Source organism: Magnolia sinica, chromosome 3, assembly GCF_029962835.1.
Source record: "Magnolia sinica isolate HGM2019 chromosome 3, MsV1, whole genome shotgun sequence".
Classification (NCBI taxonomy): domain Eukaryota; kingdom Viridiplantae; phylum Streptophyta; class Magnoliopsida; order Magnoliales; family Magnoliaceae; genus Magnolia; species Magnolia sinica.
This window is the reverse complement of record NC_080575.1, coordinates 12593522-12737700: the sequence shown is the minus strand read 5'-3', so window position 1 is coordinate 12737700 and position 144179 is coordinate 12593522. Positions and strand designations below refer to the sequence as shown.

Below are 144179 nucleotides of genomic sequence, written 5' to 3'. Positions count from 1 at the left end.
AATAAAAGCCTTCCATCGTGTAAGATCTGTTAATTTGTCCACTAGTCCTTATAACGACAGCTCAACTTAAAAATAAAAAAATAAAAAATAAAAAAGGGAAAAAGAAAGATGTTGAATCCACTAGGTAGGTTAACCTTAATTTACAATTCGATGTGCGGAGCCCATTGATGTGTGCAAGAGATGCATTTTGTCCATAATTCAAATACCTATGCAATCTTCATAGGCTGGGGACCCCAACACCAGCTAGCTAGTTGGTGTCAATGATTTGTGGGCCCCACTATGATGTATATGTTTTATCTACTCTGTCCATTGATTTTTCCACCTAATTTTAGAGCATGAACTAGAAAATGAGGTTGATCCAAATCTCAAGTGGATCACATCATATGAAACCGTAGGGATTGACCACTTACCCTTGAGAACTTATGGGCCGCAAAAGTTTTGGACAAGTTGATATTTGTGTTTTCCCTTTATCTAGGTTTGTGTGACCTTATGAATAGGTTGTATGACAAATAAGTATCACTGTTGGCCCTAGGAAGGTTTCAACGGTGGGTGCCATTCTCTCCACTGTTACCTGTGGTGTGGTCTACTTGAGCTTTTAATTTGTCTCAATTTTCTGATTATGCCCTAAAATAAGCTGGTAAAATGGATGGATTGAGCGGATAAAACACATATATCATGGGACCCACAGAGCTTTGACACCCGACTTGCTAGCTGGTGTTGGGGTCACTAGCCTCCCCCATAATCCACCCAATCCAAAACTCAAGTGGGACACACCATATGAAGAAATCAAGATGAGGATGCCAACTAGAGGTGTACATGAGTTGAACTGAGTTGAGCTTGGCACAACTCGACTCGGCTCGGCCACTTGCTGACCCCAGCTCAAACTCGGCTTGGCTCAGTCCTCGAGCCTAACTGGCCCACTCAGCTCGGTTCGATCAACGGCGCGGGCCAGTTCGAGCCGAGTTAGAGCCAGGATCAAGCCAGTTCGCCGGTGCAACATTTTCACAAATACATGGTCTGCACATTCAAAATCTCACTGCATATAAAACAACAACAATGGTTTTACATGTATTTTATCAAACACCTTGTGAGTAACATAAAAATCAAGAAAAAAAAAAGGTATTTGTCTCATGTATGTGCCTTCCTTGCCATCAACTACACTTCATTGAGTCATTTCATCAAACACTTAGTAAGCAACGACAATATCAAAGTAACCTAGTCACCGAACTGAATCGATCCGAGTTCAATTTGAGCTACGTTCGATCTGAGTCGAGTCGAGCTTGGGCAAGCTCAAACTCGGTTCAAAAATTTTCAAGCTCAAAAAATCAGCTCAGCTCGGCTTGAACTCAGTTTCAAACCGAGTCAAAGCGAGCTTTTTCGAGTCGAGTCGAGCAAGCTACCGAGCTAACTCTGCTCATGTATAGCCCTAATGCCAACATTGAAAACCTTCCATATTACTAGTAGGGCCCACTTCATATTTTTACATGCCATCCCACTAAGATGAATTGATGCACCAGAATTCAGTCCATTCCAAAACTAAGGTGGCCAACATCACATGAATTTAGAGGTCTTAGGCACTATTTATTTGAATGGTGGGGACGGCCTGACTTTTGGGCACCAAGGAGATTTCACATGATGGACGGACTGAATGTCAAACACACATCACAGTGGGCCCCACATATTGCATCACCCCTAAAAAGATTTCTTTGATTGTAAGGTTGACAAACATATTTATATCCATTAATTGACTAATTTTTGGATGGTTAAGCTAAACAAAAACTCGTGGCGATTGACCGAGAAATCGGGGGCCTTTTCTATATATTAATTAGCCAGTTAGGTTGTCCAAAACCATATATTAATCATGCAATTGCACATTATTCATAATCTATAGATAATGATGGGACACTTGCATGAACGGTTGGTAGGTCAATTTATCTAGCCGTATCTGTCCAATATTAAATTCATGGCTTGTTGAGTAGGACCATGGTGGGCCTCACATTTCAATTGTACTGTCCTTTGGTGGGCCCTTGATCCTTCCAAATGAAAGGAATATTACTTCCTTTGCATGTGGGAAGCTGCTCGAGCTCCAAGTTGAACGGTTGAAAGGAGATTAAAGTTACATGGGCCCACTATGAATTATTTATCATATCTACACCGTTCATCCGTTTGGAGACATCATTTTAGATCTTGATACCAAAAAATTGAGTAATTTTTAAATATCAAGTGGACCGCACCACAAATAGCAGTGGGACAATGATTCTCACCGTTAAAATTTTCGTAGGGCCCACTGTAACGTTTACTTTCCATCCAATCTGTGTCACACAGACCTGGATGAAGAGAAAAAACAAATATCATATTTATCCAAAATTTCTGTGACGCCCCAAAACGGTTTCAATGGTAGGAGTTCAATCCCTCACTGCTCTTTACAGTGTGGTCCACTTATTTTTGGATCTGTCTTATTTTTAGGATCAAGCCTTAGGAAGATCTCACCGAGTGGATGGACGGTTTGGATATAACTCATACCTCATGATGGGACCCACAGAACTTGGTGACGTCAACACACTAGCCACATCGGTGGTGTGTGGTACACCAGCCAATCCGCTTTCTTGCATGTGCTAGAGATGGTCTTAAGTCATTAAAATGATGGCGACTTTTCAATGTACACGTGGCATGGTTGTTGGACAATCCAGACCATCCAAAACCCAAAACCACTGGCCCAATCGGAGATGGAGCACAGACAAAAATTTTACTTATCAGATGAAAGCAACCATCTGATTTTACTGTTGGAATTTGGACTAGTTATTATTTTACTTTAACCGTCCATTTGATGACCATCCTTGGATGGTTGAGATTGCTTCATCAGTGCAAAATTTAGGATATGATTCATCCGAACTAGGCCACACAATTTAGATTATCTGGTAGCGACGTGAGTGCCACGTTTAAGGAAGCTGAGTCACCACCACATATGAAAACTAACATTCAAGTCATTGATTAATAGTAAGATCAACTAGTGTTTTTCTCGTGATATTATTGGAAAATCTGACTGAAAATAAAAATAAAATTGAAGATATTTATATAAATCAGTGAATACTTTAAAACAAATTAAAATCTAGGTATAGAATGATTTATTTAAACTGTTAAATAAATTCTGCATTAAAATCACAATAACACCGTTTGATCAAATTTCTGTGAAAAATATTTTCAAATGATTTTAACAATATGGTGAATGTTGCTATGATTAAAATAAAAGCTAAGAACAGTTAGCAAAAACTGGTGAGTTGGTTTTTGGTGATGAGGAAGAATATTGTCTATCTTAAGTGTGCAAAATTTTAAATCCACGGAGTTATTCTTCAATTCACAAGAAAAAAAATAGAAAATTCAGAATTTTATTAATCAATAATGCTTAGATTTTTTGTATGACATCACTCATAAAGAATTTTTTTTTTAAAAAAAACAAATCATAATTAAGATTACTAATTTAACAAAACTAAGACTTATTCAAAATAGTAAATTTTCCCAAAAATAAAAAGTTCTAATCTAATCATAGATACTCCTAGCATGATTAGAAACAATTGCTAAAAGATTGCATGTGTTAAAACTGTAAAATAAATGGGATATGATTGAGCTTAAAACTTATTAAAAAATTACGATTATGAATTGTAGGACAGCATTTTCTCCCAAAATGAAGCAACGCAGCCCGCTTATAAGGTCTAATTGATCATAGATGGCTTATTCTAATTAAAATTCATAGGCCATTAATCCCGTAACGATATCTGAATCAAAAGTTATAACTAATTTATAATTTATACTTCGAATAACGAATTCTCTATATTTAGAATGATTTTTTCCGATTTGAATGTAATTAGGGTCAAATTACATTATGCCCTGTGTAGGATTGAGCACCGATTTGATGATTGCATTCACTTCTGTTCCGGCTTCTTTCAGCCAAACTGTGTTAAGAATAGGCATGCAAGTTACACAAATGCGATTCTATATGATCTGAGAATTGTTCACCTACAATCAATGTACCACTTGTGGTGGTGTTAGAATCAATATAAGCCAATGGTCTGACTCAACATGCCCGTGGGACACATTTCATGGTGGGCCATGCTATTTTTGTGGTCCCAAGGGTAGCAATGTAATGGAAAGATTTAACTGATCAAAGGTGTGAAATAGTCTAATCTAAGAAACATTTTAGCTAATCTTTCCTTTACCATGAGTTTTATCTTATGAATATGAATGGTTTGGATCACTTAAGCTTGACTCTGATTCAAATTATATTTGAACGGCACGTTTATAAAGATTGAAAACTCTTAACAAATGTCTTTAAAACATCCTTCTTTTTTATAATGATATCCCACTTGGTGACTGGACCAGGCCAACAGGCTGGGCTGAGCCATTCATCATTGGCCCAGCTTGGCTTGGCTCAAACACTGATCCTAGATTTCAAGCCTAGGTTTTGGCCCCATGCCAAAAGCTTAGTGGCCAAACCCTAGCCTACAGGGCCGGGCCACACAGCTCATTCCCACCTCTAGATGGTGGTTTGAGTCATATTGGCCCCACATAGCTTGAACGTATGGGATCATTCCAATTTACAATTGGGAAAATAAAGAATGATAAGTCAAAGCTCCGCTTGAGCCTAACAAGGTGTCATGTGATCCATACCATTCAAATGGTGGGCAGGAGATGCCCCATAACCATTCCCATATCATCCTAACCATCCGTCTTATCCCCCGTCAGCTGCCGAGCGTTTGTTCTAAATGTCCATTTCACTTGATGGGTAGGATCATCGGATGGCGGAAGGGAAGTCATTAGGGGATGGGTCATCACATGATGTGGCCTACCCATGGTTCAGTTACCAAAAAGTGGTCCCACTTATACCATTCTTCAGCTAAATATTTACTTTATGATAGGCCTGCTTCACCCCGCCTTAAAAATAAATATTCAATGACTCGTAGGTAAATTCGTAATTGTTTCACATCAAACTTTTCCTACTTTATTTTTCAATAATATAAATATTTTAATAAAGTCCTTGAATGAATGTCTTAATCATATTTATTTCACGTATACACAATAATAATAAATAATAAATAAAATATTAATGAAGAAAATATACATAATTCATTAGAGTAAAAGGATATACATTCCACAATAAACTACTTACACGAGTAGAAAACCCACCAATTTCTCACATTATATATAATACAAATAGTTATAAATATAAATTTAAGTGATTGAGGGGTAATCCAGTCTTCTAGCAAGCACATTCTTCAAGGCTACATTATTATAGTTCACCAACACTTTGAAAAAAATAAAGCAATGCTTCCACCACATAGAAGATAGTTTCAACGCGATCGGTGCCATCTAAAATCTTGAAACGCTATGGATGTACAACAATAAAAAACTTACCATAAAAAGATGACAGTAACCATCTATTTTACCTTTTGAGAATTAATTACCTATATGCATTTCATGCCAAAGAAATGAAGAAACTGTTGACCACCTATCCCTCTAAGGTTTTCTCCCTAGCTAATGTTTGTTGGGTCATGCCATTTGCCATCAAAGATTTTTTACTCATGTGGTATCCCATTCATCATGGTCTGATCCAAAGGATCTTGTTGAATGAATTGATACATTGTAGTTGATAGATGAGTTTTAGTAGAAATAAATGAAGGCTCTTTTTTTTTAAACCCTTTATATCATTTGGAGAGAAATATTGGGTGATCGAGACTGGGGAAGGGGTGCTTATATATATATATAGTTCTATGCGGTTGATCCCATGAGGTCGAGCTGTGTGGGCCCTACTATGATGTGTGTCGAACATTAACATTGTGCATTTGATGGGTCCCTTTTAAATTATAGGATATCCCAAAAATCAGGCGTATATGGAACTAAGGTGGGCTATACCATCTAAAATTATGTGTAGACATGCACGAAACATATAAAAGCACTAGGTGGGCTCACCTAAAATTTGGATGTGTCTAAAACTTGGTCTGACCCCTCATCTAAGGGGGACACACATAATGGATGGGTTGGATTTGTGAACTGCATCTCGGTGGGGCCAACAAATTATTTTGAATGTTTTAATGGGAGGGTAATCCCTCTCAACTTTTGTATGTGGTGTGGCCCACAAAAGTCATGAATTGACTTGATTTTTAAGCCTGAGGCCCACCATAGAATGATGCAATTGACTGATGGGGTAAATGTTTGGCACGTATCACGGTGGGGCCCAAACAGCTCAACCTCATAGAACCATTTCCTTTATATATATATATATATATATATATATATATATATATAGGAAGGTTCACTCGCGCATCAATCCCATGAGAACTTGTGAGATCTTTTGAGAACTCATCTAACATGATACGTGGGTAAGATTTTAACTAAATTGTCCATGTGATGAAGCGCCCTTTGCAATCCCATGGCCTAACTTTTAGGTTGATTCAAAACTTTGGTAAGTCATAACAAAATGAAGTAGTTTCCTTCCTTAATTTGCCTCTCTTTTGCTATCAATAAAGTTTTGAATAAGGTAAAAGTTGAGTCTTGGGGGTTTCATGGGGTGGTGCATCACATGGACGATTCAGATCCTGGACTCATATCATGGGAGATGAGTTCTCAAAAAGTTATCATGAATTATGATGAGAACTAGTATTATATATATAGCTGGAGCTCGTGCCAACTTTTTTGAGAATTCATTATATATGATGTGACTCTAAAATTTGAATGGTCCACATGAAGCAGGACCTCATGAAATCCCTCGGGCTCAATTTTTACTTTGATCGAAAACTTTAGTAGGCCATGGAAAATGAAAATAGTTTTCTCCATTAATTTGCATTTCTCTTTATTATAGCCTACCAGAATTTTACATCAGGGTGAAAATTTTCACTTGGGGTTTGACGGGATTCCACATCACGTGGACCGTTTGGATTAGATGTCTATAACACGTGTACAAAGGTGCGCATGTGCATAGGTGCACAGGTAAGCATGACTCTATACACACACACACATTAGTTAAAAATAAAAAATAAAAAATCTCGTGGGCGAAAATGCCCTGTGATGCAAATAGTGGTCAAGGCGCCTGTAAGTGGTTAGTTCTCATTACTTCTCTTTACTTTAAGCATTGATCAGATGCCTATTTCATTTTACTTTTGATCATTTACTTGATAGCCATCAATTGGATGGCTAAGATTTTTTGATTAATATAATTTTAGAGATTCAACAACGGAACGGTTCACCGACAGATGTGGTCCTTCCCTTCCATTCCCTTCTCTACCTGCTTTGCAAAACAGTTCATTTCTCTCCACATGCATTGCATGTGCCATATCTGTACAAAAGAGGAGAATATAAGTATTTCAGGCAAATATAAAGATCCTATCTCCCTCAATAAATTGAAATTGCTCTAAAATAGCATATGACGCTTGAGAAGACATGAGGAATTGATTGGGTGATTTGCAATGTAAGTGCTAATCTGTAACTTGTGTGGGCCCTCCATCAATGAAGCATGCCCTAACACAAGAACAGACCGGTGGGGCCCATCAGGTGGGGTACATTTTTTGAAAAAAGTGGATCACTAGACAAAAGGTAATTAACGGTTAATATTCATTTTTTAGATTGTAAACGACTCATTAATTGGGATCAGTGTAATGAAGTATTAGATAGGGCTTGATTAGAAACTAGGGTTGTATATGAACTTAGCTTGGTTAACTCGACTCGAAAAAGCTTGTTTCAACTCGGTTCAAAACTGAGTTTGAGCCGAGTTGAGCTGATTTTTTGAGCTTGGAAAAATTTTGAACTGAATTCAAGCCTACCCGAGCTCGACTCGACTCAACTCGGATCGAACCCCAACTCAACTTGAACTCAGATGGAACTAGTTCAGTGACTCAATTACTTTGATGTTGATGTTGCTCGCTAAATATTTGATGAAATGACTCAACAAAGTGTCGGCTAGTGGCAGGGAAGGTATGTATATGAAATAAATACCCTCTTTTTCTTTTTCTTTTTGATTTTGATGTTGCCTATAAGGTATTTGATGAAATACCTATAAATAACTGCTACTTTTTTACGTACAATAAAAAATTAAAAGCGCACTCCATATGTTTGTGAAAATGCCGCACACTCGATCTCAGCTTGAACTCGGGTCAAATTGACCCGAGCTAGAGTTAGCCGGACCAAGCCGAGTCGAGTCAAGCTGTGCCAAGCTCGACTCGGTTCAACTCCTGTACACCTGTATTAGAAACCCTCACATAACTAGTTACATTCTAACAAGTTTCTATGTGGGGCCTACTATGTTTGTATGACATCTGTCCTATTGGGTAAGGTTGTCCCACCATAAAAATAAAATGCTACCAAAATAAAGTCAATCTAATTATCAGGTGGGGCACGCTGTAGAAAATAATGATCCACCGTTTAAAAAAAAAAAAACCTACATTAATATGGGGCGTATCTGATGGTTGGATTTACCTGAATGCATCTAACGGTTGGATTGAGCTGAATTTTGAGGCATCCATTTTCATGGTTGGACAAGTCTACTCGAGAGGTAAAATGTCATGCAAACGCCATGGTGGGGTCCACACGCTTACTTGTTAAAGGTCGAGCATTGGTGTGAGCATCTTTCGTGTAGAAGTCTATCACATTGCGTCTGTGAGAGTTTTATCCTCTCATTGGACCCAATAAAGGAGAAAGGTTGCACCAGGTTGGTGGCCCACCTCCTATGCAGTTTGCCTAAGACAGGAAGCTAGGTGGGACCCACCATGATCTTTCTGAGAAATTCACCCGTCCATTTATTTTTTCAGACCATGTTACAACATGGACCCAAAAATGATGCAGAGCCAACAATCAAGCGGCCACATGGACAGGAAATGGTGAGAATTGAACATCTACCATTGAAATATTCGTTGGGCCATAGACATTTTGAATTTTCAGCTCATCTTACTAGGAATAACCTTATGAACGGTATGGATGGCACATGCACATAACTTTGGACTCTGGGAGTTTCAACAGTAGGCATTTCCCTACCCAAATTTTCCTGTCAATCGGCCTACTTGAATTTTGGATCTCTCTCATTTTTAGTACCACTTCGTAAAATGATATGGAAAAATGGATGAACGGAGTGGATTTCTCACAGACATCATGGTGGGCCCCACCTAACTTCCTGCCGCACGCCGGCGTCAAATTCATGCTATAACTCCCCAAAAAAAGTACAGTTGATATGTGGCCCACATTTTGCACTGTATACACGCGCCGGGAGCGAATTAGGTGAGCCCCAGATCCACCTTGGTGCGTGAGAACCCTGAATGTGGGGCTCACATTAATCTATGTGCCTTAAATCCACACCGTCCATGCATTTTGAAAGCTCATTTTAGAGCATGTTGCCAAAAATGAAACTGATTCAAATCTTAGGTGGACCACACCACAGGATTCCACTGGAATGTTTATTTGCCATCCAACCTGTTGATAATGTCACAAACACCTAGATGAAGAGACCACACAAATATCATCTTGATCCAAAGCTTTTGTGGCCCACAAGAAGTTTTTAATGGTCAATCACCACTGTTTCCTGCACTATGTCCATCTGGGTTTTGGAACTCCTTCAGTTTTTGGATCATGCTCTAAAATGAGCTTTCAGTATGGATGGACGGCGTGGATGTAGTCACGGACATCACAGTGGGCCCCATAGTCAGGGGTCCGACCCACCTAGGTGGATCCGGGGTCGCACCCAATCCGCTCTACCATTTTGACAAGTGGGACCATGTTTTTACCAGTCCATTAAACCCCGGAAACGGATTGGCTACTCCCCCTGCCACCGGCCCGTGGCTGGTGGTCGGTGCTCTGTGGGCCCTACCATGATGTATGTGTTTCATCCATTCCGTTCATCCATTTTTAAAGATCATTTTAGGTCTTGATCCCAAAAATTAGAGGTATAAAAATATCAGGTGTCCACACCACATGAAAACAATAGTGATTGGATATCCACCATTAAAGTCCTCTTAAGGCCCATTGTACTGTTTATTTGATATCCAATCTGTTGATTAGGTCATACAGCCCAGATGAAGGGAAAAAATAAAAATAAAAAGCTTTTAATGCCCCAAAATGTTTTTAATGGACGACGCTCATTCAACAATGTTTCCTATAATGTGGTCCACTTGAGATTAGGATATACCTCATTTTTGCTCTCATACTGTAAAATGATCTGTCAAAATAGATGGACAGCATCGATGAAACACATATATCATGGTGGAGCCCACAAAGCACTGACCACTAGCCATTGGTTGGTGTAAGGGGAGTAGCCAATCCGTTCCCTTAAACCCCCACCGTGGATGGACGCGGATTGGCATTGGTTGGTGTAAGGGGAGTAGCCAATCCGTTCCCTTAAACCCCCACCGTGGATGGACGCGGATTGGCTAGTGACCCTGCGAGTAGCCAATGACTAGCGGTCAGGGCTTCGTGGGCCTCAGCATGATGTATATGTTTCATCCGTGCCGTCCATACATATTTTCAGATCATTTCATGGTATGAGGTAAAAAATGAGGTAGATCTGACTCTCAAGTAGACCACATCACAAGAAATAGTGTTGATGGAACACCTACCATTAAAAAATTCTTGGGGCCACAAAAGTTTTGGATCAAGCTGATCATTTTTTTTCCCTTCATGTAAGTCTGACCTAATCATTGGATATCAAATAAACATTAAAGTGGGCCCTGTGAGGTTTTTAATGGTGGATATTGAATCACTATTGTTTTCCTTTGGTGTGGTCCACCTAAGATTTAGATCTACCTCATTTTTTTTTGTCAAGCCCTAAAATGATTTGGAAAAATGGATGGAAAGCATGGATAAATCACATAAATCATTGTGGGGCCCACATAGCATCGACCACTAGCTACACTGGCCAAACTGCGTCCACCGTAGATCCAGCATGCCTCAAGTATCTCTCAGACTGGGAGATCACAAAGGCCAGTATTAGGATCTATGTGGTTGCATTCTCTTTCTAAAGCTCTGTGGAGCCCACCAAGATGTTTATGTTATATCCACTCCGTCCATTCTTTTCTTCATCTAATTTTAATACATAAATGCAAATATGATGGAGATCTAAAACTCAAACGATCCACAAGAGTGGTGATTGAATGCTCACCGTTGAAACCTTAAGAGGGTCACAGAAGTTTTGATGAGGGTTATATTTGTGTTTTCCCTTCATTCGAACGGGAATCACTTTATGAACGGATTAGACGGTATCTAAACATCACGCTCACGGTGGGCCCCAGAAAGTCTTCAACGGTGGGTATGTCCATCCGACTGTTTCATCTACCATGGTCCACTTGAATTTTGGATCTCCGTCTTGTTCGGGCTCATGCCCTAAAATGAGCCCACAAAAATGATGAACGGAGTGGATGTAACATAAAAATCTTGGTGGGCCCCACAGAGCTTTAGGTTTCAGGAGAACCGTCTAACCTCGGATTCAAGCAAGCCGCGTCCCTCGATTACGGAACCATGGGCCCCACATATAAGAAATGGAAAACCCGTCTATGTTGTGAAAATAACTACTCATCGAAATTAGTTACTCCATGTGGGCCCCACTTCGTGGAGATCAACCCGTGTATTGCGTGGATCCCCAACAGAGCACGAGTGGGTCCCACCGTTTCCGGCAATCGGTGCGAGACCGGGTCGGCACCAAGTAAAAAATGAGTCCGTCTTGCCTCTGACGCGCATCACTATCTTGAGTGTCATCGCATACTGGGGCCCACATGCTAAATTGTCCGATGATCTGAACCGTCCAATCTTGTAGATTCTATACTACACGGGCCGCTGTAAGAAGGGCGTTTCTATCATCATTAGAAATTAGATGAATTAAGAAAATTTTCAATGGTTCAAATTCAACCATAAACATCAAAGGTTAGGATCATCGCTGAAGCATGATTACGTGGAAAAAGATTACTTATGGTGGAAAAGAGAATATGGACGGTTCTAATCACTGGGCCATCTCATCATGTGGGCCCCATTGGGCGGCTACGCCCGATGGATTCTGAGTCGCGAGTTGCGACACACGCAAAACGAGATCGTCAAAAGTAGAGGACTTGTTCATGATTGGGGGGCCTGTCCAACGGACGTGCGGCGTTAGCCAATAGAATTTCTGGTGAAGATTCGCGAGTGTTGCAATTGAAGAGGTGAATCTCGGGACACGTGCTCACGTGGCACACCAATGTGAGATCCGGCCGTTCATCAGGTGAGTAACATTCCGAAATTGCGAAATCAAGATTGTCCACTCATCAAATGGGCCAATCATGAGTTGAATGTACACCGTAGATCATTTTCTTTTCAACCGTCAGTTTTCCTTCGATGTGGCCCACCTGTTTTGTAGACAAGTCCGCTCTCTTGACCCACTACTTGTTCAGTGTCGGCTTATCCAGATGAACTGGAAAAAGTCCAACGATTACTGGCTGTTAATCTGGTTGATTTGTGGGACGTGGTCCATCCATCGTGGGATGCATCAGAACAATGGTCTGGATTATTGAAGCCTGGCCCCACTTGTCAGGATTGAAAACCAGAGTATCATCGGCATCTAAGCCTTCCTCCAACTAATTGGACAAAATATTGCGCGAGCCGTCCATCACGGGGATCGCATATTGGATGTCAAATCTAAATTGTTCGCTACGGTCGTGCATATGCGTAGAATCTGAATGGTCCTGAGAAAGCCGTGGGACTAAATTCCAAATTTAAATTAAGGGTAAACGCAAGCAAGCAACCACAAATGCCACAAAAGGAAAGGGTATATCAATTTTTCTACAAAAAAAAATGGCCGTGGTAAAAAAATAATGGTAAAGAGCGGTAATAAATTATTATGATAAACCAATTATGAGAGAATAAAAGAAGTTATAATGTTAAAAACTTCCGTTTTCTCTTCTCTAAATATTAAAAACTTTTAAGCTTGGATTAGTATCGCTTAGGATACCTTAATTCTGCATTACACTCATATTTAGTGTCACACCTGGAATTAGAAACAATCTGTGCAATTTCCTAAAATCGTGGGCTTCGTCGATCGAAGCATTGATTGATCAACACTGATCGAGCAATCATCGATCAAATCAAATATGCTCAAAATTGTCCATAGAATTTATAAGTATTTTTTGAAAACTGTCGATTAAACGACTTAAGAATTTGATCGATCAAGACTGTCCAAAACTGTTCACAGAGCAATCTATATAATTTGGAGTTCACTCAATTGATTGACTAAGGTTGGTCAATTAATCAAACACATGTTTCATATACAAATTTAAGGTATCTCTTACTAATCTCCACCATAGTTTCAATTTTCATTCATGAACCACAACTTCAAGTTCCATCTCTAATCGCCTCTATTATAGGTTTAATATTGTTATCGCCTTTTGTGTACACTCCATCTTTACCAACATTTCGTCAGAGTCAGAGAAGTCGAACAAAATCAGAACTTCTCTGTGGGAACCACCTTTGTAAGCACGCCTGCTGGATTAACGCTGGAATGAATCTTTTTCATAATCACACAGCTTTCCTCAAGCGCCTATCATAATTTATTTTCCTAGCTACCAATGCATCCGTAGATGACCCCGCACCACTCTCATTCTTTCTTAACACCCTCAACTGAAGGGTTGAGATGACAGTCTCAACATAGTGTCTATGAAGCTATCGTAAGACTCTGGAAGAGAGTTTAACAGAATTAGGGTTTGATATTCTTTGCTAATATTTACTTTCACACTCATCAAATTACAAATGATCTGATTAAACGTGCTAATATGATCATTAAGATCAAACCTTTTTTCCATCTTCAAATTATAGAATTGCTTCTTTAGATACAAATGATTCGACAATAATTTCGTCAGGTACAAGTTATCTAATTCTTCCAAAGTCCTACAATGGTCTTTTGATCAAGGACATAGTAAATGACAATTTCTCATATATAATTTGACTGAGATTTTCGCTCTTTCATTCAACTCTTCTCACTCTTCACTCATAGATGTTGCGCGCTTCTCAACACCAAGGAGTGCATGTTACAACCCTTGTTGAACTAAAAGTCCTCTCGTCTTCATCTTCCATAGTTCGAAGTTATTTTTATTAGCGAACTTCTCTGTTTCGTACTTCAATTTCGATCCTTTCATCGACATGATTCAGATTTAAATTCGAATTCCAACATTCGCTCTGATATCACTTGTCGGGAAAGCCGCAAAAGCAAATCTTGAATTCAGATCCAATAGTCGAAAAATAAATGCAAGCAAGCAATCACAAACGCAAAGGACACGCGTTTTTACGTGGAAAAACTCTCACGAAAAAAAGAACATGATACAAAACGACAATGAATCACTATAATAAACGAATTACAAAAGAATAAAAGAACTTACAATGTTGAAAACCCTTATTTTCTCATCTCTAAACCTTAGAAACCTTCATGCCCCGATTAGTATCACTTAGGATGCCCTAATCCCGCGTTACACCTATATTTATAGCGATGCACTTGGAATAGGAAACAATCCGCACAATTTTGTAAAATTGTGCGCACCGTTTGTAAGCCCCGTATCCTAGACCGTACTGTTCCGTAGACTTTCGCGGTCTTCCCGGTCGAATTCCAACAACCTTCGACCCTTAACTGGTATTTGCGCGTGACCCTGCGTCACACGCCGTCAACTTGAATCGACTCAAACCGAGACTTGTACCCTTGCGACCGCGCCATCGCCGCAGTTTCGATGCCGCGTCTCACGCACCGATCCGATACTCTGGCCAGGAGATACAGGCCAGCGCTCGATGCGAGGAAAACGCCACGCGTGCAAATTTTGAGAGAATCTCTACGACTTATCACATCAATCAATCAATCAATCCCATTATGTCAAGTACACATCACCTTTCATTCATTCCTAAGTAACCCCAAAGTCAAAAGTTTCTTACACAAGCCCATATTTTACTTACACCAAAAACCACAAAAGTCAAAAAGTTCTTACACCCATCACTCACCACATCCATCACTTCATCACTCCATCACCCATCTCTCTTTACAACTCTCTCTCCTTCATTTTCAAATCACAATCCAAGTAACCCAAAAACCTCCATACGTCCAAGCTCTTCCACTCCAAGAGAGCCACAAGTATGGCCCACTTTTCCTACCCTTTCATCTCTCATCTCAACCATCCAAACCTCATCTCCTCCGTTGGAATCAAAGCTAAGGAGCTAAGGAAGCTTAGGGTGCAAGAAGAAGCCGGTGGGTGATCTTGGATGTTTGTCTTTTATCCTTTTTTTTATTTAATGGTCCACATATGTGGGACCCACCTTGATGTAGGCTTTGTATTAAAAGGGGCCCATAGTGGTGGGGCCCCTCCATCCTCTCCGTTCTCTCTCTCTCTATTGTTTTGTTTTCCTTTTTTTGTGGGTATGATGGTTTGTGGCCCACTTGATGCAGGACCTTATCCACGCCATCCATTGATGTGGACCCCCACTGTTTTCATGGGTGGTACGTGCCATGGGCAAAACACAAATATTAGGCTAATCCAAAATAGGTGGGCCATGTGGGACCCACCTTGGTGAGGCATGCCACCCGTCCGTCAGTGGAGGTGGCTAACAGTGAAGTGTTAACTGACAGTGAGTGTGCATTGACGTAGGTGTGCTAACAGTGGGTGTGCACTGACGTGGGTGGCTAACATGAGTGTGTACTGACATGGACTGTGTACTGACATGGGTGTGGAGTGACGGTGGGGTCCATGGGACCCACCCACGTCATCCATCCCTTTTGGTGGGCCACACCATACTGTACGTGTTTTATCCAAACCGTTCATCACCCTGGACGGTGGGGCCACGTCCGTGTGGGCCCTCCTTGGTGCGTGTACACGCCTAGATCCATAGCTCAACTGGCAGACGGAGTGAAAGATACCTCATTCAACGTTGAGGTCATGGCATTAATGGCATAGTGAGGGTGGCTAACAGTGAAGTGTGGCTGGAAGTGGGGTCCATGGGACCCATCCGCGTTGTCCATCCTATTCCTCGGCTCATTTTAGGCGTTAAGCCAAAAAGTGAGGCCAGTCCGATTATTCGGTGGGCCATAACGTGGAAAACAGTTTTTTTCACCTTTGAAATTTTTCCTGATGTCCCTATGCACCTAAATACCTTGCATATTGGACTCATATAGCCTGTCTTGAGATATGGAATCCAATGGCTGAGTTCGATTTTCTGGATGTGGACCTCACTTGTGAAAAACCACAGGAAAACCAGAAAATAAAAAAAAAGAAAAAAATATACATCACACCAGCCGACGCTGTTGCTGTCAGAAGCGCAGGCAGCGCCTGCTGCGTGCAACGGGCGGGCGGACGGGCAGCGGCCTACGGGCCCAGTCGTGGGCCCCACCATGATGTATATTGGATATTGTAACATCCTGAATTTTCGCTGTTTTGGATTTCCAAATTCTTAAATTTTTTTCATTAATTAACTTACAATACCACTTAATGACTATTGGTACTCAGTGTTAGTTTATACAGGAGTGGTACTAGTAAAGATCCGCACAAGTTCGTTTAATCAACCGTAGGAAGCCAATGAATCCGCCCGATCATTTGAACAACAAGTTTAGCCCCATAATTTACTCATATATGACCCAAATCTAACCGACCCATCACTAACTAATCAAGACAATCATGACTAAATTGAATATCTAACCGAAGCCGAGTCAGATAAGGCCCGGATCTTGAATAATAGACTAAATCAACACCGTTACTCTTTTAGCCTAAAACCGACGGTTTAGAGTAAGCATGACCAAATCTCCACTTTCACTAGTTATAAATAGGCCACACTATGGACATAGTTAATCCAAACCCTAATAATTGCCCCTGAGAAATCTCAATACATAATTCATTCTAGAAATGCCCTGAATTTTCAAACAAGATCTAGACCGCTCGTTGGTGGGCCACTAGTTCCAAAACTATAGAATAATATCCGTCTTACTGGGCTTGATGTCCATCGCGGGAGTCGGACCTGGGTGCTGTCCAGAACCGCTCAACTTGAGCTAAAGGGCAAGTACATGAGAAGTGCAAATACCCTAAAAGAATGAATTGAAACTTAAGTGAATTGGGTCGTCTACTCTTATGCAAAGTTAAGGATTTCGGACCGTCGATTTACGACCAAACTTTTTCGGTGGAGTAAGAATATTTTCCTGCTCATATCCGTATAGCCGCGGCCCCGATCGACCATCGGTGACCATTGAACAAACTTCTAATCGTATCTATTGATCGGCGCATCCAAATGGCAGGCCGATCGTATCCATACGAAGATCATCATTAAGGCTAACCATCCTACGGTGTATATCGACTTGTATAATGGGCCCTAGAGCTTAAAAAGACCCTCCCATAGGTCTAGTATAGTAAAAACCCAACACTTGGGGCCATTTGCATCAAATCTGGCATTATAAAGGGGCTTCTTTTGGGCACCCCTCTGCCCATACGATTTTGCCCTAGAGAAGGAAAGAGAGAAGAGAGAAAAGGGAGAAGAGAAAGAGGAGAAAGGAGGAGAAAGAGAGAGGAAGAAGGAAGGAAATGAGTGTGTGGTAGGAGGTGGGGCCTAAGGAAGTTTGGAACCTTAGAGAAATACCTTCCCCCTCCCATATCCACAACTATAAGCCACTTTCATCCGAATGGAGAGGTAAGCACCCATCCTTTTTAGTAATCTTTGGGGTTGAGCTAGGAAATGCATGTAACCCTAACATGCAAGTACATTGCTTTAAGATTCCAGCCGATCGACACCGAGTTCGACGCTTCTAGGTCGTTTTCCAAGTCTTCAACGATCCATAGGTGCGGACTATTACTCTTAAGTGGCCTAGCACCAATTTTAGTACGAGCTCAATGATTTTGATTGCTAGGATGTTGTATTTGAAACTCTAGAGATAACCCTAGGAGTTATATATTCGTTGGAATTGTATGGATGTGCATGTTAGCTCTCAAATTGGTGTTGATCTTGTCTCTCACATGATTTGATGTATGGATGATAGTGTGCCCATGTTTGTTTGATTCTTTTCCTCACATGTGGTGTTTCATGATGTGTATAATTTATTACCCTTGTGCACATGATTTATTGAGATGGAGAAAGTGTTTAACTTCCTCATAAACCTACACATTCACACGTACCTTAGTTATTGATAATTGTTTATTTGCTGGTATGAATATCCGTTTTTGTATGGTTGAAACGCATGAGAATATGATATTATTATGCTTGATGATACTTGGGTAGTTGTCATGCCATGGATCCCCTCACCCTCCTTGGGTTGGTCAAGAACTTGAGAAGAGACGGTAGTCCCATCGGTTGGACTATGCTATGGTTAGACCCGTGGGTTTGGATGGGTGTGTTCGGGTGACTGTAGTTCGACTACATGGGTCCTTTGTGCCAGAGGTCACTCGTCTCACGCTCGCCTGACTCATGCGGTCTAACCTGCTGTCTCACCAACCTTGTTTGTTAACCCTGGTTGCTCACACATGTATGGAACCTGGAACACCCTACAACCGTTGTAGCTCATCAATAATGTAACATCCCGTCCAATCGGTACAGTGTCCTGAGGCGTCTACGTAGGATTTTTCCGCAGGACCGAACATTTGAAACGTTTGCGGCAGGGATGCCATGAGCTAATTAATCTAGGATTAGCCCCTTTGCCTGTACCGGACAGGCCATGGCAAGACCAAGTGCGGGCCGCCAAGCCGGATGACCATTTACAATGAGCTACAGTCCGTCCGGGCTGTACCGCGACGCCGGAAGGTCAGAAAAATCTAGAAACTTAGGGGGTCATAGGGCTCACTGGGCTTGTGGTCCATCGCGGACCCGGCAGACGCTCAGAAGTGGGATCTGGCACTGACTTAATGCACTGCAACTATGCCAGGACCAATCTGGCGCTGGCAAATGGAACCAAGATTCCAGGTTATCCGACCATTGGATCTCTTCCATATTTACCGTGGAGGCCTAATGGATTTTCCTGTGCCTGTCCACCAACTCTGGGACCCGATCGTGGGCCGGTCACCGTCGATCACAAATCGGACCCGTGCGGTCAAACCCCTGGTCCGATCGTCCCCAAATTTTGCGTGGCCCTTCATCAGGCCATGAAGCACCCATCCTAGAAATCTCATAGCCTAAGGACCACCAAAATTACTCAAATCACAGGGCCGTTTCAAGATCAAGCCTTTGACTCAAACCCCACTTTCGTCTATCCGTTTATTTCCAAATTTTACACGGACCCTAGACGGGCCATAAGGCACCACCCACCGAATTTGGTGGCCAAAGGAGCATTAGGGCCATGCCAACCCCGAAAATATCCCTTGTAGGCTATTTTGGGAATATGAGGGAACTTAAGGCCAAAGGGGCCAAGTCTAGGAAATAAACCCAATCCCTCATAACTCCCTCTCCCATTTGCTACAACCACCAAGAGAGAAAGAGAGTAAAGGGGAGTAAAGAGGAGAAGAGAGAGAGAAGGAGGAGATCAAGGTGGACCCTAGATCAAGGTGGGCCCCAAGAAAGCCAACCCTTCCAACACTTTGCCACTCTTGCAAGGAGAAAACCCTTTTTCTTAACCTCAACAACTATCCGTGGGTTGCCTAGGTGAGTTTATCACCCATCCTTCTTGAAATTCATGTAGTAATGTGGATTTGAGTTGGAAATCTAACATGCAATAGCTTGATTTAGGGATTCCGGCCGTTCCACCCGAAAGCCCCCTTTCCTAGGGTGTTTCCCGAGTCTCCAACGAGCTATAGGTGCGGACTATTACTCCTACGTGGCCTAGCACTAATTTTAATATGAGTTTAATGATTATGATTGCGAAATTGATGCATTTAGAGAGTGTAGGGAAAACCTAAGAAATCATGCCTATCTTAATGGTATGGAATTGCATGTTCTACTTGATTCTCCTCACATGACTTGTTGAATCTTGATTATCGCTTGTTAGATGTTTTGTGGATTGCTCACATGATGTGCCTTATCTATTTCCATGTTGATGTTTTATATGAAATGTAGGAAGTGAGCAACTTCCTCACCAACACCCACAACACTTGCACCATTGTTAATGAATTGTGAAATCTTGTTTGTTTGATGAGTATGATTTATACGATTGAGGTGAGTGAACCTGCTTACGATTTTTCCTGTTGAGACTCCTGTCCGTTGACATGTAGTGAACCTCCATTTAAACCCAAGGGTTAGCCAAGGAAACGAGGAAAGCTAAGGCGGTCTCGTTGGTAAGACCGCCTTGAGGCTAAACCCACGATTTTGGGCAAGTATGTGTGTGGGTGACTGTAGTTAGACTACGTGGGTTGCTTGCACCCGATGTCGCTCCGCCATGTGCTCGCCTAGACTCGTGCGGTCTAGCCTACAGTCTGGCCGACCACGATTGTTAACCCTGATTGCTCACACTTTTATGGAAACTGGGGCACCCCACAACCATTGCGGCCCAACAACAACTCACTTGAAATCGGTCCACAGCCTCGTGAGCCGGGTATGGTGGAATGGGACACTGTGTCCGAGCTGTCGGCCTATGCTGGGGTACCACGCCTCCCCGTAGTAACCGCGAGCGATCCCTTTCTCTTGGCACTCCTCATGTGTTTGAAGTCGGGGATGAGGAACCCGACGGGATCACGGACCACGGGGCCTCTGCCTCACGCATTGGGAGGTCTTGGTCTCGCAACCCGTCTAGGGCATTAATAGATGGGGTGTACCAGATTCCCCAAATCTGCTGGATGAATGAACCTAACTAATAACTTGGCTAACACGACCGCATCGCATCGCATTAGTTAGGTTGGCGACTCGGCAGTCGAGGTCGCACTGAGGGAGTGTTGGCATTGGCGATCATTAGATGGTGTCGCACGAGGGAGTGTTGGGCGAGGGCATACATCATATCATCCCGCATGCATGCACATTAACAAGACTAGACAGTTGCTGATGATTGATCGCTTTTCATTAAATTCTTATTGAAATTAATGCTTGTTACAACTTATGGCTAATAGCACCCACTGAGTTGATCACTCACTCCCACTCTGGGATGGTGTTTTAAAACACCAACCAGACCTTTTCATAGATGCAGGTGACTCAGGTCTGGAGGAGCCTAGCGAGACGAGCCTGGACGAGGAGTTGGAGATGTCGTACTTTCAACTGATGGAGGGATCGCCGCCCGCTTGAGGAGCTGTATTGGATGGCTGAGTTATGGGCTCAGCCCTTTTCTTTTGGACATCATATTTTTGTTGATTTGTTGGGCAACGCCATGCGTGACCCATTTGTATTTTTGGACTTGTATATGTTTATGAGAGACCTCTTCATTTCAGCAGACTTTTGCGTTCATGTTTCATGTTCAGGGGACTCCAGGCCGCGCAACCCAAACAGATTAAATGCACATTAATGAATATCTGTAAATGGTGACTCTCGGGAACTCGGGAGTCGAGCGGATGCGCGACCCCCGATTTCCAGGGTGTTACAAGTTGGTATCAAAGCATGGTTTGGAGGCAACTGGACCATGGGTTATGAGCTCGAGAACGCGTCCGCTGACCTGAGAGGGTATGTATTAGAACGCCCAACCGTGATTTAAGATGTTAGGATACATCCCAAGCCCGAACCGGCCATCTCGGGTGGATGGTAAGATTTTGTTTGGTATTGGGATTGAGTTAGCAAGGGGAGGTAGTAACGCTGGAAAATGGGTCCAGGAGTCGTGCCAGACCTCAACCCATTAATAGGTACGAGCTAGAGATTGAATGATTGGACGGTCAGAGGCAACACCTACATGCGGATGAGTTGATTTTGGGCAAAATTTGATAGTACCCGCCTGATTTGGGATGAGGACTTAGGAGTGAACGAGATTGTACCATACGTAGTGGAACAGGAGAAAAATAAGTTTTGACCCATAAGCGAGAAGAATCTCCCACAGGGGATAGGACCATTACGTAGATCAGGTCGTTCTACCCCAAATTCATATATAGTACTTCCCGGGGAGTCATTCCCACGCCCGGGAATGCCGAATTTCATCCGGGCCCCTACACCGACGTGCTCACCCCGTCGACCCGAGTGCTCGCCCCGCCGGACGTCCAGAGAACGGGCGTGCTCGCCCCGCCGACACTCGTGCTCGCCCCGCCGGTCGTCCAGAGCACGGGCGTGCTCGCCTCGCCGACTGCGTGGTCACCCCGCCACGGGCGTAGTCGCCCCACCGCCCATCCAGCAGCCCGCGTGGCCGCCCCGCCGAACCGGCGTGGTCACCCCGTCGGACCACCCACTCCCCTATTTCAAAGAAATTCAAAAATGGGGTGGGCCCCACTGTTTTGGTAGCCTTAAAACCTAACCACCCCACTTCATTTTCCCTCATTTCCCTCTTCTATTAGCCTCTATCTCTCTCATTTCCACCCACTCACCCTCTCCTTCATCCAAACCCTCTTTCATTCTCCTTCTTCCTCTTCCATTTTTCTTCTTCCTCTTCTAGAACCCATCCCCAACAACTTCCCATCTCCTTCATTCACCCTTCATCATAGACAATTGAAACCCATTCCATCTTCATCTTCAAAACCTATCCCATCTTCAAGTTCACTCTCAACACCCAACATTCCCTCAACTCCATTTTCTTGAACCACTTCCAATCTTCCTCAAAACCTATGCCCTTGACCCACTTCCACCCCTTGCAAACCCATTCCCAAGCCCCATTTTCTTTCAAATCCCACATCTCAAAGCCATACCCCAACCCATAATTCCTCGATTCCCTCGCAAATCCGTCCCCAGAAACTCATACCCTACCCTTTTCTCCAAGATCCGCTATATTTTCCTAGGACAATGGCATTCTTCACCACCATTGCCGCATTCTTCTCTATTCCGGTGCTCTTATCTCTCATGGGGAAGAAAAGGGAGGTTCCTGAGAAAGCAGGGCCGAGCCGAGAGCGGCGGAGCAAGAAGAAGGCCGATCTGAAGGGAAGGGCAAGCTCGGAGTCCCGATCCAAGAGGCGGAACGATCCCCAAAGGGATGAAGCGCTAGTCGAGGATTTGGGAAATTTTCGCGTGCGTCCGGTCACTTTCGAGGCCTCGGTGGAAGAGCATCTGCTAGGTAATAATCCTTTACTCAACCGGCTCATGGAAAGGGATTGGGGCCCCATGTTTTATGTAAGCGGACAGGCCGATGTGGGGCAGGCCAGAATGTTTTACACCCGGATTAGGAATCCCCGATTTGAGCCTCTTGGATTCGATGTTATAGTGCGAGGCGAGAAAGTCCACTTGGGAGTAGAGGACTTCGCCGAGATTCTGGGAGTACCGCAGGGAGAGGTGCAGATTGATGAAGCAAAGCTCGAATCGAGAGAGGTACGTGATGAACGGACTCGTTTCCTATGTGGCCAAGCAACCCCTTGGAGGCGGGATGTCGGCTTGTACGTAACAACCATGATTCCCAAATATCAGGTGCTTCACCGCGTTGCCACTCACAATATATACCCGAGGTTAAGGAATCGCACCGAGTGCACCCGCTACATGGTAGAGTTCTTATATCAGGTGGGTCGAGGGGCAAATGTCTGTGCCCCTAGCATGGTGCTCCACCAGATTGTGAAGGCCGCAAGAGCGGCACGGAAGGACACAGTTCTCCCATTTGGCCGCCTAGCCTGCCACATTGCCACTCAGTATAGGATTGGCGGATCAGACGAAAACCCCGTGCCAATTGAAATACTGGGGGACAAGCTGCTGAACTCTATGGGAGTGGGACCCAAATAAAAACAAGCCTACATGGAGGAATTCGGAGATGCCGATGAGGAGGAAGAGGAAGACGGCGAAGAAGGCGAAGACGACGAAGATGATGGAAGCGGGGAGGAGGAGGTAGGAGCTGAAAATGCTGAAGGGACTGAGCCAATTGAGGGGATCCAGGAGTTTGGTAGAGAACCAACTATCACTCCAGACGTGCTTGCGCGCTTGGACGCGCTTGACGCTAGGATGGCTAGGATCGAAGAGAACCAGGCAAAGCAAGAGAAATGGAACAAAAAATGTATCGAGCCATAAAGGCTTTGATCTGTTGCAGCAAGGGTGAAGAAGCGCCGCCACTTTCGCCTGATTCAGATGAGTAGCAACACGGCGCTACTGACGATTAGTAGTTAGGTTAAGTTGTTTGAAATCTAATCTTATGTACTGATGGATGCTTAGAAGTTTGTTTCGACTAGCTTGTACTTTCTTTCTATTTAGCATGACTAGTAATCTGTGTGATCCATGCTGCAACATGTATTGGGCCATACTCATGGCATTTTGGAATCAATATGAAATTATGGATTGCCTCGAAAAATTTCTTATTGCCGTGTAAATGCTCATATGAATCACGCCTACACACACCAGGATTGTATGTGAATCTTGCATATCTGCGCGTAAACTAGGCATGGGCGATATTTTAGCATCTAACCCATCCAAGGATATTTTACAGGAATGCCTCCTCGACCTGAGGGCCGGTTCGTCCGCCTACCTCATGGTGGCCTAGTTGAGAGGGACTTCCTTCCTGACGATCCGCAAGGCCCCCTTGGCGGAAATGGATCTCAAAATACGGGTAGCACTAGCCAGGAGGCGGCCCCTAGTGCACCGCCACAGTCGGCCGCGGCATCTGAACCTCCTCCACCGCCGGCTATGGACCGGGTAGACCAGATGTTGCTCCTCATGCAACAACAACAACAGATGATGGTCACTAATATGCAGCAACAACAGCAGATGATGACCACTATGATGGGGGCCATGGCCCAGAACATGGGAGTGCCGTAGCAGGCGCCACCTGGTCAACCCGCACCGCAAGCAACATGGGTAACTTGTTTGAGCGATTCCAGCGGTACAGGCCGCCTACGTTCGCTGGCACCCACCGCCCTGAGGAAGCGGAGTATTGACTTAATCGGGTCACCAAACTACTTAGGCCTCTCCACTGTACTGAAGCAGAGAGTGTGGAGCTTCTTTCCTACCTCTTCGAAAAAGAGGCAGACTTGTGGTGGGAAAGCGTTCTCCGCTCCATCCCTGAGGGCCACATATGGACGTGGGAGGAGTTTGAGGCCCGTTTCAATGTAAAGTATCTCCCTCAAACTTACCAGCACGAGAGGGAGAATGAGTTTCTCCGCCTTCAGCAAGGGGGGATGAGCGTGACCCAATACGAGAACCGTTTCACAGAACTCTCCCGCTATGCTTCCGAAATGAGTGCGAACGAAGCAATAAAGATGAGGTGGTTCACGGCAGGGCTGAGGAGCGGTATTCGCTCCAAGATATGTTGCGTCAACATCAGGACATACTCCGAGCTTGTCGAGATGTCCATCAGGGCGGAGCAGGATGAGGAGCGGGTCGCCCAAAATCGTTCACAGTTAGGGCCACGAAACAGGGTGGAAGGACCGTCCTCCTCTTTTACAGGAAAAAGGGCGCGCCCTAGCTTACCATCCCGACTGGCCGCCGCACCGGCCCTTTCTACGCGACCGGCCCAGACATGTGCCTATTGCAGAAGGACGGGACATTTCGAGCCCTACTGTTTTACGAGGATGAGAGACCTCGGGTTTACTCCGCCGCAACGCAACGTTAGGCCTCCACAGCCGGCCCTACAGATTCCGCCCCTGCGGGCAGTGGGGCCAAATCAACAATTTCGGCGTCCACCACCGCCTCAAGTTAGACAGCCACAGCGGCCCATACAACGGCCAAATTTTTCGCAACAGGCTCGGGTGCATGCCCTAGCGGTTGAGGGCCAAGACGCGGCTATCCCCACTCCTACGGCCTTTGAGGTGACGGCCCACATCCAAGGTACTCCCATATTCCTTTTAGTGGACACCGGGTCCACTGCTTCCCTCATATCGCATGCGACTGTTAAGCACTTGGGGCTACGCCCTAGCCCCTTCGTAGGGGTAAAGATCATTGCGGCCGCCGGCACTTTTACAGAGGCGACGAAGATATGTTATAGTTGCCCCATCGACTTGGGATGCAAGGTGGCTCACGTGGATTTGATGGTGACTAAAATTTTCCACTACGACGTCATCCTGGGCATGGATTGGTTGACAATGATGAAAGCAGAAATTGATTGCGATGCGAAGACAGTGAAGATATTTGAGGACGACGGCTCTTCCCTCACGTTTCCGGTCCAGGTCAGCTACGAACGCAGGATTTCGTGTTATGCATCATTGGAGGACGGATATTCTGGACCCTCGATATCGGACACGCCCGTGGTCCATGATTTTTGGGATGTATTCAAAAACATACCTGGACTACCACCTCGACGCGAGATAGACTTCACGATCGAGCTAGTCCCAGGAGCCAAGCCCGTCTCCTTGCCTACCTACCGCATGCCTCCATGTGAGATGGAAGAATTGCGTACTCAAATCGACGACTTGCTAGAGTCGGGTTTCATCAGACCCAGCGTGTCGCCATGGGGAGCCCCGGTCCTATTCGTAAGGAAGAAGGATGGCTCTTTGCGGCTATGCGTGGATTACAGAAAGCTGAACCAAATGACTGTTCGAAATAAATATCTGTTGCCTAGAATCGACGATTTGTTCGACCAGTTGAGGGGTGCTCAATACTTCTCCAAGATCGATCTAAAGTCCGGGTACCATCAGTTGCGAGTTAGGGACGAGGATATTCAGAAAACGGCCTTCAAGACCTGCTTTGGCCATTATGAGTTCCTAGTTATGCCATTTGGACTCACCAACGCTCCAGCGGTCTTCATGGACCTCATGAACAGAATCCTTAGGCCCTTCTTATACCGATTTGTTATCGTGTTTATCGATGACATATTAATCTATTCAAAGAGCCGTGAAAAGCATGGAGAGCATTTAAGAGCAGTCTTCGAAACCCTGGAGAAAAATTAACTTTTGTGCAGTTTAGAAAATGCGCCTTCTGGAAGGAAGAGATCAAGTTTCTGGGACATGTTGTGTCTAAGGAAGGGATATCGGTGGATCTCGCCAAGGTGGCGGTGGTACAGGGTTGGAAGCAACCGAAATCGGTTACAGAAGTGCGAAGCTTCCTTGGTCTTGCAGGCTATTACCGCAGATTCATTAAGGACTTCTCGAAGATAGCCCAGCCGCTATCCCAGTTAACCCGGAAGGATCTCAAATTTGCCTGGAATGAAAAGGCGGAGGCGGCGTTCCAAGAGTTGAAGGACAGGTTGACGTCAGCTCCTGTACTTGTGCTACCCGAGCAAGGGGTCAAGTACACCATTTATACCGATGCCTCTCATGTGGGTTTAGGTTGCGTACTCATGCAAAAAGACAGGGCGATTGCTTATGCGTCTCGACAGTTAAGGAAGCATGAGGAGAACTACCCTACTCAAGACCTTGAGCTTGCGGCGGTGGTTTTCGCATTGAAGATATGGAGACACTATCTCTATGGTGAGGAATTTGAGCTCTTCTCTGATCACAAGAGCCTCAAATACATCTTCACCCAGAAAGACCTGAACATGAGACAGCGTCGCTGGATGGAGACGTTGAAAGACTTCAAGTTTGACGTCTCATATCATCCTGGCAAAGCCAACTTGGTGGCAAATGCCTTAAGTCGCAAGAAGACAATTGAATTTGCGGCCCCGTTAATGGTGAGAGAGTGGGACATGGTGGAGTTCGTTCGGGACTTCGACATGAAGCTAATGGTGGAAGAACCATATGAATTCATAGCTCATGTTCAAGCCCGGCCAATGATTGACAGTAAAATCATTGAAGCCCAAAGGAGCGACGAGCTATTGAGGAAGATGAGGGAAGGGATAAAGAATGATGAGAAGTCCGAATGGAGGGTCGGTATCGACGGGGGATTGCGGTACCGAGGCCGCCTTTGTGTTCCAAACCTCCAGGGATTGCGAGAAGAAGTTCTAAATGCCGCCCACAATTCCAAGTTGGCGATGCATCCTGGTAGTACAAAGATGTACTTGCCGCCCACAATTCCAAGTTGGCGATGCATCCTGGTAGTACAAAGATGTACTGGGACCTAAAGCGAACCTATTGGTGGGACAACATGAAAAAGGAAATAGCAGAATATGTATCCCGATGCCTCACCTGTCAACAAGTTAAGGCCGAACACCGCCGACCACCGGGCCTATTGCAGCCCATGCCTATAGCGGAATGGAAGTGGGACTTCATATCCATAGACTTCATTGCCGGTTTACCCAAGACTAGAAAGGGGCACGACTCGATATGGGTGATTGTGGACAGGCTAACCAAATCAGCCCACTTCCTGCCAATCAAGACTTCTAGCTCTGCCGATGACTTGGCTAAACTGTATATCAAGGAGATAGTGCGGCTCCATGGCGTCCCATTGGAGATTGTGTTGGACCGGGATGCTCGTTTTACGTCGATCTTTTGGACCCGCATTCAAGAAGCTATGGGAGCGAAACTGAAGTTTAGCACCGCCTTCCACCCACAAACAGATGGGCAAACCGAGCGGGTAAACCAGATTTTGGAAGACATGTTGCGCGCTTGTGTTCTGGACTTCCAGGAGAGTTGAGACGATTGCCTCCCATATGCCGAGTTCGCCTACAACAATAGCTTCCAAGCTAGCATCGGAATGGCACCATACGAGGCCTTGTATGGGCGTCCATGCCGAGCTCCGCATTGTTGGGAGGAAATTGGCGAGAAGGGTTTGCTCGGGCCGGACCTGGTACGGATCACGACTGAAAAGATTGGAATTATCCGGCGCCGCCTCTTGACGGCTTAAAGCAGACAGAAAAGCTATGCCGACATAAGGAGAAGGGATTTGGAATTTGAAGCTGGGGACCATGTATTTCTCAAGATCTCCCCAATGAAGGGCGTTTTGCGCTTTGGCAAGAAAGGGAAGCTTGCGCCACGGTTCATCGGGCCATTCCAGATTTTGGACCGTGTGGGTGCGGTCGCCTATCGCTTGGCCCTACCCACACCTCTAACCGGAGTGCATAACGTCTTCCACGTATCAATGTTGAAGAAGTACGTCCCCGATCTTTCGCATATCATCAAGTGGGAGCAGGTGGAACTTAAGGAAAACGCCACTTACATTCTTCGGCCCACTCGAATACTTAATAGGAAGGAGCAAGTCTTACGTAACAAGGTTATTCCGTTGGTCAAGGTACTATGGACACATCACAATGAAGAAGAGGCCACTTGGGAGACGGAAGTGGAAGTCCGCAAGCATTACCCATCCCTGCTTCAGCAATATGAACAGGTACAAATTTCGAGAATGAAATTTATTTGTAAGGGGGGTAGATTGTAACATCCCGTCCAATCGGTACAAGTGTCCTGAGGCGTCCACGTAGGATTTTTCCGCAGGACCGAACATTTGAAACATTCGTGGCAGGGATGCCATGAGCTAATTAATCTAGGATTAGCTCCTTTGCCTATACCGGACAAGCCATGACAAGACCGAGTGCGGGCCGCCAAGCCGGATGACCATTTACAATGAGCTACAGTCCGTCCGGGCTGTACCGCGATGCCGGAAGGTCAGAAAAATCTAAAAACTTAGGGGGTCATAGGGCTCACTGGGCTTGTGGTCCATTGCGGACCGCGGACCCGGTAGACGCTCAGAAGTGGGATCTGGCACTGACTTAATGCACTGCAACTATGCCAGGACCAATCTGGCGCTGGCAAATGGAACCAAGATTCCAGGTTATCCGACCATTGGATCTCTTCCATATTTACCGTGGAGGCCTAATGGATTTTCCTGTGCCTGTCCACCAACTTTGGGACCCGATCGTGGGCCGGTCACCGTCGATCACAAATCGGACCCGTGCGGTCAAACCCCTGGTCCGATCGTCCCCAAATTTTGCGTGGCCCTTCATCAGGCCATGAAGCACCCATCCTAGAAATCTCATAGCCTGAGGACCACCAGAATTACTCAAATTACTAGAATGGACCCCATAGGGCCGTTTCAAGATCAAGCCTTTGACTCAAACCCCACTTTCGTCTATCCGTTTATTCCCAAATTTTACACGGGCCCTAGACGGGCCATAAGGCACCTACCCACCGAATTTGGTGGCCAAAGGAGCATTAGGGCCACGCCAACCCCGAAAATATCCCTTGTAGGCTATTTTGGGAATATGAGGGAACTTAAGGCCAAAGGGGCCAAGTCTAGGAAATAAACCCAATCCCTCATAACTCCCTCTCCCATTTGCTACAACCACCAAGAGAGAAAGAGAGTAAAGGGGAGTAAAGAGGAGAAGAGAGAGAGAAGGAGGAGATCAAGGTGGACCCTAGATCAAGGTGGGCCCCAAGAAAGCCAACCCTTCGAACACTTTGCCACTCTTGCAAGGAGAAAACCCTTTTTCTTAACCTCAACAACTATCCGTGGGTTGCCTAGGTGAGTTTATCACCCATCCTTCTTGAAGTTCATATAGTAATGTGGATTTGAGTTGGAAATGTAACATGCAATAGCTTGATTTAGGGATTCCGGCCGTTCCACCCGAAAGCCCCCTTTCCTAGGGCGTTTCCCGAGTCTCCAACGAGCCATAGGTGTGGACTATTACTCCTACGTGGCCTAGCACTAATTTCAATATGAGTTTAATGATTATGATTGTGAAATTGATGCATTTAGAGAGTATAGGGAAAACCTAGGAAATCATGCCTATCTTAATGGTATGGAACTGCATGTTCTACTTGATTCTCCTCTCATGACTTGTTGAATCTTGATTATCGCTTATTAGATGTTTTGTGGATTGCTCACATGATGTGCCTTATCTATTTCCATGTTGATGTTTTATATGAAATGTAGGAAGTGAGCAACTTCCTCACTAACACCCACAACACTTGCACCATTGTTAATGAATTGTGAAATCTTGTTTGTTTGATGAGTATGATTTATACGATTGAGGTGAGTGAACCTGCTTACGATTTTGCTTGTTGAGACTCCTGTCTGTTGACATGTAGTGAACCTCCATTTAAACCCAAGGGTTGGCCAAGGAAACGAGGAAAGCTAAGGCGTTCTCGTTGGTAGGAACGCCTTGAGGCTAAACCCACTGTTTTGGGCAAGTATGTGTGTGGGTGACTGTAGTTAGACTACGTGGGTTGCTTGCACCCGATGTCGCTCCGCCATGTGCTCGCCTAGACTCGTGCGATCTAGCCTACAGTCTGGCCGACCATGATTGTTAACCCTGATTGCTCACACTTTTATGGAAACTGGGGCACCCCACAACCATTGCGGCCCAACAACAACTCACTTGAAATCGGTCCACAGCCTCGTGAGCCGGGCATGGTGGAATGGGACACTGTGTCCGAGCTGTCGGCTTATGCTGGGGTACCGCGCCTCCCCGTAGTGACCGCGAGCGATCCCTTTCTCTTGACACTCCTCATGTGCTTGAAGTTGGGGATGAGGAACCCGATGGGATCACGGACCGCGGGGCCTTGGCCTCACGCATTGGGAGGTCTTGGTCTCGCAACCCGACTAGGGCATTAATAGATGGGGTGTACCAGATTCCCCAAATTTGCTGGATGAATGAACATAACTAATAACTCGGCTAACACGACCGCATCGCATCGCATTAGTTAGGTTGGCGACTCGGCAGTCGAGGTCGCACTGAGGGAGTGTTGGCATTGGCGATCGTTAGATGGTGTCGCACGAGGGAGTGTTGGGCGAGGGCATACATCATATCATCCCACATGCATGCGCATTAACAAGACTAGACAGTTGCTGATGATTGATCGCTTTTCATTAAATTCTTATTGAAATTAATGCTTGTTACAACTTATGGCTAATAGCACCCACTGAGTTGATCACTCACTCTCACTCTGGAACGGTGTTTTAAAACACCAACCAGACCCTTTCATAGATGCAGGTGACTCAGGTCTGGAGGAGCCTAGCGAGACGAGCCTGGACGAGGAGTTGGAGATGTCGTACTTTCAGCTGATGGAGGGATCGCCGCCCGCTTGAGGAGCGGTATTGGATGGCTGAGTTATGGGCTCAGCCCTTTTCTTTTGGATATCATATTTTTGTTGATTTGTTGGGCAACGCCATGCGTGACCCATTTGTATTTTTGGACTTGTATATGTTTATGAGAGACCTCTTCATTTCAGCAGACTTTTGAGTTCATGTTTCATGTTCAGGGGACTCCAGGCCGCGCAACCCAAACAGATTAAATGCACATTAATGAATATCTGTAAATGGTGACTCTCAGGAACTCGGGAGTCGAGCGGATGCGCGACCCCCGATTTCCAGGGTGTTACAAATAACCCACTTAAAATTGGTCCACAGTCTTGTGAGCCGGGCATGGTGGAATGAGACACTGTGTCCGAGCTGTCGGCCTACGCTGGGGTACCGCGCCTCCCCGTAGTGACCGCGAGCGATCCCCTTCTCATAGCACTCCTCATGTGCTTGAAGTCGGGGATGAGGAACCTGATGGGATCACGGACCGCGGGGCCTCGACCTCACGCATTAGGGGGTCTTGGTCTCGCACCCAGTTTAGGGTATTAATATATGGGGTGTACCAGAATCCCCAACCTGCTGAATGAAAGGACCTAACTAACTACTCGGTTAACACGATCGCATTGCATCGCATTAGCTAGGGTGGCGACTTGGCAGTCGAGGTCGCACTGAGGGAGTGTTCTCATTTGCGATCGTTAGATGGAGTCGCTCGAGGGAGCGTTGTGGTGAGAGCATACATCATATCATCCTACATACATGCGCATTAATAAGACTAGTTAGATGTTTATGATTGACTGCTTTTCATTAAGATCATATTATAATTGATGCCTGCGATAACTTAAGATTAATAACACCCACTGAGTTGATCACTCACTCCCACTCTGGGACGATGTTTTAAAACACCAACCAGACCCATTCATAGATGCAGGTGACTCAAAACTAGAGGAGCCTAGTGAGGCGAGCGTCGACGAGGAGGACGAGCTATCTTATTTTCAGCTGATGGACGGCTCTCCATCAACTTGATGGGCAGGATCGGGATTTCTGGGCTGTGGGCTCAGCCGTATCATTTTTTGGACATAGTATTCTTTGTTGTTTTGGTTGGACAACGCTTTGTGCGACCCATATACATTTTAGACCTGTATATTTGATAGATCTTTTTTATCTCAATAGACTTGTGTGGTTATGTTCATGTTCCAGGAGATTCCAGGCTGCGCAATTAAACCGGATTAAATGCTCATTACTGAAAGTCGGTTATAAGTGACTCTCGGGAACTCGGGAGTTGAGCTCATGCGTGACCCCCGAATTCCAGGGCGTTATAGATATCCACACCATTCATTGGGTGGGCCACTCCCTGAAGTGGACCCACTCCAAAAATCAGCCTGATCTAGAGCTCAGGTGGCCCACACTGTAGGAAACAGTGAGATTGAGTGGCTGCCATTGAAACCCTTTTGGGTCCTCACTCTCAGTAGATTTGGATGGAAAATAAACATTATGGTGGGCCCCATGTGGGGCTACGCCTGACGTGTGTGCTGTCCAGGCCGTCCAGGGCCTGGATGATTAGGATTTTATTATATTATATTATATATATATATATATTGTATATGGTATGTAGCACTGTTCAGGCCGTCCAGGGCCTGGACGTGGATATATTATATTATATTATATATAGTATATATTGTATTATATATATTATATATTATATTATATAATATATACATGATGGTGGGCCCTACGTGGGACCCACCTCTACCTTTCTAGTGCAGCTACAGTACGTGTAACAACTATATAACTGTCCCTTTGACGGCAGCAAGCCCACAGGCCCCACATTGATGTATGTATTTTACACCATTCATTGTTTGAACGGTGGGGCCCACCATGATGCACACGCTGTATCCATACCATCCAAACATTTTGAGATACCATTTTATGGCATGGGCAAAAGGATGAATCAGATCTAAAGTTCAAGTGGACCCCACCATTTAAATAGTAGACCGTGACATCTACCGTTCAACTTCTAAGGGCAACAGTAGTTTCCCATTTAAGTTGATATTTGTTTTCATTTCATCTATCTCTATGTTAACTTGTGAATGGGGCGGATCTCAAAAATATGTGAGAGTGGGCCCGATCTGATATGCTTGAGGCCCATTTGATTTGGCCCATCCGACTCGGCCCATATGATTAGGCCCATTTGATGTAACTAAGGCCCATGGGTCGAGGCCCAATTGGATGTACACAAGTCCATTACAATGTGCGACTCTACCATGGTTTGTGTAATTATGTTTATGACGGTCGTACCTTTGGAGCAATGTTAGTTTGACGTCCACATTGTAAGAATAATGTTGGTTAAATGTCTGCATTATAATTCTCCCTAGGGCCCATTGTTAGGCCCATACTTGTAAGCCGTCTAGGCCCATCTTCGTTATGAACAACATCCATCACCATATAACTTGTTTAGTATAGTTCCATGATTCATGATCATACGCATTATATGTATGCTTGATATGAGAAGTGACTGATCATAGCATATACCTTCGGGCAAATTATTTAGGGGCTCTCGGATAGGCGATGTTGCCCTACATGAGCGCACGATATGCGCAATATTGATGTATGACTGGATAGTGTGATTCATGCATTCGCATTGTGTGATATGGTTACTGTACGCCCTAGCGACATCAGGGCCATAGCTACCACAGGCATATCGTGGTTGGCAGGATTAGATACCGAAAATCTTGTTCTACATGGGGTGCTATAGATATCCCTGGGTGAAAGTCCATAAACCCTTATAATACCAAGAGGTTACTCCAACGTCTAGACCGAGTGGGTGCATGAGCGTCGAGTGTCGATTACCAGACGGTCGCGCTTTCCACTATGTCGTGGTCGGTTGGAAGGGGGTGCGGCCTTACCCGCTCGAGTGGAGGGGGTAAAGCTAGGCTGAGTTTGACCAGCTCGAGGAATGGGTCCGCTATCGACGAGCCGAGCCCGATATTGGCAGGCGGATAGTGAGGTCTCTTCCACTCACCTTATTGCGCGCGATGGGGCAGCAATCTGGTTGGAGTGTACTAGACCCCGGTGATATTCCAGAGTTGAGTTGTATTAATATGTGGACTTAGATGAGGATTCGCATGCTTGAGTTGCATTTCGCACCGCATGACCTTGTTATGGCCGACATCATTCATGCCTTGCACTGCATGGCCTTGGTACGGCTAATAGCATTCATGGATTCATCAGCATATTCCGCATTACTCTGATACTGCATAATTATATTACTACCTTACGTAACACTTACACCACCCTCTAAGCTTTCTATAAGCTTATGCACGACCGTTGCGTGCAGGTGACGTTGGACCGCAGCAGCGCTGAGGCAGGAGCGCATAACAGATCATCTTGGAGCTTTTTGTCCATTATCATTGTATTTCCCTTTATGCTCATTGTACTTGTAAATTTTTTGATCATAGCGAAAATGTGATGGAGTTTTTAGTTGTTGTTTGTAGGTTATGCTTATTACGAATCAAACTGAGGTTGAAAATCCTCCTTGTAGCATCCCAGGATCGAAGTCTGTCGAATGGGCGCAGGGAGCCGAGAATAGGGTACTACAGAGGCTGTCGGCGTCGGATTCGGCGATCGAGAATTTTGTGAGCCCGGTTTCCGAGTTTGGGGCGTGACACCGTTGATCGAAGCATTGATCGATTGACACCGATCGAGTAATTCTCAATCGATTGAACCCCACATGTTTGATCAATCGAACATGTTCAAAACTATTCAAGGAGTTTACAAGTATTTTCTGAGAACTGTCGATCAATCGAGTCGACTGAGACTGTCCAAAACTATCCAAGGACTAATTTACATAATTCAAAGTTCCCTTGATCGATCGACCGAAGTGATTGATCAATCTAACGCCTATTTCATGTTCAATTTTAAGTTATCTCTTAACACACAATGGACATACCGTAAGTCAATGCATAACCTGGGTGCATCCGCTATGGACACTCCATCATGTGATTGCACACTAACTTCGAACGTCCAATTTCGATAGTCCATTGTGGAGAAAACCCGAGTATATATATCGTGTGATGCCTGTAGCTATGTATCTTACATGTGAAAATATATCTTTGGACACGTGTACACACATCTATCTACAAATAGAAACAAGGCACTATTACACCTTTAACGTATGCCAATTTCTAACAACATAGTTAAAGGAAGTGCAACTTCGATGGATCCCTGGATCTGCCGAGGTGCGTGGACCCTTGACTGTGGGGGCCCACTTTGATGTATGTGACTACATCCATGCCGTCCCTCCATATTGAAAACTCATTTTACATTATGATACAAAAAATGAAGTAGATCCAAATCTCAAGTGGACCATAGTAGAGGAAACAGTAGTAATTGACCATTAAAACTTCTTACGAGCCACAAAGGCTTTAGATTAAGATGACATATGCATTGTCTCTTCTTATCAAGAGGCTGGATGGAAAATAAAAACATGCCATTAGACTCTATGAAGCTTTTAATGGTGAGGATTCAATCACAACTGTTTCGTGTTGTGTGGCCCACCTAAGATTTGAGCATGCTTCATTTTTTTGGATCATGCCCTAAAATGAGCTTTGAAAATGGTTGTACAGTGTAGATTTAAGGTACATACATCATTGTGAGCCCCACAATCATGGGTTTCACCCACCTTAGTGGATCTAGGGTCTGACCTACTTAGTAAAAAGCTCTGTGGGACCACCATGATATTCATATGACATCTATGTTAGTGCATTGATTTGTGCACCTTACTTGTTAATCACGCGAGTTCATGTGCCATGTAGTCGATTGAGCCCTTGGAAGCTGGATATTGAAGACGCAAGAGTAAAGAACAGGTAAATGAGGTGCTTTGGTGACCCTAACTTTAACCCAAAACCACCCCATATCCTGTAGATGATCATAACATTAATAGGTAAACCTTGTTCATCATCCCTTAGCCTTAGAAGCTTAAATAGAGCGCGATAAGTGAGGTTAGAAAATGTACAAAGCTGCTATGAAATCGTATGCCCAAAACAACAGTTTTCGTTTGGTTCTCGATCCCATCAAGCAATTCCTAATCAATCAAAGGTGCTAAGAAATGTCTAGTAACAAATTATATATTTTATGAAATTTCTCGATGCCACCGAACCAACCTTTAATCTTATCAAAGGGTAGTTCGATCAATCGAACCAACCATTTTCTGCCCATTTTTTACCGTTGGAACTTGGGTTGAACTTGATTTTTTAATATATGACATTTAGTATTTAAGCATTTTTATGAATTTTTGCGGTAATATAAGCCTAGGTGATTCCATGTTCACATCCTTTTATCCTAAGCGTATAAACCAATGAGTTCAAAGTCATCTTCCTTGATATTAACACTTTAATGATAATTTCATCATCTACTTTGAAGATGTGCTTGAATTCCGCCATTTTTTTAGAGATTAGACCCAACCGCTATTGGCATATCATTTATCTAAACACTATAAAAGGCTTATCGAGGTGAATCCCTTAGCATTGTAACTTTCCATTAGCTGTAGGAGATTCACCCAACCTCCCATCACCTTGGTCACCTCAAAGGAGCATCGCATGCAAGGTGTTTGATTTTGGAGTTGAAGTACTGTCAACGTATTGGTATCAACGATCAGGGGAGCAAAAGAGGAGCTAATTGAAGCGCGGGAGAACATCGATCAAGTAACCAGAGACGACATGTCAAATTGGCTCAATTCGACAAGTAAATGACAATTAATGAGTCCATACTCTCTTTCTTTATAAAGGATTATGGGTAAGAGTCTGTAACCCAAACTCGATAGGTTATTGTGTAACACTTAAGCTCTCGTGTATGACAGAATTTACCAAACGCGGGTGTGTATGTGTTAGAGTCTTCGTGGAAGCCTCTGGTGGGAGTAAACTTATTTCATTGAATTATGACCAAGGTTGTTGGTTAGCCAATAGAAAACCAAATAAAGTCTTTTGCGGGAGCCTCTAATGGGAGTGTACCCTAAGTTAGTCCTTATGTAGTCCACTAACATAGGTATGTACATGGTAAGTCCTTACGTAGGTTACCGACATGGGTAAGTGTGTGGTGGGTCCTTGTGTATGGTTGTAAATGTTTGATGTGAAACTGATTTAAAATTTCCGATAGTGAAATTCGGTACACTCATAGGTTAAGTGCGTTTGCTAATAATAGAGTAAGTAAATCAAACCACTATATATATTTGTGTTTGAAATTGTCATTTGGACACTAGTTTAATTATGCTATGTGATTAATTAGTGAATTATATGTATAAATGATTAGATGAATGTTAGAAGTCAATAGTTAACTGCAATGCCCCGTCCAAAAAAGGAACAGTGTCCTGTGGCGCTCATGTGTGAATTGACGATCGCACGTGTGGGTCTAATATGTATTAATTAATTCCAAATCAAGCCATTGACACGAATAAATCAAATTGTGTTCGGGCCGAGTACGGGCCATAGTGCCAGATGACCCCACCATACTTGGCGATTGTCCGTAAAGGCCGTATATCGCCCAAGGAATGACCAAAATTTTTGAAACTTAGCCAGGCCCTAGGTCTCGTTGGGCTTGCGGTCCTACGCGGATGCCAAGCCTAGAAGATGCCCAGAAATGGATGAACCATGCTGTCGTACCGACACTTGCCAAGTGAGACTCGCTCGAACCTTAGCCTAAAATTGACGGTTTAGAGTAATTATGATCAAATCTCCACTTTCACTAGTTATAGATAGGCCACACTATGAACATAGTTAATCAAAACCCTAATCATTGCCCATGAGAAATCTCAATACCTAATTCATTCAAAAAATGTCCCGATTTTACGAACAAGCTCTAGACCGCTCGTTAGTAGGCCACTAGTCCCAAAACTATAGAATAATGCCTGTCTTACTGGGCTTAACGTCCATCGTGGGGGTTGGACCTGGGTAGTGTCCAGAACCGCTCAACTTGAGCCGAAGGACGAGTGCATGAGAAGTGCAAATACCCTAGAGGAAGAAGCTGAAACTTAAGTGAATTGGTTCGTCTACTCTTATGCGAAGTTGTGGCTTTCGAACCGTCAATCCATAACCAAAATTGGAGTACCGATTAATGATATTTTCCTGCTCATATCCGTATAGCCGCGGCCCCGATCGATCACCGGTGACTGTTAAACAGACTTCTAATCATATAAGTTGATTGACACATCCAAATGGCGAGCCGATCATATCCATACGTAGATCATCATTAGGGCTAACTATCTGTAACGACCTTGGAATTTTTGTGCTAATCTTTCCTTAAGTAGTTGTTTTTGGGGTAATTAGCGCTCTACTTGATTGCTTGTGAAATTCGCATCAATCACTTTAAATTGTATCTGCATGGCTCTAAACGTGTAGATTAGTGAGCGCTACGTTACTCTGAAATCTGGGATCCATCGCTAAATCCAGTTGTTCTGGGGAATTTTTGGAAGATCTGGATCGGACCTAGACCGCACGTCGAAAGTCCGATGGCGATGATCTTAGGCTGTTGCGGTCACTGAGTTGGGCTTGGTCTTCACCTCGAAAATCAAGTCGATCTGATGTTCTGGGTCGATTTGGTTGAGTTCGGAGTGAAGAGTGTGAGAACGGTTGGAATTTAATAAGCTTTTTATGAAATCTGAGTCGTGTCGCTTGCGACATGATTTTAAGCAATCTGACCATTGTATTCTGACCCATTTCACCCTCTGATCGGGATGGTTGGCCCAGGCATATCCTAGTGCTTGTGGACTTGATGAGATTTAGTGACCGTTGAATTGAGTGTGGTCCGCCACTACTGATCTGAAGAGCCGGTCGATACGAACTACCTGACCTAGATCCATGGTCAGTGAGCTTAAGTTCGACCTTTCGTGGTTATAGGCCCACCAGAAGTGCTTCGTTGGATCGAGAAAGGCGTACTTTGGTTATAACCTAAGTATACCTTGACCCTGGGGTTATTTCCATCATTTTAAGGCCTATATATAGTCCTTAAACCCTCGCTCTCATTTCCATACGAATTTTCTCTAACCCTAGCTTGGAAAGAGAGTGGAAAAGAGAGAGGAAGTGAGAGAGATTGGTTGGTGAATCACCTTGATTCTTCCTTGTTCTTCTTCACCTTTGAATCTTCACTTTGAATCGTTCCTCTGACGATTCTGAGTTCTTTTGGGGTAAGTTAACCTAACCCTAACCTGTGTTAGAGCTTAGATTAGACTTGGTGTTGTTGTATCTCATTTCTATCCTTATCTTAGGGTATTCTTGCGCCGTTGACGAAGACAACTCGTCTAAATCAGTTCGGCTGTTCTTTCTTTGCTTAAGGTGCGGACTTTAAGTGTATAGGTTATGGTTTTCAAGGCTTTCAATCCCGTTAGTGATTTATTCTTGTTATGGATGAGATTTCACATGTCAAATGTTATGTTTACATTGCTTTCCGATATGCATGTGCTATATTGAGATTTGTGTATTCTAAGTGTATTTATAAAGTACCGTATACGTATAAAATACGCACTTATGTTTGCCATGATTTTTGGTCATGTATGTATGCTAGATGCATGTATGACAACTCCTTGATAAAAGGAATTGTCTAAGTGCATGTATTTCAACATGCGTCATGTATGTTGTTCCATGAATGCTAAGTGTTTGTAGAAATGCATGAATGATCTACGTGTAATTGATTACACTAAATGCGGGCGTTGAGAAGTGATTCTCAATACTTCTATGGATGCGCATGATTTCCCTTATGCATTTACATTCCAAGTTATTTAAATTCAAGCATTCCTATGCTTACATTTATGTTAAATTGATATTCTTCAGATGTGTATGCACCATGATTTGAGTGGTTGTTCCATTACTGTTTTACATTCCATATGAATATATGTCGTAGTGTAGGATGTTTGGGACTATGCCTTAGTCCAGAAATCGGTAATTGACCCTTTGGTCGTGGTTGAGATTGCTTTCGCCACGTGAGACGCATTAGACGAACCCGAGTCGTATTAGAGTTGGCGGCAGTGGTTTGACCACACGGTGTTTGCGCACTCTATGTCGTTCAATTCAACGTGCGCTTGTCTAGTCGAGTTCGTCAACTAACCCGATTGTCAGTGTATGTTAACCATGTATGGACGCCATTGTTTGAATTGAATCTAGTGTACCGAACTTACCAGTGAAATCCTAATAACCATGGTACACGATCCGCTAAGACTCATGAGCCGGACATGGTGGTATGGGACACCGTGGTCGAGTGTCGGCCTACGCTGGGGTGACGAGCCTCCCCATAGTGACCAGTGAGCAACTAAATTCGTGAGCCGATTATGGTGGTATGGGACACTATATTCGTCTTTGTCGGCCTACATTGATTGGTGACGAGCCCTTTGTAGTGACCTTGAGCATACCTGGATACCGCAAGGAGGTGACGAGCCGATCTGTGGTAGTAAAGGCATGAAAGACGTGCATTGATTGGTGACGAGCCCTTTGCTACGACCTCAACTATATGATCGTATGCGATATCTAGGATTGACGACCCTAGTATGGATCACTGTTTGGATGGTGATATGAGGAAGGTATCTTAGCTTCCCAATCCTGCTGTATGAATTGGACTAATAACAACTTGGTAATCATATCCATGCACCGCATTTGCATGTGCTTTGTAGATGTGGCGCACTTTGAGGCGATGTCATGCGTAACGTAAGATGAAGACGCTGAGGGTGTACGCGTGAGGGCACGCATCATACCGCATTCATACTTGCATTAATAAGAGTACTTAGGATTTATTTAATTGTCCTGCTTTATCATTACTGTTTGATTGAACTGATAGCATGTTAACCAGTGCCTTATTGTTCCACTGAGTTGATCACTCACTCCCACGTTTCTGGGGCGGTGTTACACACCCACCAGACTCTGTCTTAGGCCCTGATGTTGCAGATGTGGATGCGACGTCTGAGGCAGAGCGGGAGCTGGATGACGATGAGGCTGCCTTCTCCTATATGCAGTTTTCAGACGGGTTCTAGCGAGCCTCGGTCTGTTGCGCGGGATCTATGGGATGATTATTTTGGGAACTGAAATGATGTAACTTGTACTTATAATTTTGATAAATAACACTTTTACACGATCTGGTTGTATATGTAATTCAGGGACTTACACTTGTACACATATTTTACTATAAGTCTTCCGCTTGCTTTATTCACTTACCCCTGAATCATATCTGCGTTTTGGCTTAATCTATCCCATGTTTATGTGCTAATACAGTCAACATACATCATTCATTAATTATGTTGCATAAGTGATGTTTTGGAACTCGGGAGCTGAGTTATGCTCGACCCCCGAATTTCAGGGCGTTACACTATCCTACAGTGTATATCGACTTATACACCTCATAATGGGCCCTAAAGGTTAGAAAAATACTTATATAGGGCTAGTATAGTAAAAACTTAACCATTGGGGCCATTTACACCAAATCTGGCACTATATAATGGCTTCATTTAGGCACTCCCTCTTCCCATACGAATTTGCATTTTCAAGGGAGAGAGTGAAGAGAAAAGGGAGAGAAAGGAGAGAAAGAAGAAGGGAGAGAGGGTGAGCTGTAGTTGAAGGTGGGGCCCAAGGGAGGTAGAGTCTTGCAACTCATTCCCTCTTCCTCAAGAAATTCCTCACCCACAACCATAAGAACAATTCTCCGCCGATTGGATAGGTAATCACTCTTCTTCCTTAGAAACTCATTATTTAAAGCTAGGCCTTGCATGTATTCTAACATGCAAGTACATTGGACTCAGGATCTCTACAAATCGACCCGCGAGTTTGGCAACCCTAGGTTGACTTCGCAAGCTTTTGACGATCCGTAGGTGCGGACCATTATCCTTAGGTAGCCAAGTACCAATTTTAGGATAAATTTAATGATTTTGGATGCTAGATTGATGTGCATGCATAATTTAGAGTAAAACCTAGATAGAAATCTATATGATAAGTATACCCATTATGCATGAAATCGTAAATTGATGTTTGATTGCTTTTCAAATTGTTTGGGCATGAGAATTGTGTTGCATGTACATTCTTGCATCTAACTTTTACATATTCTTCCTTAATTGTATGCATGATTGAATTTTCCTACACTATGTATGATGTGTGATCTTTTTTTTTTTTTGGTAGTCCGGTACCACACGCACACATGTCCGATTTATGTTGTTAGGAGTAGTGGCATTCATTTTAATATCTTGAAATCTCATGCTTTGATGTATTGTACGTTTTATTCTATCCGTACTTGAAGATGAACTCTTATCTGCGTAGAATACTATTAAACATAGCCCATCCCCTGGGTTGGTCAAGAATCTAAGATTAGTAAGGGTGGTCCCGTTAGTTGGGCCGTCCTGTGACTAGATCGACTGATTCGGGCGGATGTGAATGGACGACAGTAGTGGGACTACATGGGTTGCTTGTACCCAATGTCGTGCATTTCATGCTCGCCTAAATTGGGCGACCTAGTCCACCGATTGACTGACTGCATTTGTTAACCATGTTTGCTCACGCCTGTTGGAATCTGGAACACCCATCGCCCACCGACACCCATTGATAACAGTTAGTAAACTGATCCACAGCCTCGTGAGCCAGGCATGGTGGAATGAGCAACTGTGTTCGTGTTGTCGGCCTACGCTAGGGTGACGAGCCTCCCCATAGTGATCCGCAAGGGATCCCGCTTCCCAGCACTCCTCACGTGCTTGCAAATCGGGGGTGAGGAACCCGATGGGATCAAGGATCGTGGGGCCCTGGCCTCGCGCGTTGAGGGATCATGGCCTCACAAACGGATGATGACATTGATATCGTCGGGTGTACTAGTTTTCCCAACCTGCTGGATGAACGGACTTAACTAAAAACTCGGCTAATACGTTCATGATCACATTGTATTAGTTAGGTTGGCGACTCGGCAGTTAAGGTCGCAATGAGAGAGTGTTGGTCATACGCGATCGTAAGACGAAATCGCTCGAGGGAGTGTTGTTATGAGGACATGTATCATATCATAATTTATGCATATGCATTAATAAGTTTAGTCAGAGCTGTGTGAATGTATACTTTTCATTAAATTCATCATAAAATTGATATTTGAGGTAACTTACGGCTAATGACTTCCATTGAGTTGATCACTCACTCCCACTCTAGGACGATGTTTTAAAACACCAACCAGACTCTTCAGTAGTTGCAGGTGATGCTGAGTTCGATGAGCCATGCGGCGCAAGCATTGATGAGGAGGATGAGTTGTCCTACTTCCAGCTGATGGGCAGTTCACCATAGATTTAGTAGACGGATTTCGGTTCGCTGAGTAGTGGACTCAACGCACTATTCTTTTGGACTCATATTTTTTTGTATTTTGCCGGCCAACGGCTTGTGCGACCCGTTGATATGTTTTGTAGACTTGTATATGTTAGCCACTTTCATTTCAGTAGACTTGTTGTAATTGTGATTCATGTTCCAAACAATTCTATACTGCTCATTAAACTAATTTAAGCACAAAATAGTAAAAATGGTTATGAGTGACACTCAGGAACTTGGGAGTCGAGTGTATGCACGACCCCCAATTTTCAAGGCGTTATATTAACACATCCCACACACACATGTACACTATCATCCGTAAACTAGTTGCTTGATAGAAACATCTATTGTAATATATGTGATTGGATCCACTATTGGATTGGAAGCCTCAGTGTTAAATTGTTTTACTTAGTTTAAATTGACATATTATTTTAAGAACAATTGTATATTAATTGGCAATATTTTTATTGGTACTAATCACCCATTCTAAAACATAGCCATTCATTCGAAAACTTTATTAAGCTTCCACGTGTAGCCGTAACATCCTACACCAAATGTAATTTCAATCCAATCTATCCATAATTCCATTAAGACATTAGCAAAATAAAAAATAAAAAATCAATTAGATTCAAAATTCAAGTGTACCACACCACAAGAAACATTGAGGGCATGTTTGATTTTTGTGTATAAGAGAAATACCCTTGAAAAAGGTCATTATTATCTTTTCACCTTGTTTGAAATTTCAAATGTATTTTCATCTCAAAAATTAGTCCAAAAAAGCTAACTTAAATTTGTGGACCCCATTGTGATGTGCATGACATATCCACACTGTCCATCTGTTTTATCATAAGATTTTAGGGCCTAAGTCCAAAATTGAGATAGATATAATGCTCAAGTGGCCCATACCACAGGAAACAATGGCCTTAAACATCCACAATTGAAAGTTATTTTGTTTATTAGGTCCACATTAATGTTTATTTATAATCTAACTTGTTCATTAAGTCATACAAACATTAATAAAGGGTAAACACAAATACCCACTTCATCCAAAACTTCTAAGGGCCACATAAATTTTTATATGGTAAGCATTTAATTTTCACTGTTTCAATGTTTGGTATGGTATGATTCATCGAAGTTTTGGACCTGCTTCATTTTTATGTTCATGCCATAGATGAGGTTGACATATTGGATGAACGGCGTTGATACATTAAGTACATCACAGTGGGCCCTACATTCATTTGGCAGCCGTCCTCCGTTCGAGTGCCAAAAAGTTAAGCCGATGGCATGAGAAACGATGCCGTAATTACCTGGTAAGTACTTATTACCCATACTGTGCAATTAACTCTTACCTGAAAAATCAAACAGGCCCTATGGATTGGGACATCAATCATTGAAATTTCATGAGGCCGACAAAAGCTCTGGATCATCAAGTTTGTTTACGATGGGCCCACTTGAATTTCCATGACACCATTTCTTGTGATGGGCCCAGTTGAATTTTGGACCCAGTTTACTTTCAGGCTTGCGTCGGAGTATGACGTAGCAAAATTGTCCGAGTGGATATCACACAGTTATCGTGATGGACCCCACCATTTTCTTTGGACGACTTAAGTGTTCTAGAAAATTACTCACCTTCGGCTTTTTACTTTTTACACAACTGGGGCTCATGTTTCACTGCATGGGACCATTGATTGGATGGACCACCCGGGATCAAAGATCCTGGCCACCAATTTAGGAGCCTTTCTCAGTTGAATTGGGACTGTTGCTTTATATCAATTTTGAGCCGTCTGTTTGCAAGCCCCAAATCCAAGGAGTAGGACTTTCCTATCAGAGGAGGTTTCTGGGACCAGCATCCACGGTGGGCCCATCAGATAGTCGGGTCTTTTGCAAGGCTAGGATGTTCCCTGCCCACACACGTGTGGATCTCAGCCTATCTAGACGCAAGCACGCATGCTCATCAGTGGACAATAGTGTCCAAAACAGCGTAAAGCTAAAGTATATTTTATCCGTTTGATTGTTTTGTATATTGTGGCCCACTCAAGGAATAACACGATATTTTATTTTAACCAGAAGATCTAATATCTATATTCCACAAGATGGATGGTACGGATCTCTTATATACATATCACAGTGGCACGTGTTATTGCGATAGATGGGAAGAGGTTTGCGCGCTTGTGGTCTTATCAAACAGAAACGGATTCAAGCTGTTACCGTGAAAACGAATCTAACGGTCTATAGCGGTTTTGTCAGGTGGCCGCTCCGCGGTAGTAATAGCCGTCATAAATACGCTCTCAGAGGTCCGTTCTTCTACAACTCATTGTAGGATGAGCATATTCTACAAGTCCTGACTTGGAGTCCAAAATGATCTTTTCATCTCATCCAACCTGTTCAAGAATGTCTAATAACTATGAAATGTTTACATTCCAGAAGTCAGACAGATCTGACCGTTAAATGGTTCACCGCTTGAATTTCAAGGTTTTTGAATGACTGTCCATTATTTTCTACGGTAGGACCCACATTGTTATTTTTTTATGAAATCCAATCATTAATTTACGTGATCAACATAATGATGATGGTATTAATAAAAAATTAAAACCTTTAAATCATTAGGAGGGACGTAAAATAGTAAATAATGGACAACCATAGAAACCATAAAAATTCATGTGGTGGTTCAAAAAATTGTTGGATCTGTTTTATTTTTTAAAAATGAAAATATTTTAGTGAGAAAATATTTTTCAACAGGTTGGATGATATAATTACGTATATGTGGGCCCCATAGTAAGCACTTGTAGTTGAGCTCACTTCACAATGACTTGTACAGGAATTGGCCTCCTCTGCTCAAAGAAAGCGGAAAAAAAAAAAAAAAAAAAATCCAAAACAGAAGAAAAGTCGATATACACTGATACGACTGTGTATGTGCGATGTACGGACAGTGACACGAAAGACTCTGAAAAGTCTAAAAGATACCGGTGGCGCCGGTCAATGGGTAATCGGTTTTACTCTATCTTCTTTTCTTAGGATCTTCGAAGGGGTTTATGAAAGAGCTCTGATATTTCTTTTCTTTGTTTGAATCTGTTTTGTTGGAATTTTTTTTTTTCCTTTCTGAACTTTGTTGTCAGGAGTTGAAGAGGAAGGAAAGGAGAGGGTTTTCTGAGCTGGGAGCATTGAAATGGCGGTGAGTTTGATTTTCTTTCTTGTTGTATTTTGGTAGTAATTGGTGGATTTGGAGTTGGGTTTTTGGGGTTTGATGTTTGAATGAGATGAAAGTGGTAATGTTTTTTGGTAGGAAATGATGTTTGTGGATTTTGGGTGTTCTGGGTTTTGATGTTTGAGTGAGATGAGAGTGGGAAAAAAAGTGAATTTTTGTTGGTAGGAAATGATGAATTTGGGATGTGGGTCTTTTGGGTTTTGATGTTTGAACGAGAAGAAAGTAGAAGTTTTTTAACGAGGAATTCCGATTTTGGATGTTTTGGGTTTTGATGTTTGAATAAGATGAGAGTGAAAAAGGTGAGAACTTTGTTGGTAGGAAATGATGGATTTGGGATGTGGATGTTTTGGGTTTTGATGTTTGAATGGGATGAAAATGGAGTAGTTTTTTTTTTTTTTCCCTTTCTTCTTCTTTTTTAATGATTAATTCCGATTTTGGGTGTTTTGGGTTTTAAAGTTTGAACGAGATGAAAGTGAAAAAAGGTGCCTTTTTTGGGTGGGAAATGATGAATTTGGATTTTGAGTGATTTGGCTTTAGATCTTTGAGATGTTAATTGGAAAAGGTGCTTTTTTGGTAAGAGATGATGAATTTGGGACATGGTTTTTGATGTTTGAATGCAAGTGAAAAAGGTGCTTTTTCTTGGTAAGAAATGATGAATTTGGTCTCAGGTCTTTGTATTTTGATGACTGAAGGAGATAAAGATGAAGCAGGTGCTCTTTTTTTTTTTTTTCCTTTTTAACTATAAAATGAAGAATTTGGATGTTTGGAGGAGATCAAAATGAAAAAGGTGCTTAAGCAATGGTGAATTTGAATGTGGAATTTTCATAAAGAAGGCAAAATGAGAATGCTCTCTCTTTTTATTTTTTGATAAGAAATATGATGAATTTGGATGTTTTGTCTGTGTGTGTGGACCCACATGCACGTTGATGTTTGAAGGCTCCAAGACTGAAAATTTTGCTTACTTTGGCAAGAAATGATGAGTTTGGATAGAGTGTTTCTTTTGGATGCATGAAGGAGAGAGAAAATGAAGAGGTTCCTTTCTTTGAATTGGATTTGGGTTTTTTGTGCGTTGATGTTCGAAGGAGACCAAAGCCAGAAGTTTTTTTCTTTTAATCTTCTTCTGGTAGAAATGATGAATTTGGAAGTGGATCTTTTTGGTTAGATGTTTAGAAGAACGCTAAATGTGAAAGCTCTTTTCATTGTTGGAAGTGACGAATCTGGATGTGTTTTTTCTTTCACTTTTGATGTTTGGAGTAAATAAAAAACATGTTTTGTTTGTGTTATTTTTTAATCCTAGGGTAAGAAATGATGAATGTGGATGTGGATGTGGGTCTCTCGATTTGTATTTTGAAGGGGATGATAATGCGAATGGTGCTAGCTTTGCTATGAAAAGATAAATCTTGATTTTGGGTTTGATGTTCGAAGGAGAGAGAAGAGTAGGGCTTTGAACATTTGGGTTTTTAAGGTATTATGTATGACGTTGGATCATGTTGAGATGTCTTCTTAGTATGAAATTAGGGTCTAGATATTTTTTTCTTCTTCCAATTTTGAGTGGCATTTCCGTTTGGAGTGGTTTGGTTTTGCTGCTGGATTTTGTTGGTTGGGTTGATTTTTGCAGAGTTTTTTCTGGTGAGAAATGGTGTTTACACATTTATTGTTTCCAATGTTCTTTTCATTTTTATGCTGGAATGTGGAATTAGAAAGATTGAAAGTTCTAGGCTTTTGGGTCTGGTTTGCTTCTTGGATTTGTATGTGGTGTTGGATTTTGTAGATATTTTTCCCTTGTTTTTGGTAAGAAGTAATGCTTTTGGATATGGCTTTCTTTGGTCAGTTTTTGTTGATTCATTAAATTTTTGGAAGAAAAAATCGAAGTTCCTTTTATGAGGGGGCTGGTGCTAAAACAGTACAATTGAGAAAATTTGAGATTACAGTTTAATTTTAGGTTTTGCAGTTGTTAGGGGCTGAAACTCGAAAATTTTGGCCTTTCAGTTGGGGTTTTGTTGCTTATTTGCTACTTAGGTTTGAAATGTTTAGATGGCCTTTTTGTTTGTTCCGGGTTTTCCATAAGTAAGAAAGATTTTTTCCCCCTCTTTTAAGAACCAGTTTAGTAGTCCTCACAAATGGTAGTCTTTGTAATAGCTACACGTTCTATCACCACCTTGTGGAAAATTTTTAGGCATGAATATATTAGATACCTATCACCCGATAGTTGTAATAGTTTCTCTATCCAAAAAGCATGTCCTTACCGGCAGATAAAGAAAATATTTTGTTGAGCATGAACAAGATATTGAGGTATTTCCCATGTCATGTGTGCAATCGTAATTATTGATACAAGTTATTTCCACATAAAAAGGAATTTTTTGTTACAACATAACCAGAAGAGGTGTTTGTTTATTCAAGAATTGAAGGGATTGGCTTTATAAAATTAATATATCACTAAACTTCTATGAAATGGTTTCACGGAATTCAGCCAATTGTCTCGATCATGGATATCATTGGGAAAGAGGGATCAATGTCGTCAAAGAATTTCCTGTGATTATTTTTAGCATGGAACAATTCTACCATCGGCTTTGCTGTCTTATTGAACAAAAATTGTGATACTTTTCCTTAATTGATCAAGTGATCTTTGGGAAGTATCACGATCATCCAATAAGAAGGGTTTTAATTTATTCAAAATGAATGTTTTAAACACCTGATTATTCTAACAATTGATTGTAGAGTTGACAACTTGGAGCTTTCGATTTGTAGATGTGGATCTCAACGGATGAATGGGGATATTCCCAAATACTCTCTCAAGTGAGAGTTCAAGAGTACTATGACCCTCACTAGCTGCTGAACTTTGGTCACCCAATCCCATAACTTCTCGTGGCGGGCCTTGCTTCCCACCATGGGGAGCCATAGAAATAGTCCCGCCAAAGTTATCATTTGAGAGAATTACAGTCCCTTTTTTCTCTTTTCCTTTTTCACTTTCCCTTCGAGTGGAATGGCGGAAAAGGATTCGTGTAGCCGACCTCAGTTAGTTGGGATAAGGCTTAGATGATGATGGTGGTGGTGGTGGTGGTGATGATGATGATGAAAACTTACCTTTCAGTAGGTTGATGATGTTAGGTTCACAACAAGACGAATAATATGAGCATTAAGTGGTTTACTGTATTAAGTGGTGATTTTCATATGGTTTTTTTTGCTGATTTCTCCAGATTTTAATGGATGTTAAGGCCTTTTTTGTCAGTCATTGTTGAAATAATATGGTCAATGTTGCTTTGGGTCTTGGTTTACGGAATGATTGGAAGTTGAACCTTCATAAGTATTGGACAATTAGTTGGGTTTTTGTTCTGTTGTTACCTATAGAGAGTTTTCCAATGTCTGCTTGCTGATTTTCAGATTTTCTTGAGGGAAGAAGAAGATCATGAGTATCATATTAGTGCTTTTGCTAGTAGTTTGAGAATGACATTATCAGGATGGACGTACTTCTTTTTTGTCCTTTTTCCTTTTGTTTTTTGTTTTCACCAAGGACTGGAGTACAATGAATGATTTTTAAGGACACCTGATTGAAGAACGTTTTGTTGGTTAACATAGATTGGCTCAAAAAGTAGATAACCGAGCCTTTTGGCATGTTCAATGAGTGTGTGCGACATGATCAGCTTGATTTTTGGGCCACAGCTCATGGACAATAGGCCGCAACTGATGAACATTTTGGATCTTGGACAGGTTCCATGTTGACACGCGTGAGGATAGAGCACTTCACATTTCTCATAGCACCCGCTATTGTTCCAGACGTCATTTTCTGAGGACTTGTCAGTTTGTGTTCTTCTGTTCGCATGACCATTCCAGCAAGCCTTTTCTGGTCGGATGTACAGAATTAAATACTTATCTGACCACTCGTTAACCATACAAATTTATGGATTGTGCATGGCTAGGTATTATTAATTGCTACCTTGAACTTTCTAATTGATGATGGTCATGGTTCTAAGTAGAAAGAAGCGAGGAGAGGATTTTTGGAAAATGACGTGTAGGAGAGAATAAGCTCTCTAACACTATCTTTTAAAAAAAAACCTAATAGAAAAGGTATGGTGTCCTGAGGGTGTACCCAATATAAATACAAAATACAAAATATACATGTACTCTTGAACACTCCCCCTCAAGTTGGAGCACAGATATCACACACGCCCAACTTGCCCACAATATCATGAAGGTGAGAAGACTGAATGGCATTGGTGAGAATATCAGCTAGCGGATCCTTGGAATGAGCATGAGGCGTAGAAAAGAACCCAAATGAGACCTTTTCACGGATAAAGTAACAATCCACCTTGATGTGTTTTGTTCTTTCATGAAAGACAAGATCGGAATACGATTATAGCTTGATTGTGAGAATATAGTGGAATTGGTGTAGAGACTTCAAGATCTTAAAAAGAGATTGAAGCCAGATGACTTCCCTATGGCCTGACCCATGGAGCAATATTCTGCATCTGCTAGGAGCAAGTGATGACTGAGTTTCTTTCTTCTTCCTCTTGGTCGTTAATGAATCAAGGCACTAGCAATATGGACCTGTTAAATCTGTAAAACATTAGGATATATTGTTTTTATTTGTTAGTGGGCCTGTTGGTTGGGTTTTAGTAGAGATTGGGCCCATGAGCTACTCCTTTGCATCATTGCTTAAGTAAGAGGGGTATTTATGTATATTTTCAGCATGCCGCCTCTAGGGCCATTTTTGCTCATAACGCCATCAGGATCTATGTTGATTCAAGGTGAGAATGACATGAAAGCTTAGCATAAAACGACAACATACCTTACATATCCAACATCCTTTCACAGCTTCAAACAAGCTTGTCCTCACCTTTTTGCACATCATCTGGCTATTTTCAAATGGTGAATTGGAGCGGAGATGGGAAATTCGACAAGGGACTTGCAATAAAATTGGAGTGGAGATGTAACAATTACAAGCAGTGAGCGGGAATGTGTGAGCGAGTCAAACACACGAACACACGCATGGACAGGTGATTGTTGTGGGGCTCTGAGTCATGGCATATGAGTATTATGTTTGTTGGAAGGAGATGAGCCTCCCACCATGAGTTACTAGACATTTATGCAACAGATTCATTGGCTGAGGTGGAATGTTTAAGGATGCGTTTGAATGGAAATCATTTACATCTGTAAATGCTCTACATGGTAGAGTATTTACATGGGAATCCAGTTACATATGTAAGAAGTTTATTATGAAAACCCATGTTTGTGATTTTGGTCCAATTTATGTATGTCATTTTCCCACGTTTGTATGCACTGGTAACAAATGTGAAAATGGGTGAATATGGCCCAACCCATGACTTGTGTATATGACCCAACCTGTGGGAATTGATTGCATGATGGCCCACTGTCCAATGACATCAACATACGTGGGATATCACACATGTCCAAATCATTGTAGATGGGCTGTGGCACATCAAGACACATGTCAACCCTCCGAGGGGATATCGAGTTAAGTTGTGTGGAAGACATTTGTTTCAATGGGACAAGTGGCACAATAGCACACCACATCTATCAAAAGGTTAGCAAATGGACCCCACCAGATCAACACACATGGAGCCTAATCGAGCTAAAGGACCCTATTTAAAGAAAATGAAAACCCTAATTGAAGTCAATGAATCTGTTTGGAGGCTTGTCGAAGTCATCAATATCTTTCATATCCCCTAGGTGATGACGAAGTCAGTTCATCATCTTTTGTGGGCTTGGCATGAAGGCGTAGTGGGTAAAGCCCGGAAAGCTGTCTGGAGGCTTGCTGTGATGGGAACTTTTTGGCACATTTAGAGGGCTCGAAACAGTTGATGTTTCTAAAACAAGGATTTTTCTGCTGCCTAGGTTATTTGTTTGGTTAAATCGATGTTTCAGAATGGGTCGCTTATGTAAAATCAGCAATGTCTGCTGATCTTTCTTCGTGATTTTTTTCCTAGTTTCTGTTTGTATTCTTTCCTGTCTTTCAGTGGCGTCTTAATAAAATTTCAGTTGTCCCTCAAAAAAAAAAAAAAGAAAAAAAGAAAAAAAGAAAAAACCTAATTGAAGAAAATTGAGCCCTAATAAAAAAAAATATAAAAAAAGCCCTCAACAAAGCCCTAATCAAGCTAACCCCTAATCAAGCAAAATAGAAACCCCAATCAAAGAAAGTCTAGCCCTAATAAGAAATCAAAGCCCTAACAAAAAAAATCAAGCAAATCGAAAGCATAAAGCCAGGAGAACATAATGAAACCAAATCCGAGTACCGTTCAACACAAAAATAACCCCAAACATTGGAAGTAAAAACCCAAACAGAAATCTCCATTCAAATCTAAAATGATAAGGTTCTCCATCAAATCTAAACAAAGAAAAAAGAAAAGAAAAGAGGAGAAGAAAAAACATGCTGTTGGAAAAGAGATGGACTGCTGGAAAATGGGCTGCGGGAGGTGCTCAATGTTGCTGGAAGGTATGACAGATGCTGGGCTTGGAGAGGTGCAAGAGGTGTGTGTGTGTTGCGTGGAGGAATGCAGGTGGACTCCCCCCCCCCCCCCCCCCTCGTGTTTTTTCCTCACTACCACAAATTGAAACATGGTATCAGAACACGGACCTCTATCCTTCTCTCTTCCTTTGTATTCTTCTTCCCTTCTTACCATTTCTTCTGTTTTCTTCTCCAATCAACTGCCCTTGTAGGGGCAAGCTTCATTCTTGGCAGGCCTTTCTGGGCCCACCATCTTCACTGGCAGGTCTTGTGTAATAGCGAGCAAAGTGTGGTTGTTGTGTCATCTGCCGAAGCTATGTTGGGCAATGGCAATTACAACTTAGGAGCTCATGTGGCTAAATTCTCTGCTCCTTGAAATGGGTTTTGATGCTAGTACTCGCATTCCCCTTCATTGTCACAATCAAGATGTGTACACATTGAAAACAATTTGGCCTTCCACGAGAGAACCAAGCATATCGAAGTAGATTGTCACTTTGTTCAAGAATAAGTGGTGGCAAAAAGGTGTCGTCTATGCCATCCATTTTGTTCATAGAATCGATCGGTCGACATCCTAACAAAGGCATCTAGTCGATACTAAATTCGAGAAATTTTCAGCAATCTTGCATGTGCAATATTTATCTCCAGCTGAAGGGGGTGTTAGAAGTATAAATATTTTCAAAGTGTCTTATGTACTTCACTACCTCGGTGTACCTTTTTTTTCCCCTTTATTTACTATTAACATATAAATAAGATATGTTAAAAGGAGAGGTCTTCTATAACTCTCCCTCTTTCTTTCTTATTCTTTTCTCCTCCTCTTTCTCTCTCTACCATGAACTGAAACAACATGAATCACAATAATTCCATGGATGAGATGCATAAAGAAGTGTGGACAATAAAAATGCTGTGATTGGGGATGGTTACTCAAATTTGGTGGAGGTGGCTTAAGAAAAGGGTAACCCTAATAGCTTAGTGGGCAAATTTACTATCACAATGTAATGTAGTGGGGTGCAACTGTAATAGGATGACAAATGAAGATTATTGCCTGTGGAAACTCCTTTTGTGCTGCTCTGAGTTTGAGTCTGTGTTCCGCTTGTTGCTTTTAAACATAATGATTATACCCCAATAGGGCGTTGTAAGGTGAAACTCACATAGGAGTTGACCCTAATTGAAATAGGACGATTCATGCTAGACTGACTCATCCAATGCATTCACTGAATAAAATGAACCTCATTCTACCAATAATTTATCTGACGTGACTGTTTAAACTATTACTCCAACAGTGGGAGTTATGCACTCTCATTGCCAATTCCAAGCCCACATCAAGGAGGGTTGTGTCATGTTTGCAGTGAACATCAAACATCCACCACAACTTTTTCTCATGAATTCTGACAACCTCACATTTTGTAACGGTGAGCATATCATCCTTAATAGAGTGGAATGGCAGAACAAGATTCACGTAACCAACCCCAATTGGTTGGGATAAAAATTAAATGATGATGATTGTTTTGACTATGTAGATTCCTTGAGTTAATGCTTCAGGTTTTTAGAAAATAATAACGGATGCTCTCTACCATGGTCTTAACTCAAGGGCTCGGACTCGGACTCGGACTCGGTTTCAGACAATATTTAGAACAATGGAACACATTTGTGAATCATTATATTACAAGACTTCAAGTAGAAGAGTATAAGTAACAAGGCTTGTGTTGGTTTTCTTTCAGCAACGTTCGCATGTACCAAAATTTGGCAACTGGGAGAGTGAAGAAAATGTCCCTTACACTGCTTATTTTGATAAGGCACGTAAGGGTAGGGATGGGAAGTTGATCAATCCAAATGATCCTCAATACAATTCCGAAGCGTTTTCTGACAATGCACCCCCGGTTCGTGCTCCCCCACCGGCTGTAGCCGCAGCACCGCAGCCCAAGCACGAGCGGAAATCGAGCAAGGAAGATGGTGAGGTCAGGCGACTGAGCGAGGACTCCGTGGGCCGGCGAGCTTCCAGTAGCGATTCGCCCCATCAACGTGATCGTGGAGTGAATTCTGGGAGGGGTAACAGGTCAAGTGCTGATCACTCACCCCTGCACCCACATTATCAGGCGAAGATTGCAAACAAAGACGGGGTGTCCTCCCCATCATGGGAAAGAAAGGGTTCATCTGAAAGGAGCCATGGTTTCGCTCCAAACACCCCTGGGAGATCCAGACTCAGACCTGCTACTCGTGGCGATGAATCTGTAAGACTCCATCGTTCTGATAAGCCTACTTCATCCCCTACATGGAATGCATTTCGAAGTCCAACCTGTGCATCAGGAGGTCCTACCATGTAGATTACCTGGCCCACTCATCAGGCGGGCCCGTGTATGTTGAATGTGCGCTGGAGGTTTACTAGTGTCACACTTTTGTGTAGCCCAATCTATCTACACGCCAAGTTCGCACTTGCAATGCATATCCAGGCTGTCCATCAGGTGAGGGTCCCACTGTGTAGAGACTGGCCCCAAAAATCAGGCTGCTCCATTTTATCCAGTCAGCCATGGTGTAAGAAACAAATGAACAGCTAAATTGCTTAGTGTGGCCCACCTGATCAATTGATCAACCTGGTTTCTTCACCATGGCATCTACACATTGAGGCCCGCCAATGGATGGCTTTGCTCTTGCACACGTGCCACCATGACGTGTGCTGGCGTGAATTGATGGCTTGGGCAAACCTCTGTTTTTATTTCTTTTCTTCAACTGTCCTTTGTTTTTGTACATTTTGGCTTACCCAATGAGTTGACTGGCCTGAAGTTTTGGCCAGGTCATCTGCGATGGCCCACCTGATGCACAGCTGGATGTGCCACATGAGCTAGGCCATATATGCCCACAGGTGCATGTTGGCATGTTAAAACTTGTTTTTTGGGTGTGATTATTGAGTAATTTCTAACATAATGGCAGCCTGAGAAAGGTGCGGCGGTACCGAAATTCGGCGATTGGGATGAGAACAATCCTGCATCAGCTGATGGTTACACCCATATCTTTAACAAAGTCAGAGAGGAGAAGCAGATAGGATCAGCTAAGGTTCCCATCATGCCAACTGAGTCATCTTACCACAACGGGCAAAAGCGAGACAATGCCGACAGTTCTGAACCAACGGTTCGTTTTTTTCCCACTCCCTTACTAGTATTTATGAGGCACTACTATAAGATGTTCAGCCCATAAACTGTACAGATGTCTCACACTTCTCCGCAGTCTGGACTGTTCAACCAGTTTGAGTGCCACTTCATCAGACCATCCATGCTTTGAAAATTTCTCCTCAATCGGAACAATCTTAACCGTCTGATTAGTGGCCTTCAAGTGGACACTCTGCGCAACTGTCGATATTTAGTATGAAAAAATAAAGCGTCGACAGATCACATGGGTAAGATCTCCCCGTGTGATCTGTCGATGTTAGTGGCCTTCAAGTGGACAGTCTGCCCAACTGTCGATATTCAGCATGAAAAAATAAAACATCCACAGATGACACGAGTAAGATCTCCCCACGGAGCATTCTTTGGGCAGCTGCCGCACATTATGAATGGCGTGTGGATCACAGGAAGTGGGGTCCGCCTGTACCGTCACCAGTCAAGCATCATATACTTTTCTCAGTGGCTATTGGCCTTTTGCTTTACAAACTGTCTGACACTTGCTCTTTTTCTTTCCCTTTTTTATTTGTTTCTTTCAGATGTGTTGGTGCTTTCCCATGGGCAGAAAGTGATGTTTGCGCCCATAGAGTGAAAATATGAAGGTGATGAGGACCTGTAAATATAGCTTTGAAAGCTGTTTATTTCATAAGCTTTGCTGATTCCACATGCTTATGGAGCCCTGCCCATCCACATGCAGGCATGCATGCGAATATGGATGACATGTGCAAGATATGAGCTTTCTGTCTGGTTGGAAATAAAGCTTAGATCTTCCGACTAAAAAATTGGGTAGCTTCACTTCTTCGGTGGACCACAAAGTATAAAGTGAACTGACAGTTAAAACATTTTTACCCGTCTATTTATATGCTGGGGCCCACCTGAGGTGTGAAATGGCCTGATTTTTTTGTCCTGGAGATCTAAACAGGCCCAACTTATGGAATGATCTGATTAAGCACGTGTTCCATATTGGCACCTGCCATGTGTGGATGGGCAGGGAGCAAACTTCTTATATTTTATATATAGAGAAACTCTACAGACTTGCATTCTTTTTATTTACTTGTGTGCCTTTTTGTGATGAAATAAATATACGAGGTTTTGAGGTGTGGAAACCTCTTTATTTGCATTTTCTTGTGTACATCTTAATGCATCTTAACCGTTTGATTTTTCACAGTATCTGGTATTGAAAAGAAGAAACCTAGATATGTGTAGATTCTTTTATGGGAGTTTTTGTTTTTGGTTTTAGCTTTTGATATTTTCTTCTCTTATTATTGAGCTCTTGTTTGGTTGGGAAGACATGACAAAGATAGGTTTCCTCAGCCCCACACCCACCTCTAGGCGTGCAGCCATATGTGCCGACCTTGCCCGTGTAGGATATCTGAGCCATGTGCCTAGTGGGGCCCACACTGGCTACACATCGTAAAATAATGGTTTGAAAAGCCGAACTTTGGGGTGATTGTTCAGAACCAGTGTGGTAGTTGAAAAGCCAAACTTTTGGCCAGATAATCTAGACGGTGCATGGCACAAGTGCTGTGGTTTGGCATGTGTGGCTGCATGTGGAGTTGGGTCTGGGGCTAGCAAACCTCATGCTTTGGGGAGCCCAGGTGAGGAAATTCTATGTTTTCAAGTGAGAAGCTTGCACCAACTCGAGGGTAGATGAGCAAGTTTTGCTCAGATTTGCGAGATCCACAACGTTCATTAGTAAAAGTCCCAATTTTGCACGAGGCCTTGGTTGAAAAATCAGGCCAGTCTCATCAGGCAGGTCATGCTTGAATTTTGAATGTGGACTCATTGCCCAAATTTTGTAGTTGTCCTCTTTTTTTTTTTTCATACATTTGTGGTCCACATGATGAGTAGATTGGCCTGATTTTTGGCCAGGGATGTGCGCTGAGCTGCCACTTGATGAATGGCCCTGTAATGGCCCGACCAACATTGTATGATACTGTCTGCTCTGGGGTACCCTCCAGTACGGTTTTGCTCTTGGAGGATTCTCCCAAAAGGCCTCGTACAAGGAAGGTCCTAACCACACATATAACCACCATTACTTCGAATAGCGCTTCCGATGTGGGATAAGTTCAACCTCCTACTGCATACACAGTAGCCTGCCAACCACTGGTAACTCGCCCAGGCTCTTAGGCCCTGCCCACATCAGCGTCTGCCCACATGCCCCCGCCCACATTTGCAACAGTGATGGGGCGTCACAATACTCCCCTAAGAACAAAACCGTGCGGGAGAATCCCCCAAAGCGGACAATATCGTACAATGTCGGTCGGGCCATTATAAATGGTATCAGAGCTGAGGACGGCTTCGCCCTCGGTGGGGGATATTGTGACGCTCCGTCACTGTTGCACATGTGGGTGGGCACACATGGGCGGACGCTGATGTGGGTGGGGCCTAAGGGCCTGGGCGAGATACCAGTGGTTGACAGGCTACTGTGTACGTAGTGGGAGGTTGAACTTGTCTCATATCGGAAGCGCTGTCTGAAGTAATAGTGGTTATATGTGTGGTTAGGACTTTCCTTGTACGAGGCCTTTTGGGAGAGTCCCCCAAGAACAAAACCGTACGGGGGAGTCCCCCAGAGCGAAAGACGCATGTGATGCTGGTATTTGTCGGTCGGGCCATTATAGGCCCAAAACTGGAAGACGCATGTGATGCTGGTATTTGTCGCCTGAGAAGAGCCAAAGAACCTTAGCAGGGGACTTGTTTATGTATTTACGCTGGCTAAATAACAAAAGGCATTTGGGTCTAGCATAGAAGTACAATTTACAGACAAGATACATAAAAGTCTCAGCCGGTTTGGATGAAATTCTTGGAATCAAATATGGTGATCATTTCTTGTTCTAAAGATATCATCCTGCAAAACAAGTGGGGCCCAAACTTGCGGGCCATGCTATATTTGCAAAGCAATCCTGGAAATTTGAAAGGATATGCTACTTGGGGGGAAGGTAATAAGTGAATATATGCATTGAATAGGTGAATGTTGAAGCCAGGCAGCAATAGTCAGTTGTTGAAGTTTTGCAAGCAATCAGAAAAATCCAACCACTGATAAGCTGGGACATAAGCTAAAACCACCAAATACAGATAACACTATTCCCTTTGAAACTGAAATGAAATTCCCTCCCTCCCTCCCTCTCTGCAGCGTTGTTATCCTACATAAGTTCTTGAATCCCTCTGCAAGGATCTGAAGCAACGTCAACTGAAACATTCCCCACCTTCTCAACCTCCAGCCCTACCTGTTAGACCACTCTTACAATCATACTCTCCAATTCCTCAGTCTCATCCAGCCTCTATGAAGAGAGATTCAGGGCCACAAGTGCTGTGTCCCAATGAACGACCATGCTGCAGATTTTGTAGTGCATTTTGTATTGGATATGCAGCTAGAGTTTGATTATGCGACATCACTAGACATGTGACCCATGTCTTTGATCATATCAAGCCCCAAAAATCATTTTGATCCAATGTGTCCATTTGCAGTCTCTTGACAAGGACCTTATGATTAGAGGATTATCCCATCAGGATTTCAGGATAACGGGCAATCAAAGGTGGGACACGCCACCCCACTGGACCATTCCCTAATGCATGTGGCTGGGATGAACTTGCACTTGGATTTACAAGAGAAATTGACGAAGAGAATTTCCACAGCATAAAGAACAATAAAGGTGTTTTTTTTTTTTTTTGCATGCTTGTTATTTTATGCATTCAAGTAATTAAACCAGACAAGCTATTGCCCCTCTGGCATCTTATTCATAACCAAGCAGCATTCATAGCAGAAGATGACTGGCATTTGGCCTCGACTGCTAACGTCTTAGCAACTCTCTGACATGGGTCTCCAAATATCTTGTTTGACACGCGGATAGTGCACTCGTTTCTTCCTTGACAAGCCTGAAGACAAGAATTCCATTCCATCAATGAAATCAACATGTATTGATGGAGGTTATGCTAAGCTTACCTGCACCTCCAAACTTGGCAACCTGTGTGTGGGCCATCTGAGAAATGCATCGGGCGTACTCCAGAGTGTAGATGACCTGGTTGGGTGGTCTAGATGACAGGTTTATCAACTTTCAGAAGGGCCACACTTAAGATGCAAACATTGGGCGATTTTAGTGACGAATTGCCAACAGATGGCCCACCTGATGTTGGAACCAGCCTGATGTTTGGGCTAGATCATCTAAATGGAAGGAGCCACCTGATGCACAGATTGTATGACACACCCCAGGTTGCCACCTAGCAAAACTGTCACCAAAAGACATCGAGACCGAATAATACATACCTCAGACACAACAGATAGTGAAGTGGGTGCATGACACTTCCCCTGAGAGAACTCTTGGCAGCCACCTTGAGGAGTTCCATAGCTAGCAAATGTTACGGAAGAGATTATCTGCCCATCATCACACCGCAAGTGCATTTCGGGCGGCAAGTCACTGATCGAACGTTTTCTATTCACAATATCCGGATGTGACCAGAGGTGAAGTGGTGGATAGTGAGACTCCGAAACTTGAGCACAGATTGTAGTGGTGGAGTGCAACAGGATCGATATTTCTAATGGGTTTCCTCCTGTTTCCTCAAAGAGTACAAGTAGATTGTTGGATGGCCGTAACCATGCTCTTGGAATATGATACCTGGAAGTTTTCTTAATGAATATTAGCTATACTGTAACGATGTCCATTTAAACACCTAAATCAGAAATGGAAGAATTTGTAAAAAGCAACTATTTTCATCTCAGTAAAGAAAAAATAATATTGACTGCAAGACTAGTAAAGAAGGGCAGACAATTCAGAATACCAGTTTTCTTCAATGCTCGAGTCTGCCATTATGCACAGGTGGAGCCCACGTCTCAGTGATCCAGACTGTTCATATCTGGAGCCCCACCATGGTTTGGATATGGACATCTTCCATTGAACAACCCTGGCCTTAAAATTGGGCTTTTTTCCACTGCATAAAGACCACTGGCGAAACAGGATTTGTAAAGTCGATGCCAAATAGCTGGACAAAGCTGCAATTATGATAGATGCGGACCACTGATGCTTTTGTATTTTAACCATCCACTTGCAGGCCAGCAATCAGATGGACAGGATCATCTGCCATGGCTCATCCACAAGGGCCCCACCATATGAATGGTCTAGACCACTGAAAGGTAGATCCACATATATGGAAGGCTGGTCCAAACTGAACTACTGCTAGTTAAGACGGAATTATATCTTCCCTTTTCTAAATATGGCCGGTGTCTTTGGCGGGAACCATAAAGCTACTTCCTTCATTACATGGCAGGGTTGGGGTATGGCTGCAATGATGATTGATAAAGACCACTGACACTTTTGTATTTTAACAATACATTTGCATGCCAACAATCAGATGGACAGGATCATCCAACATGGCTGATCCACAATGGGGCCTACCAGATGAAAGATCTAGACAACTGAAAAGTGGGCCCACATTATGGAGGCTGGCCCAGACTGAAGCACTGCTAGTTCAGAAAGAGCAATCTATCTTCCCTATTCTAAATACAGCTAGTCTCTTCAGCATGTGCTACAGGACCTGGTAAGCTACTTCCTTCAAAACCAGGCAGGCATGGGTAAGTTCATGCAGGCTGCTCTCGAACATATACCAACTATATGCAATACGGTTTCATATAGGAATTGATATTGTAATTTATATATGATAACAAATGACGAAATGTTATACTATTATGTTAGAGACAGGCTTCGGTGCTCCTAGTTGCATCAATTTGCTTGGACAGTCCAATTGATCGATCTGAACTGTCCAATAAATTTAGAATACATTGCATGTGCTACCATGCAAAAATCACACTGATTGGCTGATCCAATCCATACTTGATTTGGTCTTATTTTCTATTGCCTTCTTTTTTCCAAACCATGGATGGGATGGTTATGATTGCCTAACAAAAATACTTCTTTCATAGGCAATCCATTATAGTCCTAACAAAAAGATGGATCAAATTATTACTTAGACCTATTTTTGCTTAAATGATCTTGGCCATCCATATTAAAGGCCATTCATCAAATGCTAAATATTTGTCAGAATAAAGTGATATTTTCTGGTAGCCCATGAATTATGCATTGGACCTAATGATTGGTCTAGATCAATTGCTTAGACTGCCTATGTATCCCAATGCAACTAGGAGCATTATCTAAGATCACTGGAGCACCTCTCATTATATCATATGTATGTTATTGCATAAATCAAAGTATAAATATCATCGTTCTAAATAAAAGGAATTACATTACAATTTACAATATAATCAACAGTAATAGTATAGAACCAAGATAATCACACTTTAGAATGGACAGTTAATGATAATTTGATGACAAAACGTAATCTGATGGTAAGATAATCAAGCTATAGAATGGAGGGTTAATGTCTTAATGATAATTCGTGAATGCATTTCTATGGCGAGATCCTCATTACAAGAATGGAGTACCTCCTGATGCACCCAGTATGTACAACTGAGGCCAATTATTTGTTGATCCAGACCATTGACCTGATTAACCCCACCTTGGATAGGATATATGCCAAAAATCTTCAGATTGAATTATCCTAGCAGTTCATTGAGTGGCCTTTTTTCAGAAATTTACTATATATTTTGTTAACCACTTATTTGTAGGCCGTTGATTGGAGGGTTAGGATCTTCCAATCTTCAAGATTTTTTGGACATCCCCATCCACGGTGCCCATGGTTTGGATCACTGAACCATGGACTCCACCTGTCTGAACAAGCACACTAGGAGACTTTTATGTCAGTGTACCAGGATAGTATAATTCCTCTCAAATTCCAGCAGATTGGGGTCAATATTGCTTGCACCTTCAGCTTTCTACCGCATATTATAGTTGAGAATGGAATTTCAATATCTATGCAAGGCTGAGTAACCACTGCAAATAGTTGCAAGTTACATAAGTAATAAGCCCACTTCCTAAAAGATACAGGTTCTTGAGTGTTAAAATATCACTATTAACTCTATGGCTGGCAAAAGGCTGGACCTGGGCTAGGAAAAATCAATATTTCAAATAGGCCCGGCCCAACCAGTGCAGAATCCAGGCCCGAACCAACCCCCATCCTACTCATTGCCAGGCCTATGAATCGCTTGAAATTGCTTCAAGCCATGGGTTCATGTAGAGTCCCACTTCAAGCTTGATGATTCTAACCATTCAATCTGTGGCTAAGAGGATGATCCATATTTATAGTAGGGAGTGTCTGACCAGGAGACCATTGGTATGGACCATTCCTCACGTGGCTCCCACCTTTGTTGTCAACTCCAACCAAAAAAAACACAAAGGGTTTGCCTAGGTTATCCCGATTGGCTAGAAAAATAGATGGTCCATAATTATAATAAAGAAGGTCCAATCATTGATGTGGACCATCCATAATGTGTGGCCCACCTTCAGTTGCCATCCATCTTAAAACTCACTTTGATATGAAAATCCTAACAATCCAATCAATTGTTAGGATAAATGAGCAGACCATGTTGATTCATAATAGAGAACATCCAATCATTAATCTGGACCGTCCATGATGTGGTGCCAAACCATGCTGATTTCTAATAGAGAATCCAATCATTAATCTGGATTGTCCATGATGTAGTGCCCATCTTTGATTGTCTGTCCATCTTAAAAGTCACTTCGACTGAATGATCTTAACCATCTGATCAATGGAAAATAGAAGGGGCCGTACTGATTATGACTGAGGACTTCTTGGAGAGGGAAGGAGGGAGGGTGAGCTGATGATATGATATGGGTGAGGAAAGATATTTGACAAGAGGGCGATACAGGTAACAAAGGTTTTCAGGACATCGTATTTATTGTTGGGAAAAGGAGTGTTTCAAATAACAAAGACTGCCATCCAGCTAAGTCACTCATTGCTTGGTCATATTTTTCATTTTAAAATAACACATAAAACATTGCTCATTGCTTTAACAGTGACAAATGACCGACTCAATTACATGTTAGTGTTGCCTATCAAACTTGTAAAGGATACATCAGGAAAACAGAACAGAGAATGCAATAAACTGACACTAAAACCTTCATTATTTAAGCAGGTCATATACATACCAGCGTTGAGTAGTTTCCCCACAGTTTGTTGTGCACTTGTCTGAGTTATATGCCCCACGATAATCACAAGTTTTCTGACATCCACCTTTTGGGGCAACCAGAGACCAGTATCTTCCGATGTTGTGGCCATTGACCCAGGCCTGACCCTTCCCCATGCTTCCCAAATCAAGTGCAACAGGATCTTTACCACTAGGGGCATCAAAGAATGTCTGCAAGCAATGCTCAGATAATGTATAGGTAAATCTGAGAATAATAATATCATATCTAATGTTAAAATTTTGTATAAGGCTAGCAGATTCGGACACCAGATTGACATTATTATATTAAAACCATCCAAATATTGTGTAGCATCACCTAAATACATAAAGAAACTCACGACCAGGATCAAGATAAAAACTAGCCAATTTAGATAGAGAGCTGCCCTACTCCTCAAATGAGCCAAGATTTTGACAGATCTGATAATTAGACAAGGGGCAAGATCTCCTTGAATCTATCTGATCCTGAAATCCAGGACCTTCTCCTCTTCTGCTTGCAGGGTCAGTTCCCATCTTCAGGAGATGCTGATTCAAGAGTCTGGCCAGTGGCTTCTTTGGGGGTCATTTCGGTTCAGTCCTTCTACAATCTCATCTCTGCCTGGCCCTCAGCCTCTTGTTGCCACATGGAGCGGTCTGGTCCTACGGTGCTCCTCCTAAGGTGGCTGAGTCTACTTGGCTTGTAGGCAGGAATAGAGTCCTAACTATAGACAATCTGAGGAAAAGAGGGATGTGTCTCGCGAATCTTTGCCTGCTCTGTTTAAGAGATGCAGAGTCTGTTAATCATCTCTTCATCCATTGCACTCTCAATGTTTTTCACCATGCTGCCAGAGTCCATTGACAGCTTTTTCCAAATCTGGCATGCTGATTCTGGAGGGAGGCTTGGGAAGAAAAAATGGAGAATTCTTCTCCTCGCCATTCTCTGGGCTGTTTGGAATGAAAGAAACCTCCAATGCTTCCGGAACAAGAGTGTCTCCTCGGCTGGGGTTCTCAACAGGGTGGTCCTATTCTTCAGAGACTAGGCCCCTTAGAATCCCGTGTGTTTTAGGTTCTTGGTCTTTGGATTTCCCCGGGCATGGGTCTGGGTTTGTTGAATTTTAGTCCTTGCCTTTTTTCTGTTCTTTTGTTTTTGTTTTCCTTACGTTTTTCTTTGCTTTGGCTCTGTTTTTTTTTTTTTTTTTCCTGTTTGTCTTTAAAAAAAAATTCACCTATCAAAAAAAAAAAAAAAGAGGAGCAAGAAACAACATCGCATCTGAATTTGTCATTTCTAGGAATTTAGAAACAGGAAGTCTAGTGGACTTTAGGTCAAAAGGGAATCACAAAAGATAACATGGTAAGGATTTCGCCCCATAACCTAACAACTCCACAGCCAACCATTGATTATCTGCATTCATTGCTCCATCATATTGCCACTGACTAGCTAAGTTGATGAGGACTATTCCAAAAAGGATGAAGCTTGGGAGCGCAAAACTTGCTCGAAGAGGATGGTTCCCTTCAGGTACAGATGATGAGAAATTCAACATATTAGTGTGAATCTAAAGGTCATGGCATTCCATGCAGAGAAACCTCAAGAACAGAGAGGTACTAATGGAGAAAAGACATGTATATCAGTGAAGGTGATGGATTTTCAAAAAGCAGAAACATAAACTTCTAAAAACCCAGAGGTGCGATACCAAAAGTATCAGCCTTTATTACAGCGGATATTATCAATATCGTATTCATTGCATTCAATGTACATGTTACCCACCAAATAAGAGGACCGCCCTATTTTTGGGCCTTTGAATCTACATGGGAGGCCCCATATGATGAGTGGCTTGGATCTTGCACGTGTGAAACATTGACACGTGTTGACACAATCACATGACAGAGTCCACACATTAAGTTGTGTCCACATTAAACTTGTATAAATGAATTTATCTTGTATTGTGATGGGCAAAGATAAGCAAAGACAAATCCTGCTTAAGTTTTTGTATTTGGACTCCACCTTTTGATGTTAAATTTTTTTTTTTCTTCGAATAATGATGTTTAAAAGTAGTTATGTAAGGGACCCTCTAAAAGAAACATTGGAGTTACCTTGTACCATGTAAAGGAAGTTGATATTGAATCCTGTTGCAAATCAATCCAAACGGCACTATCATGCTCTTCCAGAGAATATATTTTCATGAACTCACCCTTAAGCCCAACCTACAAGCAAGACAAGACAATTCAGTAAGTACCTCACCCTCTACCATTCCATAGAATAAGTAAATATCATGCTAGCACTAGGGGTGTATTTGGAACTGGCAAACATAATACTCCAAAGAGGAACTGCCAAACATAATACTGCAGAATCAGCCAATCCCACGATGATTATTTTTTATTGGTCTCTTGCCTTGAAGTTTACAAGTGAAAAACAAGAACTCTGCAAAATTGAAGCATCGAATACAGCTACACATAAATAGGCTGCCCATACCTGCCCTTCATGTATACTCTTACAATCTATGCACATGTCAATAGGTCTTGCAACCAGAAGCTCTTAATGAAATCTAAAGAATGTATATTCATCACTACAGTGTCCACCAAAAAGGAAACAACTGCTTAAAATTGCTACTTGCAGAATTAACTAAAGCCCAGAATGAATGTTCTACTGAAACTCATCTCTAACAACTGTCTGTGCTCAGAAGGTGACTTCTGAAGTGAAGGCAAAGTCACAAAGTGGTTGATCCTAGCAATATTTGGTGACACATGATTCAGCCAAGCCACTGGAACAAATGATTCTTCAGACATTCACTAATCAACACGGCCCATGTTGTTAATGGACTGCATATTCTTGCTACTAATACACCTGAGATTTCATCATTTCCCAAGAAAGGCAGCAAGTTGGCGCCTAGAAATATGATGCAGGACCTGAAATTAAATATTACATGCAAGATTTCAAGCTTTAGATCATACAAATTTTAAACAATCACAAAATTCCACGTCCCACATACGATCAAACATTCAACAAGGGGAATCTACGGGGGTCCAAGCCTACACACGTTTAGGGCTGGATCAAATAAAATTATAAACCAAACAATGCCCAAAGGAGTGTAAGATTCATCTACTCTTGCAAAAGATTGTTCCCCAATTCAAGAGATTCACAATGTTTCAATTCGGGGAAAGTCTAGGGTTTGCAAAAGTTGGAAAAACTTAAAATTTGGGATTATCTAGGGTTAGGGTTAGGGATTTAAGGCGAGAGAGGAGTGAAATAGGGGAGAGAGAATAACCTGAGACAGTCCACACGTGTGGACAGCAGCCCAGCCCAGACGCACGTGCGTGGGTTCCTGTCCGCACGTGTGTGGGGCTTACGAAACTGGAAATGGCTAGCTAGGGGTTGGTCGGCTAGGGGAGGTCCACCCTCACGCCAAGTTTCACGTCAATCCGCGGTCCAATGTGTGTGTGGTGTTCTGCTGAAGTTTCGGCCCCCTGGTGGGTCAGAATCTGAAAATCTGCTGTAGAGGAGAATTTGGGTGCAAAGAAAAGATAAATCTGAAGATGGGAAGGCTGTGGGAGATGATGGATGTGGGGTGTAGGAGGTAGGGACGATTTGGGATGGTTGTGGCTTCGCACCACGATAGTTAGCCCTTCAAGGAAGTGAGGGTTTCACACCCAATTAGCTTCTTCAACTCCGAGGAAGGAGAAAAAAAAAAACAGAATTTTATTCATAAACTTCAATGGAAAAAAAAAAAAAAAAAACCTACATGGGGTTGCCTATTTATAAGAAAACCCTAAACCTCAAAAGCCGCGCCATGTGCACACACTATTACTTAGAGACGAAGTAACAAAAATAACAACTACTCAACGCAATCAAAACCGTTCATGATGTTTCTAATAACGATAATAACCAAAACTCAAAATTCTAGAACATTTAGGGTAGTGGGCCACGATCATGAGATCCAATGGTGGAATCCCTATGACGATCGGGTCCACTCCAATGCTCCATAACATGACCCCCTAACTAAGAAGTCATCCATAGATGTTATTGTCGAACCAGATCGATAGTGGGGCCTTCCTCCTCCTTGAGTACATGCGTAGAGTTGGGGGCGTGCGCGTGCGCATGATGTCCCCATCAAAATATATAAATACAAAGTTGCATTTTTGGGATGCAAGAACCAAAGCATCAAATAAAATACTTGACTCTAGCATATAAATGAAATATTTAAGCCACATAAATGAAGATGCACCTGATATGACCAAAGTGACATAGAAAGGTCGATTTCCCCGCTTTTCAAGCCAGTCAGTTTAACTTGGCCTTTAAATCCTGCCCCATCTTTCTCGAGGAAAGCACCATAGTTCTGTGTATCAAAATGAAACAATATAACAGAAAATGTGAATTAAAATAACACTCCATTTCTATAATCACGCACCACAAATTTGAAAATCAGGCAGTAAAAAGGATGAAAGAAGGGAATCAGGTGTAAACTTATAGCATCCTAGCTAAAGTTACTCTAGGAGCAACTAAGCAGCTGTTAATGTATACATTAAAAAACTGTTGAGGCAGCAGAAGTGGTTAGAATCTGTTAGTAACCAACAAAGAGAGGAACATGGAAAACACCAGTTGACTTGCTATTCAAGAAGAAATAGGGAACATATTGACCCACAACCCGAACCCCCATATTCAGATCTTGCGTAACAATAGATCTAAATCTTGTCTGTGAACAAAATAGGGAATAGAAGATCTTGCGTAACAATAGATCTAAATCTTGTCTGTGAACAAAATAGGGAATAGAAGGGCAGCATCTATATCTTGCACATCCCTAGGTCTGAACTAGTGGATTACAGAATTTGGAATAGGAATCCAATTTCATCTGTGTGCATTGGCTTCTATTGAGGAACTACCGATTTGATCTTTAAGCAAGTTGGCCAATACACAAGGATGAAATCGAAATCCTTTCCCAGATTTTGTAATGCACTAGTTCAGATGCAGAGTATGTGTAAGATATAGATAATCTAAACCGTACTTTGCACACAGATGAGATTTAGATCTATAATTACACAAGAATTGAATGTGGGTTCAGGTCGTATGCCAGTATTTTCCCTCCTTTCTTCTTGAATAATTCAAAGGGTTAGGGTACAGAGTTGCACAGGAAGATGGCAGGCTTAGGGAATAGTTTAGGGTAGACTTAAATGTTGGATTTGTGCAGGCCTAGAGTAAGGGTTCTTGGGTTGACAGGAATTCAGATGGTTGAAACAATGAGTGTAAGAGAGATTTTGGGTCAATGAGTATAAGGTGTCAACTAGGTGAATCTTTGTATTGAGACCACATTCCTTCTACCAACACAATATATCTTTTCCTTTTACAACAAAATTTTCTCATACAGAAAAAGGGACTCGGATTGCATAGTGTAGAACACAGAGCGACTAATATGGACAGCATGAATGCTAGATTGTTTTAGTTCCAACAATCAAACAAACTTACTCTATGGATTTGGAGATGCTCAAAATAATTCACTTTGAAGGCTTCATGGGTTATAAATATAACAAAGTTTTCTATCAAATAATAGCAAGCAGCTGACATGATAAAAAGAAGAAGAAGAAGAAGAAGAATAAGTTTTTTAACGAAGACTACCTGCAAGCCCACAGTCGCAGACAAGATAGCTAGTTCATTGTATCCTTGAACCAATTGAACTGGCTGCTCGACCGGAACCCAACGGCCAACCACACTGCCTTCATTTACATGAGACACATTAGCACCATGCAAAGGGACTTGATGGAACTAAGGAATATTTTTTTGTTAATTTATCAAATGTTATATGTACAGATGTCTGTGTGAATGAAAGATAAATATCTACACGACATCACTATACTAGAATTTTATGTTGCAAACTAACAGTTTGGGTGGATCAAGTACTATTTTTCTGTTGGCCAAGACATGCCAGAAAAAAAAATAAAAAAATTAAGGACTTTCCACTCAAACCTGCACATAAAATCCCAAACTACTCTCACCTCCCTCATAAAAGCAAAATTAACAACCCCTCCCTCCTCTATATTCAATATTAGTAAGACCCTTCTTAAATCCTTTAACACTCTTTTAAGTTGTGAAAGAATGTGAAGGGGATTGCCTGAACGAAGTTAAAGAGTTCTCTTCATGGCACAAACACCATTGTGGCACACTCGTTATGGATCCAAGCCATTTATCATGTGAGTTCCACCTTAGATGCATTGTAAAAATAAAAAAGTTGGTGCATTTATTAGTGTGATGAATATAGATTGCTCATCATTCTTCTTCTGCATCTTTCTCATTTACGTGGGCAGACAAGTGACCCTACCTGATTTTTGAGCTAGGCATGTTCACGGTGAACTTCGCCTAATGAATGGCCCCAATCTCATGCAGTCATGCATTGTGCTGAGATAAACTTTAAGAGCCATTCAATCGTGCTCTTACAACAATCCTGTGGGCATGGTTGTAAAAACTGAAAACAAGAACCGTAATGTACAAACTCTTGGCCAGTGCATCCTACAAACGGAACACCAGATTCTACAGTGCAACCTCTTAGTTCCACTTGTACGTACTGAGTGTTAAACCTCTTCATCCACCTCACAAGAAATAATGTGACCATGAGCCAAGTATTTGCACTGCAGCCTCAAGTTTTCAACTTATACGATGAGTAGCTCTGGCTTGTTGGCCTGATCAGCTCAGCTGTGTATGGACCCCAGCTAAAATAGCCTCCTCGAAGTAACAATCTTAGCCCTTGGGTTAGTTCTCTGACAACTGACATTCAATAAAAAGATAATAAAAAAGTGCATTATCAATTAGAAAATAGTTCAAAGTATGAGATGGCTTGGATTCTTAATATAGGAAAATTTGGTTTCGTAATATAGGAAATTTTTTTAGGATGGTCCAGCCACCCTGGGAACCATCATTTTTTTGGGGAAGGCAACAGCTTTATGAGCCGCTAACAGCGGAAAAGAATACAAAGGAAAAAACAAAAAGACAGCTACAATCCCAATAAGGCGATGATGACGCCTAAAGACCACTCCAGAACCCAATTGTAAGACCCGAGGCCTCGAAATCTGGTTCGTACACTGGATAGCCGTTGGCTGTAAGTCCATTGGCCTCGAGAATGTTTTGACTTGATCATAATGTTGTTCTGTTATCGAGCCGCAAGCCGTATTTCAACCCGATGTCCGAATTTTAATATACGGACTTAAAATTTAACAATATGAGAAATGACAACTATGTCCTTATTTTATCTGGCGGAGCCCCACTATCGAGTTTTCAAAATCCGTTAGGTCCGAGAGACTAACCGTTGTGAGCGTAGTTGAGTTACGGAATTATTGGTGAAAACGGCATGTCAATAGGACACCCGGATTGTAAGTTATGAATAGATATGTACATGTATATTTTGATAAAATAACTCATACATGTATATTTTGATAAAATAACTCAAATAACCTCAATTTTTTTAAAATCCTTGGAATGTTTCTTTCAAATCACTTAAATAACATTTTTTTTTAATTGCTACCATAAGCTTAAACTTCTCAAAATCATCACAAAACATCCCATAACCCTCCTTTTTAGACAAAAGCCAATTTAAAACCATTTTCAAGTCCATAAATATGAAAACCCTCTTGTAACATCCCATTTCCAGCACTCTCTTTCTTATTGAGTGTGAAGTTGAGAAGAAGGAGAAGAAGAAGAAAAGGAAATAGAAGCTGAGGTTGAGAGCCAATCCTCTGATAGTTACAGGTGAGTGCATCGATTAGGAGCACGCATATATGTGCGTTGGGGTTTCCTTGAAAACCCTATTGCTGAATTTTCTGATTTAGGGTTAGGTATTGCTGAATTTTCCTTGAAAGCCCTATAAAAGACTAGATTTTCTCATTTAGGGTTAGGTATTGCTGGATTTTCCTTGAAAGCCCTATAAAAGACTAGATTTTCTAATTTAGGGTTAGGTTATTGCTGGAATTTCTGATGTAGTTGGTTAACTTATTTCTGGATTTTCCTTCAAAGCCCTATAGAAGACTAACTTTTCTAATTTAAATTAGTTAGGTTATTGCTGAATTTTTTTAAGGTTATTGCTGGATTATCTAAGTTAGTTGAATAGGTTATTAATGGAAGATTAGATGATAGAGATGATTTAATTTTGTTTAAAGTCATACATTGATTAGGTTATTAATGGAAGATTAGATAATAGAGATGATTTAGTTTTGTTTAAAGCAGTGTTCGAGTTGTCGGTGTCGCTACAAGTTTCGCTGGCCGGAGATAAAGATATAATATCGTTATCGCCGATAATATCACCGATAACCGGAAATGCAGGGAAAAAGGGGGAAACATGGAGAAAATAGTGAAATTTTTCAGTGAAACTTCAGGACATGCCTAAATACATATATTTACATATTCAGGAATGAAAAATTTGCAAAAAGAATATATTAAATTAAAAGTTTTCATTTAATGGGGGCCAAAAAGCATGCGTTGTTCTAAGAAATCACTCAAATAGTAATCAAAATGAGTTTATATAATACAAATGCAAGCTTACAACAATTAAGACATGCAAAAGTAAATAAATTGAAAAAATACACATTTCTGGCCATGTTTCATCCCCACATAAAGTGACGAGGTGGCTCGTAATCATTGTCTGGATCCCATGGCAGTTGAGAGTAGTACTGTTGCCCAACATATTGGCAGTACTGTTCCCAAGTCATCCTCTGCTCGTACCAATTGAGGAGCTCTCTTATGTACCTCTGATAGTCATCCTCCCCAAACTGTATGAGTACGCCTAGACGTGGGAATTGCGTGACATACATCGATGGCATTTCCTAAGCAGGGTACTGAGGGAACAGATCAAGTCCAACCCCGACTCCTTAATAGTATTGCTGTCAATCGTACAAGTATCCCGAATATCCACCTATCAAAGGGTCATGACTCGAAGAACTATCTTCTGGCTGCCTGTACTCATGGGTAGATGAGCGTGAGTGAATGTCAGAGCTGTCGTGGCCATACCCATGATATCCCCCATGAGCATAAGGTAGGACAGAGGTGGAGCTCCCCCGATCTGAACTTATGTTCATATATGACAAGCTGCGTGTGAGGGCATCAGCCGCGGCGCGTCCGGCTTTCTTCTTGACGCTCGAACATATATGTGGGCTCCGATGCTCTCGCCCTTGATGGTGGACGAGATCCATGGTCCATATCCTGAGTGGCATGGTCAAAGCTTTGCTCCTCAGTGAACTAGCCAACGAATCGTTGGCTCTGAGCCGTCGTGTATCCCCCACCACTGCCACCCCTACCCCCACTAGTACCACCTATACTAGTGTCGGTGCCTCCTATACTAGTGTTGGTGCCTCCGTCTCCTCCCTCATCACCGTCGTCATCGTCATCCCCAGGACCAGCGTTGAGTGGGGGTTGAGTCTCATCATCATCATCACTCACTACGACTTGATGATGGGGTGGGGGCCGTGAAGATGCTTCCTCACCCTCATTGGAACATGCCGAACTCCTCACCAAAGGATCAAAGGAGTCTGTATCCGCATTCTGTTCGGATACTACCTGATCGACGTCGATACCTAGAGCTGCTGCTCCCTCGGCTACCTGTGGAGCAGGGCCTCCCCCCGCATCATCTAAATCAGCTGATTTGACGCACTCATAAAGTGGGTCCTCATCATTATCACCTATCTGTGCCATGTTACCTATAGACAACAGGTCCAGTGGGTCCTGATTTTCCTCCATGTCTCGATCTACCCGCAACTGCCTCTCTCTTAACTTCATATTGTAGTGGCAATAAACGAGCTTTTGCAGCTTCTCATATGCCAACCTGTTCCTCTTGCTGGTGTGTATGAGTGACCATGTGCTCCAATTCCTCTCACACGGTAAGGAAGATACAGTCTGTGCAAGAACACGGACTGCTAATAACTGCAGTGCGGGCGTGTCGACTCCATACATCGCCCACCACTCACCTATATATCCATAAGGAGCTTAGTTTAGTTTGAAGTTTAAATGAAAAATGCAATTACCTAATTATGTTGCCATACTTACATGGCATCATCGTTTCAGTCGATGCTTTTGCTAATGCGGATGAGAACGTACCCCTCGCATCCCTAAACCGCAATAACTGTAAACACGGATTCACAGGTCATTATTTTTAATCACCCATATTCTAGAGGCTATAAGGAAGAAAATTTATTGCATTACCTGGTTACCGAAATCTGCTTGCGCTGTTGATTCTGGGAACAATCGTTCGAACACCTCGTGGACAGCCATCGTCAAATTTTGATTCTCATGGAGCCGACGTTTGTAATGAAATTTGGGATTCAGATAGTATGCTGAAACCCAAATATTAGTTGCTCAGTTGTATTAACATGCAAACAGAAGTGATGCTTAAGGTACTCAGTTGTATTAAGAAACTTACCGGCTTGGTGGAGTGGATGCTCGAGGGTCCTGGTCCATCGATGATCGATGATACTGATCAACCACTGATACGAACTGGGGATTGCAGTCATTATTCCTTCTCTCATAATTCTCATAAGCTCATACATTGACCTCATCGAAGGCTACATCTCATTATCTACGGCTCGTAGGACCTTGTACATCAGATGCAGAAAGGAAACGACGTTGTGAACTTTTTCCCAGAAGGAATCGGAAAGCACTATCTTCGAACAGGTCTTTGCACCCTCGGTCTTCTTCTGATTCCACTCCATGTATTTCTCGGATCTGAACAAATTTCTCAGACCCACGCGGTGCCTATATAAGCTGTCGAGTGTAATGAAGTTCGTGGCGAACCGTGTCGTGCCTGGTCAAACGATGTCTCCTCCACAACACTCACGCATTGCAGCTAACAACCATAAGTGATTGTATATAAAGTTTGTCACTCTCCTCGCATCCTGGATAGTCTTCTTGACAGAATCCCTCTGGCCTTTCTCCTCGAGCATTAAATTAACGCAGTGTGCTGCACACGGGGTCCAATAGAGATTGAACTTCTTCATCAATTTCTTCCCCGCCTTAACGAACGCACTGCCATTGTCCGTCACAACTTGGACAACATTCTGAGACCCAACCTCTCTAATCACTCCTTTTAGGAGAGCATATATGTATTCGTGCTCTTTTATTTTGGCCGATGCATCAATGGATTTGAGGAAAACTGGTTGTCCTCTACAGTACACCATGAAATTAATAATGGACAATTTCGTGGGTCCCGTCCACCCGTCACACATGATTGTCACCCCGTACTGCTTCCAGTTTGGCTTGAGTCCACGTACCCAAGCTTGCATCTCCTCGTGCTCCCGATCGAGGTAGACGCCAAGAATCTCCTGTGGCATGGGAGGCTTCATGCCGGGCCCGGCACGCTGCACCTCCTCAATCATATTTTTAAAGTGAGGATTGGCTGCTGCATTTGCTAGTATATGGCTCAAGCTGAACCACCTAGATATAGCACCACCCACTTTCTCCCTGAGCCCCTTGCTCCACATATTTTTTAATCTTTTTTGATTAACACCTGCGATGGGTGCATCTGGGACACGAGCGCTTTGCATCCGTTGTATGACATGCCCGCTGCCTCCCTCAAAATGTCTGCTGCTCCCACCAGTCTCATGTCGGGACGTCCCAAACGACAGCCTACTCTCATCAATCCGTCTTCTTTGCTCCCTCTCCCACTCTGAAGCCCGAGACTCACGAATCACTTATGTAAAATCACTCCTTTCTCGAGCCGTAACACAATCATCGGGGTGTGCGATCACCTCATCGTCGTCGTCATCATGCTCGTCGATAGCACCTACGCCCCGTCTAGTGCCTTGTAGCTCTTCCCTCATATCCCTCCCAATCATTTTGCTGCAGCTTGCGTGACTTCGCTTCAGTCAACACTCTTCTCATCTCCTCTCTCACTGGCTTTGTTACACTTGGACAGTCTTTCACGTTCTTGTATCCCCATGCTAAATGTTCTTTTAGCCTAGACACTCCCCCACTCCGTATCACTTGGCCGCAATAGTTGCATATGGCTCCATATTTATTCCCTCCACTGGCCGTCCATGTTTCCACCCTATGTCCCTTGCTCCTTTTCCCGATCCAGACGACATTGTGCTCCCTAGTAGTATACAAATTTGCAATAATCGACAAAAAAAAGTACGGACGGATTGAATTTTACTTTATGAATGCATGTGCATGTGCAGCCCCAGCCTCATCCACGACAGTGCGGTCCTGATTATGGGGCCCACCTTGATGTATTTATTCTTCCATCACAAGTTTGATGCATGGAGCATTATCATTTGGCCCACCATATCAATGGCTTAGATCACTGAATCATGGGCCTTACTAGTACAAGTACCAACTGTAACCTGAACAAGTCAGGTTCCTAGATCGAGCATATTGCTTCATCCTTCAAAGTTATTGATAGAGCATGAGATCTAGAACATTGGTAACTGAATGGATGGATGATCCAGGCCAATTAGAGGGAGCGTCCACAAATTCAATGGCAATAACAAGTTCTCTGATCAAATACTGAGAATATCCGACAAGTATCGAAAATGGGCTATAGACCATCAATAACAGGTCCCAACACATGAACGGTCCAAATTTTCTAAACGTGCACACGTGTAAAGAGATGAGAGGTTCTTGATGGCAAAGATTAAAGCATTTAATCAGGTACTATCCAGCTAAAGTGCACCATACTACCAATAGATGCTTAACACTTTTTCCCTAATCGGGTCCCACCGTTGAAACATTTATAAGGCCCACCATTATGTATTTTTTAGATCCAACCTATTCATAAGTTAACATAGAAATAGATGAAGTGAAAACAAAAATATCAGCATGATGGGAAACTTCTTTGGCCCCGGGGAAGTTTTGAACGGTGGATCACTGTCCCCACTATTTTCTATGGTGGGGTCCACTAGAACTTTAGATCTATCTCATTATTTTTCTCATGCCATAAAACTCTCTCCGAATGGATGGACGGTATGAATTCAACACATGCATCATGGCGGGGTCCACAAAGCTTGGTGACGTCACTTCAGTAACACCCCTGCGAACGGATTGGCTACTCCCCCTGACACCAGTCATTGGCTGGTGGTCGGTGCTCTATGGGGCCCACCATGATGTATGTGTGTCATCCATGCTGTCCATATATTTTTATATATCATTTTATATATAATAATTTTTAAAAAAAATGAAGTTATCTCTATCTCAACGGGACCAAATTATAGGAAATAGTGTTGAATGAATTTTGACCATTAAAAACGTTTTGGGGGCCATAAAAGTTTTGGATGAAGCTGATATTTATTGTTTCCCTTCAGCTGGGTCTTTATGACCAAATCAACAGATTGGATGTCAAATAAACAGTAAAGTGGGCCTTAGGAGGATTTTAATTGTGAATATCCATTCATTATTTTTGTCCTGTGGTGTGGCCCACCTAAGATTTATATTCCAATCATTTTTTGTATCAAGCCCTAAAATGATCTGTAAAAATGGATGAACGGAATGGATGAAAAACATACATCATGTTGGGGCCCACAGAGCACCGACCACCAGCCACGGTGCTGGTGTCAGGGGGAGTAGCCAATCCGTTCCCAGCGCCCCTTGGCGGATTCGGATTGTGTACCCAGTAACTGGGTACCCTAAGCGTATTGAGTAAACTCTGTGGGGCCCACCTTCATTCATGCATTTTATCCAACCCGTTCATCCATTTTACCAGATAATTTTAGGGCTTTAGCCAAAAAAAGAAGCCTATAAAAATATCTTGTGGACCACACCAACGTAAACAGTGTGAATTGAACTTCTACCGTTGAAAAGTTCTTGGGGGCTACAGAAGTTTTAGATCAAGATGATATTTGTTTGTTTCCCTTCATCCATATCTGTTAGATCCTATGAACAGGTTGGATGAAAAATAAACATCACCACGTGCCTTAGAAAGGTTTCAACGGTGGAAATAAATATTTCCACTGTTTCACGTGGTATGGTCCAGTTGAGGTGTGGATATACTTCAATTTTGGTCTCAATGCCTACAATGATATTTAAAAACGTATGAACGGCGTGGATGAACCACATGCATTTACGGTGAGTCCAACAAAGTTTACTCAGTACCATAAGAGCATACTGAGCAACTCAGTACGCAAGCCAATTTCTCCTGTCACTATCCAATCCGTGCCCAATTGGAAGGCGTTGCGCTGCAAGCTCAGGTGGGGCCCACTGTGATGTTTGTGAAAAATCCCCCCCGTCCATCTGTTTTGTGAGTTCATTTTAGGACATGATGCCAAAAATGAACCGTATGTAAAGCTCAAGTGAGCCTAAACGTGATAATTAAACATCCACAGTTGAAATATTCGTGGGACCATAGAAGTTTTGATTCATGCCAATATATTTGTTTTCAGTTCATCACAATAGTACCGACGTTATTAACGGTATGGATTGCATCTAAACATCACTGTTGAACCCAGGAAGGTTTCAACAGTAGGAATTTCCCAAACCACATTTTCCTTTAGTACGGCTCACTTGAGCTTTGGATTCCTTTCATTTTTTACAAGGAGTCCTAAAATGAAATCACAAAATCGATGGACAAAGAGGATTTCTCACAAACATCACAGTGGGCCCCACCTGCCCCACCTGAGCTGGCAGCGCATTGAAAAGTCTTCCGCAGGAAATCCGCGTCCCTGATCCGCACGCTGTAGAAAGGGATTTGGCTACTCCCCTGCCGTGCTCTGTGGGCCCCACATGAGGTATGTGTTTCATCTATGCCGTCCATCTATTTTTATAGATAATTTTATGATATTTAGAAAAAAAAAAAAAAGAAAAAAAAAGAGGTATATCCCAATCTCAATTGGACCACATTACAAGAAACAGTGTTGAATGAACTTTGACCATTAAAAACTTTTTGGGGGCCATAAAGATTTTGGAACAACCTGATCTTTGTTTTTTCCCTTCATCTGAGTCTTTATGAGCTAATTAACGGATTGGATGTCAAATAAACAGTACAGTGGGCCTTAGGAGGATTTAAATGGTGGATATCCAATCACTACTATTTTCCCGTGGTGTGGCCCACCTAAGTTTTAGATCTACCTCATTTTTTGGTTAAAGCTCTAAAATAATATTTAAAAATTAATGGACAGAATGGATACAACAGATGCATCATGGTGGGGCCCACATAGCACCAGCATGCACCCAAAGCCCAAGCCACCCAAGCTGTGGTGGGGTGGTGTGCAACCAAGTGAGGTTGCACCGTCCAAGCCCACCTGTGGGGTGCACCATGATTTATGTATTTTATCCACTCCGTCCATCCATTTTAACAGATAATTTTAGGTCTTGAACCTAAAAAATAAGTATATCCAAACCTCAAGTGGACCACACCATAGGAAACAGTATAAATTGAACATTTACCGTTGAAAATATCGTGGGGGCCACAGAAGTTTTGGATCAAACTTCTATTTGTTTTTTCCCTTCATCCATGTCTGTGTGATCTTATGAACGGTTGGATGAGAAATAAACATCACTGTGGGCCCTAGAAAAGTTTTAACGGTGGAAGTCAATATTCAAACTGTTTCCAATGGTGTGGTCCACTTGATCTTTTGGTGCCCTTAAATTTTGGTCTCAACCGCTAAAATAATATGGAAAAAACGGATGGACCGCATGGATAGACCAGATGCATTCTCGGTGGGCCCAACAGCGTTACTCAGCACGATAAGAGCGTACCGAGTAACCGAGTACGCATCCCCATTCATGCCCGCGGCCCTCCCGATCCCCAATTCGCGATAAAAACCCCAAATTCCCTCTCCCCTTCTGAAATTTTTGAAATTTCATTCCTCCCCACCGATTTCTCCGAGATTTTCAACCCGAAAGTCTCTCCCCCTCATCCCAAATCAAACAAAACCTCTATTTTCGAACAAGATCTCGGCCCGCAAGCGGTTTCCGCAACTTGCAGAGGATTTTTCGATGAAAAAAAAAGATATTTTTACGGTTGAATCTTATCGGAAATGCCGATCTGCACTCAACAGCAGCTGAACTCACGTCTTCCTCCAAATCCAGGAGAAAAAACAGGTATTTCTTATGTTTTTTGTGATTTTTTCGCTGACAACCCCCCCTTTTATCGATAAAAGTGGGTTGGTGGCTACAGTTCCCACCCGTGGTTGGTGGGAACAGCGATATATCGTCCTGATCTTGAAAATACCGATAATATCGGCGAGATTTCGGCGAAATCTGGAAACGAAACGAAATATTGGGGTTTCGGTGTCGCCAGTGCAGCGACACCGAAATTATCGGCGATATTTCGATAATATCGCCGACAATTTGAACACTGGTTTAAAGTCATACGTATTTCCAACGGTTTCTCTCTTTGTCCCTTACAAAGTCCGCCCGCTACTTGTCTGATAAAACGTTTGAAAGAATTATCCTTCATCCTTTTGATGTAGTTAATTCTTGAGAAAAAGCATGCTTGTGGCATGAAGTCTTATAGCGGAATGAATCCCGGATTGGATTTAGATTGGCTAAGTCATATGCATATCATATGCATGATTCATAGTTGTTGTATCATCGTATGATTGAGAGTGAATGATTCATATCATGATATGGTGATCATAGTGGGTTGTGTTGCGACACACGATGTGTCTATGATGAGTATGTAAACCGTCTAGATATAGGATGTATTACATGAGACCCCTATGAGGAACTTAAATGTATGAGGAGACCACATGAGGAAGGTAGTCCTATGCTTGCCTTGACAACCATGACATATTGTCCTTGTGTGTGAACTTATGCATATGGTGATTGTAAATGCGATGAAACATACTTTGTTATGACTTGAGTTGGACACCACACCGGAAATGTGTAATTCGACAGGACATGATTAGAGGGTCTGTGGGTGAAAGTCTCTAAACCCTGATTGGTACCATTGGGAGTAACCAATGCCTAGATCGGGTGGAAGAACAGAGCACTTGAATGCCGAAATACCAAAGTAGGCAGCGACTACCACCGACCCGTGTCGATTGGTTGAAAGGTTTGACTTGACCTGCTTATGGGCAAGCAAAGATAGGTTGTGTGTGACGAGCTCGTAAATTGTCCGCTATTGTTTTGCCAGGTGACCTATGACTTCTCGCTGTTAGGCAAATAATGAGGTTCAACACAAGTGGGTTAGGCTATTTCGGCCTGTGAACTATATAGTCCCACCTCTGTAGTTGACCACGGTGGAAGAGTCTATACAAGTGGGTAGCAATCATATGCGAGTCCCACCTCTGTTTCAGACTTTGGTGATCCAATTGGGAAATATGGAAAGTTGTGGAAACGTTGAAAGAGTATGTATGTTACAAGTGGGTAAAAGTCTCACCTCTGTATATAAAAATGATTTGGAACATAAAAAGTGGCATAATGCATTGTATCTTTATTTTATTGTTATCGATCCAGAAAGCCTGTGCATTATATGAGCATGACATGAAACATGCATTTTCACTGCACATACGCACTCACTGGGCTTAGTAGCTCAAGCTTTCCTTTCTAATTTTTTTTTACATGTGAGAGTAGGGAGTTGTAGGAGTTGAGGCTACAGACTCCAGTTGTCCTTTTTATTTTGTACATATCAGTGTGTATATATATATATTTTTTAATACCCTGAATATGTACATCAGGTATAGTAAATATGACATGGTTTATGTTTTGGTTTTGCCTTGATGTGCTCAGCAGTACACAATAATTGAATCTGATGAAATTTTGAGAAATAATGTGTTTGTCATCTTCATTTTCAGAAATCCTCCTTGTGGAGCCCCGCTTATGGGACTTAGTATGTGATAGTTGGAAGTCCCAAAATCGGAGTTCTACGGAGGCTGTCAACCAAAATTTGGTGTATAGTAATCATGGATTACCAACACTAGATTTCAGGTTGTGACACCAATAAAGGGCCCTTCTACTGGTCATGGCTTCCATTTCTGATTTGTTTTCAAAATAGCGTTGATTCCTTTCTCCCCACATGTCCCATAAGCAAACCATTGCCGTTAACCGCCAAACCACCTTCCCTTCCTTTCCAACACCCCCTTCATGCCAGGACATCGAAAGGGAGCAAACAAACATCGGCATCACTCAAGCAATGTTGAGAGTGGAAAGAGAAATCCCACACGTTCCTCACATAGGGGCAGTGAATAAATAGGTGATCCATAAATTCTGCGTCTTTTTTACACAAAATTAAATTGTTAGGAATCACCATTCCTTTTTTGTGAAGATTGTCCACGGTGAGCACTCTATTCCTTCCAACCAGCCACATGAATGAAGCAACCTTTGGAGGAGCTCCATACTTTCAAAAATGAAAACTGCATGAAGAGGGGGTGGGAGGGGGGACTAGGAACTTATAAAAAGGACCGAACTGAGAATTTCCCAGAACTATGTCCATGTCTTCTACTGTCTCATCTATCGCAACAAATTTTAGTTTCTCAAAAAAGGTTCAAGAGGGCTTCCGTTTCCTCATCCAATAGACCTCTTCAGCTTGGGGGCGTCCATACTATCTTCGCACCAGTTTTGGAATAGCAACTAGCTATTGAGATGTTCTTGTTGGTTGCTAAGTTTTCCAAACTCGGAAACACATTCCTCAACATACAGTCACCTATCCACGAATCCTCCCAAAAGCAAATCCAAGTTCCTGCACCAACTGCAAAATGCCTTCTTTGAACTTTGAAGCGACAGAGAATATGGCCTTCCATGGGCCTGAAACTTTGTATTTTGAGGAATATTTAATCCACCACCCTCCTGCCCCGTTCCATACTTACTAGAAATTGCCTCCCTCCATAGGTTGTTGTTTTCCATTCCAAACCTCCACAACCAATAGCCCATTAAGGCTTTGCTTCATCCATTCCAAGACCAAGGCTTGCAACTTCCTCCCACCTTAAGAGATGAAATTTTTTCCGCATTTCTTTGTCATGCTATAGAAAGTCCCATCTCAACTTTTCAAGCTTGGCCAAGATCGACTATGGGCGTTGAAAGAGTGACATGAAATATAGCAGCACATTTGAGAACGCCGCTTTTATCAAGGTTAAGCGGCCTCCCAAGGACCAGTGTTTCAAAGATCGATACTATCGGCCGATATTATCGGTATCGCACCACTGTGAGACGATATACTAACGATAACCTCCGAAAGATACCAAAAAATCCCAAATCCAGATATCGGCCGATATTATCGGCGATATCGCACGATATATCGACGATATCACGCCATTTCCTCTCCATTATTGTCGGACATCAACGCGCGGACAGTCACGAGTGGATTGCAGGGGACTCACGAGTCCCACTGTAGCTAACCACCTACACACACCATAAAAATCGAATCCGAGCAATGGAGAATTAAAAAAAAAAATTGAATTAGAAAAAAAAGAGAAAGAAATCGAAGGGTACCTGTTGTAGTGGTGATCGGAGGTGAGCCATTTGACAGGTAAGTGCCATTTTCTTCCCATTTTCTTCATCTTCCCTCTTTCTCGGAGATTCCGGCGAGGAATCAGGCCGGATCGACTCACCGTTCCTTCCAGGCCGAGATTTGAGGGGACGAACTGGATCGGACTGCGTGGATGGAGCCATGGAGGTGAAAATGAAGAGGGAAGATGAAAAGAGGGGTGGATGGGGAAATCGGGTTGCGTACTGAGTTACGTACGCTCTTATCGTACTGAGTAAACTCTGTAGGCCCCACTGTTTAGCATCTAGTTCATCCACGCCGTCCATCCGTTTTTCCAGATCATTTTATGGGTGGAGCCCAAAACTAAAGTGTATCAAAATCTCAAGTAGACCATACCAAAGGAAACAGTGGAAGTATTGATTTCCACCGTTGAAATATTTATAAGACCCTCAATGATGTTTATTTGTCATCCAAACTGTTCATAATATCACAAAGACATGGATGAATGGAAAAAACAAATATCATCTTGATCTAAAACTTCTATGGGCCCCCAAGAACTTTTCAACGGTAGACTTCAATTCAAACTATTTCAGGTGGTGTGGTCCACTTGAGCTTTGGATATGATTAATTTTTCTTTCAAAAGCCATGAAATTATATGATAAAATGGATGGATGGATTTGATAAAATGCATGAATGACAGTGGACCCCACAGAGTTTACTCCGTACACAGTGCGCAATCCGCTTCGGCGGATGGAAATAGGATTGCATACTAGTTACTCAGTACACTTTTATTGTACTGAGTAAACTCAGTTGTGGTCCACCTTGAATGTGTGCGGTTTATCCAATCCGTCCATACGTTTTTTCACATAATTTTAGCCGTTGAGCCTAAAATTGAAGCATATACAAAGCCCAAGTGAATCATACCACTGGAAACAGTGGGAATAGTGATTTCGACCGTTGAAATCCTTCTAGTGCCCAAAGTGACATTTATTTATCATCCACCATGTTCATAAGATAAAAAAGACTTGGATGAAGTGAAATAAAAAATATCAGCTTGATCCAAAACTTCGGTGGCCCCTAGAAATTTTCAATGGTAGACACTCATTTCACACTATTTCCTGTGGTGTGGTCTATTTGATCTTTGGATATACTTTATTTTTGGCATATGGAAATGAAATTAACTTTTAAAATGGATGAACGGTGTGGATCAAATAGATAAATCACAGTGGATCCCACAGAGTTTACTCAGTACGCTTAGCATACTGAGTTACTCAGTACGCAATCCGCTTCCCCGTCGATGGGGTAAATGCTTTCCACCGTTGAAACATTTCTCCACTGATTTCTATGGTGGGGTCCACTCGAGCTCTGGATTTGAGCCATTTTTTAGCTCATGCTATAAAATGATCTCTTCAAATGTATAGACGGTGTAGATATAAAAAATACATCATGGTGGGACCCACATAACTTGGTGACCTATCGTGCCCCCGTCACTGACAGGCATTCACGCTGGATTGCGTACTCAGTACACTCTTATCTTACTGAGTAAACTCTGTTGGGCCCACCGTGTTTACACGTGGTTTATCCATGCCATCCATCCATTTTTACTGATCATTTTAGGCGTTGAGCCCTAAATTAAACCATATCCACAACTCAAGTGGACCACATTACAGGAAACAGTGTTGAATGAACGTTGACCATTAAAAACATTGTGGGAGCCATAAAAGCTTTGGAACAACCTAATATTTATTTTTTCCCTTCATCTGGGTCTTTAGGACCCAATCAACAGATTGGATGTCAAATAAACAGTACAGTGGGCCTTAGAAGGATTTTAATGGTGGATATCCAATCATTATTGTTTTGTGTGGTCCACCTTCGATTTACATCCCTATGATTTATTGTATCAATCCCTAAAATGATCCGTAGAAATGGATGAACGGAATGGATGAAACAAATACATTATGGTGGGGCCCACAAAGCACCGACCACCAGCCATGAGGTCGGTGTCAGGGGGAGTAGCCAATCCGTCTCCCCGCACATTGACGGGTTGCGTAGCCAGACTGCTGAAGTGACGCATCGAGTTCTGTGGGGCCCACCAAGATGTATGTGTTGTATCTACACCGTCCATACACTTACATATATCATTTTAAGGCATGAGACAAAGAATGAGTCAGATCCACTACTTTCTGGGCTTTAGAAGATTTTAATGGTGGACGTCACTCTCTCCACTGTGTTCTATGGTGGGGTCCATTTGAGCCTTGGATTTGACTCATTCTTGTAGTCCTGCCCTAAATTGATATCTTCAAATGAATGAACGGTGCGGATACAACAAATATATCATGGCGGGTCCCATAGAACTTGGTCACGTCACTTTTGCAAGGGCAGGGAGTAGCTACTTGGTCACGTCACTTTTGCAGGGGCAGGGAGTAGCTACGTCTCAACCTGTCAGTAGCTAATCCGCCTCCCACACGCAACCTGTGATAAGCTGATGTACATACGTGTCGTGCAAGGACGAGCAGCGCGTACGTGCCGCGAGCTCTGAGCTCTGAGTTGTACGAACGGTTCAGATGAGATCATACCTTTACCCCAAAATGTCCCTGATTTTGTTCATCCATGATGTTAAATGTTTGGTACATGGTATCAATACCATTCAAAATGTGATCCATGGGCAGGCAGATGCATGCTCCATATTGTATGTGAAGATATGTAGACGGTCCTGATCGGATGGGCACCACATGTAGAGTCTAGATGGTGCATTTGGCCATATGAACGGTCCACACGTAATGGGCAATGTAAAAAAGTACAATCCAGATTGCTTGTGCAGCTATATGGATAGTTCACATCTGATGGGCAACACATAGGCATGATCCAGATGGTGTATACAGCCACACAATGGATGGTCTAGATCTAACGGGCAGCGTACACTCAGTCTAGATGGCATGTACAGCCATACGGATGGCCCAGATCTAATGGGCAGCACAAAAGCAGTCTAGATACTTTTTAGACGAGGGGATCTACGCCCTTAGTTCAAGAGCCATGGACCGTTATAGTAATCAATCAAGAGTCCTCATGCCCATCTGGTTTTTAGTTCAGGAATCCTTGTCAAGAGTACAGCGTGCATGATCAAAGAACAATGTGCAAATGGTCATAATCTACTCATTGTTATGATCCATGCCATCCACCTGTTAACTGTTCAAATGATGACCACTAATTGGATGGCCCCTAATTATTAACTTATTGTTGGCATCAAATCTCATTATTCCATGTGATGTGGCCCATCTGAGTGGTGGATCTATCTGATTTTGACTCTATCCAATCTCAATGGATAGATAAAATATTATTTTATAGGTAAAATATGTCGGGAGGAAGAGGAGGGAGACAACCTGATATAGGGTGGACGTATGGTCGGCTCATTCCCGATAATTGATTCGGGAGTATTTGTGATTTATGTGGCCATGTATCGAGGAGTGGTGGGGTAACCCGCCTAAAGGAGCATTTAACAGGAGGGTATCGCAATGTTGTGGATTGCCCCAAGTGCCCAAAGGATGTGCGAGAACAGATGAAAACCATATTGAAAAAAAAATATGAAGTCAAAAGATGAACGACATGCGCGGGAGAGGGAGATTAGGGAGGAGTTGGGGCGGCCACCATATGCAGGTGAGGATGATGTAGTGGATCTCGATAATGATGATGATCCCGAATACAGACGCGCAATTCAATAGTCCATACGGGATCAATGGGAGAGGGATCAGAATAGGAGGTGAGACACAAGTAGGCCTAGATTTGAGGGGTCTATCCATGAGCGTGGTAGGGGGAGTGGAGCAGGGGAGAGTGTTAGGGGTGGATCGGGGGAGGGTAGTAGGCGAGGAGGAATATGGGGCATGGGCAGGAGTAGTAGCATGCGGGTGTCGGATCTACCTTCATATCCGAGGATGTACAAAGAGGCAGGAGGGACACAAAAGAAAATAAGGAGATGCTTAGTGGAGGGGATATGAGGAAAAAAGTTGAAAAATTTATAGCAAAATTTTTTATATACGATCAAATCCCCGCAAATGCCGCTGCAAGCCCGCACTTCAAAAATATGATAAGTGAAGTGCATCGTAGGGGTAGGGGTGTGCAGCCGCCCACACCCGCACAGATCATGGGAAAATACTTGGATGATGAACATGTAGAAATGAAGACATACGTTGATTCGTATCGGCAGTCATGGGAGATGTACGGCTGTACCGTCATGTGTGACGGTTGGACCGGACCGATGAAGATGTCGATTATAAATTTTATGGTCTATTCCAGGGGACGGGCGGTGTTCCTAAAGAGTATAGATGCGAGTAGTAAGATCAAGGATTCTAACTACATTTACAAACTAATGCACAACGTCATGCAAGATGTTGGGAGGAGAAATATTGTGCAGTTTGTTACGGATAATGGGAGAGCATTTGTTAAGGCGGGGAAGGATATTCAGAGCAAGTATCATATGTATTGGACCCCCTGCGCAGCCCATTGCATCAATCTCATGCTGGAGGGGATCGGGGATAGGCCGTTAGTGAAGACTGTAATTACTGATGCATGACTCATCACAAACTTTGTATACAACCACAGCTGGTTATTAGCCGCAATGCGCGAGAGTTGTAGTGGGGATATAGTGCGCCCCGGAGCGACGCGGTTCGCCACAAATTATATCGCCTTAAGTAGCCTTCTCAAACACAAACAGGGGTTACGAGAGCTTTTCGCCTCTCATGATTACGTAGAATGGAAAAAGAGATTGACAAAAGTAACCTATAGAATTGAGGAGCTAGTGCTGGGAAATTCATTTTGGGATAAAGTGCGTGGTGTTGTGGGTATTATAGAGCCTATTTATGTGGTGTTGAGGATGGTGGACAATGAGACAAATCCGTCGATGGAGTTGTTGTATCCGTCTATACAGCTGATGAAAGAGGCCAACATGGTTAAAGCTCCCAATGCATATAAGTGGGTGCATGCAATAATAGACGATCGTTGGGAAAGGACGCTTTCTCACCCACTACATCAGGCTGGTAAGTACCTATATGGATTTTTTTCCCATATGCAATAATAAATGAGGGTTGTACTGATGTGTATATGTTGGTAGCGTATTTCCTAAATCCCAAATACCACTACAATCGGAACCTCTTCGAAGATAATTCATTAAAGAGGGCTGTGCATGGTGTATGATCACTTATTCCCCGACTGTCCGGGGAAAGGCACCTTTGGTAGTGAGGTAAATATGTTTCACACTTACATTCTCATTATCTTCACCTCAATCATTAAATACTTATTCTAGTTGCTATACGCCATCAACAGATTATTAAATTCCGCGACGCAGTTGGTATGTTTGGGTGTCACCCTGCAGTGAAGTCAAGGAACGCCATGATGCCATGTAAGTCACTATAGTAAACTTAACTTTTATATTATTTTGGAAAATCTAGGATAATGAAAGAATCTTATGATATGCAGGTGAATGGTGGTCCATGTATGGGACTGACTGTGAGGTTTTACAACGACTGGTCGTCCGTGTGCTTGCACAGACGGTGTCCTCGTCACCCTGTGAAAGGAATTGGAGTACATTCTCCCTCATACATACAAATAAACGTAATAGATTAGGGTATAAGAGGCTTCAGAAGCTAGTGTATTGTCACTACAATATGAAGTTACAAGAGAGGTTGCTCCGCTCGGAAGGAAGAAGAAAAGCACAAGAAGACCCACTGAACCTGATGACGGTCAGACAGCATGCATATGCTGAGGATGCGGAGGATGACCTAGTTTACCAGTGGCTTAGGTCGGATGACTTAGATACCTCGGATGGGCGACCAGAGCCACATATTGCGGCAGAAGCAGAGACACAAGGGATTGATGTTGACAAACATGTGGAGCAGCAGAGGTCTCCTGATGAGGCATTCGACCCATTAACGAGGAGTCCGGAGGGCAGCCCGCGACAGTCACTATCACGCGGGACACATGGCGCGGAAACATTGTCTGACACCAAGACTGAGTCAAAGTGATGCGGGAAATGAGTCCGGTGATGATGATGGCAGCGATAAGGGTGATGATGACTCCGATGACAGTAAGGATGATGATGGTGGTGGTGGTGGTGGTGGCGACGGGGATGGTGGCGACACAGGTGGGAGTCAGGATAAGAGGCCTCTTAGCCCTTTTACCGGGGAGGAGAATTTCGATCATTCCACGCAGGACCCTGACCATGTTTCTCGACCAGGAGAACCACGACCTCGTCTTGTTTACAATAAAACATACACGCGTCAAAAGCTACTACAGAAAAAGAAGACTCATAAACTTTCAGATTTTGAGGAGCTGCTAGCAAAATGCATGAGGGACACAAGCGTTCGTGGCAAGTGAGGTGGCTCTAGATTTGGATCACGGACGAGGGAGGGGAGCTCGAGTTATAGGCCATAACATGAATCTGGATCACAAACACTGGAGAGTAGCTCGAGTTCTGTGACACAGTATGGGCATGGATATGGACCTAGTGGATATGCAACGAGTGACTCCAGCAATTACGGCACATCATTTTTCAACCTTGGTCAGGAGTTCACTTCTGCATATGGGCAAGGATATGAGCAGCAGTATGGATATAGCCAACAATATGGATACCAAGGAGCTTCATATGTGCCCTTCCCAGATCCATATCAGTTACAAACTGTGACGATTACGCAGTACCCACGAATGGGCGTATTGATTCAGTTCGGAGAGGATGAATACCAGCGTTATGTCAGGGAGTATCTTAACTAGTACCACTCTACTATGACTTGGGCACAACATTGTCGAATTGTGGAGCAGCAGTACTATACCCAGCCCCGTCGAGATGGAGATGATGATTACGAGCCACCACGCAACTCTATGTGGGTCTAGACCACAACTAGTCCTCATCATTGTTATGTATATTTATGAAATTTTACTTCTTCAGTTCTTATTTTGCTTTTCAATGAATTGGTTGTGTTTTCATACATGACTATGATATATTTATAAATATCATGCATTCAATTTAAATATAGTTGCATTAGTTCAGTTAAACACGGCATAACTTAGGACCCTATACAAAGGAAATTTATTATGTGCATCTTTTTTTTGAGATGTTATGATTTAAAAGTGTGTATTAAGGGCCTTTTTAACAATCCCCAAAGTTTCATTAAAAAATTCAACCATTTTCCCAATGTTTCCCCATGTTTCCCAAAAAGTGCGATAAACTATGCGATACAAACGATATATCCCGTGTGATAACCGATACGTATCTGTATCCCAAGGGTGCGATACATTGTGCGATACCGATATTTCGAACACTGCCAAGGACAAGTGCCCACAACTCTTCCAAGAAGAGAGTCTTCTTTCTATTCATTCGATGATCGGATCCCAAAGGTGTTTGGTTGGTTTCCTAATGCAAAGGGGTAAACTGAGATAGGTGGATGGAAAGCATCCTACTGCGTAACTAAACCTTTCTACATACCGTTGCACCTCATCCTCCATGACTGAATCCCAAGCAATTCATCACATTTAGATGAGTTCACCTTCAATCTCAAAACTACTTCAAAGCAAGTGATAATTTTTCGCAAATTATCAATCATTTCTTCATCCGCTTCACAAAATAAGATCGTATCGTTCGCAAATAGAAAGTGGGTAATCAACAGTCCTGAGAGAGACACCTTGAAACCTCGAATTAAACCCACTTCAAGTCCTTTTAGCAGCATCCTGCTCAAGATCTGCCACAACTACAAATAGAAACGAGGATGACGGGTCACCTTGATGCATGCCTTGAGAAGCTTTGAAGAAACCCCTAGGAGGTCCGTTTACAAGGACTAAGAAGAGAGTTCAGCCGAGACATTCTTAGATCCACGATCTCCATTTTTTGCCACATCCTAACCACCCCAAATAGTTCAAAAAGACCCAATCGACGTGACTGTAAGCCTTCTCTAAATCGAGCTTGCAAACTATCTTCGCTTTACCTCCTTTATATTAGAGTTAATATGATGCGGGATAGATGGCCTAAACTAGGATGATGCAAATAAATAAATTAATGGATTATCAGAGTAAATCAAAGCATAAAATAAAGCCAATCTACCACATATTTAGAGAAATCAAATATTCAATTAAGCTCAAGTTCAAGACCACATCACAACCCCGCAAAATCGATCCTTAAGGCTATTGATCGGACATGACCCAACGGAAAGTATAACTTCCATCTAGCACAGGATTCGCTCTAGAGTCAAGGATTGACTTGTGCTTTGCTAGGGTTTAAAATGGATTGGGGTTTGGGTTTGGAGATCAAGAAATTTGGAATTTAGAGTTTTATAAAAGGCTGGGGTTAGGGGTTAGGGTTTTATAAAATAGAGATGAAGAGAAAGGATCAAGAGGGGGGTTCGGCTCTATGGACGTTGTACGGATAGGTCCATGCAATATACGAGCACGTCCGTACAACCGTACGGACAGTGTGGTGGGGCTAGGTCGGTGTAGTCGATGATGAGTTGGGCTAATGATGATGGAGTTAGGGTTTGAGAAAGAAGAGAAAAAAATATTCAATGGAAAAAGAATGTCTGAGAGAGAGAAAGAAATACCTTGATAGGAATAAGAAAGATAACTTGGAATCACCCCAATGGTTTCACACCAAATTCCATTCATAGTAAGTTTTTTTGCTCAAAAGAAGCAATGTAGACGTCCATCATCTCAAGTCTCAAACAATATATATATAACCTAAGCAAACCCAAGTCTAGAACTATTCTTCACCGTCCGAATCTATTAACAGTCAAGATCAAAACATAAATCTCTAATAACCTAAAATAAAACTGAAAAATAAAGCAGAAATAAAGATGTGCCACACGGCACAAGGATGATCTCTAATGTGCGACGGGTACGTCCACACGTGATCAATAGCCTGGATGAACGTGATCCAACATGTCTATGGCTCGGATGTGCAAACTAGAGTATTCGTACACCTAAACCCTAGTCTCCCAACATATCCAACAGTCCGGATCACTAAACTTATTTGTGCAAGATATACAACAGCATGGTCTAACGTTTGTAACATCCAAATGTGGTCTAGGTCAGGCTGGGTGACGTCCAAACAGTCCAAAGATGTATCAAACAGTTCCAAATAAGCAGCCCACATGCATCTTCCCAGTGTGGGGTCTTAAAAAATGCACAACCATGCATGTGGGGCCTTTAACACGACTAAGAACTCGAATTGGGTCCACTGGCCCCATGTAATGATCATCCAACCATAATGAAACTAGGGTTGGAGCCTCAGCTCTCCTCTTCTAATAAACTCGTGTAGGTGCTCGAATGCCCTCGTCATAATACACTTGTGTGCTAACAAAGCACTATCCAGAATCTGCCTATTAGCTATAAAAGCACTCTGATTCTCTGAAATAATCGTCGCTAGAGCTTTCCTGGAATCTTAAAGCAAGAACCTTAATGATTATAAGGGGTCCCCAAAATCCTAATTAACCTAAAGTCCTTCAATTGCTTGGTTCCTTCCGGTTTTGGTATAAGCGCAATGAATGAAGCTCCTAATTTCTTGGGTAACCTTCCCCTGGAGAAAAACTCTTCAACAAAGGTGACAATCTCGTGTTTGATCTCTTCCCAAAAGACTTGGACAAACGCCAAGGGAAAGACATCCGACACAGGGGCTTTGTCTCTTCCAAGAGAATCCATTGCTGCCTTCAATTCCTCCCCGGACACCAATCTTTCAAGAGCCAAAGCTTGAGCTTCCGATAACCAAGGAAATTCCAAGTTATCCAACTCTCTCCAGTCTACAATTGTTCGTAAAACTGGACTATAGCGTTGCATATTTGAACCTTGTCAACCATCATTCTACCGTTAATCATCAAGCTGCCTATATGATTATTCCTCGCTCTTGTGCTTGTCGTGTTGTGAAAGAACTTAATATTCTTATCGCCTTCTTTTAGCCATGTCGCATTTGATCTTTGTCGCCATTTGATTTCTTCTTCCTTGACCCTTCTCCCATAGACATAACCCAAATCTACCCTTCTTTTACTCTCATCTTTTGTAAGCGATCCACCTTCCTCTTTCAATCCAGATCATGAATTTCTAAGAGTATTGCATTTGTTTCCTCCTTCCTACTGCCCAAGAATTCCTTCTTCCTAGCATTGAGTTTCCCTTTCAGTAAACAAAGTTTTTGGCTAAGAATGAAACCTGCATAGCCCTCCACTTGAATGAAGACCACCAATCCCTAACTAGCTTGTGGAAACCTTCGAATTCCAACCATGCCAATTCGAAATGAAACAGTCTCAACCCTAATTTTCTTCGTTAATTTCCAAAAGAATCAGGTGGTGGTCAGATACAATCCTAGGAAGCCCAACCTGTTTGGAAATGGAGAACTTCTCAACACAATCCACAGAAACTATGAACCTATTGATGCAGGACATTGTCGGCAACGCCTGCCCATTGGACCAGGTGAACATGGCTCCTTTGAGTGGCAGATCCACCATCTTGTTACGTTGAACCCAATCAAAGAAGTCTTTCATACTAGATGTAATCTTCCTGTTCCTTAGCTTCTTGAAAGAAAACCATGTGACATTGAAGTCACCACCCACACACCATGGATATGGCCATTTGATTGCTTCTAGTTCATCCCAAGAAAGAGACCTACGACCAGACTAACACCAGCCATATACCGACATGAAAGTTCAAAGAAAATCGGAACCCGTCCTTAAGCACGACAAAAACGGAGAACAAACCCACCCACACATCTACTTTGACCCACTTTTGATTATTCCAAGCAACTACAATCCCCCTTGCTACGCCCGTTGCATCCAGTGCCACCCAATCTTTTGACTTGATCCCCTACATGGGGTCGAGTGTTATGCCGTAGAAGGATTAGAGCTTCATTTCTTGGAGAGATACCAGTTGCACATTTTCCTTTCGGCAAACATCCCTGATTTGCAGTCTTTTATCCCTACACCCCAACCCCTAAACATTCCAAGATAGAAGCTTTATTGAGAAACCTTCATACCCTCGAGCCTACTCTTTTGTGCATAAATTATGTTGTCTAGGTCATAATTGACGGTTGACTCTAGATTGCACAATTCCCGCCATCCCTTGGGCAATTTCCTTATTCTCACCACCTGCCAGGCTTATAACCACTGCCTGCCTCTTTCTGTCACAAATTACATTACCACTTTGACGTTGTCATCTTAATGTCCATAAGATATGACCACCATTCTCCACACCCAACCCAACGTGTCTTTCATCCATTTCTTATCATGGGCAGAGGGCTTACGACTCTCGACATAACAATCCTAGGAAAATGTTGCTTTATAACAACATTATGTCTCTGCGTATTATGAGTCACCCACCTAGTCACGGATAGATCCTTACAATGGCCTTCTCTCATCCTTGTCAACTGAAGAGGAGTTACGTTCAATTGTTCCTCGCCCTCCAGTATTTCATTGACCATTGGGTTGTTGCCTTCAAAATGTCAGGGAAGAGGTAACGACTCATGATCTCCTTCAACCGTCTCAGCCAACTGAATTGGTTTGTCCTTTGTTACTAGAGAAGCTTCAAATCGAACTCAAGGAACTCCGCCCTCATGTTCTCCGTCCGAGGGATGAACATAACACTGCCTTTGATTCAAAACATGGGAACCTTCAAACTCCTGAGGAGAAAGCCATCCTTTAAAAGAAATTAATTTCAACGCATCGCATGTGGTAGACTTAAGTGGCACACGAGTTGGCAGACTTAAGTGGCACACGAGTTGGGGTGGATGCACTCTCCTTGCGGTCAAGATAAGGCACGAGGGCATCAAGGGATAAGGCTCAGTCCCCTTCCACTTGTCTCTCCTCCGCACGAACATGGGCCTTCCAGAAACGTTGATCGCTCCACTTCAATACTAGATACGCCGCATGATCCTCTAATGCCTTCTAATACATCATAAAGCATAGCTACAATCCCATCCCAAACCAAAAAGGAGTTCGAGCCTACTTTATCGGATTCTACTTCGGAATCACTCTTAGACGCCTTTGAGCCACATGTCGAGCTCTCTTCTTCTCCTTCTGACGATGCAGTTGCCTCGTACATCTCATCCCTCCACGTGTTTACAAGCAAGGCTTCATCTCCTTGATACTGGCAACACCTCTGGCCCTATTCTTCTCCTCCTGCCATTTGTAAGCATGAGATGACATCCCATCTCCATCCACTCCCACACGCTCAACACGAGCATTCATCCCGGGCAGCCAACTGTACACCTGCAATGTTTGGATGGGATCCCCAACCATCTCGACCCTCTAATGAAACCTGGAGACACGTGTCAAAATTTTGTTGTCACCTCCCCGAGCACTAATCAACTGCGGACACATCCCCCAATTCCCCTCTAGAGTCCCGTGAGAGCACTGAAACGGTACTCCATCTTCCTCCAAGGCAGTTCCGCATGAAGCGGCCTTTCCTCCTTTCTTCCTGCTTTTCCAGACTTCCGCCCATCGGCGCAGCAATTCTCTTAGCACCCTCTCCACCTTTAACTAAAATGGAGGTTTGCCCAACTTTAATCAAGATGGAGGTAGGGTGATGAACCCCCTTTAAGCTTTTCACCGAAACTCCGGTTGCATTGACTTTAGCTCCTGATTCAATGTCAGGATCAATGGTCACCACCCGCCCCAGCACGATCCAAGGACCCTAAAGACCTCAAAAAACCAAAGCTCGACAAGAACTCCCCCGATAAGGACCCAGGCCTCTTCCTTGCCGAAAGCCGACATGTCCTTCCCACTTCCGCCATCTTAACATCGGTCCCCCCACCTTTGTATACAGCCTATCGACCTCCACCCCCGGTTTTACCACAATCCAGATTTCGTCTTCTCACCAAGCATAACAAAAATTCCTTGTCGAATAAACCACATATTTCCTTCACCCATTTTCTAATATCCTCCAAGGTCAACACCTCCACTTAAGGAAATTCTTATCCTCCACTACCTGAGGGTCAACATAGACAAATGTTTCTTCCACGCTTCCCTTCTTCCAAACCCATGGTCTATCGTCTCTCATCGCATTCGTCGAAACCCCCGCGGTCTTCTTCCCTTGTCAATTCTCCCCTTTCGTTGACCCTACTACCACTTCCGCAATGGTTTGATTGTCCAAATGTTACTTCTTCTCCTCCGTTTTCAAAACCGGAGCACCATCTCTCTCAATAGTTTTTGCCTTTTGTTTCAACTGAAGGATAAACTTCCCATTCGTCTCTCGCTCTATCATGATGTTAACTTCTTTTGTCCCATATCTAGGTCGTTGCATAGAGATCTTAACGCCTCTGAAACGATGACTGTGTAGGCTTGCCACCGCCCTTTTGACCTCCTCATTCATCGCCATTCGAACGAACGTGAACCCTCTGAGGGACCCTGATTTCTGATGTCGCGGAATAATAACTTCTTTGACATCTCCCAGTCCACCTAAAACCTTGGAAAAAGCATATTTGTCCCATTCTGGAGGAAAAGATTCCACAAACATTATCGGGAAAACTGATGATAGTGTTAATGGTCGACTACCTTCTAACCTCCTGCTCTTCTTTCCTTGGACCTTCACCCACCCTTCCTCGCTACCCTCCTCTTTCCCTTCACCAAAGACTCCCTCCCTGTATCTCCACCTTCCCCTTTCCCTTTGGATCATCAACAGCTATCCAACCATCCTCTGCCCTTTACCAAGATCTTCTCATAGAAGCTACCTCCCTCCCCTCTCCTGATGAGGACATCGTGCACACGCACGCCCGCACACCACCACCCCTACGCACGTACGTACACAGAAGGACCCCACCATCGATCTGGCTCGATGACGACGTCCAGGGAGGGCCTCCTAGTTAGAAGACAAGTTTTGGTTAAAAAAAGTGGGCTCAAGAAAAGCCCATCATGGGATCTCATGATCGTGGCCCACTCATCGGATTCATTTCATATTTTAAGTTTTGCTTATTGTTATTATTTAGAACATTGTGAACACTTTAGATTTCTCTGTTTGGTTTTTATTTTAGTTTACTTCATCGCCAAGTAATAGGTTGTGCACATAGTGCGAGTTTTGGGGTATAGGATTTTCCCTATAAATAGGCACCCCTTGTAGTTCTTTTGATTCATTGAAGTTAATAAAAGAATTCCTGCTTTATTTTTCTGCTCTCTTCGTGAGTTGTGGAAGAATTCAAAAGTGGGTGCAAAGCCTTCCCTTTTCAAAGGGCTAACTACCGTGGTGCAAAGCCACATCGATCCCGATTCACCACCATCCTCCATCTTTTTTTCCATCTTCCCCCACCATCCGTACTTCGAATTCGTCCTTTTGTTGCATCAGATTTCTTCATTACAGCAGGTTTCCAGATTTCAGCCCGCAGGCGAGCTGAAACTTCGGCGGAGCACCACGCACAAACCGTACATCGGATCAAGCTGAGATTTGGGAGTTTTGGAGACCATCCCTGGCCGACCAGGGCCAAGGTGGCCTTTTTCTGAATAGTGGGCCCCACACACGTACGGCCGGGATCACACCAAGGTGTCCCGTATCGGTATCGGTTGGCGTAACGGTGACCTCCAAAACCGATACGGATACGGGGGCGTAACGGTGATACGGGGGTAATTTTTTTTTTGTCAAAAAAATATGAAAAAATATGGATTAAATCCGGAATATTCTAAGCATTCCAAATATGCATTCATTTATAAATTGGAACATGTTTATGGTGGTGTAACGGTCCACTCTTTGGTGAGAAGTTGTATCGGACTATCTGATGAATTTATGAACCAGATAACCTGAATTTGACTAAAAAATTCATATATTTAATTTTCTAACTATCTACTATCAATGATAGATATATTAGAATGAATGTAATATGAAAATATCTTACATTTAGGTGTTTGCAATTATTTTTGAGGGCCAAAATTCATGCGTAAATAGAAAAAATATATAAAATATATATAAAATGGCACCCCAAATATGTAAAATGCACATTAACATGTTCTACTATGATTAACACATCATATGATGTCATTAAAACAGCAAAAGAATCATTAAAAATGATTTTCGAATTTTCAAAAAAGGGCCGAAATAAATGCGTAAATAGAAAAAAATATTAAAAAATATAAAATGGCACCCCAAATATGTAAATTGCACATTAACATGTTCTACTATGATTAACACATCATATGACATCATTAAAACAGCAAAAGAATCATTAAAAATGATTTTTTGAATTTTCAAAAAATGGCCGAAATAAATGCGTAAATAGAAAAAATATAAAAAAATATAAAATGGCACCCCAAATCTGTAAAATGCACATTAACATGTTCTACTATGATTAACACATCATATGATGTCATTAAAACAGCAAAAGAATCATTAAAAAATGATTTTCGAATTTTCAAAAAAAGGGCCAAAATAAATGCGTAAATAGAAAAAATATTAAAAAATATAAAATGGCACCCCAAATCTGTAAAATGCACATTAACATGTTCTACTATGATTAACACATCATATGATGTCATTAAAACAGCAAAAGAATCATTAAAAATGATTTTTCGAATTTTCAAAAAAGGGCCAAAATAAATGCGTAAATAGAAAAAAATATTAAAAAATTATAAAATGGCACCCCAAATCTGTAAATTGCACATTAACATGTTCTACTATGATTAACACATCATATGAACTCATTAAAACAGCAAAAGAATCATTAAAAATGATTTTTCGAATTTTCAAAAAAGGGCCAAAATAAATGCGTAAATAGAAAAAAATATTAAAAAATATAAAATGGCACCCCAAATCTGTAAAATGCACATTAACATGTTCTACTATGATTAACACATCAAATGGCATGATTAAAACAGCAAAACAACCATTAAAATTTGATTTTTCGAATTTTAAAAACCAAAATTCATGCGTAAATAGAAAAAAATATTAAAAAATTATTAAATGGCACCCCAAATCTGTAAAATGTACATTAACATGTTCTACTATGATTAACACATCATATGACATGATTAAAACAGCAAAACATATTAAAAAAAGTATAAATACCTATTTTTGACGAATTTCTGAAAAATGGCCCACCGAGCTTTGATTCAAAAAAATCTGTGATATAATGTGTTTTTATCTCAAATACCTAGCTAAGGTTGGTCGAAATTAGTAGTAGAAGGAGTGAAAAACAGTTTGGAAGCAAAAGGTTTCAAAAAAACAGCAAAAAACGAGCTAAAAATGAAAAAAAAAAAAAGTTACCGTTTCGGGCCCGTTACGGGCCTGTAACGGCCCGTTACGGCCGTTACACCCCGTAACGGGCCCGTATCGGCCGATACGGGTACAAAATATCGTATCGGCCGATACGGCCCCGAAACGGGTAACGGTTCGCACCGTTACCGTTACGTATCGGCCGATACGGCCGATACGTAACCGATTCGGCACACCCTGGATCACACACACGTCCGTCTAAGCCATTGTTGCTGTCCACACGTGGGATCATCTTTTGGCTCAAGTTTTTATCCTCTTTTATCCTCTCATAGCCGTTTTTTCATGAATCCTAGCCCTAGATTACGTTTTCCCTAAGTTATTTGCCAATTTTCTTACCCTAGGGTTCCCCGAATTGGAATTTCTGAATCCCTTGGATTAGGGACTGATTACTATGCATACGTGAATGATTATTTCTTATCTTTGAGTATCGTTTGGTTCATAATTTTTATTGATCCAACCCTATCATGTATAGGCCTGGACCCACATAGATTCCCCTTAATTGAATGTTTAGACTTTCATATGGGATATGGAATTTGTGTAATTGTTTCTGAACTAACGTGATCTTAAGCCTGAAATCTCGCATATCATATTTAATTTTCATGTCCTGCATCATCTCCCCTATGATATCTTTCCCTCCTATTTACCTTCTGCCTAAGTATTGTGTCTGTTAAGCCTCTTTTTTCTCTTCCCTTCCAGTCATCTATAATCCATCTACCTCTGCTCGACTCGCCGACTTTGGAATCTAAGTATCGTTTTCTCTGCAGCGCTTCTGGGTAGTAGATTTTTTTTCCTTTACCTCCACTCCTTTCTTCATCTAAGGCCTATAGATTCTTTGTATTTCTTCTCATATGCTCCGCACAATTCGATTCAATAACCTCTTGGTCACAAGGTAACTTCAACCACCTTGCCCAATCCAACACGAACATTTCACCTTTTCTCATTTCTCAATCTTATTAAACCCAAGCCGGAAAAGATACAAAAAAAGGAATAAGAGTAGGAAATGGATGGTGCAGGATCAGGATAAAGGGCAATATGGGTGACATGGTGTCCCCTGGGAACCATCATATCAATCGTTTGGATAAACAAAGAACACAATGATGATATCTCATGCAAATGTCGGGCCATTCATTAGGTAGGTCAATGTAAACATTACTAGCTCAAAAAATCAAGTGGCTCCACTCATCTGTTCACATGGATGAGAAAGATGGAAAGGAAGAATGAGCAACAATTTATATGCAATATAATCTCGAGATATACTTACATACATGGACTAACCCAACTTTTGTCAATCATATTCAAGTTTAACCTCACATGATAAATGGCTTAGTTCTCTCACAAGTGTGGCATGGTGCTATCTGTTCAATGAAGAAAAACCCTCAATATCTCACAAGCAATTCCCTTTGCACTTCCCTCGATGATTAAAAGGGGGCTTTAGGAGTTAGGGCTCTTACTAATATTGCATTTAGAAGGAGGTGCTGTTAATTTATTTTTGTAAGGGAGGTGGGAGTAGTTTTGGGATTTTACAAGGAGACCAGAATAAAAAGCCCAAAAAACAAAAAATTAAGTTAATACCTGCAAGCTGACCATTCACAAAAATGCGAACCACATCACGTATGCTTCCGATTATGAGTTTGGGATAAACTTGACTTGTCTCCCAATAGGAACTGTCTTCATCAGAAATATGTATTCTACATTCCAATTGATGTTAAATCCGCATTAGTCAACAGCAATTAGAATTAGGAATAAGCAAGGCAGCACATGTTACTAACATAGCAACCAAAATCTTACCATTGATATTTGAAATGTAAAGATAGTCATAGCATTTGTTCCTAAGAATTCAATTATGCTTGACACTAAGGACCGGTTTGGATTGAGGAAAAACAAAACAAATGAAAAGAATAATGATTATCCAATGATGGATTCCATGGATGCCTTTTTTGGGGATCTTGTTTGAATAGCAAGTGGAGATCTCATATCTTGTGCTACGGAAATCAACTGAGGAATAGTGTAATGATTGATATGTGGAATCCACTACTAATTTTGATATCCAAATACAGTGAAATATCCCATCATGGGAAAGGTGCTTCATTTTCCTTCGTCCTTCTGTTTTACCACAATCCAAATAGGCCCTAATGGTTTTGCAAAGTCACAAATACTGAGGAAGTCAGTATTGATGATAACGTTTATTTATCACAGTTCCAAGAGGGAGAAAAAAAAAAACTGTAGAACCCTTGATTATGGAGCATCTTCATCTATGTTAGACACAACTCAAACCAACGGGAGATGATCATGTAATCCAATAATAGAAGTAGTGGGAATTAAATGCCTAAATCGCTAGAATCAAGAATTTAAATAGTGGTTTGAAGTGTTATTCACCCAACTCGTCCTTTTCAGTCCCAAATTGGTCGATTCCGGTGCCATATCAAACCGGTGATTCATTTTGTTTCAGACCGAAACTTATACGACTCAGACTATACCGAGAGTTATTGGACAAGTTTTAAAACTTTAACTAGAATTGATAAAATATGCACATCACACAAGAATATTGGAATGGAGAGGGACACAGCTTGTTGAAATTGAAATCTCTCCACTAGCTACAAGTACTTATCCAAGAACTCAAAATTTCAGAGAAGTGTAGTGCCTTCTACATCCTAGAGCAATCTTTCTTATAGACCCTATAGACACGTCCTAAAATTCCTAGGAAATCTCTAACCAAGATTTTCTAATTCTTGAGTTTGATTCCAAACCAATCCAATCCATGGTTTTCAACCAAGACACTACTTGGGACTCGATCATCAGATCAGATCAACCCATCGATTCCCGAGTCAAATGGGCAGGCCAAAAAGATTTTTGCTATAATTTTTATCATTTTTTATTATAATCAATAGTTTTCAAACAATTCAGTATGTCAGGTCAACCCGCCAAGTCCCGGGTTGATTAAGTAGGTCAAAATTATTTTTTATTCATATCATATTTTATTATTTTTGCCATATTTTATTATTATAACTTGCGAGTCATATTTTCAGATTCATGTTGGAAGTTTTGGCATATGTTTGACGCTAGCTGTCAATGTAAAGAGTAACGATGCAACCCTCCTTTACCCAAGCTGGGGAGTGGCAATGAAAGCATATTACAACTGGCACAATGTTATAGACTATTACATAAGTTTATTACAATCGAGTGCTATCTAATAGTCTACCACATAGGTTGATTACAATCAAGCAGTATCTAATAGTCTACTACATAGGTTGATTACAATCTACCATTGAAGCTATTTTCTTACTTGGACAATTGATGGAGAAATGTAGGGAGAGGAGAAAGGATCTCCATATGGTTTTATTGACTTAGAGAAGCTTAGAATACAGTCCATAGAGAGTTAGTCTGGTGGGTGTTGGGAGAGAACGGAGTTTCAAGAGGATATATTAACATGATTAATGATATGTACAAGGGAGCAATAACAAATGTGTGGACCACTAGTGGAGAGACAAGTGAGTTCCCAATTATTGCAGGCTTGCACCAAGGGTCAGCATTGAGCTTGTACCTTTTCACATTGGTTATAGACGAATTAATGAGGCATTTGTAGGAAGAGATACCATGGTGTATGTTGTTTGCAGATGACATAGTTTTGATTGACAAGATGAGAGAGCGCATAAAAACAAAGGTAGATTTATGGAGAGATGCTTTAGAATCTAAAGCATTTAAAATTAGTCAGACTAAGGGACTGTTTTATAGAACTTACTTTTAGCACTTACCACTGAAATTTGATATTTTCAATGATTTCACTGATTCAAATCATTTGGCAAATCCAACTTAAAGTGATTAAATTAATTTTAACTGAAAGTATGGGCTTTTTTTTCAACTCCCCTCCCTTCACTTAATGTTGAAGGATGAAGGCCGAATGCCAAAAGTGGTGGTGCATTAAAATTCCTTTTCACTCTTGACTAAAATATCCCTAAAATTATTTCAAAATTACAATTCAGCACTTTAATTTTCAGCAATTAAATTAACTTTCAGAGCTCATTTTTCAGTTTATTGAACGGCACCTAAGACAATATATGAAGTGCAATTTTAGTAACAATAGGAGTGGGAACGAGAAATTAGTAAAGATTGTTGACTGAGAAGTTTCCTAAAATCACTACTTTTGATATCTAGGATCGATAATTCATGAGTGTGGAGAGATTGAGACGGATGTTGCTCATAGAATTTAAGCGGGGTGGAAGAAATGGATGGTTATAAGACCTGCCACGCTTTATGCAAAAGAATGTTGGGCAGTTAAGGAACAACATGTCCACACGATGAGTGTAGTTGAAATGAGGATGTTAAGATGGGTAAGTGGCAAGACAAGGATAGAATTAGAAATGAATGCATTCGAGGGAATTTAGGAGTAGCACTAATGGGTAATAAGATGAGGTAAAGTAGACTTTAGATGGTTTAGTCATGAGCAATGGAGACCTAGAACTAAGCTGATTAGGAGTGAGTTGGTAAAAGGTGAAGGCTCTAAAAGGGCAAGGGGAAGGCCCAAAAGGACGTGCGTGGAGGTAGTAAGAAAAGACTTGATGACCTACAGTCCAAGTAACTGAAGTTATGGCCCTTGATAGAGTGGAGAAGAGAAGGATTCCCAATTAATTGGGACAAGGCTTAGATGATGAGGATGATGAATATGCCGAGTCCCCGTCAACTACACGGGGCTTTCTCTTCCCTTTTACCACTTCCCTCTTTCATCTTCCTCTTCCCTCCTCCACTTTCACCCTTTTCCCACTCTTTTCTCTAACCTCTTGCCTCATCCCACTTCCTCTTCCTTCTTTCCTCCTCTTCTTCTTCCTCTTCTTTTTCTTCTTATGCTTCTTCCTCAGGTCAACTAGGTCGCCGAGATTTACCTCGACAAAATTATGATCGTGCACAAGGCCTTGAAACAAAGGAAGCAAACACGTATGTCCAAGTCACTACTATAACAAGGCTCCATTCTCAAATTATGAGTACCAGTTGATAATTCTACCTCAAGAATGTGTTTAATTCATCAAGATATAAACTACACAAACTGAATAAATGGCTAAAAGATATCCTTTCACCGACTCTTTAAATACATCTGCTAACCTAACAAACAAGGACACATGCAATCAGTTTAACTATGAAATTTATTCCAAGTAATTCAGAATTTAAGCACTAACATACCTGCAAACATACCATAGGTAATCAGAGGTGTCCTTTGTTACATTTAGATGCTCTAGTATGCCTTGTGCAGTAAAATTGTTCTCACCCCACTCACCAATCGGCTCCTTTGAAGTCACCCAGGTCGTAGAGATCAAACGATCCTCACGAAGTAATTGATATCCAGGTTCAGTTATATTCGAAAAACAAGAAGAACCAAGTTCAGCTGTTTTGATGGAAATCTGGGCCCCAACCTGGAACAAACATGCGTAGCAAGACTTTAATCAAAGAAGCCAGTTTGTAATGAAATATTTTTTATGTTAAAGAAGTGTGGGTACAAGGAGTAGATACAGATTGGTGGAACATCTCTAATCATTGATAGTGATGAACAAATGTAATATACAGGAAGTAGTTAGAAATGATGAGGTAACATCTGCGGAAATATACCTAACTAAACGTTTTACAGCTTACTCAGATCATCTTCTCATTCTAAATGTGAAAATGAGTTCAGTGTCCATATTCATAACCTAAAATTGAATGAGGGTTGGTGTTCTATTGTTTAGCAGGTTTCAAGAGGAAAGTTACTCTCAGATTCAAGCACTATCAGCTCTTCCCTAATTTGCAAATGATACTTACTAAGACACAGTCAATGCGATATAAAATGGTCAGGAATAAGGTGTTCAGCTTGTGGTTAACAGTAGATTAAATCCTAATCTTCCGAGAGAGAGAGAGAGAGAGAGAGAGAGAGAGAGAGAGAGAGAGAAGGAAAAAAGCAAAGGTTGATCGAATCCTGGACAAGATACATCAGAAATAAGCATAAACGAAGCATCTTTTATTAAATACTATATAGATTTCAACTTGTGAATGATAAAATTAGAAAGAAACAAGGTAAAGAAACATTGAAACATTGAAGAGAAAGGATGAGAGAGAGAGAGAGAGAGTCTTAAGCCAGTGCTGGTTTTGTCATTTTGTGAATAAATGCTCTTCCTCTTTCTCAAGGTAGCATCCTAAAGATTGCTATTTGGTTTTCATTTGATTATAGGTCTAATTATAGGTCTACAATGTTTAATTCCTAGTATATCCTTGCATGACCACAGGGAATATGTTTCGCGTGAGGACAATTTTTTTATTCTTTGGAAAGATTTCACATGAGGACGAATTAAGAAATAAATAAGATGAATAAAAAATAAATAAGATGAGGATAACAAATTCCCATGTATTATACGAATGTGTATTTTCTTGTCACTGTCAATATTTTAAATATCGATGATATCGGCGGATATATCCCATGATATATCTTGTATCCCACCTATGCAATACAAAACGCACAGGTACTGCCAATATATCCCACATGTTCGATCCAGTGAACATTTCCAATTTTTTATCCCATTTTTTTGTTGAAATTATGATAAATCAATGTCAATGGTTACAAAACCATTGGTTCTTCATGTTTTGCATGAAAAATCATGGAGTTGGAGCTTTGATTTCGATATCCATTGGCTCTTCATGTTCTGACTCACCGCTAACAACAAAATTTCATGTCATTATTCAAATTCCCATGAGGATAACATTTGTCACTAGGAGGAAGAATCACACTCATCAAAGCAGCCCTATCTAACCTTCCCATCTATTTTGTGCCATTATTCGAATGCCCAAAGTGTATTCTGGGCAAGTTAGAAAAATTGAGGCACAACTTTCTATGGAAAGGGGCAAAAGAGAAGCACGAGTTCCACCTTCTCAACTGGGAAGAGGTATGCAAATAGATCAATGAAGGAGGGGCCGGTATTAGAGTCTTGGAGTTGAGGAATGCAGCTTTGCCTAGGAAATGGCATTGGAGGTTCAAAAGGAAGGAGGGTAAGATGTGGAGAGAATTTATTGCTTCCACGTATGGTGTCCAACCAGGGGTGTGGGAAATAAAAAATACATCAGTGTATCATGCTTTGGGGATTTGGAGGGCCATTATTTCTATAGGGCCCCTATTCAAGCGTAGGGTCACGTTTTCTCTTGGAGATGATTCTCAGATTTTAATTTTGGGAGGATATTTGGTGTGGAGAAAGACCATTGGAGTTGGATTTTCCTTTAATGGCGAATTTAGCCCCGTTGAGAAACATTATGGTTGACAAGTGTTTTTCTAGAAATGGGGCAAGTGGTGTGTGGTGCCTTCCTGGTCGTAGGGATCTTTCAGATGATGATGTCACGGAATGTGCTAACTATTGGAGCGGCTTGTTCACTTTTATCCATCTCCCATTTCCAAGGATGCTTTGGTTTGGAAAGGTGGTTCATCCAGAAAATTTGTAGTTCAATCCTTCTACAAGCTAATCCGGTCATCCTCATGCCCACCTAGGATGGAATTCTTTTACAAATTTGGTTCTATAGAGCTCCCTCTAAGGTGGTCTCCTTTGTGTGGTTGGTGGTAGAAAGAGAGTATTAACAATTGACAACCTTCAGAAAAGGGCCATGACACTTCCCTATATCTCTGCCTTATGTGTATGAGGGAGGCAAAATCAATAGATCACTTGTTCATTCATTGTTTCTTCACAATGAAAGTTTGGTCTGCCCATTTAGCATGTTTTGGGGTAGATTGGGTAATGCCGTTAACAACAGAAGAGTTACTTAAGGCTCGACAAAATATGAATTTTTCTATGGTCAGCTTAGCATTGTGGCGCTTGGTCATAATGGCAGTTCTTTAGAATATTAAGCGAAATAGGCATAGTTTCCAAGGTAAGAAACGTCCTTGCAAGAAGATAGTGTGGAATTCTAAAATAGATGTTTTAGCTTGGGCTTCTAGGGTGAAACACGTAAATGTTGAAGCAGTGGGTTCCACGCTTGGGTTCTATTCTTTTCTGTTTGTTTTAAGCGGCTTTTCAATAATAAAAATTTGTTAACCTTTAAAAAAACAAAATTTCACTAAAACAGTTAGAAGTGTTATATCAATATGAATATATACGTCAGTGGATATTGGGTAGTCCAATAAATGAATTCATAGTGCAGAGGTCACCTTTCCACATCAAGAAGGGAGTCAACTCTATAAAACGATATTGGGTAGAGAATGTTATTAATTCTATTAAACAATATTGGGTACAATATACAAACATATCAACGAACAAATACAAAATTACAACACGGGTCCACACTAGAAAGACTAACATATGCATATTGCTCATACAAATATCAATGAAGAAATAGCATATGAATGAGTTTGAGATCTCTATTAGAATAATAGACAATGCTCAATCAGTGTGTTAGGATGTACATTGCAACATAACATATGTAGTGTGTCACACTAATTAATCATAAGATTAAATCATCATTACCAGAAAACAATGTTTTAAATATCGATAATATTGGCCGTAGTGTTCAAAGTATTGGTATCACTACAAGTTTCGTTGGTCGAGGATACGAAACAATATTGATATCGTCAATAATATCGTTGATAACCAAAAATGTGAGAAAACATGTGGAAAACAGTAGAATTTTCAATGAAACTACAGGAGATGCTAAAATACGCATATTTGCATATTTAGGAATAAAAAATTTACAAAAAGAATGTATACATAATAAGTTTTCATTTAATGGGTGTTTAAAAGCATGTGTCATTGTAAGAAACAGTCTAACCATCCCTTCCATCCCATTTAACCATCCAATCATCCATCAAACCTTCCATCCAAACATTCATTGATATTGCAAAATATCGACAACTCATGATATTTTGCAAAGAAGTCATCAACAACAAGAAAGAAAACAAAAGATTGTGGTCTTTATATCATGCATGTTGCGATATTGATAATATTGAGATACTATCAATATTGGCAACAGCAAATTGAAAACTGCATACAACAATGCACTTATAAAAAAATTTGAAATATATTTTTTTTTTAATAAACAAACTTTCTGTGATATCTCTACGTTGGTGATATTATTGAAATATCGCCGATGCACTTTTGATACAAGCGTCACCTAGAATTTACACAGTCGAAAATATTGGCGATACATTGGCGATATTGATATATTAGCAAATACAAGCGATGCCTGGAATTCACAAAATTGAAAATATTGATGATATCGATTCGTTGGCGGTACTTAGCAATACATTGTTGATGCTTGGAATTTCTAATACTACCGATGCTATCTGTATCGCCAAGCTGGAGATAATGATAATATCAAAGATATTTCGATACTATAGGAGATAATCCAAACAATGATCGACCGATATTATCAATATTGCTCCTCAGCCCATCCATTGATCAGTATTGAATGCCCAGATGCAACAGTACGAAAACCCCCAAAATAACACAAAAAATATGCTGATTCCTACGTATCATGCAATATATTATACTGTATCACATGTTATCATGCGATATCAACTATACATTGCCGATATCACAATTTATCATGGTTTTTTTCTTTGTTATTATACTCAATATCGTCGATATCTATATCTATCGATATCGACAAACATTGACGATATCAAACAGGAACCTCATTCTTTTGTTATAAAAAAATAAATCCCCAATATCCAAAATTTCCCCTTTTCCCCTCAAACTTTTTCCTTCTAACTTAGTTGCGGGTGGATTTCGGTCCATCTTACACAAGGATTTGAGAGAAAAACGAAATTTTCAAACCTGAATCATCATCTTCTCGGATATGGGGTCGTTTCTCAATTGGTGAGATATTTTCCATTTCGATTCATTTATTTTTGTTTAAATCATATAAAATGAGTGTGAAATCATAAGAAATCCTTGATTCTTCACATTTTGCATGGAAAAGCAAGGATTTGAACTTTCAATTTCAAGATTTGAGTGTAAGGGTCCCGATTTGAGGAAAATTAGGGAAAATTCAAAATTTTCCCAATTTCACCCAAATTACTTGCAATGTTGCACTCCAAAAATGAAATCAAGCATGTATGAGGCCTAATCTACTGATTTGTTTTAAAAAAATTTCAAATTTCGGAAAAAAAATATTAAAATATATTTATTTTTTTTCAAAAATTTCCCTCAACCAACGACCAATTGAGTGTAATTTCAAACTATTTAGGAGTCTTTGATGAATTTATCATCAAATACACTAATGTCCAAATTTGAGCGTAGGTGGCCTGATTTGGGGAAAATTGGGAAAAATTCAAAATTTCCCCAATTTCTCCCAAATTGCTTGCAATATTGCAGTCCAAACATGAAATCAAGCATGTATGAGGCCTGATCAATTGATTCGTATGGGGAGGAGCAATAGCATGCAGGTGTCAGATCTACCTTCAAATCCGAAAATGTACAAAGAGACGAGAGGAACACAAAAGAAATTAAAGGATATGTTTTAGTGGAGGGGATGAGAGGAAAGAAGGTTGGGAAGTTTATAGCGAAGTTTTTTATATATGATCAAATTCCCGTGAATGTTGCAGTGAGCCCACGCTCTAAGAATATGATAAATGAAGTACAGCGTGGGAGTGAGGGTGTGCAGCCGCCCACGCCCTTTAAGATCATGGAGAAATATTTGGATGATGAATGCGCGTAGATAAAGACTTACGTGGATTTATATAAGAAATCATGGGAGATGTACGGCTACACCATCATGTGTGATGGTTGGACCGGACTAATGAGGACGTTGGTCATAAATTATGTAGTCTACTATAGGGGACATGCGGTGCTCCTAAAGTCCATAGATGCCAGTAATAAGATTAAAAATGGGGACTACATTTACAAACTAATCCACAATGCCATGCAAGATGTTGGGAGGAAAAACATTGTGCAGTTTGTTACAACCAATGGGAGTGCATTTGTCAAGGTGGGAAATGATACATATTGGACCTCCTGTGCAGTTTGTTACAGACAATGGACAGGTATCATATATATTAGACCTCCCTGTGCAACCCATTGCATCGATCTCATGTTGGAGTCGATCGGGGATAAGCCGTCAGTGAAGACCGTTATTACTAACGCATGTTCGTCACGACCTCCATATACAATTACACATGGTTATTAGCCAGGATGCGCGAGAGGTGTGGTGGGGATATAGTGCACCCCTACGTGACGCAGCTCGCCACAAATTCTTAGACACGGGCAGGAGCTACGAGAGCTTTTCACATCTAATGAATACGCAGATTGGGATAGGAGGGGGAAGAGAGTAGCCTGGAGAACCAAGGAGCTTGTGTTGAACAACGCATTATAGGAGCGCGTGCGCAGTGTAGTGGCCATTCTGGAACCCGCTTATGGTATCGATGGTGGATGATGAGATAGATCCATCGATGAGGTCATATGCATCCATACACCTGATAAAAGAGGTCATCAAAGCTAAAGCTCCCAAGGTATAAGTGGGTGCATGCAATAATAGACAGACGTTAGGAAATGCACTTTCTCAGCCACTACAACTGGCAGATAAGTACTTATTATATAATTTATTTTTTTTGTCTATATGCTTCAGTACTTTGTTACTTCTTCGCATATCATGTATCCCCATTTTATTGTGCTGATGTGTAAATATTTAAATCATATTGGAATTCAGCGTATTTCCTGAATCCCAAATAACTCTACAGTTGAAGACTCTACGAAAACAAATCATTGAAGAGAAATGTACATGAAGTGATGATCACTTATTACCTGATTATTCAAGGAAAGACACCTTCGGTAGTGAGGTACATATGTTCCACACTTACATTTTTCCTATCTTCATCTTAACCATTTCATACTTACCCTTACTGTTATATGCCATCAACAAATTGTTAGATTCCATGACCCAATTGGAAGGTTCGATTGCCAGGCCGCGGTGAGGTCGAGGAGCACCATGATGGCATGTGAGTTGCCGCAGTAAATTAGTTTTCATATTATTTTAGCAAATTTGAAACTAGTGAAAAAAATATAATTCATAGGAAAATGGTGTGCCATGTACAAGACTGACTGTAAGGTTTTACAGTGACTGGTTATCCGTGTACTCTCGCAGATAGTCTCCTCATCACCCTTTGAAAGGAATTGGAGCACATTCTCCCCAATCCACTCAAATAAGCGCAACAAACTAGGGTACGATAGGCTTCAAAAGCTAATGCATTGTCACTAAAATATGAAGCTATGAGAGAGGTTGCTTCGCGCTGAAGGAAGAAGAAAAGCACACGGCCCACTGGACCTGATGGCAGTCAGACAGCATGCATATGTTAATGATGATGAGGACTCATTTTATCAGTGGGTTAGGTCGAATGACTTGAATACTTTGGATGGGCGACCAGAGCCGCATATAGCGGTAAAAGTAACGGAACAAGGGATTGATGTTGATGCACATGTAAAGCACAAAAGATCTCTTGATAAAGCATTTGACCCATTGACAAGGAGTCCGGAGGACAACCCGTGGCAGTCACTATCACGTGAGACACGTGGCAGGGAGACATTATCCGAATGCGGGGGGTGGTCCAATGATTGTGATGACAACAATGATGGTGAGGGTGATTGTGACTCTGGTGACAATAGCGATGATGGTAATGATGGCGACAAGGATGGTGGCGGCGAGAGGGACTCTCATAGGCCCCTTAGCCATTCACCGAGGATAGGTTTTTTTTTTTTAAGGTAATGATTTCTATTTATAAATATGAAAAAAGGATTACAGAAACAGGGATAATCAGCCCACTGAGATAGCGGACCAATTATTCACCAAGAAAAGATAAATTACAACCCTTCAAGGATCCAACATTAAAAGCCCATTCTATAATCAAATATTTCGCCCTTTGAACTAAATACTCCGCCGAGTTTGAGGTATCCCTGAAACATCTACCATTTCTTTCTTCCCACACAAACCACCAGACAGCTAAGAGGGCCATTCTCCAAATCTCCTTTCTTTGTTTGCCTAAAGTAGCACCTTGCCAAGCATTGAGCAGCCAACCCATAGAATCCGGAAAAGACCAGAACATTCCAAAAAGGGATAAGATCACTGGCCAGATTTGATTAACAAGAGGGAAGTGAATGGACAGATGGTCTACTGATTCTTCATTTCCCATACAACAAAGGCAAACATTTGTGCTAATCATGCCCCTTTTTCTCAAGTTGCCGATTGTCAAGACTTTTTCTTCCCAACAAGCCATCCGAAGGCCGCTATCTTTGGAGGAACTTTAGATTTCCACACTCATTCTCTCAAATTCTCATAATCGGCGGAGGATTTGCTACTAATAGAGATCTACAAGGATTTGACCGAAAAGGTGTTGGACTTGTCCAATTTCCATAGAAGGGAATCTTCACTATTCTGGACTAGTTTGTAAGAATTTATACGAGTGAGGAGGGCCATATAATCTTAGATCTCCCAGTCCTGGAGTTCTCTTCTACACATAAGATTCCAAACAATTTCCTCCCCCACTACGGTATATCAGTCTGCAACTTTGATGGATCGATTTGGAGCTAAACAAAATAAGCTCGGAAATTCTTCTTTGAGGGTAGCTTCTCCCATCCACACATCTTCCCAGAATCGGGTTCTTTTTCCATCTCCTATAGTAATACCAATGCCTTTTAAGGTGAGGATAGGGGTTTTTATCATGCCACCCAGGACACTGACCATGGTTTTCGTCCAGATGAACCACGACCCCGTACTATCATTAACAAGGCATACACTTGTAAGAAGCTACTGAAGAAGAAGAAGACCAAACAGTTAACAAAATTAAAGGAGCAGTTACTAGCAATATCCATGAAGGACACGGTCATGGGAGTATCAGAGGCTCCAGATGGGGATCACGAACAGGGGGGGGGGGGAGCTCAAGTTCCAAACCACAGCATGGATATGAATCACAAACACAGGAGAGTAGCTCAATTTTTGTGCCACAGTATGGGTATGGATATGGAACTAGTGGATATGTGAGGAGCAACTCCAGCAGTTACGGCTTATCGTTTTTTTTACTACGGTCAGGAGTTCACTTCTACATACGGGCAGGGATATGGGCAGCAGTATGGATATGAAGAGCAGTATGGATACCCAGGAGATCCACCTATGCCCATCCCATATCTATATTAACCACAAGCTGTGACGATTACACAATACCCACAGATGGGCGTATTAGTTCAATTTGGAGAGGGTAAGTACTAGCGTTATGTCAGGGACTGGTATCATTCTACTATGACCTGGGCACAATACTGTTAATTTGTGGAGCAACAGTATTATTCACAGCCCTGTCGAGATGGAAATGATGATTACGAGCCACTGCGCAACTCTATGTGAGTCTAGGCCACAGCCAATCACATCATTCAGAGGTATATTTCTCAATTTCTACTTTTGCTTTTGAATGAATTGATTGTGTTTTCATACATATCTTCATACATTTATAAATGTTATGTATTCAATTTTAATATAGTCGCATTAGTTCAATCAGACGGTGCATAGCTTAGGACCCTATACAAAGGAAACCTATTATGTGCACTTCTTTTTTGAGATGTTATGATTTAAAAGTATGTATTAAGGTCTTTTTTATCAATACCTGAAGTTTCATTGAAAAATTCAATTATTTTCCCAATGTTTCCCCATGTTTCCAAAAAGTGCGATAAATTACCTGATACAAAAAATATATCTTGTGCAATAACCGATACGTAACAATTACAATCCTGTTCACTTCAGGAAAATTCCAATGGTACCAGTACAATCAAATTGGAAAGAAAAAGAACTACAGCCAAAGGTTAGAGTGTTACCTTGGCAGTATTGAAAGCAACATTCTTACAATCTGGTAATATACTGACTGACCATGGTGGTAAAGAATAAACTTGACCAAGGAATTTCACACTAGCCGAATTATGTTCATCAATATTTGCAAGAAACGCTGAGCAGATCTCATCTCCTGATAGGCTTGAGCTCAGATCTTCAGTGTGACTAGAACCACGGTAGACGTGTGCCTGAAAAAAGCCATTCCAAGTTTTAACAGGTGTTCAATACAAATCACTAAAGATTAAAAGTGGAGCAGTAAAAGCAAGGAAACATAATCCTGACAATAATTTATATGCATGGAAATAATTCCAAAAATTTTCAGCAATTAGCATTGGATTTTTTTTCTTGGAAACATTCTGCAAATTATTTTTGCAATTTGAGGCAAGATCATAGAGCTGACCCTAAATAGCAGGGGCAAGGTATGCTGATGATAATGATGGTGAAGAATATAATAATCAGAGAAATAACAAATATATTTCAAGGACAGTGATAATTCAAATAATGTCTGCCCATATTATATTCTAAATTAGGCAAAATATTAGTTTTCAAACAAATAGTGCCAAGTTTTTGGAGCTGAAATTCACAGCCCTTGTAAAACATACACCTCTTTGTTGTTTCATTCTTTTGAATTTGCATTTTTCAAAAGGTAAAATAAAACTTTTGGATTTGCCATTTCTTGGAAAAATCAGGAATGAATAAGAGGTGTATCAAATAATAGGGGGTGCAAATATCATTTCCTTGAGTTTTTAGTCCATCTTTCATCTTCTAAGACAACAGGACCCTAATGGTTTCCATTCGTGGACGATAAAAGATGGAACAAATTTTGAATCGGTAAAAATTGAAATTTTGATTTCAACAGTAGTCATCCTCATCAGCAAAGATTAAGAAGCACCACTTTTCTCAAAAGATGAAAATATTGTCATTGGACCTTGACCTCTTCCCTCAGTAAAACTTTTATCCAATGGGCCACATCGGAGGATGACAGATCATTCTACCAGTGAAAACAGGTTTTCAGAAGCTCAATAGAAAGTGCCTTTATGATCATTTTAGTTTGGGAAATTAATCTGAATTACTCATATTGTTCTAAGAAAATGATACCAGAAAATGCCAACTGAATCAAATAGATATTCCGTATTTGGCATGAACAGTTTAATGAACTAATGAGTAACGAGTATCGGTAACTAGTTGCCCACCTCTTGCTTTGGTCCCAAATTTATATATTCTGGTGCATCATCAACAGCAACTAAAGCCGGTTCACAGAGTTTTATAGCTGCATGTAGATCCTTCAAATGCCCCCACTTAGGCTGGCTCAGCAGGCCTAGAAAGAAGTGTAGATGTCATAAAATAAACCAACAAATAAGCATGTCAATTAAATAAACTGAAAAAAAAAAAAAAAGAATTAATCAATAGCAAAAAGTTAATAATGCCAAAGGTGAAATTGGATGGCAACTGAGAAATCAAGTTCTGTTTTTAAAGGAAGGAAGTATCACGCACCATATTCATCAAGAGGAGCATCATAATCATAGCTAGTTATATAGAACGGCCCACCAGAAGTCCGGCCAAAGTTTGTTCCCCCAAAGTACTGTTAGATTTAGCAAGAAAACTGTGAATTAGCCTATTAATGCATTGGGTTTGCAAATCAGTCAATGCCAGAAGGATGAAAACATGGATTCAATGATGCCTAAATAATGGATGCAAGAACTATGAGCTGAAACACACGCATCACACGATTCAATGATTTTCTTAATGGGGTTTGGAAAGAATGGGATCTCAAATATTAATCCACACCAATAAGCATGGTTACCAAGGAAAATTGAGATGAGAGATATATCTGCCGGTAACCAAGGAAAACATGAAAGATAAGAGACATCTGCTAAATATACCAAACAAAGTAAGCAAATGGAGGCAGCTAAGGATGGAAATGAAACATGATTAGAACCACTTTGGAAAAAGATAAATATGCCTGATAAAGGATAAGAATAAGGAATGCCACTCATTTATACATGCCCAACTGCATCTTCATTGCCCAGGGTTATTCTTCTATTTTGACCCTTTTATGTAATGTGCTAACTATTATGTATTACCCATATGCCACTTACATGGTCAATAACTAGTTCAATAATTCACTTTCTAGCTGATTAATTTGGAATCAGAGATTTAAGAGTATCAACATATATTGATCGTTCTGCGACCTTTTAAATCAAAATTGTAGCAAACCATTATAGGAATCTTAACATTTGATAATTCTGCCTGATTAACTGTCTCAATTCCACCGTCGAACAGTGGAGTTCTGTTTTAATTTCTGTCATGGAGATTACCCTTGACCTAGAGTTCCCAGCAGCTAGTTCTGTTTATATCAAGGCTCTGAAAGAATTACCCATGTGCTTTGAGAGTGCAGTTGATGATCTCGGTCATATGCACGAACTACGAAGCTTCTCAGCAGTCAGCAGTATGACTGGACAGAATGTTTCCTCTTTTAGGGGTTTCAGTTTGATGAAGTAGAGATACTTCACTTCCATATGTCACTGACAGTGGTCCTCAACAATGAATCTTAGGCCTCAAAGAACCCAAACGATTAACAATAACCTGGAAAAATGTTGATAAAACTTACTGTTCCCAAATAACAGATCTGTACTTCTGATGAGAAAACTGAAAAGGGTGGTATAAATATACTTTAAAAAAAAAAAAAAAAACAAACTCACTTTGGAGTAGATTCTCAATGAATCAATAAAAAACATTTGTCGTCTTTGAGGCAATGTGTCTCAACATCTACAAGCAACCAACCATGCCCCAAATAGCCACACAACATAAGCCTTAGAAAATTAGAACTGAACTTTTCCGAATTTACATGAAGATGTAAAACAACTCAACTGTAAAAAATCATTAAAATAAAAAATATAAAAAATTAAAGAACTACCAAAGAAATATTAAAATAAATGCCTCCTGAATGACATAGGCTTCTACCCTCTTATGATGTTGTTAGACCCAACAGACTCGCTCTATGAAGAGGGGAAGGGGGAAGGAGGGAGCGAGAGAGAGAGAGAGAGAGAGAGAGAGTCTCCTTCTTCAAATTTACAAGCAGATTTAAAGGAAATCGCCCCAAACCATGTTTTAAAAAAGTAAATAAATAAATAAAGAATCGCAAAGGAAGTCTTAAAATCAAGCCCTTGCGAATGCTATAGGCCTCGACCGTCTGGATAGATGTTAGACGGGGGTTCTGAAATTCCCAAAGAAATCGTAAAGTCCTTCCAAATGCTACCCACCAGGCTTACTCTATGCTGACATGCGCGTGCATGCGCACATGCACAAAGAGAGAGAGGGGGCAGTGAGAGTGCTTGGGACGTTTGGCAAGTAAGATGGTTTGATTTTAGGGGTTAAAAGAGGAGGATAGATCCTTTCTCAACCTCTGCATCCTAACTTCCCATTGCTTTGATACAAATCATACAATGTTAGCAAGATAAGAGAGAACGGAATTAGGTACACCACCATATGCTCTCAGCAGGGGCTTCATCTTCTATATCAGTCAAAACACAAACACTTAACTGATACAAAAGAGGATACACAATAATGTACAAAAAATTAAGGAAAAAGCCCCTATATATTAGTGTGTACACTATACATCCTTTAGCACCCAGGATTGGAGTAACTGGGTTATTGACCATTCACAACAATTTTGCTCTCTTGACACCTAGGCATAGGATACTCGACCATTCACAGAAATTTTGATGTCTTGACACGTTGGCACAAAGAAGTTTGTTAATGAAAACATCAGCTTACCGTTGAAACTGCCCTTCTTCTTACCATCACCAATTGTATTCCTCAAAATTCGTGGAAAACAAATAATATGTAAACTATTAGATTGGCCACATTACTTTTCTGCCACTGCTCCTCGTTAGCTGTTTCATACCACTCCAGAGTCCAGAATAATTGGCCTTAACCTTTGTTTCATACCAATCCAGACTAATCAACCTCAACTCCTTTTTTATGCTAGAGCAACCAGATGGATTTAATTTCTTACAGTCACACACATAACCACAATGACCTCTTCAAGTATTGACTTCTGCCCCACTCCCATGCAGGGGAGTTATGTACATAAATTGACACCAGCAACAATTGGAGTGGACAAGCCCTGCACCTATATATCGTTTATGATTCAACTTCACATCCAACAACTATGATAGAGACAGTACTAACAGTGACATTCAAGATACATTCAAGCTCTTGAAGCTATTGCTAAACCTCCAAAATAGTCAACCTTCCACCCCTTCATTGCTTGGAAAACTAACTAATCAATGTCAATATGAGGTGTTTGGATATGTAGAGTTGCATCCTTCTATGTGTGTACTGCCGTATACTGCCACCAGTAAAGAATGGTGGAAACACCCACCAAAGATGGGTTGGCAATTTTACCAATAGGTTAAGAACATTGACTGAAACTCTGCCTCAACTACACAATTAACAGGTGCCCAGGTCAGCCATTTGGACACGAAGTCAATTCTGCCAACTAGCCACTATTTCTTTATTACTTAAAAATGAAAAAGAATTAAAAGGCATAACCCTTTACCTTGGCTTATTCAATTCAATTAGGGAATGTCAAAACCAAGTCCAAATGAATCCACTAATTCTTATTCCAGGCTATCTAACAATGAGAGACCAACCACAGGAACTAGATCAGCTCAGCGAGTCTCGATTTGGATAGGCTGGTCTTGAAACCATGACTAAGACTGTGGCTTCCATCTATCTTGAAGACTTCTCTCTGCTATTTTAGTATTTCAAGACATTAATGTATAATGATCAAATTAACTTAAGGGCATGCTAGATATAATTAAACAGGAACTGAAACAATAGAATGTTCCCTTTGAGCATAAAATGGAAAATGACATGACAAACAAAAAGATGTCTCAATTAATGCAGACTATAACACTATAATTGTTTTGTGATTGGTAGGATTGCAACATTGCTTCAGAAGAGTTCTTTCTCTCTCTCTTTTTTTTTTTTTTTTGGAAGATTGATATAAGAAAAGCATTTATCAACTGTTCTTATTTAGCAAATCCAATTGTGCAGTTCCACTCAATTCAAATCAAAATTCAAAACAAAGCAGCAATTTTTAGAGAATTGATATCTAAAACCACCTGGATAGATGTACTTTCTTTTCTGCTTTTGCTAGTAAAATAGTACAACTTTGTCAAATTGAATTATTAAAATGACAAAGAAAGAGTATATTGGACGAGAGTGTACATAGTAGCTCCCTTTTCTATAAGTAACTTAGGCAGCCAGTTGTAACTCGGACATCGATTTTACCATATAATAATTGTGAAAGCTACCACCGCGTTGGAAAAAACGAGCTACAGCAAATGCATTGTCTTCGACAGGCCTATGAGGCACCCTTCCTCCCCAAGTTGTATACCTGTGGAAAAATCAACCTAAGGTGAAGCTGATGCTGATACCCCTTAACTAGCATCTATAGTCAGATGAAGCGTCATGCTAGATGTGAAAGTGGCCACACCACAGGAATCAGTAGAGATCGAAGTACTCATAACAGATATTGTGTACAATATCACAAATAATAATAATAATAATAATAATAAATCAAAACGAGTAAAAGGAATGAGCAACAATAGGGTTATTGGAATTTCATGAAGAATTGGAATGTTTCACGCTCCGAAATTAGGCACCCGAGTACGGAAACTCCAATCCCAAGTTCTCAGGTATGAACCTAGCAAAAATGCACCTGGGCGAGTTCCCACATGCTTATGCAGTCCGGTTAACATTCACCCATGATCAATAATCAGAGTAGCTTTAAAACAGTGGCATCAAAAGTTAAACAAAGATAACTAGACCTAGAATTATATGGCTAATATTCAAATTGTACAATTCCAAAAGTGGTGTCAACCCAAATGGAAACTACACAAGCCACAATATACATGTTCAAAACAAAACAAAACAAAATTATAAAGTATTTTGTTTTCGCCCAACACTCCAAATCGTCGCGGCAATGAAACGAGTCGATCAACACTTACCCATCTAAGATCTCGGTAGTACATGCTTCAACAATATCGTCTTATTGGTGTTTTAAATCATTGTCTCAGGTGGGGGTGAGTAGCTAACTCGGTGGTTCTATCTTCCTAAGTTACACTTGTTATCAATACAATCAAGCACAAGTAATGCTAGCATGAATAAACAACCACTTCCAATTTAGTCTTTTTACGTGCATGAATGCAATAATATGATGATGCATGATCCTCACAATCCAACATTCCCTCAACAAGCAACTTCAACGCCTATTTCGCATAATGCCAACATCCCATCATCACACGACTCCAGCGCCTTTCACAAACTACATATCCTAGCAAGTACCATGATATGCATGATTAGCCAAAAAATTATTCATCCCACTTCAAGCAGAAATTTGGCGAAGCCAGGATACCGCCATTGCATCACGAGTCTCTACCCGGATCACGTGGCTCGTTGCAACACGAAATGGCTTCTCAACAGTGTCCATTGATCCAATTTAGAGTTCGTCACCCAATAGTCCAACTTACGCACTCAACAACGGTAAGGGCTCATGGCCTTCATTAGTACTCAATGGTCACTACGGGGAGGCTTGTCACCTAATTTTTTATCAATATGATGGGTTCCTCACCCCATTTTTTTTACCAATATGGCATGCACGTTACCCTAGCATAGGCCGACAGCTCAGACACAGTGTCTCATACTACCATGACTGGCTCTTGAGTCTTTATAGGATCCTAACGCACTAACAGTTATAAATGAACTCAATTCAATGGTAACAGTGGTATCCCAGATTCTATTTGTGTGTTACACAATCATTAAGCATATAAATGGTCAGCCCTACCTTAGACTGATCCGATCGAAGACGGAGAACTACAACAAAGCCGGCATTGGGTGCAAAGCATCCCGTATAGTTCCAACTACCGTTGGTCATCCGTGTTCAACCTCGGTCGAATGTATAAGTCTAGGATAGCCAACCCAGAGCGAGTCATCCACTTAAGCGATTTGCAGGGCTCGATCCACACAACAACAATTCATGTTTGCAATACATAATCATAATCACATAATAACTTAATATCACAACATAGTATATCAATTAAATACATGTACGAGCCAGCACAATCCAATGTATATCAATAGAATCCAACATATATCATTAACACTAATCAATTGGTATAAAAGAGCTCTAACGGTAGAAAATTTCACATTGCTCAAGCATTTCATCAAACATGTTAGCTACCAACTTCAAATAACATTAGGGATGTAATAATAAAGTAATTTAAAGACAAATAACATATGAAATCCTAACAATAACAATAACAAAAAAATAATAATAATAAAATAAAATCATTATGTAACACTATCAAGAGTTGATAAAAAAGAAACCTGGAAGAATGGTCCACACCTTAGGAGGGTTTCACGCGATCTAATCGCGCTTAGGGTTAAGGTTTTGGGGAGGAAATGTCAAATCCTAAATCAATATCAAGGAAACACCATTAATAGCTAGAAATCTACATTAGGTTATGAAATCGAAAGGTTAAATGCAAGTCTTACCTCTGATCACAAATAATGATGGATTCGATGGAGGATTCGATAGCTCCAAGGGTTTGATCGATGAGATACTAACCCTCAAACACCAAGATCACCCACTCTCTCTCTCTCTCTCTCTCTCTCTCTCTCTCTCTCTCTCTCTCCAATTTCTACGGCAAATTTGTATGGAATGAAGAGGCTTCCCAAAATGAGGCTTTTATAGTCTCAGATGTGGTGCAAAAGGTCATAAAGGTCAGGTTTTTTATATATAATAATATGGTAGGTTGTTTCTAGCTGTTGGGGTTCACTGGGAGGTGTATGGGTCAATCTAAGCCGTAAGATAGTTGCCCCTAGTGGAGATCTACTATGGTTCGGATGTGTCGACCAACGGTTATGATCAAAAGTTATTTCAATGGCCACCGATTATTGATCGAGGTCGCGGCTATACAGATGTGTAAGATATTAACTTAGGTTGGTGTCCTAAATTTGGTCGTGATCAAACGGTCCAAAAGCCACAACTTCAGCAAAGTTTGGACGGAAATAATTCACTTAAGTTCTTAACAATTCCTAAAGACATTCGCACATTTCATGCTCACCTTGCAAGCCCAAGTCAAACGATTCGAGGTGCAGTCTCGACTCCATGTCCCGCGATGAACGTCAATCCTGCTAAAACAAACATATTTCTATAGTCTCGGGTTTAGTGACTCACTAACAAGCGGTCTAGAGCTTGTTCGGTTAATCAGGGCATTTCTCGAATGAATTAGGTCGCAAGATTTCTTAAGCGTGACAACTACGGTTTTGATTAGCTAAGTTCACAACCTGGCCTGATGCAAGACACATTATTTAATGTTAACATGAAAGAGTCCAAAAAGTTATTCAATTAACAAAATATGCTAACCTACCAAGTAATTAAGAGTAAACAATGAGAAATAAAATCTAATTTAACCTAAATCACATGCCCACATGCTAAGAAATCACATAAATCAATTAAAAATACGACCGATGGAAGGATAGAACTTCCAATTTAGCATAGGCACGTTCCACACTCAATGGACAAATTTGTAGGTTTTATGAATATGGTTAAGAATGAGAAAATCTGAAATTAGAAAAATTATAGTTCATGGAAATTGGGGATTTTGGAATTAGGATTTAGGATTTTTAGAAATTGGGAAAAAAAGAAAATTGAAGATATAGGAAGACGAGAAAAAGAATACCTTTCAAAGAAGAGAGAGGAATGATGTAAGACGAAGAAAACCTTTCGAAGAAGAGGAAAAGGAATGATGTACCTTGGAATCTACCACCAAACAAGCTTTTGCCCTTACACAATTTAATAGGAAGGGATGGTTTTTTTCAAAATAAAAAACCCTAGAAAATAATGAGGAAAATTCCTTCACATAATAGAGCTTCTGTCTTCTTCTTTTTTTCTTCTCAAATCTCCACTAGGGTTGGAACTCCACTCCCTTTGTGGTTTTATAATTAAAAATTTTGGAATTAAAATTCAGCATAATTACAACTATGCCGCTTGTTGGGGGAAAAAAGATGAGTCAATAGGTCGACTTATGAAATGGACTAACTCTACAAACCAACACGACCCCAATGGGATTTGAGCCTTAAGGGGCATCTACCACCGAATACAGGTCGACCTTCAAGGAGATCGATGCAGCTATAAGGACACTCAAAGAGGATGCAACTGTAAGTCCACTCAAATGGCCAACTGCCGACCTAACCTATAGGTCGGCTATAGCTCAGCTATAGGCCGGCCATAGCTCAACCATAGCTCGGTCATAGCTCGGTCATAGCTTGGCCATACCTCGCCCATAACTCGGTATAACCTCTAACGCAAGGTAAATACCAAGCTAATGGAAGGCTCAATATTACTTACGCCTACTATATCTGACACCTCTATCACCCAACCTTTTCCTGAACCAACAATCTGGGAATCTCTCCAACGACCCAAAGATCTCCCCTAAGATCTTCAGAGGATCAAATCCGATCCCAAGAACCTCAGATGACGATAATCTTAAGAGAATCCCAGACGAATCTGGATATCTATGCAGAATGATCTCCAACATATCAGGGAAAACTCCTTATGGCATGATCTTCCTTCTCTTATAAATAGAGATACCCCCAACCAACATAAGGTACGCATACATATCCTAACTAACTCTTTTCCCTAAGATCCTAACCTACAAAACCCAATAGCCTGACTTAGGCATCGGAGGGTCCCCTGTACAAGCCAGGGTCTCCTTTGTCTATTTCCTTCATCTGTGCAGGTCCTGAAGGGTTAATCAAAGAGGGTCTACCAGAAAACTGCATCAACACCACTCACTTAAGTAACTGAAGTAAAGTGGCCCATCAGCCAAAATAAGAAAACTAAAACATATATTATCAATCCCAACCATTAAATAAATCCTTAAAATAACAAAAAACCTAAAGAAAGCAAGATCATAGCCCAAAGGACCTAGATTAGGAAGATATGGTGGCCCGATGGCCTGATCGACAAGATTCAATGGTCAGATCAACACGAAATAGAAATCCTATGACTAAAATAGTTTCTTAAGCAACCCACATGCATCATCCCAAACTGGGGTCTTCCTTATGCACGTTCAATGCATGTGGGGTCTTCAAAATTGCCATTGAGAACTCGTCTCCCATCCACAAAGAAAGTTGCGTTGATGTGAGTGGTCATCTCTGTCTCTGATACACCCGAGTTAGATCCTCTAATGTCCCCATCATGGCCTTTTAGCAATTAGCGGAATTGACGATTTGGCTCTAATCAGCCTAATTAAGAGTCCTAATTCAACTAAACTGTAAATTATCTAAAATAGCAAAATATACACACACACAAAAATCTTAATTTAATCACAAAGGATAATTCCTGACATGATTATAATTCCTGACATGATTAGAAGCAATTCCTGAGAAGACACTGAATGCTAAAACTCTAAGATGAAAAAGAGACATCCGGCCCATCGGCAACTTGCAATTGCAGAAAATTTCAATTTCAACAGGTCTACTGCATGTTATGTTTTTGGCACTTTTAATTAGTAAATTATTTTTGTAATTTTTCTGATATTTCATCATCAAGTCTACTTTTACCCACACCAAATTTCATTCCATTTCGAGTTCCAGAAATTTTTAAAATTTTCTAAAAGTACCAGCTATCTGAAACCAACGATTTTCTAAATAGTTTCCAAAACGTCCTAAAATCAACCTCCTTTGAGTTTAGTTTTTTTTTTTAATTTATTTTTCTATAAAACTAGATTCATCAAGATTCGTTTTGGCTTTTGAAACACCTCAATTGGAGTTGTATTGAAGGATACACATATTTTTGAAGCCAGTGCACTAAAGCTGTCAATTGCTTAACATTGTTGTTCATTGCTGGATGCATGGTGACGGTGACACCATCGACCGCTATCCAGATGGTGACGATGGCACCGTCGGCCACTACCCAAAAATCCACATTTTTCACGGTGGCACTGTGAATCTCATGGTGGCACCATGGGTTGTTGTCCATGCTCCCCAATATTCACAACTTCCACTCGGTCGGGTGGTTTTGGTGGACCCAAAATCACTCCTTTTGGTCCCAAATACATGTGAATACACGTACAGACATGCACTCAAATCAAGAAATTGAAGGTAACACCCAAGGACATTCAGTTCCCAAGTTGGCAAAAATCTAGGGCGTTACAGAATGTCATCTTATAAACCTTTGTTTCCTCTTGGTCTTGCTTATATCTCTTTACTTTAAAAAAAGTTTGTTTCCTCTTAAATTGGAAAATCATAATGTGGGATTGTTTCCATCTGTCTATCTCTAGAGTGAGGAACCATTTTACTAGCTCATCAATGACATTACGATGATCTCCCTCTACAAAAGGAGCAGAAGCTATAAATTAAGCAAATGTATACATAGTAATTGAAGTAGGTATTCCGTCATAACAGTGTTTTAAAATCTGAAAGTACTGCAGATGATGGATCTGGTATGGCCACCAAAGACATCCATCCACAAGATCTTCTGGGACGATACCCATGAATGTTACCTAAAAGTTTAGGTTGACAGTATCAAAATGCAAAGGGATCCTCCCAATCCTAAGTACTGATGTTGTTTTGCAGACAGATTGTTGTCAGCTTAACATAGTACGCAAAATAGTCTTCCAAAATTCTGTGGGTACCGATAAGACAAATTATTACTCAACTTCTGCTTGTGTGTGTTTAATCATATCGTGTGATGACAACGTGCCTTGGGAAAACCTTCCTTCCTGCAAAGCATACTGGAGAAGATATTTCCAAATCTTGAAGTAACCCAAACTCAGATGCTGCTCTAGTTGAATTGTCTTTTGGAAAAACTAAATGGGGCAAAATCACACGTGTGTGCACATGCGTGCATCTATGGATGGAAATTGGAAAGTGAAACAAATGCTCTTGCCACAGGAACCATTAAGTGGAGATAAGAAACAAATAAAAGATTGGAGCAGACTGCACAACAATCATATGGCACCATCATACCATCCATTCCAATCTTCTGTCCAAAGTGCCGGTTTTTTATAAGAATTAGGCTTGAAACCATCACAATAATATCCATTGCACGCATCTATCTGTGAAAGAAAAAGAAGAGGTAATAAGAAAATAAAACATGTATTTTCCGAATATGGGAAGACTATCCTGAGTTGTTCCAACACTATAAAAGCCAAGCTAGACAACAGATTTAGGCTACACAAATCGAAATGGAATACTAATTGGAATGGGGAAAAAAAATACAAGACAATAAAATTAAGGTGAAGAAATTACGATATCTTCTGGAGCATCAGTTTGCTTGCACATGACCCACGGAACACCAGCACCAAGCGCATGTGCCATTCTTGCCGCCCATTTAATATACTCCTTCCCCCTCTGGCCATATTTACTTTCAATATTTCCATATTCATTCTCTATCTGTTAAATTCGCTTCATGTTATTCAAAATCTTGTATTCTTGGAACAATATTCACAAAGAATTTAAGTCAAGAACTCAAAAAGCTACATAATGAGTACACTTGATGCCTAGTCCCAAAGAAACAGCTTCTATCAGTTTAGCCTTTCAGTTAACTACCCAGACATAATGAATACCCACAGCAGATAAAAAAAGTGCAGAGATGATCCCAGCACACCCATTGCTATCATGAATTCAGAACCTTTAAGCAAATAGTTCATGTTTAACTGAATTCTAGAGACACTATTCCGACCTGCAATAATATGATGGGACCACCTTGCCATGAAAAGAGCATTTCTTGTTGCATCAGATCCACCATCTTCTTAACAAATCTCTGCATCTCCACCTACAAAAAAGAAAAATAATAAAAATGGTGGTCATGATTGTCAACACCATGTTCAGTTTTAACCATCTCCAAGCATAAACTTGATGTTCAAGGAGCTCGTCAATAACTGTGGATTGAAAATAGCATGTACTCAACACCAGAAGACGGCACTGCTCTATAAAATCCCGGAATTCAGTTACCCTAAGAACACAATGAATGTATTTTTTTTATAAAAAAAAAAGGGGACAAGACTTCAGTTTGCATTCACCGCCATTTTTTAAATAGGAGTCGCACAACGCAATCTGGCATACGAGCACGTCAATCTATATTCCTGAAATTACATTGATCAAATGACCCTAACCACCCAATTAGTGGCCATCAAATGGAGGCTAGAAATAAATTGGTCCATTTTCCAAAATTAATGGGCGAAACAAGATGGTTATGATCATTCAAATTGGTTGGATTTTGTATGCTCCACCCACAGAGCAGCCCACAATTCGGACAGTCTGGATTCTATAAATGCACGCCACAGGTATATGAATGAGTCAACACCATCTCGTAAATGGTGCTGCATGCAAACCAGAATCCAGCCCAAAAGTTTTTTTTCCCTTTAATATGTGTGGTTTGGTGCTACATTTATAAAGATGTAGCATAGATCTTGAAGCTTCGGGGCCTTTTCCTTTTTACTATCTAGCCCAAAAACAACCAAAACATATTTCTCAGACTGTTAGCTTTTCCATGTAGAGAGGAAGTGAAAGGAAGACATACAACATAAATCATTTGTTTACAGTGAGGTACAAAGCATCGATAAGTTGCTTCCACCATGTCAATGAAAAGATATTAAAATGCTTCATAGCATTCAATCACATACATTTCAGCATAAGCAACTTTTCTATCCTACATGCAAACGTACATACCCAGATGCAAATGCCATGCATGCATGCTGACAAACATAATACCTTGAATGGTTCATTGTCGGTTCGGAATTCTATGCCAGGGACATCACGCAACCACACTGGGAAACCCCTGCAAAATCCATCTACCAAATTAACATGAAAAGTCCCATATAATTTTCCTCGTTAAACGAGATCTGCTTGTCTTATCAGGAGCATAATACTGCATGTGCTATGGATAGATCCTTCGCAAGTCTAAAAGTTGCATAACAACATTCATATCGATATAATCATTGCTAAAGTAACACTTAGGGAATGGCCTGAATATCTTATATATCGGTGTGTGTCAGCGTGCACTCATGTGTGTGTGTGTGTGTGAATATATGTATATAACAAAAGGATGACAGGAATATCAAGTTTTATTATCAAGAATAGATGCAATCATTTATTTACTCTAATCAGCATCTGGAAGTCGTGACCCAGGCAAGTTGAGATGCTCTTATCATCCAAGATAAGGAACACAAGACAAATAAAAGGCACACACTGGAATGAACATGTCAGATGCAGGCAACATTCAAAATTTCAAATGCATTTGAGAATCAGTTATGTGATTAGGCCAGTATCATTAACATGAAGAAATAAAATGAAATCCCACGTCCGTTGCAACCAACTACATCCCAAATAAAGAAGGATGATTAATAGTAGCCTGTAAATTTCAAAAGAAAACTTCTTTTGCAGAGAGAGAGAGTGGTAAAGAGGTCAAGAAATGCTTTGATATTTGTGTTTTTTTCTTTTTTTGTTTAGGTGTACTAACGCATTCTGCGTGTTCCAGGTTATTGAAACTATGAAGTAGAAGTTGGGGTAAAAAACAATGGGAGTTCGTGTTTGTGGGTTGATTTTAACATTACAAATAATATTAGAAAGAAACGGAGGATACCCAAAATTCCACTCTGCGCACACATAAGGGCCTATACGTAGATGAAAATAAAGTCCAGCTGACCCCACCAGCTTTACAAACTTGACGATATCATATCTTCCTTCAAAATTGTACTGCATGCAGCATCAAAAGAAAAGGTTGTATTTTAGCAAAGCCAAAATAAGACCCCATACCATCACACATGGTATGCGATCTAAGAATCTAAGGCTCAGACAAGAAAACACATGAGATACCTGTCCTCTGATGGGTTCATGCCCATTCCAAAATGCATAAGTTTGAATAACATCTGCCCCACCTTCCTTGCTCTTCGCAATCAGATCAGGCCACATCTGACATCATCTCAAACATTTAAGGCTCAACACAAGAGTTACATGGATCCCGTTAAGAGACACACAAAAAAGTAGAACACTAGAATGCATTCAATGATAATTATGATGATGGTATTATTAAGCATGCCAAGGCAAACAAGAGAGACCGTGGTAGGAAGAGCAAGAGAAGAAAATGAATTACTTAAAATTGTGAAAGAAAGTAGATCCTAACAAAGAATATGGCCCATGACATACTGTTATTTGAATGTTGCTTGCAATAAATGTAATATTAGCATCCTAGTGCTCTAAATGACAGAGAAAGTCCATAAATGCGGACAAACTTCCTCCACTCGTGAAGTTTTAGTTGCATACAAAAGTAAAGTTCATCCGCAGGATTCAGGGCTATAATTAGAACATTAAACTATGAAAACACAAATTTTACTGTCTGATTTTTAGCAAAATGTGAGCAAATCAAAAAGTTATGAACAAGAAGAGATTATTAGAGAATTTAAACAACACCATTAAACTTGCAGTAAACAACACTTTAAGATACTCTTAGACCATCATCATCATCTTCTAAGCCTTATACCAACCAAATGGGGTCAGCGACACGAATCTTCTTCTGCCATTCCACTCTTACCTAGGACCTTAACCCCATTTAGACCATATGTCATCACGTAATTTCTTATAACCTCCACCCATGTCCTTCTAGGCCTTCCACTTGCCCTTTTAGAGCCTTCAACTTGCACCAACTCACTCCTAATTAGCGCGGTTCTTGGTTTCCATTGCACATGACCAAACCATCTATGTCTACTTTCCCTTATCTAATTACCTATTGGTGCTACTCCTAAGTTCCCTCAAATGCATTGATTTCTATTTCTATCGTTGTCTTGTCAGTCATCCATCTCAACATCCTCATTTCAGTGACGACCATCCTGTGAAGATGTCATTCCTCAACTACCCAACATTCTGCCCATAAAGCATGGCTGGTCTTATAGTATCATATAAATTTCCCTTAGATCAAAATAATAATAATAATAAATAAATAAATAAATCAGCAGCCTAAAATGAAATTCAAGCACAGCACAGAATTCAAAAGTGTGCAAGAAAAGAACAAATTATGAGAAATTCCAAAATGATCAATAAAAGAGCACATATTACGACATATTAAACCACGACATATATGAATGTGATAGATGAAAACAAGCAAAAAAAAAAAAAAGAGAGAGCAATTCAAATAGCTATTGAATTAGAACATATTACAATAGAATTCCAATAGAATCATCACACAGCACTCAAATTCATTCCTGAAACTCCACCGGAATCATGTTGGAAATTGAAAACAAACTACACTTCCAAGTCCATAGACCACAGGTTTTCAAGGTTAAAAGTTGAATAAGAAAAATAGAGCTTCTGTAACTTGAAATTTTGGAAAGATCACATGGTAGGTTTCCATCAATAGGTTGAGAAATCATAGAGAGCTTGTCCAGTTATACCAATAAATTGGGGGAGGGGGAGACTTCTACAAAGAGACCATGAAGATTCCTCATCTTCAAGTACCTTAAAGTAATTATCTTGTGTGATTTTCAGAGATAATAAAACAAAAATAAAATTTTGATTTCGTTGGTTCTTTCAACATTTTGTCTCGAGCATTGATCATATGGTGCAGCTTGTCGCTTTTGACATAAAAAATGATTTGGTTGGTTCTTTCAGCATTTTGTCTCGAGCATTGATCATATGGTACACCTTGTCACTTTTGTAGCAGGATTTATGCCATACTCTGGCAGCGAATGGCAGATCACACATGCATGCTGCATCCACTGTATATGTCAAAGACATGTAAATCAATTTGGACTGTCCAAATCATGGGCCCCACTGTGGATCGATCACGGCCTGAAATCACACTGACAGAAAATAGTCAAACAATTCGATTTTACCATTGAATACTTGACCATTTTCTTTCCAACCATCCTCTTTAATAGTCACAGATCTAACGTTTAGGATCCTCCCATCGTTGTAACTTTCCAGGCACCCCCCAATCCATAGTGACGCCAATGACTTCGACAGCATAGATCAATGCACATGCATGCCACATGTCCAATAAATATGCACGTGCATACGATCCACCATGTGCTGCCACAATATGGCATAATTCCTCCTTTATAGCATGTCCATAGTGTTTTTTAGGCATGTAGATGATTAGTTGGTGTCAGAACATGAATCACTATCAGGGAGATCTCTGTTTGCTTGAAGTGAGTGGACTTCACATGCAATATACAATACCAGAGGTGTAGATAATGAACCACATTACATCCAAATAGGAATGATCCAACGAAGGTTTATGCACAGGATAGTTAGTTGGATGGAACAGTTGGATACTACAGATAGTGTGAAGTTGGATGGATGGGACTGGCCATGAATTGCACTAGCCCCCTATCACCCCAATAGGAAGATCCTAGCCATCCAATCAAGAGTGTGAAAAATGGACAATCACTTCACCATGATCAGTTGATCCTAGCCATTCAATCAAAGGTCCTAAAAAATCAATTCATCTAATTACATGAACTTAGGAATCTGATAAACAGCCAGAAAAATGGATAGTTACAGCATTCTGATTGGATGATCCCATCCATCCAATCAAGACCCTAAAGTTAGACAGATACTTCACCCTGATCAGATGACCTGGCCATCTGATCAAGACCCTAGAAAATAGACGGTTACCAAGGGTCCATTTTCAGGTTCTACAATCATCTAATCATAATGTTCGGAGTCCCAGTGTAATCCATCGTTAACCACCTATCCAACACTCCTTTTGCATCAAAACAGGGCCCAGTAATGGTGCAAACGTCAGTACATCAGTCTAGCTACTTTGCAGGCTCTTGATCAGATGGCTAGGATCTTCTGATCAAGATAACAGGTGGGGAAGGGCAATCAATGGCAGGCCCCACCTATCCAACAGTCCTCATATGTCAAGGCAGAGTCCATCAACAAGAGCAAAGACTAACCTTACACAGACTCTTGATAGGATGGCTACGATCATCCAATCAGGACGATACAGGGGCCAATCCAACCATCCTTGTTCACCAGAGGACTGGCCCACCATCCAGAGCAAACTTCAAAGGAGTACGCAGCTCCGCAGGCCAAGTCAAATAGCTACTAAATTTCAAAGAACAATAAAAGAATTCCGACACTCAATCATCAAGCTATCCTGAAACTCAAGGCGGATTAAACTGCGATGAATGCAAGCACAATAATCGAAATAAGAACTACGATGAATGCAAATACAATATTCGAAATAAGAACGGAACGGAATTGGAATTTAGAACAGATGGGAGTGGAATTTTCATTTTCCATACATCAGGTGTCGCTCGAGGGTAATGGATGCCAGAGGAAATAAGCATGCGCCGCTTGCCGTCGATGATCAGAGCTCTGTGATCGTAGCTCACGTTGAAAGGCTTGAAGAATTCAGCGCAGATTGCCATTTGCAGAATCGCAGTAAGAACGAGAAATTCCAATACCCTTCGAAAATCTGCCATTCTCTCTCTCTCTCTCTCTCTCTCTCTGCAAAGGTTAATGTCCGAAGAGATATAGAGAAAAGAGCAGAGACGGAGAGTGGGAACTCATATGGTAGAGCCGGCTCTATGATATCATTGTAGGGGCCTCATGTTACCTTAATACATGGAAGAAGATCAGGTGGATCTGGACCGTCCACATGGTGGAAACTGGTATGGATGGCCCACGGGCTAAATATCAAGTGGATCAGACAGTTATGATTTCCCACGTGTACAGTTTTCAGAGAAACACGTGAGTGTGGAGCCTCTGATTGGTCATCCAAGCCGTTGATATAATTGTCCCCTTGGATGAGGATGTGATCGAATTTTTTCGTGTTGGGAGATTCTAAGGCGACTTTTTTCATGTGAACTGCTCTTGTATTTTTCCACGGACCGTTATTTCCAGGCCACTGCCCCGAATAATCGGAAACCTTTGATCTGAAAATTCAATAGAATGCCCTACTGATAGTGTTTCAGATAATATCAACCGTTTGGATCATCGAACCGTGGGCTCCATGCCCCAAAAGTTCTCATGCTCGTGCAAAATGTAGATAGGCTAGGAAGTAAAGCCCTGGAATCCGCCGGTTTCGGACGCTGGTCTATCCGTCCATGGAGAAAAAGACCGATGAGGACTTGTTACATTGGGAAGGGAATATTAATTAAAATAGGCCTTAATTATCATAAAATTGATACCTCGGTATTCGAAGTAATTAAACTTTTAGCCAATTGAATACTATTTGGTTTTTGTCACGATGAAAATGCCCATCAGCTAGCTATTTCCTTGCACCATGGTCGCTTTATTTTAAGTTGATATGGCTTTTTTAGAATGGGATGCTTGCCTCGGTAAATTAACAATTGAAGCCACCCCTCTTTCGATATCCATTCACTTTCATCAGACATTTGAGAGCCCATGGTAAGATCATTTCAAAAAAATATAGAATTATTTGTGGGCTACAATTGTATTAATATTATACGTTAATTTTAAACTATTTTCTCTGGTATAATCCATTGGTAATGAGTTTTTTCTTCATACTTAGCCTGATGACATGAAATTAAAATCACTTTCATATGAACGGGTTATATTTTCTCTAAGATAATTCAGTGAGCCCCACATAGGATCTCATGTGGGTTCAAAAGGTGGGACCCTTATGCGGGAAGGCGTTTTGCCCTTTTCTTATTTCTTCTTCATTTTTTTTCACGTGAGGAGATCACACGAAGAGTGGAAACCTCTTCAACATTTATTAGTTGTATGGGCGGATATTACACTCCTCAACAACAATGAAAAACTTCGACCAACCTTTAGCAAAGGTTCAACAAATCTTCAATCGCAAAATAGAGAATTTTTTTAAATTCTTTGGCTACAATTTTCGATATATAATTTATAACACCAAACATGGATTCTTTTGTGTTGTGTTTGTTTTTTTGTTTTTTTTTTTGGTATCAATGGTGGGAGTTTGTGAAATGAAGGAGAGTGTGGTAGTTTCCTTTGTATTTGTTTCTTATTTGATTGGGTATGAGTGATGAGTTTATGAAAGGGATACGAGTGTGAATGAATGTTATAATAGATGAATTTTTGCAATTGAAAATTTTTGTAATAAATACATTTTATAATGGAATAATGTTGTAATTGATGAATGTGATACACGTTGGGATGGATGAATATTATAATAAAAAATTTGTGTCCAAATGATATAATTTTAAAGTCATTTGAAAGTTCATCAAGTTATCTTTCTAACAAGCACAAAATGACCCCAAATCAAACGTGTAACGAGAGAGTTATGACATTTTTCGTCGAATTTGCAATACATAGCATATACCGGCGATCAACAATCTTTTTATGAAGTTTAGGCCTACTTTTGGAAAATTAAATGGTATCTGAACAAGATGATTTAAAATGTATCTAAAAGTTCATCAAATTATATTTTCAACGAGTACAAGATCACCCAAATCGAATATGTAACGAGAGAATTATGACTGTTTTTATGGGATCGACGATCCACAATACGTGTCGACAATATACAGTCATTGGTGAAATTTGGGCCCACTTTTGGGCAATCAAATGGTGGTTAAGCAGGGTGAATCCAAAGCCATTTGAAATTTAATTCAATTGCATTTCCAACGAATACAATATCATCTAAATTGGACATGTAATGAGGGATTTATGATTATTTTTGTTGGATTGGTAATTCACAATGAGTATCGATAATCTACAGTTAATATCGGTGATCCTCCCTATGGATCGTCAATACTTATTATGGATCGTCAATCCAACAAAATTTGTCACGACTCTCTCATTGTATATCTGGTATAGGTGATCTTGTACTCGTTAGAAAGATATTTTAATGAACTTTCAAATGGATTTATAATCACTTCATTATAAATCATGGATCGCTGATACGTACTACGGATCTTCAGACCCACAAAAATGGTCATAACTCTCTCGTTATATGTCTAATTTATGAGATATTATACTCGTTAAAAATATAATTTAATGAACTTCAAATGGATTTTAAAATAGATCATTTGGACTTTAATTTGATTGCCCAAAAGTGAGACTAAAGTTACTTAGGTCGCCAATACTTATTGTGAATCGCCGATGTTACTCCCACAAAAATGATCATAACTCTCTCGTCACATGTTCAATTTGAATGATCTTTTACTATTTGAAAAGATAATTTAATAATCTTTCAAATGAATTGTGAATCACATCATTTGGATATCATTTTATTGCCCAAAAATAGGCCCAAAATTGCTATAGATCGCTGATACTTAACGTGGATCACTAGTCTCGTGAAAACGATCATAGCTCCCCCGTTATATATTCGATTTAGGTAACATTATACTCGTTGAAATTTTAATTTGATAAGTTTTCAAATGGATTTATAATCACCTCATTTGGACATCATCTGATTGCTTAAAATTAGGCCCAAAATTCCATTATTTGGATATCTCATTCGATAATGAATACCATAGTGAACTTTGGGCCCACTTTTGGACAACCAAATGGTGTTTAAATGAGTTAATTCTATTTTTTAAAAAAACTTTATCAAATTATGTTTTCAACAGGTATAGGATCACTCAAATCGGACATGTAATGAGAGAGTCATAACCGTTTTCACGAAACCAATGAACCACATCGAATGTCGGTGATCTATAGTAACTTTGAGCCCATTTTTTGAGCAATTAAATGGTGTCCAGATGAGGTGATTCTAAATTCATTTTAAATTTTATCAAATTACCTTTCCAACGAATATAAGATTACCTAAATAAAAAATGTAAACTAAGGGAGTTTTGAGCATTTTTTTGGGATCTGTGACCCACATGGAGTTATGACAGTTACAACCGTTCATCCATGTCGTTCTTCTATTACGACATTCATCCATTACAATATTATTTCATTTCAAAATTTATCAATTACAACATTCTTTAATTACAAAATTCATCCATTTCACAAAACTCCCACCATTCATACTTATTAAAAACAAGTATAAAAGAAACCATTGCACCTTATTTCCTTTCACAAACTCCTACCATTGATACCCACCAACAAAACAAAAACAAACACACAAAAAGCCACTTTAAACTTATATTTGACCGTCTATAGCTTCGACATTGGATAACGTGGGCAAGAATATTGAAAAAACACTTAAAAGCTCGAAGGAATTGAGGGAATGCATGTTAAAAGTTCGTCGAAGTGGGTCTCACGGAGGAGGCAATGGTCCTAGCAGGTAAATGGTCCCCTCCCATTAAAAAAATAAATAAAATGAAAAAAACAATAAGGAAGATGCTAAACGACCTTTCCTGCGCAAGGGACCTACCTATTAAATCCATCCCACATCTTATGTGGGGCCTACAAAATCGTCTTGGAGCATATCCAAGTCGTCCACATGAAATGAGTTTTAATTTTATGCCATTTATGAAAATTTAAGGAAAAAACTCATCACGAATAGACCACACTGGTAGAAATAGTATGCAATTAGCACATATCACTTATGCAGTTACAAGCCACAAACAACTTGATTTCTTTTTTAAATGATCATATCTTAAATACATAATTTTACTATTAAAGTAAATGAATCAGATTGAACGACAAATGACCTAATTATTAATATAATTGGACCCATTATAAAAAAGAACCTCTCAACTTTTGTGAAAATCTAATGCTGTGCGAGAGGGCAACCGACACATATGGACATTTTAGTCTTGGAAATAGTTAAATAGTACTCGCAGGGTCAAAATAATAATAACTTCACATACTAAGGTTATCACCTTTTATGACATCGTAATTAACGGTTATTTTAATTAATATCCTTTACTATAGTAGATAAGGTGCGGCCCAACTCTCACCCAAATTTGTGTAAGTATAACCCTTGCAATGGAGCCCACCTTGATCTACTTATTCTATATTTATATTGTGTTACTATTTTTCTATAACAGTTTAGGACATGAACCCAAAAGTAAATGGATCCAAAACAGGTGTCTAGGTTTACTTTTTTCCCTTCATCCCATGGGATTTGCCCGGCTAAACAGGCCCTAAGGAAATGTTACAGTAGGCCTAGGAAAGTTTTTAATTGTAGGGCGTTCAATCACCACTTTTTCTTATAAGATGGTTCACCTAATATTTGGATCTTTATTTTTATGGATCATGAAATAAAATGATATGAAATAAGGGATGAATGACATAGATATATAATAAATACATCAAAGTGGGCCCCAGTGTTTGCATGATGGGAGCCTATTAGCTGTTACACGGGTGTTACCCTAACCATGTGGGCCCCACCTTGATGTATTTTTTTTATATCCACCCTGTCCATCTATTTCACCATTTCATTTAGGATGCTCAAACCGTAAATAGTATCCAAATCTCAAGTGAAACACGCCACTAAAAACAGTGATGAATGACAATTAAAAAACTTTCGTGACTACGGAAGTTTTGGATCAATATGATTTTTTTTTCCCTTCATCCATATTTTCTTGTAGCACCGACCACCACCCGCTGGTGTCATGGGGAGTAGCCAATCCGTTTCCTACTGTGTACTTTGGAATTTTTAATGGTGAAGCTCTCAATCACCACTGTTTTCTCTGGTGTGGTCACCTGAGATTTAGATCTGGTTAATGTTTGGAACCATGTCCTAAAATGGGCTGGAAAAACGAATGGAAGGCGTGGATATAAAAGATACCATCAAGGTTGGGCCCCACAGTAAGTGTAACAGCCATTCGTCTGTTTCCCGGGGAACACCTAATCTACTCCCTTGTGTGACGCCAGGGCCGGGCCGCACCTAGTCCGCTCACTGCTGAAAGGGAAGGAAAGACGAGAAGGATATGGGCTTTTTAGTCATTTCACTATATGGGTGGATAACGATGCTACTTCATATGCACGTTTGCAATGGGAGCAGGTTAGGTGAGAACCCGGATTCACCAAGGTGGGTGGGATCCCTGAGTGCGGGGCTCACGGTGATGTACTTTACTTAAATCCACACTATCTAATCATTTTTAAAGCTCATTTAATGGCATAATTCCAAAAATCAGGTGGACCACACCACAGGGAATAGTCTTTATTGACCATTAAAAACTTCTCGTGGGCCACAAAAGCTTTGGATCAAAATGATATTTGTGTGGTCTCTTCATCTAAATGTTTATGACCTTATCAACAGGATGGAAAATAAACATTCCGGTGGAATCCCTGAATTTTTTAATGGTGGGGATTCAATCACGATTTTTTCCTTTGGCGGGGTCCACATAAGATTTGAGTATATTTCGATTTTTAGATAATATACTAAAATGATCTTTAAAAATGTTTGGACGGTGTGGATTTAAGGAACATACATAACTGTGAGACCCACATTAAGGGCCCCACCCACCCGAGGGGATACGAGGCCTCACCTAATCTGCTCTCGTTTGCAAAAGCCATATGTGAGCGCATCCACACTTGTTAATCTGACTCATATTCGCAATCTAGTCTGTTCATGGAGAGGATCCTGTGATATTTATTTTTTCTTAAAATCAGTTATCTGGTCCACTAGTCAGTCTCTCCACGCGTCCACACTGAACTGTGGGGTCTATTCTATCATCAACGGTCTAGGATGAAAGTTCCTATCTTGCCAAAGGAGATGCAAAATGGCCTCAGTTTTTTTTTTTTACAAAAAATCCTTTCGTGTATTCATCAACTTCCACATCTGATGGACGGATCAGATCTTTCCTTTTTTGTATCCTGGAATGCATATAGCGCTTGCCTTTGACATCTGCATATGAGCGTTTTCAAGTAGAATTCCTCTATGGAGTATTTTGTCCGCAAGCTGGGTTGACACTCAAGATACGCAATTTCAAATGGGGAATTATTTGATACTCTGGCTGCACTTGATGTTTGATACACGGTCACTTGGAAATAGTACACGTGTCATATACTTACTCAAATTAGACCAACTAGATTGTGTGATCCAATGTTTAAGTTACAGTCTAGAAATTAATTTTTTGAACAATCCTAGCCGATTAATTCGGAGACTCTTTTTTTAATGAAACACGACTATTGGATATTGTTATTTTTAACGGTGTAAATGGCCACCAATCAGATAATCAGGTAATCAAGCACCAATTTTGTGTGTGTGTGTGTGTGTGTGTGTGTGTTGCATTTCAACTGCTTCCTACAATTTTAACAGTTTAATTTGAGTTATCTGTATTCCAAATAGGTACTTTCTAAGTACTTGAAATGGATGGTCCACAAATTACCTAGAATTTGTATTAAGTGCCTTACAAGTAATTCAAATTAAACCATATAACTTAAACGAGTATTTTAGATGTTTAGTAAACCAAAACTTACTTTTAAAAGATTGTCTGGCTATCAGATGGTGGACATTTATTGGACAGTTAAAACTGAAAAATCTCCGATGGTCTTCTTTTTTTTTCAACAAATAATTCTCCATGAGGTACCAGGTGTGTCCTCCAATGTAGTCCGTTTAATCTGAATTAATACATATCATGTGTACCATTTCTAAGTGTATGTATATCAAGCTTCACATGTAACTAGAGTATCAAACAAATCTCCTATTAAATTTGAGGAAATTAATAGTCATGAGCCTCACCTCGTATAATTCCATCTTACACTTTTTATGAGAAAAGCTTTGACATTTGCACAGCTTGATTAATGGTATGCAATGCCTAGAAATTACTTGAGAATTGCATAAATGGCATGCAAGTATTTCAAATTAAATGGTCCAAATTATTAGTCCCGATATTGATGCATCGCTGACTAAAATTTGCAGTTATTTGATTGCATGGCTATAGAATCGGTGGAAAAATTATTATCCTGAGGTTATGTTTCAATTTTAAAAAAGTGTCCCCAAATCAGAGGCTTGCGATTACTCGAAAAATTTAATTTTGTGACCATGACGATATTATATTGTATTCTATTTCACATGGGTTGAGTATGCCATGAGTACATTTTCTAATTGTATGTGTATCAAGTATCATACTTTGTCGGGTTATTATGTAGCTCCACTCGTTTCATCCACCATGCTTAGGGTTGCACTTGGGTCAAGATTTTAGACTATGATCCAACCATTAAAAATACAGCTTAAATTTAAGTTGTCCAATGCAAAATGGCCAAACTGTTTATTGCAATTGATCAAGTTTGAGTTGGGTCTAACTTTGGCATGGAAATTACATTGGAGTTTTTTCACAAATAATATTCTAAACCATTCAATAATAATTGCTATTAACTTTGATGATAAAAAAGTTAAAATACGTAGTAGTCCAAATTTCATAAGAAAATCATATGATTATGATAGCTCAATTAGTATCATTTCTTGATATGTTCTAAATTGACAATAAAACTCACAAATTGTATTGCATTGATTGTTACAAGTAATGAATGGGTAGCTAAATTTTATAGAAAGATTGTTATTAATATAACTCAAAAGAAAACAAAAGATCCACATCCTAGACTATGTTTTCTTTGCTTTTAAGTAGAGTATAGATTTGGGTCAAGTTGATTATAACATGACCTAAGTCAAACTCATTGAAAAATTAGGTATAGGTAATCCACTCTAACCATTACATGCCACATATAGGAATGTGCCCTAAAAATCAAGCCTATCTATGATTTATGTGAGTCATACCAAGGAAAATAGTTTGGGAGGGCCATTGTTGCCTTGTATATTGCTTTTAATCATGTAGTTCACATGAATACAAATGGTTAAGATTTGATAACCGTTGATCTAATATGAGGTGACACACCTAGTGGTTTGGGTGAATTTTATATAAACATTATGGTAAGGCTTACTTAATTAGTCAAGTACTCATTTACTTGCGCACACAACCATAAGCTATTAAAATAAATGTAATAGAAAGTAGTGGAATGATAATTATATGAATAAATATAAGGGAAAAATAGTAGAGTAATAATTATACGGATTGGTGAGAAAACTTTTTGAAAAGGTACTCGAATGTAAAATCTACAATAATAAGGCATTTCTATATATATATATATATATATATATATATATATATATTTATGTGGGTATTTGCAAGCACTAAATTTATTATTTAGATAGTTATTTGACCCCAATTATGCAATAGGTCGAATTTAGATCTTCAAAGATTCAACCTAACTTAACCCATGGCATTATTCAAAACGTAAGCATATCCAAATCTCAAGTGTACTACATGCACACCACGAGAAACAACAACGAGAAAATAATGTCGCCTGTTGAAGCTCCCGAAAGCTACCAATGATGTTTATTTGTCATTTAACCTCTTCATAAGGTCATATAGACGTTGTTGGCAAATGGAAATACAAATATCAGCTTGATCCAAGACCTACGTGGCTCCGATAAGTTTTCAACGGCAGGTGCTCAATTCACACTGTTTCTTATGGTATGGTTCACTTGAGCTTTGTATATGCTCTAATTCTTAGAACATGCCAAAAAATGATCTGTAAAAACAGATGGACGGCGTGGATAAGACACATACATCAGGTAGGGCCCACAGAATTTACTTATTACGCAATCCACATCCATCCGAGTGCATTCGCGTCCCATCTTCTGATGCGTTGACTGGACAACGTTCCATTTTGTGGTCTCTAAAATCATCGCCAAGGAGCGCAGTTGCTTGAGGCTACTATGTCAGATCTTAGTGGGACCCACCTTTTCCTGAACGTTACATCTGATCCGTCCATCGGGTGAGTAACTAAATGTTAAATGTGCAGACAGATAGTTAGGTCCATACAAAACGAATGTGAGCTACACCATGGGGAACAAGTAAAAATCAGGCCTAAAACCTGTAAATTCAAATAGTGTGGGTTACTGGAGTATTGGAACAGTATTATGTTTTGGGATTTCACTTAATCATATCAAGTATCACCTGATGAACGTTTTGGATGACATATAAACTAGATGATGGGCCATACATATTAATTTGGAATTTCGATGGCGTGTATACCCATTCTTATTGTTCTCTTTACTGTGGCCCACTTTAGTTTTGGATCAGGCTGATATTTAACAAAAGGGCCTGGCATTGAATGGTCCATCTTATGGACGGATAGGATTTTATATAAGCAATATGTTGGAGTTGCACATTGCTTGGATAATGGTGCTTGTGTTGGGAGTGGATTAGCTGTTACCCGTTAACACCTTAGTGGGTGTTACTCTAACCGTGTGGGGCCCACCTTAATAAATTTTTTGTATATCTACTCCGTCCATCTACTTTTAAATTTCATTTGATGGCAAGATCCGAAACCTTAACAAGATTCAAATCTCAGGTAGACTACACCACTAAAATCAATGATTAATAATCACTAAAAACTTTCTATGGGCTCCAAAGTTTTAGATGAAGCTGATATTTATATTTCCCTTTCATAAAGGTCTTCTTGGAAATCATAAGGCAGGAAGGAAAATAAACGATATGAAAACCTTGTGATGGGCCTTTGAAATTTTTAATGGTGAGGCAGTCAATCACCACTGTTTCCTGTGGTGTGGTCCATCTAAGATTTAGATCTATTTAATTTTTCATACCACTTCCTAAAATGATCTATAAAAACAGATGGACGACATTGATATACAACACATCATCAAGGTAGGCCCTACGGTAAGGGTAACACTAACACCTAATTAGGGTTGTCAATGGGCCGGGCTGGACCAACGGTTTCCCAGGTTGGCCCGCATCAAGCTGGACTTAGACCAGAGTATTAGGCTTAAAGCTGTAGCCTGTTTTTTTTACGTGAGCTGAGATGCTTTCACGATAGGGAAAAAACCGGAGAAAAGAAAATTGAAAAAGATGGGTTTCAAGCGGGCTCAAGCCAGGCCCTTTATGTGGGCCTACCATGATATATTGTCAAATTCACCATCTATCCATCTTGTGATATCATTA

General features: G+C 41.0%; 3 protein-coding genes across 3 annotated transcripts; 2 read left to right on the top strand and 1 right to left on the bottom strand.

Moving 5' to 3' along the window:
• The first annotated feature begins 24387 nt into the window (after positions 1-24387).
• LOC131238805 (uncharacterized) lies at positions 24388-26780 on the top strand. The gene is made up of 3 exons (XM_058236402.1): positions 24388-24710; positions 24860-25722; positions 25822-26780. Exons 1-3 carry the CDS (start codon positions 24388-24390, stop codon positions 26778-26780), a joined length of 2145 nt encoding a protein of 714 aa, XP_058092385.1.
• Positions 26781-46921: 20141 nt separating this feature from the next.
• On the top strand, positions 46922-58015 carry LOC131239543 (RPM1-interacting protein 4-like). The gene is made up of 5 exons (XM_058237301.1): positions 46922-47058; positions 47192-47247; positions 55462-55971; positions 56669-56866; positions 57435-58015. Exons 2-5 carry the CDS (start codon positions 47242-47244, stop codon positions 57465-57467), a joined length of 747 nt encoding a protein of 248 aa, XP_058093284.1. The 5' UTR covers positions 46922-47058; positions 47192-47241; the 3' UTR covers positions 57468-58015.
• Positions 58016-60475: 2460 nt separating this feature from the next.
• Positions 60476-133853, bottom strand: LOC131239542 (beta-galactosidase 9). The gene is made up of 19 exons (XM_058237300.1): positions 133623-133853; positions 130192-130287; positions 129959-130071; positions 129088-129154; positions 128057-128149; positions 127624-127767; positions 127342-127430; positions 120595-120700; positions 116788-116875; positions 116487-116611; positions 115281-115481; positions 105667-105896; positions 102067-102182; positions 70572-70669; positions 69187-69297; positions 67058-67168; positions 64953-65161; positions 61160-61508; positions 60476-60771 (listed from the first exon to the last, which is right to left on the bottom strand). The coding sequence occupies exons 1-19, from the start codon at positions 133800-133802 to the stop codon at positions 60634-60636; spliced, it is 2664 nt and encodes an 887-aa protein (XP_058093283.1). The 5' UTR covers positions 133803-133853; the 3' UTR covers positions 60476-60633.
• Between the last annotated feature and the right edge of the window lie 10326 nt (positions 133854-144179).

Bases quoted from the DNA above. Each gene is read 5' to 3' on its own strand.
- LOC131239543 (XM_058237301.1), top strand. The intron at 55,972-56,668 runs GTAAGACTCCAT...ACATAATGGCAG, and splicing joins CTACTCGTGGCGATGAATCT to CCTGAGAAAGGTGCGGCGGT. The intron at 56,867-57,434 runs GTTCGTTTTTTT...TGTTTCTTTCAG, and splicing joins CCGACAGTTCTGAACCAACG to ATGTGTTGGTGCTTTCCCAT.
- LOC131239542 (XM_058237300.1), bottom strand. From the start codon at position 133,802: ATGGCAGATTTTCGAAGGGTATTGGAATTTCTCGTTCTTACTGCGATT. The intron at 105,897-115,280 runs GTAACACTCTAA...TGTTTGTTCCAG, and splicing joins TTGCTTTCAATACTGCCAAG to GTTGGGGCCCAGATTTCCAT. The intron at 69,298-70,571 runs GTAGTCTTCGTT...TTTGATACACAG, and splicing joins CTGCGACTGTGGGCTTGCAG to AACTATGGTGCTTTCCTCGA.
- LOC131238805 (XM_058236402.1), top strand. From the start codon at position 24,388: ATGCCTCCTCGACCTGAGGGCCGGTTCGTCCGCCTACCTCATGGTGGC. The intron at 24,711-24,859 runs GTAGCAGGCGCC...CAAACTACTTAG, and splicing joins GCCCAGAACATGGGAGTGCC to GCCTCTCCACTGTACTGAAG. The intron at 25,723-25,821 runs GTACTCCCATAT...GCCCCTTCGTAG, and splicing joins GGTGACGGCCCACATCCAAG to GGGTAAAGATCATTGCGGCC.